The 144,179-nt window shown below is 38.8% G+C and overlaps 2 protein-coding genes and 2 long non-coding RNA genes across 6 annotated transcripts; 3 read left to right on the top strand and 1 right to left on the bottom strand.

The window, feature by feature from the left end:
* Nucleotides 1–28,593: 28,593 nt before the first annotated feature.
* On the top strand, nt 28,594–103,629 carry LOC124291740 (5-phosphohydroxy-L-lysine phospho-lyase-like). Of its 3 annotated transcripts, none has more exons than XM_046728815.1 (13): nt 28,594–28,807; nt 29,644–29,734; nt 48,432–48,550; nt 60,191–60,350; nt 61,414–61,488; nt 61,612–61,702; nt 81,238–81,354; nt 84,043–84,125; nt 90,023–90,117; nt 94,100–94,212; nt 95,645–95,799; nt 102,181–102,270; nt 102,511–103,629. In XM_046728815.1, the coding sequence occupies exons 2-13, from the start codon at nt 29,667–29,669 to the stop codon at nt 102,815–102,817; spliced, it is 1,473 nt and encodes a 490-aa protein (XP_046584771.1). In that variant the 5' UTR covers nt 28,594–28,807; nt 29,644–29,666; the 3' UTR covers nt 102,818–103,629. The 3 variants fall into 3 exon arrangements, with proteins under 3 accessions (XP_046584771.1, XP_046584770.1, XP_046584769.1); XM_046728814.1 differs by having other exon boundaries at nt 28,595–28,807; nt 29,654–29,734; XM_046728813.1 differs by lacking the exons at nt 28,594–28,807; nt 29,644–29,734 and adding an exon at nt 29,787–29,922.
* Nucleotides 51,850–70,177, bottom strand: LOC124291741. The gene is made up of 3 exons (XR_006902273.1): nt 70,166–70,177; nt 70,059–70,063; nt 51,850–52,131 (listed from the first exon to the last, which is right to left on the bottom strand). It is a non-coding gene; the product is annotated as an uncharacterized LOC124291741 (long non-coding RNA).
* Nucleotides 103,630–108,034: 4,405 nt separating the features above from the next.
* LOC124291786 lies at nt 108,035–121,368 on the top strand. The gene is made up of 3 exons (XR_006902277.1): nt 108,035–109,098; nt 109,820–109,824; nt 121,356–121,368. It is a non-coding gene; the product is annotated as an uncharacterized LOC124291786 (long non-coding RNA).
* Nucleotides 121,369–122,338: 970 nt separating this feature from the next.
* Nucleotides 122,339–138,563, top strand: LOC124291745. The gene is made up of 4 exons (XM_046728818.1): nt 122,339–123,000; nt 137,075–137,330; nt 137,858–138,016; nt 138,322–138,563. Exons 1-4 carry the CDS (start codon nt 122,553–122,555, stop codon nt 138,479–138,481), a joined length of 1,023 nt encoding a protein of 340 aa, XP_046584774.1. The 5' UTR covers nt 122,339–122,552; the 3' UTR covers nt 138,482–138,563.
* Nucleotides 138,564–144,179: the final 5,616 nt, after the last annotated feature.

Genomic DNA, 144,179 nt, shown 5'->3' with positions numbered 1-144,179 from the left:
AAAAGGAGCGAAGGTTGAACTGGTGCTTACAGCATAGAAATTTTAACTGGGACAATGTGAGTTTCTCAGATGAAAGTTCTGTGTAGCTGTTTCCTAATACACTGAAATCCTGGACCAAACAAACTGAAAAACCTTTGTATCAGCGCCCAAAGTACAGTCTGAAATTTAACGTGTGGGGTGGCATATCTGTGTTAGGGGCAACGCCCCTCTGTGTATTTGAAGGGAATATGAACAGTGAGCGGTACACAGATATTCTCGAGGGACATCTACTTCCATCTGCTCACGTGTGCTATGGACATTTTTGGATTTTCCAGCAGGACAACGACCCAAAACATCGTTCAAAGCATTCACAGGCCTGGTTTCGGACCCAAAATATGACATTATTAGATTGGCCAAGCTATATAGCCCTGACCTAAATCCAATAGAAAATGTTTGGCGACTTATGAAGGAAAGTGTCAATAAGAAAAATCTGACAAATATTGCTGAAATGAAAGAAGAGGTGGTCCGATATTGGGACAGCATGGACCACGACTTTCTAACTTCTTTGATCAGTAGTATGCCCCGCCGCATTGAAGCCTGCATGGCTGCCCATGGTGACTTGACAAAATACTAACTGTTCACCTGTCTTTGAATCTGGAGTTATATTCTGCTAATATCCACATTTAATACGTGAGTAATAAGTGAAAAAAATAAAAAAATTACAATCTTTAAATTCTCAATAATTTCTGGTTGTACTGTATAATCACTAGGGGAGGTGGGGTAGCCTAGTGGTTAAAGCGTTGGCTCGTCACGCTGAAGACCCGGGTTCGATTCCCCACATGGGCACAATGTGTTAAGCCCATTTCTGGTGTCCCCCGCCGTGATATTGCTGGAATATTGCTAAAAGCGGCGTAAAACTAAACTCAGTCAGTCAGTCAGTCAGTATAATCACTCGCCCTGTTTTCGGTTCATCTCCCTTAGTGTTGTTTCGAAGGCGGCAGAAGGGGTGCACTACCTTGAGTGGTCAATTAATATTATAATGGAACACATCTGTGACTAATATCATCTGACTCTCTCATCTCCTACTATCACCTGACTCTCTCATCTCCTACTATCACCTTACTCTCTCATCTCCTACTATCACCTGACTCTCTCATCTCCTACTATCACCTGACTCTCTCATCTCCTACTATCATCTGACTCTCTCATCTCCTACTATCATCTGACTCTCTCATCTCCTACTATCACCTGACTCTCTCATCTCCTACTATCATCTGACTCTCTCATCTCCTACTATCACCTGACTCTCTCATCTCCTACTATCACCTGACTCTCTCATCTCCTACTATCACCTGACTCTCTCATCTCCTACTATCATCTGACTCTCTCATCTCCTACTATCATCTGACTCTCTCATCTCCTACTATCATCTGACTCTCTACATCGCCTACTATCATCTGACTCTCTCATCTCCTACTATCACCTGACTCTCTCATCTCCTACTATCATCTGACTCTCTCATCTCCTACTATCATCTGACTCTCTCATCTCCTACTATCACCTTACTCTCTCATCTCCTACTATCATCTTCTCTCCTCTTATCACCTGACTCCACCTGACCTTCTCTCCTCCTACTATCATCTGACCTCTCATCTCCTACTATCACCTGATCCTCTCATCCTCTACTATCCATCTGACTCTCTCATCTCCTACTATCATCCTGACTCTCTCATCTCCTACTATCATCTGACTCTCTCATGTCCTACCATCACCTGACTCTCTCATCTCCTACTATCATCTGACTCTCTCATCTCCTACTATCACCTGACTCTCTCATCTCCTACTATCATCTGACTCTCTCATCTCCTACTATCACTGACTCTCTCATCTCCTACTATCACCTGACTCTCTCATCTCCTACTATCATCTGACTCTCTCATCTCCTACTATCACCTGACTCTCTCCTCCTCTCTCCCCTACTCATCATCTCGACTCCATCCATCACCTACTGTCTCACTCCTGATTCCTCTCTCTCTCTACTCTCATCCTCTACTTTCCTCTCATCCCTATCCATCCTCTGACTACTCTCATCTCCTACTCTCCTACTGACTCTCATCACTCCTCACTCTACTATCACCTGGCTCTCTCATCTATCCTACCTCTCTCCTCCTTCTCCTCATCTCCTACTATCATCCTGACCTATCATCTCCTACTATCATCTGGCTCTCTCATCAGATCCTACTCTCATCTGACCTCTCTCATCTCCTACTATCATCCAGACCCTCCTTCCTTCATCTCCTACTATCCTTCCATTTCCTACCTCCACTGTCTCTCTCTACTATCCATCCATGACCTCCTCCCTACTATCCACTTCTATCATCCCTCTCTCATCTCCTCCCATCCTACTATCATCCTTCATCCTTCTCCTACCATCCGTCCTACTCATCACCTTGACTCTCTCATCTCCTACTCATCATCCCTCCCTCATCACCTCTCCTCCCCTACTATCATCCGACTCTCTCTCCCTACCATCATCTGACTCTCTCATCTCCTACTATCATCTGACTCTCTCTCATCTCCTACCATCACCTGACATCTCTCATCTCCTACTATCATCTGACTCTCTCATCTCCTACTATCATCTGTCTCTCTCATCTCTTGTACTATCATCTACTATCTGTCCTCATCTCCCCTACTATCATCTGATTCTCTCATCTCCTACCATCATCTCGATTCCTCTCATGTCCTACTACCACCTGACTCTCTCATCTCCTACTATCACCTTCTCTCCTCATCTCCCCACTATCTGACCTGATCCTCTCATCTCCTACTATCATCTGACTCCTCTCTATCTCCTCTACTATCATCTGACCTCCTCTCTGATCTCCTTCCATCATCTGGCTCTCATCATCTCTAGTATCATCCTGACTCTCATCATACTACTATCATCAGACCCTCTCATCTCCACTGCTATCATGTGACTCTCTCTCAGCTCCTACTATCCTCTGACTCTCTCTGTCTCCTACTGTCATCCTGACTCTCTCATCGCCTACTATCAGATTGAATTGGTTTTATCGACGATTTGATCGACTTAACGGACGACGACGACGACGACTTAACCTGACGATTAATTTTGATTCTTTACGACGACTTTGATCTGATGATTACTTTGATTCTTTTATTTGATGACGAGTTTGATGATATCTGATCTTTTGACGACGATCTGGACATCGACTTTATCCTTTATCGACGACCGACGACATTTGACTTTGATTCGATGACGACTTTATCGTTTATCGACGACTTTGATGATTATCGACTTCGATTCGAATTTTGATCTTCTGATGACGACTTTATTCGGATGATCGACTTTGATTCGATGACGACGACTTTATTCGACGACGACTTTGACGCTGGAAGATTCGACACGATCGACGATTCGATCGACTTTGATTGTTTATGATTTGATCTTTGATTCTGATGACATTTGATTCTTTGATCTTTATCGATTTTATTGATGACGACGAAAGTTCTGGACGACGACTTTGAATATCGACGGATTCGATGACGACTTTGAAACCTGACGACGACTTTGCCTTTGAGACGACGACTTTCGAAACTGACATTTGATTTTGACGGAGACGACGACTTTATCTGGTTTAATTTGATTTGATTCGACGGATGACATTTGATTTATTCTTCGGATGACGATTTGTTGATCGATTTTATTCGAGACCACGGATGACGGACATTTGATGCGCCGACGATGATATCAGACTTTATGGTGCCGATGACGGATTTCTTGATGACGGAACCTGGATATTTGATTTCGATCTCGATGACGATTCTGGAGATTTGATTTTATTCTGATTTGACTTTTATTGTTTATGACGACTTTATTTCTGGACGATTTTCGATTTCGATGATCGATGACATTTGATTTTTGATCTTTGACGATTTTGATTTTCTGATGACATTTGATTCTTTGATTTCGATGATATCGATTCTTTATTCTGATGATCGACGATTTCTGGAAGATTAATGATTTTATCTTTTGTTGATATTTAATTTTGCCGAGATTATCGATTTCGATTTTCTGATGACGACGATCTTTGATGATCGACTTTATCTTCGATATCGATTCTTTGATCTTCTGATGACGACTTTGATTTTGATCGATTCTTTATTTTATTAATTTGATTTTATTTCCGGATGACGACTTTATTTCTGATGACGATTTTGATTTTTCGATGATGATTTATCTCGGATTTGATTTTGATTTATTGATTCTTGATTTCGGATGACGGATTTCGATCTCGATTTGATGATTGATGATGACGATTTTGATTTCTTGATGATTTTATCGACGCGATTGTTTCGATGACATTTATTTTGATTTCTGGATGACGATTTCGATTTGATTCTTTGATCTTCTGATGACGACGAAACTGATGATACGGATTCGACTTTATTTACGAAAGAATATTTGACGGATTTTCTGATGACGGATTTTGTTCGGGATGACATTTGATTTTATTTCTGATGACGGATTTTGTCTGGCTTTGATTATTTGACTTTGACGATTTTTACTTTTTGATGACGATTTTGACGCCGGAAGATGATTTTGATTTCGGATGACGATTGATTGTTTATCGATTTTTCGATGGAACGGATTATCTTGAAAGACATTTATTTTATTCTTTCGGGATGACGACTTTGATTTTCATTGATTTTTATTTATTAAAGATTTTATTTTCATGACGACGGACGGATGACGATTCTTTATTTCGGATGATTTGATTTTTGATTTTCTGATTACTTTGATTTTCGGATGATTGATTTTTGATTTCGATTTGATTGTACGATATCGGATGATTTCTGATGACATTTGATTTTTCGGATTTCGATGATTTGATTTTGATTTTATCGATTTTGATTTTCGGATATTTGATTTTTATTTTGATGACGTATTTTTATCTTTATTTGATTTTGATTTTCTGGATGACGATTTCGATTTCTTTATGATTTCGACGATTTGATTTTCTGAAGACGACTTTGATTTCTGATTGATCGACGACTTTATTAATTTTGATTTTTTATTCTGGATCGATTCTTTATTCTGATGACATTTGACTTTATTTTGGATGACATTTTATGATTTCTCGACATTTGATTTTCTGACATTGACTTTGATTTATCGGATTCTTTTATTTTCTGGATGATCTTTCGATTTCTTTGATCGACGCGATTTTGATGACGACTTTTATTCGATGATCTTTATTTTCTGGATGATTTCGATGGATGATCGACTTTATCTTCGATGATTTTGATTTTGCTGATTGATTTTATTTCTGATGACATTTGACTTTATTTATTTTTATTCGGGATGACATTTATTTGACATTGACTTTATTTCTGATGATATTTGATTTCTTTATCTTCTGATGACTTTTTTTTTGATTCTGGATGACGATTTTATTCTGATGATTTGATTTTTATCTTCTGGATGATTGACTTTCGATTTCGATGATTTATTTCGGATGACGGATTTTCGATCTTTCTGATGACAGATGAGCCGGATGACGGATTTCTTTCGGATGAGCGAGATTTCTGATTTTTCGATTTTCTGATGATGATTTTGATTTTCTGGCGGATACGGATGCTGGTTTTCTGGCGACGATTTTGACGGAGACGACGGATTTTGTCGGATGATTACTGACGATTTCTGGAGGATTATCGATTTTGATGGATTTGATGACATGATGACGATTTTGACGGAGACGATTTGAAGCGGATATTTGATTTTTATTTTATTTGATTTTGAAATTCGATGACATTTGATTTTATTTCTGGCGATATCGGATTTTTTTATTTTCTGATTTTGATTTGATGATGACGATTTTATTTTCGATGATGACGATTTTATTTTGATGACATTTTGATTTTTGATGGAGGATGGATGCGCGATTTCTCGGATGCCGGATACGGATTTTGATGGAGACATTTGATGATTTATTGATTTTTCGATGACGATTTTATTTCTGATGACACGACTTTATTCTTATTATCGATTTTATTGCTGATGACGGACTTTTATTCAGACTATCTGACGACTGGTTCACGACATTTGATTCTTTATCTCTTGATGACGACTTTCTGGTCCGGATGACATCTGATTCTTTATCTTTCTGAGACCGACGACTTTGTTCACCGTTCCGACTTCTTTGATCTCTTGCGACCACGACTTCTTCAGTTCGGTCGATATCGACTTTCGACTTCGACGATCGACTTTTCGATTTATTTAACGACTTTATTTCTGGCTTCCACTTTACGACGTTTTGACGACGACTTCGACCACCTTTTACTTCTTTGGTTCCAGTTTAATTAATTTTGACTTCTTTATCTTTTAATTTGACTTCATTCTTTATTGACGACTTTATTGCCGTTTATCTGACTTCTTCATCTTCTTTATGACCACGACTTCTTGAAACCGGACGACATTTGACGCCCTTTATCTGACTTTCATTTGACTTTGTTCTTTATTTATCTGACTTTTGTTCCTTTATTTATCTGACTTCTTTATCCTTTATCTAATCTTTATCCCCGGACGACGACTTTATCTTCCGGATCTGACTTTATCTCTATCTGACTTCATCTTCTGGCTTATTTGATTCGACTTTACGACAATTTGACTTTATCTTCGACATCTGATCTTCATCTGACTTTGATTCGACATTTGACTTTATCTTCCGACATCGACTTTGCGACTTCCGACGACTTTATTCTCCTGACATTTGACTTTGATCCTTTACGACACGACTTTCTTCGACGACATTGACTTTTATCTTCATTATCGACTTTATTCCTTTATTGATCGATTTCTATCGTTTATTTATTATCTGACTTCGATCTCCGACGACGACTTCTTTCGATTTTCCATTATTTATCTGACTTCGACCGGACGACATCTGACTTTCGATACGTTTATTGACGGACTTTATTCTATTTATTACCGAACTTCTTTCGATGATCGACTTCGACTTCTGATTATTCCGACTTCGACTTATTTTTCATTATCTGACTTTGATTTTACGATAATTTTACTTTATTTACGATACCGACTTTGATCTTCCACGACGGATCTTTATCTCTGATTTGACTATCTTCCTTTTACGACGACGACTTTTCTTCGACCGGACGCCATTATTTGACTTTATCTCCTGACATTTTATCATTTGTTTCTTTATCTTCCGGATGATTCTTCGATCTTCCGGACGACGGATCTTTGGTTAATTTTATCAATTTGACTTTCGATTTATCTGACTCTTCTTTGTTCCGGACGACACGACTTCATTCTCTGACGACATCTGATTTCGTTCACGACTGATTTATTCTGTTTTATCGACTTCTTTACCTCTTTATTTACTTCCATCTTCGGTCTCCGGATTAATTTGACTTTGTCTTCCGGTTGATTGATCGACTTTGATCGCATTATCTTGATTCTTTATTTTGACGATCTCCTTGATCTTTCGATCCTTTATCGACTGGCGATCCTTTATTTATCGACTTTATTGACGACTTTCTATCCTTCTATTTATCGACTTCTTCGACGATTATCGACTTCACTGGCTTTGACTTTGACCGACGACTTTATCTTCTGGCTTCCTGACTTCATCTCCTGATTTTACTTTATTCTATTTATCTGACTTTTCGACTCGACATTTCACTTTAATCTTCGACGGTTTATTTTCTTTATTCTACGACAATTTGACTTTCTGATTAATTTTGATTTTACGACGACTTTTCGACCGTAAAATATCATTTGACTTCGACTTTATTTATCGACTTTCGACAATTTATTTCTTTTATCTCTATTTATCAATTTTGATTCTTCTTTGATTGTTTACTTTGACTTTATCTTTATTTTATTTATTTTGACTTTTCTTTATCTCTGATTAATTTTGACTTTATTCTATTTATTTTATCGACTTCTGACTTTATTTTTATCTGACTTCGACATTAATGACTTCGATTCCGCTATTGATCTGACTTTGATCTCCTGACATTATCTGATTCTATCTTCCGACGACAATTTGATTCTTTATCCTCGGGATTTGACTTCTTTATCTTCGGTCGATTGATTCCCTTTATCTTCTTGTTCTGATTTTCTTATCGTTTATTTATCTTGATCTTCTTTATCTATTTTTATTTATCTGATTCTTTATTCCTCTTATCTGACTGGTCGACGATTATCTGACTTTATCGTTTATCCGGGACCTTTTATTCCCGACGATACCGATTCTCTTTATGATCGACTTTCGATTCCGGATATCTGACTTTATCTCCAGCATTAACGGATCTTCGATTTTTACACTTTATTTTATTTTGACGATAATTTGACTTTGATTATCTGATTCTTGATTGTCGATGACATCGACTTCTTTGATCTTCGAGACCGATTTGACTTTCAAAACCACGATTAATTTGATTCTGACGACTTTCGGTTCAATTAATTTGATTCTTTATCTCTTTATTCGACTTTCTTTGAAACCCGGTTTATCGACTTTATCTTCTCGGTTTGATCGACTCTTTGTTCCGGTTTGATTAATTTGATTCTTCGATTCGGTTTATCTGACTTTTCTGATCCTTTGCATTATCGACTTTATCAATTTGACTTTTCGACTTTATCGACTTTATGATTGTTTATCTGATTCTTCTTTATTTATCTTCCGACTTCATCTCTCGAGATACTTTGATTCTTTTATCCTTTATTTATCTGACTTTATTCCGGTTTATTTCACTTTATCTCGGTTTATTAATATTGACTTTATCTTCCATTATCTGACTTCGATCCCTTTATTCGACTTCTTTCGACTTCCTTTGGTTTGATTTGACTTTCTTTATTCTCTCGGTTTATCTTTGACTTCTTTATCTTCTTATGACTGACCTGACTTCACCGGTTCAATTTTATTTCTTTGATCTCCTTTGATGACATCGGATTTGATCGACTTTTCTTTATCCGGCGACGATCTGACTTTATCTCCGGACATTATCTGACTTTATCTTATCAATTTTATTTCTTCTTTATTCTGATTATCTGACTTTATCGCATTTTATTTAATTTGATCTTTCGCATCTTTATTTTTTATCAATTTTATTTCTTCTTTATCTCCATTTACCTGACTTCCTGACGACAATTTGATCTTTTCTTATTCTCTCGGTTTGACGGTCGACTTTTCTCATCTTCTTAATATTTACTGACCTTTGATCTTTTGACTTTCTTTATTCTCCATCTGACTTCTTTATTTCTGGCCATTATTGACCTTTATCTCTTCGAAGTTTTATTTATCGACTTTTGGGACGTGGTCACTGCCGTCTGGAACCTGTGTCTGAGATGAGTCACCCGAATCCATCTGTCCTGTCTTGGCGTCGTTACTCGGGGACGCCTAGAACGTGGGTGGTCGGCGACGTCATTACTGTTTCCCTAACGCCTGACCAATGCAGATATCGTGTTACGATGGCATTGGAAATGTGCTGCCACCTGTTGTTGGCTCATGCCTGCTCGAACCATTCCAATGGCTTCATGACGTTGAGCACATGTTAATCTTGGCATGATGTGCATGTGACTTTTCATGTGAATTTGTGAACGTTTGAATGACCAAAGATCAAGCTTTCGACAGTGACAGCAATTTCTCAGTTTCGCATGTTGTGTGCAGCTGCACAGGCTGCACGTGCAGTAACACATTGCAAGTCCATAGGCCACCATCAATGACGTCACGTCGCCTGGCACCTGCATGAGCATTTGATTCTCTCCAATACTTGCTATACATTCTACTATATCATACTATCAGTTTATCATTCTGCTATATCATACTATCAAGTCCTCTTGCTATTATATCATCTTACTATGACACTATACTATCAGTTTATCATTCTACTATATCATACTATCAGTTTATCATTCTGCTATATCATACTATCAACTCCTCTTGCTATTATATCATCTTACTATAACACTATACTATCAGTTTATCATTCTGCTATATCATACTATCAACTCCTCTTGCTATTATATCATCTTACTATAACACTATACTATCAGTTTATCATTCTGCTATATCATACTATCAACTCCTCTTGCTATTATATCATCTTACTATAACATATACTATCAGTTTATCATTCTGCTATATCATACTATCAACTCCTCTTGCTATTATATCATCTTACTATAACATCATACTATCAGTTTATCATTCTGCTATATCATACTATCAACTCCTCTTGCTATTATATCATCTTACTATAACATCATACTATCAGTTTATCATTCTGCTATATCATACCATCAACTCCTCTTGCTATTATATCATCTTACTATGACATGATACTATCAGTTTATCATTCTGCTATATCATACTATCAACTCCTCTTGCTATTATATCATCTTACTATGACATCATACTATCAGTTTATCATTCTGCTATATCATACTATCAACTCCTCTTGCTATTATATCATCTTACTATAACATCATGCTATCAGTTTATCATTCTTGTATATCATACTATCAACTCCTCTTGCTATTATATCATCTTACTATAACATCATACTATCAGTTTATCATTCTGCTATATCATACTATCAACTCCTCTTGCTATTATATCATCTTACTATAACATCATACTATCAGTTTATCATTCTGCTATATCATACTATCAACTCCTCTTGCTATTATATCATCTTACTATAACATCATACTATCATCAGTTTATCATTCTGCTATATCATACTATCAACTCCTCTTGCTATTATATCATCTTACTATAACATCATACTATCAGTTTATCATTCTGCTATATCATACTATCAACTCCTCTTGCTATTATATCATCTTACTATAACATCATACTATCAGTTTATCATTCTGCTATATCATACTATCAACTCCTCTTGCTATTATATCATCTTACTATAACATCATACTATCAGTTTATCATTCTGCTATATCATACTATCAACTCCTCTTGCTATTATATCATCTTACTATAACATCTATACTATCAGTTTATCATTCTGCTATATCATACTATCAACTCCTCTTGCTATTATATCATCTTACTATAACATCATACTATCAGTTTATCATTCTGCTATATCATACTATCAACTCCTCTTGCTATTATATCATCTTACTATAACATCATACTATCAGTTTATCATTCTGCTATATCATACTATCAACTCCTCTTGCTATTATATCATCTTACTATAACATCATACTATCAGTTTATCATTCTGCTATATCATACTATCAACTCCTCTTGCTATTATATCATCTTACTATAACATCATACTATCAGTTTATCATTCTGCTATATCATACTATCAACTCCTCTTGCTATTATATCATCTTACTATAACATCATACTATCAGTTTATCATTCTGCTATATCATACTATCAACTCCTCTTTCTATTATATCATCTTACTATAACATCATACTATCAGTTTATCATTCTATATATCATACTATCAACTCCTCTTGCTATTATATCATCTTACTATAACATCATACTATCAGTTTATCATTCTGCTATATAATACTATCAACTCCTCTTGCTATTATATCATCTTACTATAACATCATACTATCAGTTTATCATTCTGCTATATCATACCATCAACTCCTCTTGCTATTATATCATCTTACTATGACATCATACTATCAGTTTATCATTCTGCTATATCATACTATCAACTCCTCTTGCTATTATATCATCTTACTATAACATCATACTATCAGTTTATCATTCTGCTATATCATACTATCAACTCCTCTTTCTATTATATCATCTTACTATAACACGATACTATCAGTTTATCATTCTGCTATATCATACTATCAACTCCTCTTGCTATTATATCATCTTACTATAACATCATACTATCAGTTTATCATTCTGCTATATAATACTATCAACTCCTCTTGCTATTATATCATCTTACTATAGCACGATACTATCAGTTTATCATTCTGCTATATCATACTATCAACTCCTCTTGCTATTATATCATCTTACTATGACATCATACTATCATTGTATCATTCTGCTATACCATACTATCAACTCCTCTTCCTATTATATCATCTTACTATAACACTATACTATCAGTTTATCATTCTGCTATATCATACTATCAACTCCTCTTGCTATTATATCATCTTACTATAACACTGTACTATCAGTTTATCATTCTGCTATATCACAACTATCAACTCCTCTTGCTATTATATCATCTTACTATAACACTATACTATCAGTTTATCATTCTGCTATATCATACTATCAACTCCTCTTTCTATTATATCATCTTACTATAACACGATACTATCAGTTTATCATTCTGCTATATCATACTATCAACCCTCTTTGCTATTATATCATCTTACTATAACATCATACTATCAGTTTATCATTCTGCTATATAATACTATCATCTCCTCTTGCTAGCGTTATATCATCTTTACTATAGCACGATACTATCAGTTTATCATTCTGCTATATCATACCATCAACTCCTCTTGCTATTATATCATCTTACTATGATATCGTGTACTATCAGTTTATCATTCTGCTATATCATACTATCAACTCCTCTTGCTATTATATCATCTTACTATAACATCATACTATCAGTTTATCATTCTTGTATATCATACTATCAACTCCTCTTCCTATTTATATCATCTTACTATAACACATCATACTATCAGTTTATCATACTTTTAGGATATCATACTCTCAAATCCTTTTGCTATTATATCATCTTACTATAACATCATACTATCAGTTCATCATTCTGCTATATCATACTATCAACTCCTCTTTCTATTATATCATCTTACTATAACATCATACTATCAGTTTAATCATTCTTGTATATCATACTATCAACTCCTCTTGCTATTATATCATCTTACTATAACACTCTATACTATTCTGCTTATCATCATTCTCTTGCTATATCTTACTTCATAACACTATATATCATTGTATTATTCTGCTATATCATACCATCAATCCTCTTACTATAATATCATCTTACTATAACATCATTTATCGTTTTCATGCTATATCATACTCATCAACTCCTCTTGCTATTATATCATCTTACTATAACATCATACTATCAGTTTATCATTCTGCTATATCATACTATCAACTCCTCTTCCTATTATATCATCTTACTATAACATCATACTATCAGTTTATCATTCTGCTATATCATACTATCAACTCCTCTTGCTATTATATCATCTTACCATAACATCATACTACTATCAGTTTATCATTCTGCTATATCATACTATCAACTCCTCTTGCTATTATATCATCTTACTATGACATACTACTATATCATTCTATCCATACTATCAACTCCTCTTCATTCTGCTATAACATACTATCAGTTTATCATTCTGCTATCAACTCCTCTTGCTATTATATCATCTTACTATAACACTCATACTATCAGTTTATCATTTCTGCTATATCATACTATCAACTCCTCTTGCTATTATATCATCTTACTATAACATCATACTATCAGTTTATCATTCTGCTATATCATACTATCAACTCCTCTTGCTATTATATCATCTTACTATAACATCATACTATCAGTTTATCATTCTGCTATATCATACCATCAACTCCTCTTCCTATTATATCATCTTACTATAACATCATACTATCAGTTTATCATTCTGCTATATCATACTATCAACTCCTCTTTGCTATTATATCATCTTACTATAACATCATACTATCAGTTTATCATTCTGCTATATCATACTATCAACTCCTCTTGCTATTATATCATCTTACTATGACATCATACTATCAGTTTATCATTCTGCTATATCATACTATCAACTCCTCTTGCTATTATATCATCTTACTATAACATCATACTATCAGTTTATCATTCTGCTATATCATACTATCAACTCCTCTTCCTATTATATCATCTTACTATAACATCATACTATCAGTTTATCATTCTGCTATATCATACCATCAACTCCTCTTGCTATTATATCATCTTACTATAACATCATACTATCAGTTTATCATTCTGCTATATCATACTATCAACTCCTCTTGCTATTATATCATCTTACTATAGCACGATACTATCAGTTTATCATTCTGCTATATCATACTATCAACTCCTCTTGCTATTATATCATCTTACTATGACATCGTACTATCAGTTTATCATTCTGCTATATCATACTATCAACTCCTCTTGCTATTATATCATCTTACTATAACATCATGCTATCAGTTTATCATTCTTGTATATCATACTATCAACTCCTCTTCCTATTATATCATCTTGTGTATAACATCATACTATCAGTTTATCATACTCACGCGATATCATACTCTCAAATCCTCTTGCTATTATATCATCTTACTATAACATCAATACTATCAGTTCATCATTCTTGCTATATCATACTATCAACTCCTCTTTCTATTATATCATCTTACTATAACATCATGCTATCAGTTAATCATTCTTGTATATCATACTATCAACTCCTCTTGCTATTATATCATCTTACTATAACATCTTTACTATCAGTTTATCATTCTGCTATATCATACTATCAGTCAGTCCGTCTTGCTATTATATCATCTTACTATAACACTATACTATCATTGTATCATTCTGCTATATCATACTATCAACTCCTCTTGCTATTATATCATCTTACTATAACATCATACTATCAGTTTATCATTCTGCTATATCATACTATCAACTCCTCTTGCTATTATATCATCTTACTATAACATCATACTATCAGTTTATCATTCTGCTATATCATACTATCAACTCCTCTTCCTATTATATCATCTTACTATGACATCATACTATCAGTTTATCATTCTGCTATATCATACTATCAACTCCTCTTGCTATTATATCATCTTACCATAACATCATACTATCAGTTTATCATTCCGCTATATCATACCATCAACTCCTCTTGCTATTATATCATCTTACTATGACATCATACTACTATTGTATCATTCTGCTATACCATACTATCAACTCCTCTTGCTATTATATCATCTTACTATAACACTATACTATCAGTTTATCATTCTGCTATATCATACTATCAACTCCTCTTCCTATTATATCATGTTACTATAACATCATACTATCAGTTTATCATTCTGCTATATCATACCATCAACTCCTCTTGCTATTATATCATCTTACTATAACACGATACTATCAGTTTATCATTCTGCTATATCATACTATCAACTCCTCTTGCTATTATATCATCTTACTATAACATCATACTATCAGTTTATCATTCTGCTATATCATACTATCAATTCCTCTTGCTGTTATATCATCTTACTATAACATCATACTATCAGTTTATCATTCTGCTATATCATACTATCAACTCCTCTTGCTATTATATCATCTTACTATAACATCATACTATCAGTTTATCATTCTGCTATATCATACTATCAACTCCTCTTGCTATTATATCATCTTACTATAACATTATACTATCAGTTTATCATTCTGCTATATCATACTATCAACTCCTCTTGCTATTATATCATCTTACTATAACATCAAACTATCAGTTTATCATTCTGCTATATCATACTATCAACTCCTCTTTCTATTATATCATCTGACTATAACACGATACTATCAGTTTATCATTCTGCTATATCATACTATCAACTCCTCTTGCTATTATATCATCTTACTATAACATCATACTATCAGTTTATCATTCTGCAATATCATACTGCATCATACTCAACTCCTCTTGCTATTATATCATCCTACTATGACATCATACTATTATTGTATCATTCTGCTATATCATACTATCAACTCCTCTTGCTATTATATCATCTTACTATAACATCATACTATCAGTTTATCATTCTGCAATATCATACCATCAACTCCTCTTGCTATTATATCATCCTACTATGACATCATACTATTATTGTATCATTCTGCTATATCATACTATCAACTCCTCTTGCTATTATATCAAGCCATATTCGCCTTATACTACAGTAACCATATAATACTATCATGTCTGTTACTGTTAAGTCACGCTTCCATGTCGTCTCATTGCCGTTTCCTTTAGTATCAGCTCCTTTTACTGACACCTCTTACATTCATCTCATACTGCCATCTCTTGTTATCGTATTTTCATGCTAACATTGAATTATACTATCATCTCCTTTTGAAAACTGATACCATTATATCATGTTAAACTATCATCTCGTCTTTCTATCATCTCCTCATACTATACTCTCAAAGAAAAGAGAAACGCATAGGTGATATTGATATGTGAAATTTCAGGTATTTTTCTAAAGTAGTATTTGATTGTTATAATTTTGCCATTATAATATGCACGTGCAGTTTTGAGGGACATTGCCTGTATAAGGCCGTTTTGCTTTTAGACGGCCATTGGCATTTTCAGCTAAATGAATTTTGTTATTGGCTCGACTCACTGCTTTAAATCGAAACGCTGGCATTGGACGTCTGGAGGCTGAGTAGTTTCAATCTGCCGCTGCACGTCGTCTCAATGTTCACCAGAGTACCAGTGGTTTATTGGGCCGATATCAACAAACTGATTCTACGTAAGATCGGCCCCGGAGTGGTAGACATCGGACTACCGCTGCATCGCAGGATAGGTACATCCGGGTACTTTATTTGCGCAATCGAACTGTCACAGAAACTGCAGCGCCAGAGGGAGTTGTTCCAGCAAGATAATGCCAAGCCTTGCACAGAACGGGCTACTATTCAGTATCTTCAGAATGAGAACATTACAGTGCTTCCGTGGCCTTCCAAATCACCCGACGTTAACCCCATCGAGCGTTTGTGGGATGACCTTGGCAGACGTGTACGTGAACGTCATCGGACGTCAGATCAACTGTCGCAGACAGTGCAAGAGGAATGGGCCAGAATTCCACATGGTCGAATTCAAAGACTTAGTCAGTCCATGCCGAGACGGTGCAGAGCTGTTTTGGGGGAGCATGGTGGCCACAACAGATATTGAAGACAACGCCTTTACATAATGAATCTTTTATAACCAATACATGTTGATCTTTTATACTATGAAATTTGATTACAACTGATCGAGAATTTCATGTGCTATCTAACATGAAAGTTTGCTCATTTCTCGTCTCCCCTGATTTCATAATACTGGAATATTGCTTCATAAAACGATACTCACTATTCATATTGTCATAACATAACAACATTTCATCATATCATATGTCACCTCCTCTTTTTATTACCTCTTCATACTGACCGCCTCCGTGGTGTAGTGGTTAGAGCGTCCGCCCGGAGAGCGGAAGGTCGCGGGTTCGATCCCCGACCGCGTCATACCATAAGACGTTAAAATATGGTGCTTGTTGGTCCCTGCCTGGCGCTCGGCATTAATGGGTACAACAAGGACTGGTCAGCTCGGAGTCAGTATAATGTGTCTGAGTGGGGTATTCATGCTTCACTGCGGCATGGTATCTCAGTGGGCTAGCACTATAAAACCAGCTTCAGTCTGGGCTAGTACAAGCAGCCATACACACGCATGCACGTCGTCATATGAGCGAAATATTCTCAAGCACGACGTAAAACCCAATTTCACCTCACCTCACCTCTTCATACTACCAGTAGTATTTAATATCATCTCATTCTGTCGTATCGTACTGACTTCTTAAACTATCATTTTCTCTAGGCTGCGCTTTCTCTTTTTCATCTTCTCATACTATTTGCTCATCTCACTGATTCATCATAGTGACTTCTTGCTCAGAAGATGTTTGATCAAGGTTACAACGTTCAAGGCCTCAGTAAAGCTTTCAAGGAGTGTTATGGTAGGCATGTGGAGACAATTTCCAAACTGGATGCATCAGTGACAAAAATGATGTCCGATGCAATTCCATATTTTGACTTATACCATACGTTCCCGAATTATTTCAGGCGAACAATTGACTAAGCATATGTTTATGACGGGTGACACTGGTGGGGCAAGGTGCGCTCATCCTTTCGCAAACACCTGGTATAATCACTGTTTCATAGTGATTCATAAACATATACTCTGTTATCGTATCGCATGGTGATAACCACTGGATTGTCTGGTCCAGGCTCGATTAGTTTACAAATAACATCATGCAGCTGTAACACTACTGAAACAAACACATACTCGTGACATAGTCACAATTGTACAACTGACTCTGATTTTGGCAGAGATTTCTTATGGATGTGGGAAGGTTTTTGTCGCTTCTGATCTATTTTTTCAAGCACTTCCACCAACTGAAGTTGGTGCAGGCGTACTGGCGCTTATTTATACGACAGTATACAAAAACAGCTCGACATTGATGAATGGTACATGAATGTGACTGTCACACGGCTTGAAGTAGTAGATCTTTCGAAAGCTGGCGATGTTGCGTGACGACAACGTCAGACACTTGCATGTGAATAAAAGGTCAATGGTACAGCGCCACCTCATCAGAGATTAAACACTGACAGAAACGCAGGTCTCCCCCTGAGAAAGGTGTGTCAGTGAAGGTAGGTCAAATAATTCCATCAGTGGTACGTTCAACATCAGGGTCAACGGCTACTATGGTGTGTATATGTCAAAATATATGTCGGTATATGGTATATATACGTGTTATTTCTGGATATGGAAAGTGGTCACGTTGTTGGTATTTGTCCAGTTTCAAAGTTTTCCAAAGGTCAGTGACCCTGCTAATTATTGACTTGTTTCCATGCTCCATTGACTAACGCCCATGTTGATGTACCTGTACATCAGAAACGGTGTCAACGAAATACGTCACCATCTTATGTGTGAGGCTCAATCTTCATATTTGTGGCGTCTGTGTGTGTGTGTGTGTGCGTGCGTGTGCGTCCGTGCGTGTGCCTGGGAATGTGAGTGTGTAAGGCATGATTGAATGAATAAAGAACTGCAGAGATAATGTTAGCATTAGTACGGTGTCATGAATATTTACGTTTATACCACGACTCGATTGTTTGGACCCGTAGTATAGTATGACCACAAATTATTGAGAATTTTAGGAATATGTTTAATTGGATATCTAGTATAAACAAACTTGACCAGTTATCAAGTGCTTGGTTTCATTCAAGAGAGATAACTCCGTTAATCCTTTTTCATTAGTTTGTGAGGAGTTATCCCCCTTTGTTTATTTGCCAGCAGACGACATTTTCAGTGATCCTCAGTATGGATGATTTAGAGAAGAGGAAGTTGATTTTAGAGTATTATAACAAGGACATCCGATCAGCTCTAGTTATTTCAAGTAGAACAGGTATCCTTTGTCCACTGTTTATCGTGTTTTGAAAAATATTGCAAATGGATATGGCATTGAGCACCAGGGAGGCGCAGGTAGGCCCAGAAAATTGACTGTCGGTGACAGGAGGCGGCTTGGTATTCTTGGTTCTAAAAACAAACGAAGGAGTTTAGAAAACTTAAGGCTGGATATGATTGATAGAGTAACTGTGGCTGTCTGTAAAGAGACAATTAGAACTGAGCTGCATGCAATGGGTTGGCAGAAAAGTCGAGGAATTCCATCACCGATCATGAAACCTGAACAAAAGGAGCGAAGGTTGAACTGGTGCTTACAGCATAGAAATTTTAACTGGGACAATGTGATTTTCTCAGATGAAAGTTCTGTGTGGCTGTTTCCTAATACACTTAAATTGTTTGGATTTTCCAGCAGGACAACGACCCAAAACATCGTTCAAAGCATTCACAGGCCTGGTTTCGGACCCAAAATATGACATTAGATTGGCCAAGCTATAGCCCTGACCTAAATCCAATAGAAAATGTTTGGGGACTTCTGAAGGAAAGTGTCAATAAAAAACATCTGACAAATATTGCTGAAATGAAAGAAGAGGTGGTCCGATATTGGGACAGCATGGACCACGACTTTCTAACTTCTTTGATCAGTAGTATGCCCCGCCGCATTGAAGCCTGCATTGCTGCCCATGGTGACTTGACAAAATACTAACTGTTCACCTGTCTTTGAATCTGGAGTTATGTTCTGCTAATATTCACATTTAATACGCGAGTAATGAGTGAAAAAATTAAAAAATCTTTAAATTCTCAATAATTTCTGGTTGCACTGTATAACCAATCAAAATGATTAAACTACACCCCGGAATCAGCCGGGACTACTTTCCGTTAACCCTGTCATGACAAGAGATTAAGAACAGTGTAATAATCGTGCAAAAACCGGATCTGTTGGAAAACACTAAACATTGAAGAAACAACTTTTATTTCAGTTTTACGTTTTGGATACTTTAACGGTTACAGTAAATTCAACGGCATTATATGGAGCCTTTTCATCGTTTGATGCAGTCGTTGCAGCCTGAAGACGTCGCTTTGAACCGCCCTGAATGATATTATTGACCATTTCCTCCTGATCTTCACTGACACGTTTGTAGTCTCTGATAGCGTTGCTTCTGTGACCCGTTGTCCTTGCAATTAACTGCTCGTCGACGCCACTGTTGAAGAGACGAGTGGCACATGCAGCCCGCAGAGAGTGGTTGGTGTAGAAACCTGCAAGGAAAACAAATGATGTAATGAATTAAGTTTCATTTCCTGTAACATCGAATCCGAGCGATGGGAAATTACCCTGTGTATAAAGCTTAAATGTTTGGTGCCATATATTTTCGCATGAAGATGTAATGTCTCATGATCATATACTAGGCACATAAAGAAACTGTGCATACAAAAATTTAAAATCTAAATTTATCAAACCTGTGTAGACACATAAGGATTTAAACTCAGAGATAAGTGACATGTATCCAACATGCATGCACGTGCCATGTTCCGGGACGTTAGTGGGTTCGTCCTTGAGACGTGCAATACGTTGTTGCATGTGCATTCCGGGAAAGAGAAACAGAGCAAATGAATGCCACACAATACTGTCACATTGGAAAGCTCAACCCCTGCCCTTGCGATCGTTCAAAAAATTAAACGGCTATTGAAACGCATAGCATGCCAAGGCTCACGTCTGCACAACGTCATGAGGCCATTGGGATGGTCCGTGGGGGAATGCCTCAACGACAAGTGGCTGCATATTTCCACTGCCACCGGAACACCATTTCTGCACTGGTGAGACGCTACCAAAACACAAATGACGTCATCGATCGGCCACGTTATGGACGTCCACGTGTAACAACGCCAAGACAGGACAGATGGATAAGGGTGACCCATCTTCGCCACAGGTTTCAGACTGCAGTGATGACTGCCCGAACCATCCCAGGACTTCGCCGTATACACCCCAACACAGTTCGACAACGTTTACGTCATCACGGGATCAGACCACGACGTCCCGCCATACGGCCTATCCTAACACAACGTCATCGACAAGCTCGCCGAATGTGGTGCCGAAATCATGTCCGCAGACCCTTGTTTTAGTGGAGAAATGTTGTTTTTACAGATGAGTCCAGGTTTAACATTTCCCATAGTGATGGACGTCAACGTGCCCATAGACGCGTGGGAGAACGTTATGCACAGGCCTGTGTCTTGGAGAGGGCTCGCTTTGGTGGTGGTTCCGTGATGATTTGGGGTGGAATAACAGCACGCCAAAGAACTCCTTTGGTGATTGTTCAGGGCAACTTAACTGGTGTGGGCTACAGGGATCAGATTCTTCGACCTGTGGACAATGCCCGCCCTCATACGGCAAGGGTTGCTATGGATTTCTTGCAACACCACAACGTTGACTTACTGCCTTGGCCTGCAAATTCACCGGATCTCTCCCCGACAGAGCATGTTTGGGACGAGATGGATCGACGTCTACGCCGTCTTCCTCATCCGCCAGATAACGTCCTTGACCTTGCAACAGAACTTGAGAGAATCTGGCGTGACATCCCACAAGCCTTCCTTGCACGTTTGATAGACTCTATGCGTTGTCGATGCACTGCTGTTCTCAATGCCGATGGTGGACATACCCGTTATTGAGCTTGTGACATGGTCGTTTGACCCCTGTCCTGCTTGTGGACTCGTGACGTCATTGTGATTGACTTTTCAATTGAAATTCTCCCGACTTGTTATGGTGTCATGATCCCTCCATTAAAGTTTATATGTACCTTTGACATTGTCATCGTACTTATCAACTGGGATAATATTTTGACAATTCAGTTTCTTTATGTGGCTAGTATAGATTATTGGTCTGGTTTCGTTTTTAGGTCATAATTTAATGGCCGCTTCAGTTGCTTGAAAGCGACGCTTGAAGTTTGTCATACTTTACCTTTGTCTTGCAATGAAAATTTTACCAGATTTTGTAGTTTGAAGAATATATAGTTTCAACTTACCTTTAAATCCAGCCGCATCACAGTTTCTTGATAGTCCTCGAAAGTGTGTGCTGTCCAATCGGTGAAGAACTATACCAACACTCGTCTCTTGGTTTTACCAATGGCCGTAGGTAGAACGCTGCTGGGGCATTATGTGACTTTGTGACTTCGACGTGTGACCCCCGACTCAATTTTGAACTTCTGACGTCATCGTTACGGATATTGTTCATGTTCTTTTGACATGCTGTTGAGGCCCGATACTTCAGCTTATAAAGTGTCTACATCATGTCGTCTTTTCTGTGTTGTATTCCAAATCTGAAGGAATTTTCTGTGTGCACAGTTTCTTTATATGGCTAGTATCGGGCTCTTGTCCGAATATTCGTAATGGCTGATTTATGTTCCCCCAACCTCCACGTCAGAAATATACATCTGATGAGGATGTGTTAAGACAAGAATATAGAGTACAGCTTTAACACATACGTGTCACAAAGTTAAGAAACAACCGTGACCTTGGAACTGACACGGTTCTTGATAAATGTTACGTGTAAACCCTATTTCAATCATATTATGAATTCAAAGAATGTAGCCCAGAGGCTCCAGGTACAAAATGTTCGCGTAACAAATATATCTTTTCAAATTGTTTCTATATGTCATGCACAAACAGAAAAATGAAAGAGGATTAATAAAATATTAAATAAAAATGAATTTGTTTTCAAATTAAATAATGCATTTTTCAATACATATTCATGAAGACATCCCTTCGACTTAAAGGTCATGATACACAATTTACCAGTGCTTGCCAATGCACGGCCCACAATTCGAATGTTTGAGGTTTTGTTGGGAGTGTTTTAAGTCATGAATGGGGTTTCGTAATGTGAACAGCACAACAGCTCAAATATCAGGTACTCATGAAAATATTTTTTGTTTAACCGTAAATAGCACATACACAAAGCAACGGCTCGCTGAAAATCAACGTTTACGAGTCGTGGGAATATTGCAAACAGGAAAGACAAAATTGCCAGACATTTTTCTGTTCATCGAAACAATATGTTTCCTCTCGAGACATCATTTACTTAAGAAATACACCTCGCTCTACCCCCATGTATAGTGTAATAAAGTACACTTTTGCCCTGAACTATTATAGTTAAAGTACGAGGACGAGGACTTTTGCCCTGAACTATTACAGATGAAATACGAGGACGCTGGAAACAGGCTGCTACGGAGTAGTTTACTGTAGGAGGGTGTATGAGGCGATGACGTGAATCGTGACGTCGGTACTAAGAGTATGTTTAATTACGAGGGGGCAGACGAGAATGGCGTATTTCCGTTATGCATCTTAGAATGCACGACAACGTTAACAATTTTCCTAGGGTGGATCGTCCATGTGTGACGTCAGGTCAAGAAGACCTCCATATTCGGTTGATGCATGTCTACAAAATCGATGGTCGTGTTGTGTTCCATGTAGAAATGCTGGAACGTAAGGTCACGTTGACAATGCCCGCCCACGCGTTACACGCGTTGAAAGAGACTATTTGAGGCATCGTATCATGGCCGTACTATCATGACCGGCTGTTTCTCCAGATATCAGACAGGCAGACAGACAGACAGACAAACAGACAAATTTATTCTGTAAAGAGGCCATAGGCCCGTAATACATGATAAATTACGAACATATTACCCTGCATGTATTAAGTTTAAGCTTCCGAAGAAGGCTTATAGTGAATACTTTGAGAGATGGAGTCCACGTCTATATGGTACATCTGTTTCAGTAGATCAAGTGTATGAAGTTAGAAGTTGTTAGGTAGTCTGTAAAGCGAGCTGGTAAATATGTTCTTCTTAGATGAGATAATTTTTTACATGTCAAAAGTACATGGTATTCATTTTCCACAGTCTTTATATATTTCTTTAAACAGTAATCACAGTTTCTTTCTTCATGGGGTATATTGTTGTGTCTTCCAGTTCCAACTTTACGTCTAAAATGGTTACATCTGAATTTTGATATATAATATTTTAAATACTGTGGAATGCCATTTCTTATATATGATTAGACGTTAAGTAAAGACTTATATTAATGATAAAATTCACATTTAGAGGTAAATACCAGGGAGGAGTGCCAGTCTTGACAGAGATTATATGAGAGTCTCGAAGACTCTAAATTCTCGAAGAAATAATTCAACATCACCAAAATTTTGTTGGAACTATACTGTACCAAAACCTAAACGAAAGATGTTCTTAATTGAGGTAGCCCATGAATATCTTTCAACATTATCAAGTGTTTTGAGCATCTTATATGCCTGGTGAGGTAGTCTGTCGTGTCCAAGGTGAATTATTCATGTCCAGTATTTTATTTCTCTTGTCCTGTAGATATGTGGAAGGGGGAGTATGCCACTCTCCCTGAGTTCCATGTTACTTGGAGTATTTTTAGTAAGTCTGAGAAATCATTTACAGCATTATGCGTGGATACTTTCAATCAGCTTGTTATATGAAGTTCCCCAGATCTCGGCCCCATAACATAATATTGGAACAATCAAACTTTCAAACACTTTAAAATTATCTTCATAACCCGTTTTTTTAACTTCTTTTGGAAAGTAATGATATTGAACATGGCCTTGGCTTGTGCAGTAAGACAGCTGAATGTTTTACTCCATGAAAGTTTTTGAAGAACATCATAATTGGGGGAATCTGTTGTTATAAATATTTCTTCTCCATCTTTCTGTTCAACTTGATATATCAGTTCATTTACGTGTATTATGGTCAATATTAGACATCCCTGGCGGGTTCCTATGTTGCATTTAAAATACTCAGACAAGCCGGTTGACGATCTCACACATGCTGATAGATTAGAGTACATTGATGTGAGGAGTTTAATAAAATTCCCCTTGAGACCTACTTTCCTCAAAATGCTCAATAGAACTTCATGATCAGCCCTAGCAAACGCCTTGGTGAAGTCAATGAAGAGGCAGTAGAATCTACCTTTACATTTAGAGAGGAACTTCTGTGCTATTGCCCGTAAGCTGAAGATGTGGTCAGTGGCTGAATACCCAGACCTGAAGCAAGCTTGACATTCATGGATAATATCATTGTTGTCACACCAAGATTGTAGTCTTTTATCCAGTAGATTTGTACAGATATCTTCTGTATAGAACATGTTTGGGATTAGATGAAACTATGCCTACGATAGGGACAGAACTCGCCAGTTACGCTAGTGCAGGTGGACAAATCTTGGAGACGCATCCCATGGGTGGTTTTCAGTGGTGGTCACACCCGATATTGAGATATTGACATTGTAAATTGAGATGTTACACCACCCTTTTTAGGGCTTTCTGCTCTGTTTCTTGTTACTAGCTATGGTTTTGTACACACACTCTATAAATAGCCTTTTGATCGATACTGTATGTTTTTCCGTTTACTTGTATGTACATTTTGCTTTGCATGTTTTCTTGGTGACGTTTTGGCGAATATTTCTTCAAAGGCTTCTAAAACAAGGAGAGAGAGAGAGAGAGAGAGAGAGAGAGAGAGAGAGAGAGAGAGAGAGAGAGAGAGAGAGAGAGAGAGAGAGAGAGAGAGAGAGAGAGAGAGAGAGAGAGAGAGAGAGAGAGAGAGAGAGAGAGTACATATGTTTATTTTTTTCTGTTATAATATACATTTTCATGTTACAGTTATTGTGCCCTCCGGATATCCAAGGACTTGACAATAAGCATGGAACCCCGGCGGGTGTAAGTGTGAAAGCAGATAACTCAATTTGTCAGCTATAATTATAAGTGGCTTCCACGGAAACATCTCTCGGTTGCCATGACAAAATGTTTTGCAGACTATTGTGACGTCATCGGTTACCGTGATGTCACAATCAGCATAACTCTGCCACTGAATCTCGTTTACGTCCAAGACGCCGTATATTAAATCTACCCCTTGACGTGTCGACGTTCAACACCTTCAGTGTAGAGGGAAGGTGTAATTTCTACATGGTGACAACCGCCGAAGTTATGCTGGAAAATGCCAAACGCTGACTAAAACCTCTATACTCGTTCACTGACGTGTAATATTAAAACAATGTGAAGTATTAACTGGATGACATTATGGCATCACAGACAAGCTTTCAGGCAGATTTTTCCCTAGAACACTGACACAGTTGCATTTTCCATGCAATCTCACAGCTGACTTCAATATAATTTGCGTTTGTGGACATACAAAATAGAAAAACGTCTGTATAAGGTGTAAATCAGCATACTATATAAATATTTGAATAAGTGACAAGTGTTACCTTTGAATACATTTCTCAAAATATTAAATATCTTCCCACCAATAACACTATCATGCAAAACATAAAAGAACTTTTGCCTTTTTACCAATATCAAGTAATGACTCTTAAAAACTTTGTTCAGCTTCTCTTGAATATTTTTGACACAGTGACTGAATAGTAAATATGTTGCCCTCTCTCAAATAATTCCTGAGAGTGAGACACACACATTTTCGTAAAGCTACAAATGATAAACGTCAGCAGTATACACACCGTCTCATGAATGATATTAAATGCTAATGGTAAAAGGATTGTGAAGTATTTCGGAGAAATGTTGAATCTCTGTTACATGCAATGATATATCTCGTGTATAAACCTCCATGTTTGGTTTGAATATTTGGTAAAGGTGTAAAATCACTGAAGTGAAGATCTTCAATCTGTATTTTTCTGTTCCTTATTTCATTACGATCCTTTATATTGAAGAAATTGTAAAAAGTCGTGTGTGGTATCTCAAAGGAGATTGCCAAGACTGTTAATTCATTAAAGGATGGCAAATCCTCCGGTCACAGATGGTCTACCTCCTGAATGTACCGTATTTCCTGTGATAAGCGCCGGCCTGTGATAAGCGACGGGGGTATAGCAACTGTTCAAGAAATAAGCGCCGGATCACCAATTAGCGCCGGGTCTCCAATTAGCGCCGGATCACCAATTAGCGCCGGGTCTCCAATTAGCGCCGGGTCTCCAGTAAGCACCGGTTGTGCCACATGTTTACAATGGAGTTTTCAAATAAAATACCAATGGAGAATCTATGTTTATTTCCGTTGAAACTTTCAGCGCCGGGTCTCCAGTAAGCGTCGGTCCCTATTAAGCGCCGGGTCTGAGAGTTTGTTGAATTAATAAGCGCCATGGTACTTATTAGAAGAAATACGGTATTAAAAACTGGTACCATTTTAATACTGATACCATCTTTTAAGATTATATTCATTGTACTTCTTCATAGTTGTTTCAAACGCAGTTGGAATACTATATAGTTACTTTCTTGAGAAAAGGAGAATCATCTGATCCTAATAACTATCCATGCATATAAATACTTAATAATTTTGTATATAAATATTTAAACGTTTAAGAAAATTGTTATCGGTCAAATTAGCAATAGCCAATAAAGTCAGAATCAAGTTTCAGATTCAGGCTAGTTCAGTTTAAACATATTTATTAACACTTTAAACATATTTATTAACACATGTAAATTGTATGGCAACACGTATCACAACCTGTAAAGCTCTCTTCAGTTGACATGCTATTTCCATCCATAACCAGGGGTCGAATTTACACCTGGACATATAAAAGCCTCATAGTTCAGCACACCTTTGCTCCGTAAGCCATTTGGAAATTGGATTGCCCAACGTACGTATGTACTGTACGTGTCGTTGACGACAGTACATTGTCGTTATCGTATTTGGTAAGATAAGAAATTGATTTCTTTTGACATTTATCAATTATATATATATATAAGATTCCGGACTACTGTTTACTTGTCGTGTAGTATCGATGCTAGGTCATTACCTGTACTGCAGTATTGGTGTTTTGTGAGGTTAGGTATCGCTGTCAATATACATCGTCCACACAGTCGTGGCACAAGCAGGCTCAATCGTGTTGGAAGCGCACACCCATACATGGAGTAAATCCACGCTATGGTTTTATTACCATTCCAAGAGACAGGTTTTAGTTTTACATAAAACATGGACTAGTAGATACATATGTGAGAAAGCGACTGAACTTAAATATGCTGCAAAATCTCACGCTCCACCGAGATCGAGCGACATCTATTGATTATGCGTGGAGCTCGGAGCGGAAGCGAGACTTTATTGACTCCAACCGTGAGAGCTCCAACAGTACTGTACTGGGTGTATAGACATTATATTCGCCATTAGACAGGCGTTTACTCCCAGAAATAAAGTTATCGTATTTAGATAAATATGTGTATATACAAAACTATATAACTACGATCCAATGGAGTCCAGAACAATTATAAATGATGGGGCTGGAGCAAAGGCAATCTAGACTTGCCCAAGTATTCTAGACTTGAGGTGGACCCCTGAGTTCATTCTCTTGGGTGTGAGAGACACTCGCTCGCCTAATGTGTAAAGCGGACAATCTGGCACTGTCACCACTGACTCTAGTGACATGACTTGAAAGGTTGGTTATAATTACAGCATGGTTGCAATTTTGTATTTATTTATATTTCGTCAAATAAACTTCTTACGTGGTGATATCAACAAGCACAGTGCACACGTCAACCGACGAATGTGACCTAAATCTCTGATCAGTTGTATAAAACAGATCGATAAGCCTCCTTACTTCCCAAGTTAACATGCACTTTCACCCACGTTCACCTTTTCATATGTCTTTGTAAAATGTTATGCAACCTCAATGTCGAAAAATTATATGCTGTCACTGTACCCGTTTGTTGTGAATCAACTGTATGCATTCCTTGAGCTGTAGGGGCAAGGCTGTTGTGACATCTTCATTGATGCGTAACAACATGTATAGTAGAATCTCTCTGAGTTAGCTTATTGTTGATTCTAATGACATGGTAGAAAAGGATGGTTGTAATAACAGTTTAGATGCAAATTCAGCTTTTCTAAAATTTCATCAAGTTAACTTCTTACAATTGATTGTGTGAAACACACCCGTCAAAATTGCAACAGTGTGTGACATCAGCATGTGAACAGGTGTAATACTAATCTCTAAAGTCACTTTATTCAAGTCATTAGATAATGACAATGTTTGTCTGTGCACCAATCTGTTGTTAATCAAGTAAATGTATTTTTAGAACTGTAGGGTCAAGGACAGTGTAACACTCATTGATCTGCATGAACACATTATATAAAGTGGAAGAGCCATGAGACTTTTACAGTCGATGATGGTCTGAGTACAGAGCATGTAAACGCTCACATTGTATTTTAGAAAGTCTTGTCATATGTCTTGTCAAAACAACAACTTGAATTAATGTGAGTGTTGAGCAAGTGTAGTTTATTACAGGAGACTCCGCCATATGATGCATGTGTTTGACAAACCACTGTCGTACAAGCAGACCCTCCAAATGCGGAAGAGTTACATAGGGTAAGTAGTCCTGATGACAGCAGTTGCACCAGTAGGTTCAGATATACAGATTATCCGTATTGAAGCAGTGTTAACACACAGTCAAGTCGACAAGTTATCATGGCTGTATCCAGGCCAGATTTCCCTTCAGGTTGCTGCTCAACTCAAAACCGAGGGGGGCCAGTGAGAGACAGGTATCTCTCACATGTGTAAGTTGAATAAGTATTTTACTCTGTTGATAGTGCTTCTTATGTTGAAATATGTCATAATCATGTCATGCTGGTTTATGGTTGTTTTGTTTGTTGTATAATGCTCAGTAATATGTGACTATTAATCCCTGGAGGCTATAGAGACATGTTAGTCTCTCCTCATCAACTCTCAGTTTGAAGTTTTGTCAGGACCTCACCTGTACATGTACGTTTCACCGAAGTGGCAGTGTGTTAAGACCTGCATCCTCTCACATGAAGCTGATATGTTGTGATGAATTCATGGTGTTATTTCATGTATGTTTTGCAATCTAAATATTGGGTAGTTACACTTAGCAGTTAATTGCAAAATTACACACTAGTGATCTGGAGCAGCTGGGATCTATCAAATCAAAACTGAATGTTTTGTGATCATGTCAATAACAATAGAATCATTGAGCATATTTTAGAAAATTTGCAAGAAGACATTTTATGTTACAAAATTATTTTTTGCATTATGGCTGGTTGTGAGACAGTTTTGATATAGCATATACTTCGCACTCATCTGAGAAACAAACTTCTGAGAATTGCTCATTCTGGGAAGCATCAAATGGATACTTATATTTGTTTCTAATACACAAAGTCCAGATGAAATCAAGCAAATACAGATTAGGTGTGAAAAAAAATGTTGTGCTTGGAAAAGTTTACTTGTTTGAAATGTAAAAAAACTTCCCATTTCACAATGTGTCGCACTTTCTAGTATTGTGAGAAATCTATCAGTTTATGCAATATCCTCGCTTTTTCAGAATTTGCATGGGGAGATTATCAAAGCCAAACTTAAGGAATTGAAAATAGTTGAAATTTTAGTAAGTTAAAGGTACTGTTGTCTTGAAGTGAAAGCTTGGTCCATTTGTATTCCTTTTTTAGACATCGTTATGTAATCCCTGATGTTGTTATGTAACCCCTGATGTGTCAAATCTGATGAGTAGTTACTGTTATCTCAAATATATTTTCCAGTCCCAAACACATTTTTCCAGCACAAATTTTCTCTGATAAGACAATCCTGACACGTCTCATTGGCCTCACAGGCCAGTTAACAGGGAATAACAAACTGGAAATCTCTACTGCACTGAGTTCAGCATCTAAAGGCCTTTTGTCTTATTGGCTACACTCTGTCACATCCAGTTTTATAGAAACATTTATTTGATAAAATCTGTGAGTGGCATTAACATGTATAACATGTTATATTTGAGGCAAGTTTTGGAAAAGGCATTGTGTATTCCCTGCTTGATGAAGATACATAAAGGATGAAATTAAAGGATGCCAGCTTCTGTGTTATGAGGGACAAGGCATTTTGTAAGTCAGTGAGTGAGGTTTACTCTGCTTTAGCAATATTCCAGTAATATCACGTCAGGGGACACCAGAATGGGCTTCACGTCACGCTCAGCAATATTCCAGCAATATCACGTCAGGGGACACCAGAATGGGCTTCACGTCACGCTCAGCAATATTCCAGCAATATCACGTCAGGGGACACCAGAATGGGCTTCACACATTGTACCCATGTGGGGAATCAAACCTGGGTCTTTGGCGTGACTAGCAAACACTTTAACCACTAGGCTACCCCACCGCCCCATCAAGGCATTTTGAGTATATTCTAACCTTTATGAGGTGAATGACAGCTAGGGAGCAGAGAACTTATGTAAATATACAATGATGATGTTGATGATGATTATGATTTGGAGATTTAATGTGCACTTTCCGACATAATGCATATTTCGCACACGGGCATGTCACGTCATTTAGTTTTTGTAAATATATGAGAGTGACTGAGTGAGTTTAGTTTTACGCCACACTCAGCAGTATTCCACCTATATGGTGTCTGCCTGTAAATAATCGAGTCTGGACCAGACAATCCAGGGATCAACAGCATGAACATCGATCTACGCAATTGGGATACGATGACATGTTGTCAACCCAATCAGCGAGCCTGACCACCCGATCCCGTTAGTCGCCTATTACGACAAGTATGGGTTACTGAAGACCAATTCTAACCCATTCCTTCACGGGTTATATATGTGAGAACATCAAATATGATAATATAACACAGGAAGCCAGGAGTTAATTGGTAGTAATTTGGTAATACCAATGGACAAATGAAAACATGGACTCCAGGTGTAAATTAACACTGACAGGTATTAGGGCTGATACGATTTGACTGCAGGAGAGCAAGGGGGATAATAATAAGCGCTGATTAGTGATAATACTGATTTTCGAAGTGTTGATCGAGATTAACGTTCCGTTTAATCAACAACAGGTGCAGAATTGAATGGTGTCATGTGACTGTCATGTGACTGTCATGTGTTTGTTATATCAACTTGTGCAATAGTTATTGATGGGTATTAGTGCTGATGTTTCACTGGTGTAAAAGTGAAGGATGGCTACCAAAAGGAATCAATAGCAGCTGTTAGCAGCATGAGTGAGTGAGTGAATTAAGATTTTAAGTCACATCGGTGGTATTTCAACTATATCGTGACACAGTGTATGAAATAAGGCCTGTCCGACCGCCCGAGATGGTCTAAATTTCTGACAGACGGTCTAAATTTACAGCTTGCCAGCCCGATGGTCTGGTAAAAGTATTAGATGTTCCATAATCTGAGTAAATTCACCATATTTGGTCTGGTTAAATCCATTTTGGGCTGGTAACATTTTGAAGTTACCAGCCCTGATGTCTGGCTGGATTTTTGGCTTATTTCATATACTGCGTGACTAGTTACCAACACAATTCACCGACACAGGAAAAGGCCTGGTTTCAAGGGAGGATAGCTGGATCAGATGTTCCTGCAAAGAAGAGATGTACATTTATAGCAAAATCGATTGAAACTTAAGTATGAATGTTTGATATCTCAATATGTGTACATAGGTCCCTTCATCATTGACACCACAGTGTTTGAATGTACGATGCTATAATTTTGTAAATTCAACCAGTGTTGTCAAAGCTTTCATTCTGTTGGATGCCATGATGGGTAAAAGATCCAGCAAAACAATGTGCTGTTTATCTGCATTTCTGAATTAGACCATAAAATTTATGTACTTTTGATAAACTCCTGTATATGTGAACATTATTTACATAACAAAACTTATGTCCTATTGCTGTTTTTGTACATGTTTGAAACGGAAATGGAAACATAGCTACAAAATGAAGGCATTACCTAATGTAATACTTGAGTTTGTAATTCAAATAAACAGGTTATTGAATTGTCTATTATCTCGTTCACCCATGTGTGAAATATGTTATTGATCATAGCTTTTTAATGTACAAATATGCAAATTACTCGTCACATTTTGTATAATGTATTTCTCTTGTTTTATACCATATGATGAATTGTTTGAACTTTTTAAAAATACTTTTGTCGCTGGATTTAATTAATCTATAATGTCGGGATGTAGTCCATGCCTCTTCTGACCACCTGTCCATAGTCATTTTTTCTGGAGTAGAACTCAAAAACTGTTCCATATTTTCCATAAAAAATTGGCAGATCTATCATACAGGTCTTGAAGTAGTTTCTTTCGCTATTTACAGATCTTTGGCATTTAACCCTGTTTATGAAAACAATTTATACACAGTTATTCGTTTCCAAAGCGGGGCGGTGGGGTAGCCTAGTGGTTAAAGCGTTGGCTCGTCACGCCGAAGACCCGGGTTCGATTCCCCACATGGGCACAATGTGTTAAGCCCATTTCTGGTGTCCTCCGCCGTGATATTGCTGGAATATTGCTAAAAGCGGCGTAAAACTAAACTCAGTCAGTCAGTCAGTCGTTTCCAAAGCACAACTAAAAAACTGTCCAGTATCTTACAACTTGGTAGATATATCAAACAGATCCTGAAGTAGGACCTTGGCTTTTTGAGGATTTTTTGCATTTATGTTTTTGCCTGTTTCCATGGAAACAAATTAGACTTAGCTGAAACCTATTTAGGTGTTGTCCCAGATAAGAACAAAGAGGTTTTTAATATTTGCCATCCAAACTTGGCATATGTATTTACAAGGGGCTAAAGTGGTGCATTTTGCTATTTAGGATTAAAAATAATCTCTTTCCATTACAACAAGTTTGACTTTGACAGTTATTTCATTTGTACTCGACATAGAAATACCAAGTTGTGAATCCCATTTCTATGGTATTGTAGTAATAGCTCAATAGCTACTCTTGTAATCAGAGTGAGAGGGATTAGATAGAACTCCTCATCTTGTAGTGCTTAGATTAACTGTCATATTAGTTGTTCGATTGTAGGGGTGGGTGTGTGGGGTAGCCTAGTTGTTAAGTGTTTACTCGTCACAGAAGACCTGGGTTTGATTCCCCACATGGGTACAATGTGTTAAAGCCATTCATTTTGTTACATGTATATGCCCTAAAAGAGTGAAAAGAGTGTAAAGTAATTAAATATTGGCTTCGTCTTCTAAGACAAGACACACAGAGATATCCACACAATTTAATGTTGACACAATTGGACGAGGATGGAAGACACTTGGGCGTCTAATGTACGAAGTTTATTGTTTGTAACTGGATATTCCTATGTCTGGCTGGCTCAAGATGTTGGTGATCCGAAACAGTTTCTTTACACTTTCAAGCAGCACCTAATTGATATATACTTACAAGACTGGCATTATTCAATCAATAAGTCATCTTTTCTTGAGCACTATAAACAAGTGAAGTTATCCCTTCTACAACCAGAAATATATATAACATCGCTAAAGGATAGAGACCTGAGAAGAGCTTTCTGTAAATTATCACTCCACGATTTTGCTATAAACAGGAAAAGGTGTGAGAATGGTGTAAGTCACGTAGATACAATTTGTCCTCATTGTTATTGTAGTAGAGAAGATGAGCTTCATGTATTACTTGTTTGTAGTAAATATTCATCTCTAAGGACTAGATTTTTGCCAAACAATTCTGTCATTGCTACTTAAAGTATGATCAATTTGTTAAATAGTACAAATATGAATGTTATTAAATCTGTTGGAGGTCCCACATGTGACCCAATTGTATTCTGTCGTGTTGTACATTAGGCCATGTGGACAAAGTACTGAATAAACTACTTCAACTTGAAAGAGTGAAATTATGTTTACAAGTTGAGGTTTTCAAAATTTGTGCAACCTCTCTCTCCCTCTCCCTCCCTCCCCCCCCTCTCTCCCCTCTCTCTCTCTCCCTCTACACAGGTATGTTTTTAAAAATATCATACAGCTTTTCTTATGCATGTGTATACTTCTGTTTCATTCTTTATGTCTTATTTATTTATAGCAAGTTATTCTTTGTATTGAATGTATAATGTTATACAGTCACATACAAATCTGTTTGATATTGTTTTGTGTGTGATTATATATTAGTTCACCTAAAGTTTCTGTACAGCTTTTTCATTGCACAGCACTTTCATTGTTGTATAATAAAGAGTGAAAATATACTGTTTTATGCACAAAACAAAATGTCATAAACCCTGAACATCAAGATTGCATGGTATTACCGGTATACCGACAATGCTGTTTTCAAACGAGATGTATGGCAATGTTTTTCTGAGAACTGGTATATTGGGTAAAGAACATATGAATTTTTGTGATTATCTAAATTAAAATCTACACTGACTTTCATTCACAACATGTCTTGCTTCATTATTCAATGACAAAACGGCATACTGTAATGCTATAAATTGTATAAAAAAGAAATAGAATCCGTGACTATGCAACCTAATTTTGAGATTGCTGTTATCAGACCCATAACATACTACTCACAAAAAGTTAGGCAACACAAATTTGTAGTCTCATTACATTTTTATGCCCCCGCCATATATGGCAGGGGCATATAGGGTTACCCTCGGTGTCCGTCCATCCATCCGTCCGTCCGTAGGAAACAGGGAATGTATTCTATCCACTTCTCCACCATAACCGCTCTGTGGAATTCAGTGAACTTATACATGGGCTTTCTTGGGACTCTAATGGTGTGCATCTCATATTTTTTTTATTTATTTTATTGTTTTTTTTGGTAAGTTTAGAGACATTTGAACTTAGGTACATTTTGCTGAATTTCTCTATGATGATAGTGTAATAGGGGATGAAGTCTATCCACTTCTCCACAAAAACTGCTCAACAGAATTGAATGAACTTCTACATGTCTTTTGTAGGGACTCTAAAGGTGTGCATTTCAGAATTTTTTATGCAATTTCTTAATTTTGTTTGAACTTAGTTGAATTTTGTTCTATTCAGCCTGTTCGTTCCATCCAACAGGTGGGTGTACTGTTATCCACTTCTCCTCAAAAACTACTTTATGGAATTCATTTAGATTACACATGTGCTTTATAGGGACTCTAAAGGCGTGCATCTCATATTTTGATTTTGTATTTTATTTATTTTTCCAATTTTAATGCCGTTTGAACTAAGATAAATTTTGTTAAATTTCTCTCTGAATATAGTGTTGTAGGGGGTGAAGTCTATCCACTTCTCCACAAAAGCTGCTCAACAGAATTGATTGAGCTTCTACGTGTGTTTCATTGGAACTCTAAAGGTGTGCATCTCATACCTTGTTTATGCAATTTCTTAATTTTGTCACTTTTACAGATGTTTGAACTTAGTTGAATTTTGTTCTATTCAGCCTGTTCGTTCCATCCAACAGGTGGTGTACGTTATCCACTTCTCCTCAAAAACTACTATATGTTCACTTACACATGTGCTTTATAGGGACTCTGTAAACACCGGTACTGTACCTGTTTATGCTACATCGGCACAAAGTTTCAGTCCTGGCAGAAATGCACGTCCACTTCTCCTTAACCTAGCTAAATGGAATTCATCTGTCAAAACCGGCATTTTCACTTTTACAGATGTTTGAATTTTGTCCCTACTGATGCCGGTATTGACAGAGTACACTGTATATGGAATTCATTTAGATTACACATGTGCTTTATAGGGACTCTAAAGGTGTGCATCTCATATTTTGATTTTGTATTTTATATTTTTTTGTATGTTTAGAGACATTTGAACTTAGATAAATTTTGTTGAATTTCTCTCTGATGATAGTGAAATAGGGGATTAGGTCTATCCACTTCTCCACAAAAACTGCTCAACAGAACTGATTAAGCTTATATGTGTGTTTCATTGGGACTCGAAAGGTGTGCATCTCATAGTTGCATAGATGTTTATTGAACTTGTTCGTGAATTTTGTTCAATTATTGATCTTTATATTATAATAGGTTGTGTTATCTAACCCCTCATCACATTGTTTTTAGTGTTTTCAAGTACTTCAGTGGGACCATGAATGTGTGAACTCTTCCTACAGCAGCGGGGGCATCCGTGTCCCTGGACACAAGTTTTTCTTGTTATTTATTGAAATTGCAAATCATGGAATGATGCAATAGAAAGGTGAAACATATGTACACATGATTAACAAAATGAAATAAAATGGTATTGAACAATAATAGACTTACAAATCATCAAAAGCATGTACCCGCGAAACATTTGTGCCAAATGTGCTGCATTGATGTAAACAACATAGTCCAGTCAAAATGTGACAAAACCTCCAAATAATTGGTACAGAAATGATTTGAGTGTTTTCAACATGTTTAAGTGATAACTAATGAGTATTCAAAAGTCCTCCCTGGAAATATGATGCTAAGTCCTATTTTTTTGAGTAAAAAGTTAAAAAATTGAAATCTTTAGTAAATAAATTTTAAAATTTCATATTGAGACACAAATTTACCTTTTTATATATATTTTCACAAGGTACCCAAGGTACTAATAGATGAATTAGAAAAGTCAAATAATGTTATCCGAAGTCCTGTTTAGGGGTAAAATGTTAAAAAATTGAAATTTTCAGAGAATATTTTTATAAAAATTTGATATTGAGACACAAATGTACTTTTTATGGATATCTTACTAATACATGGGTTACAAAAGTCAAATAGATGTATGCTAAATCCTATTATGGGGTAAAAACTTGAAAAGTTAAAATTTTCAGAGAATAATTTTTAAAATCTCATACTGAGACCCAAATCTACTTTTATATGCATATTTTCAGAGAAGACACATGGAACTACTAATACATTGACTGGAAAAGTCATAATTTGAATATAACCATGGATAAAAGACTCTTCAGAACATATTTTCTATTTTCAAGGGTAAAATAAACACAACTCCAGGAACATGCAATTTAGTTCCTTTTTTTGTCTCATCAAAGTTATGATTAATCTGAACTATCCTCTATCAATATGGAGAAGCTGTTATATCTCTAAAACTAACACATATTCATTCATAAACTTTGAGAGATCAAGTTATGAACTTGAGCCCTGTGCTATTTTAAAGGTCACATAAACCCTAGGGGGTAAAAATACATAAATCACTAACTGGCATCGTTATAAATGAAACCCCGTCATTAAAACTACTCATTTCGACCTTTAATTGACTTAAATCGACCTTTTTGACAACAGTGCACAATTCTCACCCGCGAACGAAATTTCAACCAATCAGAGCGGCGCGACTCTGTGACGTCATATGAGGAATAGCTTTGAGGGCCGATGCAGAATTCATCTACATTTTAGGGGGTAAATTATCTTGTTTACAGGCTTGTATAAACCTGAAATCGTGACAATTGTTGTGGAAAATGAAAGCTATATGTTCTCACAATCTACTGGCATTTAATTTTGTCTCCTGCTTTGCCTAGTTTCCGAGTTACAACTTGTTTTCATAGACGCTTCTGTCACAATTGATTGGTGTCGTTAGGCCCTATTTGTATAATGACTGATCCAAATTGATCCCATTTCTGTGTTTTTTTACCTCGATATTTAATCATGTCATGTAAAAATCTGTTTGTATTCCCAAAACAGTGTCGGCCCATAAGTTTTCACATGCAATACAGCAATTAATACTCCCTTGTTGTAACCCGTGTTAGGTGGTATAAACCTACACATGTTATTTGTCATCATTCACTTGATGGTCAGTTAATGAATTTATAACAGGTATAATTAGTGGTAACACACTTAGATTACCCGACAAAGGTTCCCATTTGGCATTTCTTGTGTCTGGAGTAAATATTCAACATTATAAACATCGATCAAAGGATTAACCGATAACACGCTGATTGATTAATTACTTTTATCTTACACAGCGGAATTGTCAAAAGGTAGTGTTTATGTATGTAGATTTACTAATCTATACTGAATACACTCTGCCCTGTTGGTGTCTGCGTAAAAACAACGTCCTTCTTTCAAAGGATTAACCGGCAATACATTGATTGATTGCCCATTATTGGCTAACTAAATTACTGTTTTTAATGAAAGGCGGACATTATGCAATTAGTTGCCAGGTGTGCTATCTTGGGTGACCAATGAGACTATACACCAATACCTGAAAAGATTTATCCCTTTTTCGTATATTAAACTGTTAAAAGACACATCATTTGGAACAGTTTTGTGGATATTGATGGATACATTCCTCAAACAAGGTAATGGCCTGATATTGTTCCTATAACTTTAATCTGTTTTAATTTTAATATTTGCATTTTGTTTTTATTCATTTGTCGTAGCATTCAACAGAATCATTGTTTTCGCCCGTGAAGTGTAATGAGACAGACAACATACACTAGGGTGTGTGTGCGAATTATGATTCACATTGGCAAACTATAAAATGTCTAGATATTACAGTTCTGTTATAAATTCACTATAAGTATCAGCAGATCGTCAGCTTTTATTTAGTTTCAAAATGCATAAAAGTATGATAATAAACTAATTAGGATTATAAGACCAAATATAAAGACGCACATTGACTAGTATCTACATACTGGTGAGTGGACATTAACCATGTGAATGTAGCAAAGAAATTTATCGCGCAGTATTGTGACTTCGACCCCCACCTCGGCTTCCGTGGAAGAAATCGTTATGTTATAAGTTGTGTCATGCAAAATCCTTTTGGTTATGATTCCAATACATATTTAACTACTGAGTAGAAAGTAGTTTTGATTTTCTAACTTGATGAAAACAAACTATAATCTCATTAATTCTAACAGACTTTACGATTTTCAAAATGGCGGCCCTCTGTCGGAACATCCACCAGTCTGTGGATAAATGCTATTTAGGTTTGTTTTCAACGAGTTACAAAATCAAAACTACTTTCTACTGGTAGTAAAATATGTATTTTATTGATGGCCAATAGGATTTTGCATGACATAAGCGTATAACATAACAATTTCTCCCTGGCAGCGAGGTGGGTGTCAATATAATACTACTTACAATATTATTGTTACTTCGACCACAACCTCACTTCCGAGGAAGAAATCGTTATGTTACAAGTTGTGTTATGGAAAATCTTTATGGTCATGAATCATATACATATTTTACTATAACTAGTAAGAAGTTTTGATTCTTTAACTTCCGTGAAGCGATCTGAACACAAGTAAGATATCATTTCAGGCTTCCACAACGCTTTCACCGCACTCAGAAACATAACCCATTTAGCACGAACCGCGGGTCCTGTGGAAATCTGTGCATGGTGACACCATCACCCGACCCCTAGGAGCAATTGACGACAAAGCAACGATTCGGCATGTCGCCGTTCATGTCGAAAATCATCAAAATGATGAGCGTGCTACACACTTTCTATACAACTAACTGAAAATCCTTCCTCATATGACGTCACTGCAGTGCTCTGGCGACAGAGTTACGTAACCTGTCTGTGGTTTCGTTGGCGGGCGAGAGGGAAGCAGGCGACTTTTTGACCACTTTTAATCGCTCGGTATTAATTAACCACAAGTTTTTAAAGAATAAATTTGGTGTTCCGCATAAGACTAACCACACATCTTTCATATGTAATGGTTAAAAGAGTAACAAAAAACAAAGTTGAGTGGTTCTTTAAGATGTTGAAGTGTGTATTTATTGTTTCCTTGGCAATACAGTAGAACACGGATATAACGAACTCCAAGGGACCAAGAAATTTAGTTCGCTATATCCGTTGTTCGTTATTCACATTTGACCGCCATCTTGGATTGTAGAGATGTAGAGACATATATATGCTGAGGCTACAAATCTTTATTCTTGTACATGTACATTGACATAACACTTAGTGTTCGGTGGAAGGAAGACCAGTTTGACGTGTGTCCGGTGTTTCACAACAGGATGGGCAGGACAATTGTCTACAAACATCAGGATCTTACGTTTTTGTCTCGTCATACTCTTTTCCAGGTTGTTTATCCACTCTGTGAATAATTCACCTGTCATCCAGGCCTTGGCATTTGATCTGTACGTTACTGGCAAACTGCGTACATTTTTGAAGCATCTAAGCTTTGCTGACTCCCCTGTGACTAACAACTTAAGTGTTTCACTCCCGGACATGTTTGCCGCTTGATGTATACCGCTAAGTGGCTGAGCTGACACTGAGCTGACACTGAGTGAGTTCGCTAATCACGTCGTTAATTGGGTCTTGGGGGTAGTAAATCAGTTCGCTATAGCCGTTAATTCGCTACTCACGAGTTCGTTATTCACGTATAATTTTAATAATATTATAAACGACTATTGACGGGACTTTTAAATTTGTTCGCTCTATCCGTTTGTACGCTATATCCGTGTTCGCTATATCCATGTTTTACTGTACGTTTGACCTTGTCCATGGTAGTATACTTGCAACGGCTATAGCCAAAGCCAATAGGAGTTCAAGTAAGAAACTAAGTGGTGCCTATGCTCTCCAGGTATTTGTCAATGACACTAGGTTTAGGTTTACTAAAAGAAGAGTGTACTGACATTGTACGTCTTTGTCTTGACCGCTCACAAACACGTAAATTGGGAAAATACAGCTTTGAGTCTGGGATTCAGGTTTATCATAGGCACGAAGGTGACATAACTCAATACTGAGAATTATGCAATCTAGTGATTCATTTTATATTCTACATGAATTGTTCAATCAAGCAACTGATTCAGCATCTCCGTAACATATGAACTAGGGGTGGCACGATACACCAATCTCACGATACGATACGTATCACGATTTTAAGGTCACGATACGATACGTATCGCGATACATAATTATCGCGCCTTTTCATAGCATTACCTTACCAGCAACGTACGCGTTCGCTGACTGGTCCATCAAAATAGTCTAGCCAATCACAAAAGCTGTTAGTTTCCAACCTATTTTTTAAGTAAAGCTAGCTACATCTATTTATCGGAGCGGTCTGGTATAATTTTACTATCAAGACTTTGACGGAGATGGATATAGCATAAAAAATTGAATCGATAAAGGTTTAAAATAGGAATCGATACACGCAAGCATGTATCGCGTATCGTATCGTCAGTAAAAATGTATCGATGTATCCATACATTCGCGTATCGCGACACCCCTAATATGAACCCAGGACATATGAACCCAGGATATATGAACCCAGGACATATGAACCCATCCCTATTAGCGCATCATCACCTCAGCATTCTTGGCAAACAGTCACCTTATTGGCAAAATGTCATCGGTATGCGTTAATCCATGTTCTCAGATTGATCTACCGTATATTATCTGATGCAAATTGAATGAACTGACCCTGGGTACATCCATTTTCGGAAGCGTTGCACTTAGCTCCTTCTTCTGTAACTAGAGATTGTAATAATAAACAAGATATTAATTAACATATCGGTTGGCTTGAACTATAGTGATGGTGACCCTGAACCAAGGGCTTGACAGAGACACCTTGGTCTCATAGTCTGTATACTTGAATTCAATTTGCGTATCATGCTTGGTGATAATGTTATTCCAAGCAAAACTTAACAGTAATAGAGTTTCTGAGTAAAGGAAGTCCAATAATTTGAAGGGTTCTTTTCAGGCTAACTTGAATATTTGAGATGTGGTTGGGTGAGGTGATTTAAATCAACGGTGCTTGCAATAGTTTTTCACTTACCCGGTACATTGAATTTTACATGATTTCATGACAGTTACCCCCAATGGCATGTAATACATATAGGTTAGACCACGAGGGCCCCGTGTTTAACCATTGAAATGCTGAGTTAAACCCTGAGGTGCGTAAAAGGGTTAAACACGGGGGCCCGAGTGGTCTAACCTATTTAAACCATGGCCATCTTTAGATGGTATTAACTTGATTGATTATTCTGTAAATTTAAGTTAAAATAGCGATCTGCATTTTGTGTGTAGGTATGTTTTGCGTTCATGGTTGTAAACAGGCTTTCCCATCGGAGCCACTGATGTCAGACGCTGGCTAGCATGTGTTGCATGAGCTGCACGTGCATTTCGAACTACATGTACTTCAAATTCTTAACGATTAATTATTATTGTTTCGGGCTGCTATTGGTTTCGCTTTGGCCATTTGACATGAGTGATTATTTGTTTACTGAATACTTCAAGGCAGGCGCATGCATATCGCCACTTTGGTGAGAGCACATGTACGGTATGGATGCACACGTATTTGACAGTTACATCGCCTCCATCTTCACAAATAGGACTGGATATGTACGTTATAATTAATTCAAGCAGTGATGAAGATAAAGCCAGTACCTGTGAGTACCTTGAGAATACTTGTGCAGGGTGTCCCGGCAAAATGTCCGAAAACTGTTAAAATTGACATGTTAACTCCATTGTGCACAGTGACTGCTCCGTCTGACGGCAGTGTTCACCTCGTGTTAAAACCTCCCTCAATATCCACTTCAAGTGAAAAAAAACCCTTGCAAAATGTAAATTATCCCGAATAAAAATTTATCGCAAATTCCTTGTTTGTTGTATGGAAAGTAGTTCCGACCCGGGGTTTAACTGGTTTGGCAGTCAGTTAAACCCCGGTCTGAAACAAAGGTAACCATGGTTTAACATGGGATATATAGTCATCCCTGTGTCAGTCAGAAATCTTTTCGTTTCCTGATCAAAATTTAAAGATGGTTGATAAACAAGCATGCACCACATACTATTTAATTATTTCAAATGCTTAAAGTATTTGTCCATAAGTTATTTCAGTTTCAAAAATACCAATATTATTAATTTTTTTACTAGCAGTAAAAACGACAATACTGGTTGTGGTTTCAAAACCATTCTAGAGCTTTGATCAAGTAGCCCAGCACCCGTGAAGATCCAGTTTAGAACTGATCTTCAGTAACCCATGCTTGTTGTAAGAGGCGACTAATGGGATCGGGTGGCCAGGCTCGCTGACTTGGATGACAGGTGTCATCGTATCCCATTTGTGTAGATCGATGCTCATGCTGTTGATCATTTGGATTGTCTGGTCCAGACTCGATTATTTACAGACTGCCGCCATAGCTGGAATATTGCTGAGTGTGGCGTAAAACTAAACTCACTCACTACAAGGATCCTAAGTTAATGATTTTTCCAATTTTAAGAAAAAGATGTTTTTCAGTAAAAATATGTGTTATATATCTAATTTATGTGAATCAGTTTCAAGTTTTTCATGAAGATTTCAGTCCGTTTTTTAAATGTTGCCGAGGTTTCAAATCAGATAAAAAAAAGTATATACTACAAATATTTGCAAGGGTTCACTCAATTCTGCTCACATAAGAGGGGGTGGTGGGATAGCCTAGTGGTTGAAGCGTTTGGTCGTCATGCCTAAGACCTGGGTTCCATTCCCCACATGTGTACAATGTGTGAAGCCCATTTCTATTGTCCCCTGTCGTGATATTGCTGGAATATTGCTAAAAGAGGCTCAAAACCATACTCACTCACTCTGCTCACATAATAATATGTAGTTGCCAGTTAAAGTTAAAAGAGAACAAACTTATCTGCCACTGTTACTGGCCTAATTTCTGATTCTGAACATTATTATCGTCAAGGCATTGACAAAACCGTAATGACAGTTTTTTTTATCAAACCTTTATTCAAAGTGTGTTGACCTACAATTTTCTATGTTGGTATGGGGATCTGTCTCATCTCAACAAAAACAAACTTTTCAAAATTGTTAATACTGCTTGCAAAATTTCTGGAGTGTCTTTCGAGTATACTCCCTTTATCTATGAGCGCCAGATTGTCAAAAAGGGAGCTAAAATTAGATTTGATAGTTGATATATTTGATCTCACCATTTTGAACTACTTCCTTCTGGACGCGGCTGACGATTACCTTCCCTCAAAACAAACAGAGCTAGGCAGTCTTTCATACCATCAAGTATTCGTGAATGCAACAAATATTTTGAATCACCATCATGTGATTAGAACTAGAATTATTCAGCCTCTTTACCTATGTGGTTAATTGAATTATATCATGTCAGTTTTAGTTGTAAATAGCAAACTTATCCTTCCAATCACCTTGAATTAATAGCATAGAAAATATAAATAGTATCATATTTTCCTAATCTATCATTCTGGCATATGTTTCTTCAAGTTCTGTTAAATCTTGATACAGAATGTCCCATTTATCACCAAGACAGGTAAAACTGTAAGATGAGTTTCACTGTAAGATGGATATCACTGTAAGATGGGTATCACTGTAAGATGGATATCACTGTAAGATGGGTATCACTGTAAGATGGGTATCACTGTAAGATGGGTATCACTGTAAGATGGGTATCACTGTAAGACGGATATCACTGTTGCCTTTGCTCCCACATTAAGCTGACATGCCATGATGTATCTGGAATAATGTTTAAACTGGCATTAAAACACAACTCATTTGTTCTCCAGACTCCAGGCTTTGAAATTCAAGCCAAAAACTCCAACTATTGTCTTAATAAGTGTGAAATATTGCTTTTGTGACTGTAGCTTTTAGCTGCTATAAAACTATTTGGCTTGCCACTGAAACAATGGGTCGGTCTGTTTTCCTGAGATCTGTTCTTGACATTACCTTTCTGTTTCATACTTGACCTATATACAAGAATTAAAGTTCTTATGAAAGGCACTCTGAGAAATATTTCTGGCATATTTTTTGCAGTTAAAATCTTTTGATGATGTGTGTCAAAGGAAGACAAGATTGGAATCTTTTGGCAAGTGTAGACTGCCTTGGCGCTATGCTCCAAAGTTAAGCATTGTTCTGGGCTTCATACAGATTTTCTTCAATATGTTGTGGATAAATAATTATAGATATGATGACTCTATTTCTGGGACTAAATGTTAGGCTACAGTGTACCCAATGTTAACCTGAGTAATGTGATATTCATATTCTCCATTCTGTATTGATACTTAAACACGGGCTGTGAGCTTTTATATGTTATGACAGTAAATTAACTGTTTATATAATTTCATTAGTCTATTTCACCACACGTTCTTCTTACCCGAGACACTTTCTCAGTTCGATACTTAAAAGCAATGTCATTATTTAGCATTGACAGAATTTCTAACTGTGATATAGATATGTCGTTGTCACAGACAAAACTCAATATCTTGTTTTATTGACACCTGTGTGTCTGCCTGCCTGTCTGCTAATGACAATATTCAATACACAGCTGCTATCACTGATGCAATTTGAACTTAACACCAATCAGGATATACACCATAAACAAAATGCATCGATTTATGGCCCGAAGTTCGGTCTCTGTCACATTATGTAATTACACAGACAGGCAGGTGTGATACTTGAAAACATGACATGTTATGATATCTGTTGATTGCAAAATGTTATACACAAAAATGAGCATGTATTTACAAAACCCAACATCTCTCTATATATATACACACAATTAGCGTGAAAAATAATCTCAATCCTGTGTACACCCAGTGCTCAATTTATGTAAGACAAGTTAATCTGCACCAGATGTTGAAATGCAAATTTATGCACCAGATGCAGACTGCATCCGTCTCTTATTTAGGATTTAGATGACTAGCCTCAGGTCAACAGGTTAGTTTTAATTGTTGGAACTCGTAATGTTCAGTGGTTAAATGACTGTAGCGTGTGTATCATCAAGTCTGATGATACACATTATGCTGATTTAAGAAAAAAATATGTCCTAAATAATTACCTATTAAAATATCCTTCAACTGCCTTTGTTTCCATTCTATCCTCCCAAAATGAAAATATAATACGTAATCTAGCCCTTTTTATAAAATGTGCTGTTATCCTTGGAAGCAATATCGTATCTGAACTGTAATTTCTTTTGTGAAATGTCTGTAACATGTGCTGTATATATACTTGCATTACTTGTATATGGGCCGGAGGCCTTAAGTACAATAAATATCTTTGACTTTGACTTTGGCTAAGTGATCACCATTGATCCACACGATGGGGTTGGATGACTCGCAACATCTCAGTCAGTCAACCAGTTAATACTAGTGATGCCACAATACATCGATACATCAATACTTTTTCTAAGCCGATACTATTATCGATACATTCAAAACTGTATCAATATTTAGTTTTGAAAGTATCGGTTTAAATATGTTTATGTATCGTTTACATTTTGCAATTGTATCACATGTTTTTTGATGTTACGAGAGTTATAAATGATTATTTTTCATGCACAAAGATGGGAAATTAGATCTTTTAATCTCTTAGAATAAAAAATGTTGATCTTTTCATGGACAATTATAAAATATGAAATATTAATGTTCAAAATGTAAGTAAATTTATGCAATAATGCCGCAAAAATAGGTGTGGTACGTATTGAATCGTGACATGGGTATCGTGATATGTATAGATTCATGAAACTTATGTATCATGACATGCATAGTTGATACAGGCATATTTGTTATAGTTTGACTGCATAATGTCTACATTACTATGTGACTGAAATAGCAAGTCTCCAGAAGTCACAAACAGTGACATGTTAAATTATTCCACATGTGAAATCTATCAACTGCTGAGGTTTTTGGCTCAGGAATCCCTAGATAACACCTCAGTGCAGATTCCATGGTTGTATTTCTATACTTTAACCACATCATCTAGTTATCGACACCATTTGAACCACATCATCTAGTTATTGACACCATTTGAACCACATCATCTAGTTATTGACACCATTTGAACCACATCATCTAGTTATTGGCACTATTTGTTTTCTCTTAAATATTAAGGTTAATTAGAGTCTGGGGTTACAGATTACACATACAGAAAACGGGATGCCCATCTGCCAGGTTTCTTTAATGCTACTGATACAGAAGGACATGGCATGGCTATTTTAAGATGGGCAGGAAAGTTTAGAATAGTCAGAAAAAGCGATTCTGTTTGCATTTGTTTGGTTTTGTATAATCCAATCTCAAGTGTAAATATCAAAGCAGTTTTTAATCGTGGAAATTTATATATGTTAAATATAAGTTCCATAATGACTTGTCCATGACACCAAGGCCATGTTTCAACGAGCATATTTTTTTTTTAACTTTGGAAACTGAAAATGACATTTATTTAACATAGCATTTGGTTTAAATTTAGTATTTCCCAATTTTTTATTTTTTAATTTTTTTTGGAAAACTTTAGAAACTGCCATTACATAGGCATGGAGCTGGTGCATATTTCTCACCAATATGGTGGAAGCAGTTTTCTGTACCCAAGCCCAAAACAGTAGATCACTAAAAATATTTAAGCTTTTTACAATTTAAAGTAAAATCCTTTGCGTAGTAAGGAAATATAAAATGTGTTTATCTTTACAGACGGTCGTGTAAACTTCACTTTGAAGTATCGCCCCTGAAGATTGTTCGAGCATCCCGTCAGTATCTCTACGATGATGCCGGGAATGAGTTCCTCGACTGCATCAACAACGTCTCACACGGTAGGTGGTATACTATGCTAATAGCTTCTTTGTACCAGCATCTGCTAGTGTGTGTTTGAACCCCAAGTTTGCTCTTTGTTTTCTTTAGCATTTTGGGCGGTGGGGTGGCCTAGTGGTGAAAGCATTCGTCCGTCACACCGAAGACCTGGGTTCCCATTGGGTACAATGTCCGAAGCCCATTTCTTGTGTTCCCCGCCATGATATTGCTGTAATATTGCTTAAAGCAGCGTAAAACTAAACTATGTCTCTTTTAGCAATAATCCAGCAATATCTCAACGGGACACACCAGAATTGGGCTTCACATATTTTACTTATGTTGGGCATCGAACCCGAGTCTTCGGTAAGACAAGTGAACACTTTAACCACTAGGCTACCCCACTGTCCCCAGATTATCAGACGGACGACTACAATACATTACATATACAAGTAGATACTGGCATACTATTACTACAAGAATGTTTTAGTCTTTAGACAACTCTTCAGTGTTGAAGATTCTATGATGTGACAGTTCTATAATTGATCTGAAGGGAGAGAGTCTGACCCAAAGACTTGTAGAAGTGAGCCACATGGATGAATTTAAAATAGGAATGTACAGTTTGAGATGTGTGATCAATTTCACCATAGGCATTAGGGTTAGATGTTCCTTGTATATCAGCATGTGAAGTGCTAATTATGTGAAGAAAATTGTGGTGGTGCTGTGAAAAATTGAAGCTCCCAGTTCCTGAGTGGCACGATCAGGAATTCTGTTTTTAACAAACATACCTTGTGGCGTTGTTTATTATTTAATCCAAGTGATAACTATCCTTCTGGAAGTGTGATTATTATAATTTAGCTTAATGCACTGGATGATTCATAAAATAAGTTTTGTGATTCAGAACTTTTTATGAATTCATCGAAAATGAAATGGGTACAATTTAGGAATTACTCCTGATAACAGTGATTATTCACCAAGATCAAGGGTGGATCAACAGTAGTCTTCTTGTAGGCTTTCTTAAACTGAAATGGTTTGTCAAAACACCTTTAGAAGTATTCTGTGGCACACTCAAACAATCACTGAGCCTCAATTTTAACATCTGTTCTGTTTCGTCAAAGACATACTTTCATAGGCAGGTGCTTGTTCTACCTTTCAATGATGTTATCTTATCCTAGATAACCAGGAGTGTGTGTGTCGTTGTGTGTCTGAATTCTACATTCACAGAGATAGAGTTTGTAGCCTTCACAATTGTTGTTAAAATTCATTACATAACCAGAACTGTTTCATCCAACAAAACCATTAAAAATTTGGTATCTGTTTTTAGGTTGTTTCCATGGTTACAGCTTGATTGGATCTGATAAAATTTGTCCTAAGTTGTTGTGGATGTAAAGATGAAACACTACTGAGATGATATTTCTCTTTCATCTCACTAGGAAAAAATGTTCATTTGAGGGAACCTAAAAAACTAGTAGCAGTTACAGCGATCAGCATGTTTGTCAGTCAGTTTTCTCTTTCTGGATGAGAACCTTTGAATATTCCTTATCAGAACTTGTTCTACAGATCAGTCTAATGGTAAACTGGTGCCTTTTGATGATTTGAGGTTATTATTTCTAAATTTTGTTCATGATGACATGTTGGACTTATATTGAAAATGAGGATTGTTCTTGTTTTCAGATCAGAACTCCCAAACCATGGGATATTTCTGGATGAAACTTGCTCTTTGATGATTTGGTTTTTATATTTTTAAATATTTTTAAAAAATATTTTCATGATAACAAGTTGAACTTTATTTAAATTGTGAGTATTGCTCATTTGCAGAACAGAATGTCAGAATTGTTAAATATTTGAGGATGAAACTTTTTATGCAGATCAGTCTACTGATAAACTGGTGCCATTTGATGATTTGAGATATTTAAAAATACTGGTAAGGTTTATATTTTTTCGTCTCAAAACAGAAGGTACCCAATGTCAATGAAACAAAAGTGGGCAATAATAGTCCCGATTACTCCTGTTTGAATAGAGACGACTGCAGATGGGACTATATTAGAATGTCGGTAGTGGTAGCATGTTGAGTAGGCCATGCATATCCTCTTAGGTGGGTTAGTGCTGATAATTATTTTCCAAAATGTGGGCCCACCTTGTCTGTCATAGAAATAATGGGGACCCCAAATATTAAACTCAAAACTTTTTGTGGTCGGTTTGCTTGGCATTCCTTACATGTGGGCCATATTGTTACCGTCATGTCAAGGGATGGAAAAGGGTGTTTAAATAATATATGAATAGTAGAGGTGGTGACAGCTGAACACGAGGCAGCCAGACAGGTGAGACAAACTGTGACAGAAATACAGTGTTCTGGACGAATTGTTATGTTACTGTAACCATGGTTACAGATAATATGATTCACAAGTCACATGTTCAATATATTGTCACTGTAATTGTCACATGGCTTTTTCTTGCTCGCACCATGAATCCAACTTTTGTGGTTTCATGGGCCAAACTGGAAATATATAGCAAACATTTATATCATCTCTCTCATTGATGTTTGATTTGAAATTTTTACATGGTAACCAAGGTTACAGCTAGGGGTGAAACGGTATACCACGGTATTAGTAGAACTGCGGTATTTTGCCTTCGGTTCAGTATACCGTAATGCAGTAAAAAAAGCGGTATTTTTCGGTTTTCGTACCGTCATTTTATTAACATTTTTATACTTTTTTTATATTGTCTAGAAATCAAAATGCTTTGCTGGATGGCCACTATTTTCCCCAGAAGTTCTTATATACCGAACTGAAACGGACTGAACCGAAGACCTTGTACCGCAATACGTACCGTATCGTGGTAAGAGCGTACCGTGTCACCCCTAGTTACAGCAACCATTGTATTTCTGTTACATGACAGTCACAGGGTTAGAATAAAGCTGATTGTCATTGACTGTTGGAAATATTTTCCAAAGACGAGCTGACAGAAGAAAGCCAAGTAATTCATTGAGCTTCAGAGGAAAGCTATGATGTAACTTCTTCAGTGGTTAAAGTAGGATTAATGCCAGATTACAGTTTTTATGTATATTGATTCTTTGGTTTAGAATTGCTGAGTCAAAGAGGAATAGTACTCGGACCAGATGAATATAATTATAACGTAAACATTCCCTCTGGATTATGGTAGCCTTATTCCTGTGGATACACAGAATACATACAGAAAATCAAAAGAAATTTTAACACTAAGTCATAGCTATTCCTAGTGGTATACCTAACCTACCCCTGAGTTATCTCCCTTGATCCTGACGTCACTGTATTGTTCTCCTAGAACCCTTCATAATGTTTCTGTATGGTCCACACGCATGACGTGCAGAGAATCGAGTGAAATTTCATATCAAATCAAGACTTCAATTCTTCATATATAGGTCAGTTACAAATCGCATTCCATTTAATATTCAATCGCATTGCTGTTTTGCATTTATATTAGATATATTTCCAGCGTATTTAGGGTCTGAAGTTTTCCCGCCCTTTTTGATTGACAAGTATGGCGCAGAGCAAATGTCTGCAATGTCAGAAATTCATGGCGGATGTTGATCCCCACTCTCTGTGTGCTTCCTGTTATAAAGGCTTACCTTGCTCAATTGCGGATCGATGCTTATTGTGTCAGGAAATGTCTGAAGAAGATTGGTTGTTGATGGACAAATCTCGTTCCTTAGTTAGAAAGGGTAAACATTCATTGTCATCAGAATGTTCTAAGTCGAAGAAAGTTCAGGGATCTCCGCCTTTATCTATTAAATCTGAACCGAAGTCTTGTTCTAGATCTAAATCAAAATCCTCTCCCCAGTTGGATATATCTGTGTTCCCAGAACTTTTGGCGGGATTTAAGTCCGATATCCAGGCGGCCATGGATAAATCTATACGGGATATGGAGATGAGGAATGACGAAAAATTTAATCGCCTGTCAAAACATTTGGAGGAACTTGTTTTATCTGGCAAGACGGCAGATAGCCGCATTGGCTTGGTGGTCGATGGCAAGAGCCAGGGGCCAAAGTCACTTCCTACGGAAACCAGGGGTGCAATGACCGGGAAAGCCGGTTACCATGTCCTGGAGTACGTAGGAGGCCGGTCCCCTAAAGGGGAGAAGCCTAGGGTTTCAAGCGACGGGGATGGAGTCAGCCCAGCCGGCTCCGGATCCGGGGTGACCGTGGTTCAGGCTACACACTCCGCGTCCTTTGTCCCTGGGAGCCAGTCATCCGTGGCTGCTCCCTGTCGCATACAGCCTGCTACCTTCTCCCACGGGGAGACCAGGCTGAAAGCGTTTCACGGGTCTGACTCGGTCCAGATGGCACGTGATTCCTGCCCCGGCTTTAGCCAAGCCACTGGGTCGGCTGCTATGGATAACGGTGTATCAACCCAGCAGTCAGATTTGCACGGGCCTAGCGGTTCAGAAGACACGGCTATGAAAGAAGGGTTGTTGACGTACAACCTGTGGACATGTCAGCACAGGATTTTAAGTCGGGCTGGTCATTTAAGGAAAAGCTGGAACTTTTGCACGGACTTTATCCTAATACTCTACCTCCTAATACTCTACCTGAGCAGGAGATAGAGATTCCCGTGGAACTCGGATTATCAGGTTGCCTTCCCCCGGAACGGATGCCCAGGCTGTCATTACCACATTCATCATCACTTAAGAAAGTGTTGGAGAATTACAACTTAGGCCTCTCCAAGGCTACGAACTTGAGTTCTTTGCCTAGGGTTTCTCATAAACCCATATATTCCATTCATGATCGTGTTATCCCAGCTAATCAACCAAGTTTAGACAAGGACTTTAAACAGTTACAGGATGCTATAGGCTCTCGTGACTATGCTCCGTTCTGTACTTTCAAGGATTGTAGGGAATTGGATACGGCAGCCCGTTCGGCGATTGATACCCTATCTTATTCAAACTGGTTTTCTGCGGGAGTTCGTGCCTTGCTCCCACCGGTGTTTCAAGATTATACGGGAGTTAAGAAAGACACTTTGATTTCCATGACTGCTCAAGAGGTGGCGTTAGCGCATTTGTTTCTGGATGTAGTGTATCAGTCCTTAGCCGATGCGATGGCGACTCAAGTGAATATATTGGGCCCACTTACAGCTATTGAACGGATACAGCGGCTAGATTCAGTGAGGAATTTACCAGATGTTTCAAGGGATTTTCTGTTTCATCAGCCCTTCGAATCGGCTAACACCTTTAATGGACAATGTCAACTGGCTATTGAGGCTAGAGATGCTTTGACGTCGAGGAACTTGAATCAATGTTTGGCGTCGGCTCTTTTATTCCAAAATAGAGGAAGGGCTGACACTAGATCTAGAAGGGGTTCCAGTGTTACGTCTCGTTCTGCTCCATCTTCAACAAGTCGTAGTCAGAATTTTCAGAGGTCTGCATTTGAATGTGCCTTGGATTCAAGAGCTCGTTCAACAAATGTGGCTTTTACTAGAGGCTCATCCTCATCTAGGGGTAGAGGTAGGGGAGGTAGATCTTTTCGTGGATCAAGATGAACTTCCAAGAAATATTGACTCAAGTCTCACTGTTCAACGTTCTCTTCCTTACGAATCGGAAACTTTCCTCAACATGATATTGGAATTGGACTTTGTATGTCCGGTGACACAATCTCCAGTAGGGGGCAGGTTGGCCCAATACTTAGACAATTGGAAACTAATAACATCAGACGACTGGGTCCTGTCTGTCGTGAGCAGGGGGTTTATTCTTCCTTGTCACAAGCAGCCTCCAGTGACTTGCTTTCCAGAGGGTCGTCGGTTTGTTCTTCAAGGCCAACGTTTAGCGGGAGCAAACTTAGCAATAAATCAGTTACTGGAGAAACGGGCAATCATAGAACTTCCTCCAGGGGATCAGACATGCGGGTTTTAGTCACCGGTATTCCTAGTCCCCAAGAAAGATTCAGACGAAATGCTCATGATAATAGACTTGAATATCCAACGATATTTCCTAAGTGGGATTTAAGGTTATAGTACTGTCGGAAATAGAAAAAAACTGTTTTTAGGCTGTTACTCTGTATCCATAAAATTGTCACAATTGCAAATAGCATATGTCGAAATTACCCACTTCGGCCTAACTGGGCGTTCAGTGGGATGCGTAATACAATATCCAGAAAAGCATGTTTACTCGTAAAATCGGGCAAAACTTAGACAAAATACGAATAGCTGCTGAAAACAATAGATCAGACTATAGATGGCAATTAGGTGACTCAGCCAGGTATGACTACGGACCGTCGACTCACCTGGCATGAAATGCACGTGTTGCCTACAGGCACAAGGGGTCATCTCAAAGATATTTTGTGCTTTTTCATGTGTGTTGACTATGTCTCATCTACTGATGAACATCTTAAGTGTCTTTCTTTCATAAAGTTTATGTTGAGATATGTAAGAGAGTATGATACCCGAAAACCATAGAAATGCATAGTATATAGGTGGCATGACCACCCGAAGATCGACAGGACTGGATATTACATTGTATTTGTAAATTGTTATGACGTGCCGTGTACCTCCCCAGTATAATTGCCCTAGAGGATTATCTTATCTTAGCTGATATCTCTATCCCCAAGCCCGACCCCAGGTTTTGCTTTTGAGGCGACCCCTCCTATCTGTTTCTTTTTATAGTGACAGTAAGACTGCATGGTAGCTACATCCATATTAGTTTCGGCATAAAAGTTATTATTTTATACGTCAGCTATCGTTTATAATGAATTTACGTCAAATTTCAAATTTGGCATTTAAAAAGTGTTCTTTGTAATACAATATCGTCGCACACTAATTTGCATAAAGCCACGGTCTGTTCCAAATAAGTCTTTTTGGACTTAGAAAAAACCCGCATTGCTCATTTCTGCACTAATTTCCCTTCAGTAAAGTCCTTTTTCTCCGTTTCCTATCTCTCTACCACTGAGACTGTAGTTAGGCCGAACTTAGTTTAACAGATATTTCACACTTTCACATATCAACTACATAAATTGTAGAGATAACTGAGAAAATACAGTTTTTTTCTATTTCTGACAGTACTTTAGTACTTCAATCTCTTCAAAAATCTCCTTATGAGCCTATGCAGGATGCTTCTCTAAAGTATCTGGCATTTAAGACGGCATTTCTCTTGGCATTTGCAACGGCTTCCAGAGTTTCAGAATTACATGCTATAGACTATAAATCCATCACTTTTTCGGAAGGATATAAACAGATAACTTTTAGAACTGTGCCGGAATTCATTGCCAAGAATCAAACTTCCTCTTGTGGTCTGTTGGGACATAGAATATATCGTATACTTCAGCTTCCTACCTCTACCTCTAGATCGGATAGGACTAGACTTTAGTGTCCCATACGTGCCTTGCGCTGGTACATTTAGCCTGCTTTAACGTTTAGACGTTATTGTCGCAGACTGTTTATTTCATGTAAGACAAATGTAGACTCTGAGATATCCAAGAATACCATATCTTCATGGCTCAGAAAGACTATATCTTTTGCTTATAGGGATCAGAATCAAGACTTAATTGATCTTAAATTCTCCCCCCATGAAATTAGAGCCCTAGCTTCATCCTTAGCGTCTTGGTCGTTAGAACAATTTGTGTCTAGTTGTCAATGGAAATCTCCTAATACCTTTATCAATTTTTACCGCAGGGATGTTGCTCCCTCTATTGAAGGCTTACATTCATTAGGACCTTTAGTAGCGGCTCAGCACCTCGCCTCCGCCTGACTGCCCCTTTTTGGGTGGGGTGGTGTGTGTTGACCTGGCATCTACATCTTCAGGAAGGATGACGCAGTGAGAGATGGTGCCTGGGACTGTCTGAGGGACCACTCAGAAGGATGATGGATGGATACTGGTCAAGGGACAGCATGTAGCAAGACAAGTTGACATAGTAAGAGAATTTACATTTAGATGTATCACCTAACCGAGCACAATATGGACAGAGTTTCTATCTTCTGAGCTATGGTTGATGGCTTCAGGTTATAATATGATTTACAAGCTCAAGGTGGTTACCTTAAGGTTTGAGTTAGGCACATTTATAGTCTAATGACAGTTAACCGGAAGTGACGTCATAGAACCGGAAATGACATCATAGAACCTGAAGTGATGTCATAGGACCGGAAGTGACGTCATCTAGGTTAGTTAGTATTACATCATAGAGATTGTCTCTAGGGTCCGGAAGTGTGGTCATTAGACCGGAAGTGATGTCATTAAACAGGAAGTGATGTCATAGAACAGGAAATGACATCATAGGACCGGAAGTGATGTCATAGAACCGGAAATGACATCATAGAACCGGAAGTGATGTCATAGAGCTGGAAGTGATGTCATCTAGGTTAGTTAGTATTACATCATAGAGATTGTCTTTAGGGTCAGGAAGTGTGGTCATTAGACCGGAAGTGATGCGATTAAACAGGAAGTGACGTCATAATTACCGGAAGTGACGTCATAAGTTTAAGGAATATTAGATTTAATGACACAATTCGGGACTCGGATAGAATCATGATATATTCATAGGAATCTAGCGTAATCCGGATTTATGGCGTTAGGAATTATATAATTCCTACAATTACGGATTATGGTTGATATCTATCATATCAACCATAACTGTAGGAAGTTAGAAGACTCTCCATCTCTGGGAATGTATTCCCCCACTGCTACTGACCAATCTGGAGATAAATTATTTATCTTCTGACTAAGTCATAGTTATTCTTAGGAGGTTGAATAATCAACTCTCAGTTAGTGATATAGAGGGCAGTGTCTTCCAAGGGTAACCCCTCCTTCCTTACTTGGGATTCAGGCTACCATAATCCAGAGGGTATGTTTATGTTATAATTAGGAACAATTACGTGTATTGTTAGTTATTGTTAGTAAACTTACCTCTGGATTATGGGGAGTAGTTCCCATCCTGTGTCCTCCCCGCTAATTTATCCTTAGAAGATGTCACAGATGTGTTGTTTTTAGAAAAATTATGAAGGGTTCTAGGAGAACAATACAGTGACGTCAGGATCAAGGGAGATAACTCAGGGGTAGGTTAGGTATACCACTAGGAATAGCTATGACTTAGTGTTAAAATTTCTTTTGATTTTCTGTATGTATTCTGTGTATCCACAGGAATAAGGCTACCATAATCCAGAGGTAAATTTACTAACGATTACTAACAATACATGTAATTGTTCCTTTTTTTTTAGCTTTTCTGTATTTTTTCCCAGTCTTCTGCCCAGCTGTTCATTCATAGTTAACGTTCCAGTGACGCTACAAGGCCAGCGAAGCTAAACCTTTGTATTAATGATCCCAGCCATGGCGTCTGTGAAAATTGTTCACTGTCTTTGATGTTTATATTAGCTAATGTTTACTGGGAATATCTGGATAATCAAGGCGTCATTGTTTGTGTAGTGTTTACATGTTTATATTAGCTATGGTTACTGACCATTAGTTCTGCTGTTGTTTACGTCTTATTGGTCATTTTCTTGATAAACAAAGCTCTCTTGATAGTGTAGTGGCTTCTTTTGGTGATATCCAGATAATCAAGGTTCTTTTGATGGTGTAGAGTGTTTATAGTACCAATGTTTACTCTAGGTGTCCAGATAATCAAGGTTCTCCTGTTAAGTTCAGTGTGTTTATATTAGTTAATGTTTACTAAACATTTCCAGATAAACAAGGTTCTGCTGTTTTATAGACTTTATATAGTTAATGTTTGCTAAAGATGTCCAGATAAACAAGGTTCTGCTGTTGTATAGACTTTATATAGTTAATGTTTACTGAAGATGACCAGATAAACAAGGTTCTTCTTATTCTGAACATGTACAGAAGATTAATAGGGTGTGCTGTGCAAGTACACCTCAGTGAAAGGAGGTGCAGAGGTTATTGTCCTTGACCTCGGAGGAAGGACAGACAGGTCAGAAAGTGGTGAATGTTGGACTACTTTTGTCTACACAACCAACTTGCCAACGTAATTTACAGAAGAACATGATATGATGTCATCACCTCGAATATTCAGAATAACTCTTGACTGCAGAGGAGAAATAGAATAAAAAGATATTTTTGTTGAAAATTAAAATATGTAGATCTATGCATCTTTTTCAGAAATTGTTAACCATCATGTTTGCATAAATTAAGGGTGGAACAATATTTCACGATGTGCAGTGTATGGAAAATATTTGTTTGAAGATGTTATGGGAATGTTTTAACAGTAGTTGCTGTTTGGTATTCATGAAAACAAATTTAGTTCTCTGCGGGTGTCTTGGGGCACCTCGGCAGTTAGTGAATCCAGAAGTAAATCTCATGACCCGCTCATGAAGATCCGGGTTAGAATTGAACTTCCGTAACCCATGCTTGTCGTAAGAGGCGACTAACGGGATCAGGTGGTCAGGCTCGCTGAATTGGTTGACACATGTCATCGTATCCCAATTGCATAGATCGATGCTCATGCTGTTGATCACAGGATTGTCTGGTCCAGCTTCATGCTGTTGATCACAGACTGCTGCCATATAGCTGGAATATTGCTGAGTGTTGACGTTAAACAACAACCAACCAACTAAGAACTGAATCACTTTGAGCTTTCCTCTGATATCAAGTGACACACTATGATATTACTAATATTCCGGTGCCATTATATCCAACTCATTGCTGTGGAGCCTATGGTGATTCCATGTATACAGTATTGGTTCCCAGTAATCTATTATAAGGGTAATGCTATTTTTGAGGGCATTATCATTTGCAGAAGCCCGAGGTCTTCCATTAACTGCCCGACGAAGGAGGGCAGTTGATAAAGACTGAGGGCTTCTGCAAATGATAATGCCTTTTATATAGGGAATTTGTGTTGAAAAGACAAAAGGAAACAATGAAGGAATTTGACTGTAAGTTTAAAATCAAATTCTGTTGACTGCCCGAATGCAATTACGCCATCGATCAAGTGGCCACAACAGATATAACAAGACCATAGCCTGCAATGTCACTGACAGTGTTGTCCATCAACAGTCTTAATAGTGCAATCACCAGATATTACCGCTGAGTGTGGCATTTTGAAGAACATCTGCCAGTCGAAAAGCACTAATGTCGAACTATGCGCCACTTGACAACAGAACTGGTGGCCCGTCGTTCATATCATTTGCAGCGGACCGCAAATTTCTGATAACAGAGGGCCGCTTCATGATAATTCCATGGTTTTAGCTATAAACTTTATATAGGAGGTGATTCCAAATCAGTTTATCGCAATCAGATATAAATACCACACCAGATATTGCTAGCCAAAGCTGAATCATTGACATGGGTACTACTTTTCCGTGTACAGAAACCCCCCCTAGCCAAAATCAGAATACAGAAATGTATCCTACGACGAGTCCATTCCGCATTGTGTTGTTTTCTTGATCGGAATCGTCATACTGTTGTATTAGATGTATTTTATATAAGAAATGAGCATACACACTAACAAATATTTAGCGATGCCCAATACCACTCGCAATCAGATAAACTACATACGGTTTCGGTTTTGGGCTGTGGGATATGGGCTCGTGCCCCGTTTAGGGCACTGGCTACGTTTCTGTATTTTGACTTTGTTTAGGGTATGTTTCTGTATACAGAAATGTACTTGAGGTACATATCTGTTGTACCTGTGCTGACAACAACCCCTTCAGCGACATCGGTTATCGCCGATTTCATCGCTACTGTCGTTGTTCCAGTTGGTCACTGTCACCCCCATGTGGTCAGTGTGGGGCAGGAGCAGATGAGCAAGCTGACCACAAGCGCTGGATTCCTCAATGACCAAATGTCCGAGTATGCCAAACGGCTCATCTCAACATTTCCAGAAAAGCTCTGTGTCTGCTTCTTCTTGAATTCAGGGTAGGTAACTCTAATCAAGGGAAACATTATCACTCAGATATTTTGTTCTGGTTTTGCAGGTGCTCCTGCACCAAATTGTGCTGAGGTAAAACAATACTACTACAAAATTTCTATTAGTTTTTTCACAAAAGATAATTCTTTAACATGCTCATTTAGAGCTTTTGAAAATACTAACAAGATTTTTTAATTACCAAAGTTCTTATTCACTGTTTTTCCAAAATTGACATCCCTCAAAGATAAGTATATGTCATCACATAATTGCTTTACTTGAAACATTTAAAATATATTTACTGTAAAAAACACCAATACACTGCTGCTTATACCCTGATGACAGTGCCATGAGAGCTCTTGGTAAAAATACACAGGTTAAGCTACTGCATGCATGGATTATACCATACTGTGTATCTCACTTAGATAGCAACAAGGTAACAACAAGTGAAAACACTCTCTTAAAAGTATTTGTAAATATTTGACTCCAGTGACCACAAATAATTAATTGAATTCATGAAGGGATACAGTAGAATTAACCATGCGAGTGAATCGTAACGGGACAAGAACATGAAAGCCTAACTCTACCATAATGTATGTGAATAGTAATCCCATCAAAACTGCAACAGGATTTTCTTTTCCAAATGTTTGCTTTCAATTATGTGAGCTTACATTTCAATCATGCAGCTTTCTATGTAATGTTAGGTTTGAAAGTCACATATTTTTGCCTGCCATTGATCCACAGTGATAGATAAAAAGTCTTTACTGGTCTGGTTTCTGACTTGATAAGTAAATATGTTGTTGCAAGATTTAACACATGAGTACTTGTATTTGAAGGAAAGTGTCCCGGGAAGTGAATTAATTTGCATTTGTTGTTAGATGTCGTTGCTGAAGATGCTGCTGAGTGTGATGCAGATGTGCATTGGTGATCAGGAAAACATGATGATACAGTTTGTACCTCTCAGGTTCAGGAGCAGCACAGAGATGCTGTTGTTACAGCAAGTTTTATACTCCTTGACACAGAAATATTGTAAATTATCCACCGATGAGTGAATAGTGACATTGTATGTTTCAGGTCGGAGGCTAATGACTTAGCTCTTCGCCTCGCCAGGTGCTATACGAAAAACGAGGATGTATTGTGTTTAGATCGGTGAGTCATATTATCTTGGTTTCTGATGCTACATTTGCTCAAGTTTTCATGTCCTCGTCTCTACAGGCTACAACTGTCATTATCATTAAGCCGAATAATTGCAAAATTCTTTCTTATTTCAAGCGCCTATCATGGAAACCTTGCCAATCTGCTTGACATAAGTCCATCTCGGTTCAAGACGACTGGTCACAAGCAGAGAGATTATGTCCACATTGTAAGTATGCACGTCGTGTCATTTGTTTATATTCTATTATATTGTATGTATGATGTTATAAACATTTATATCACTGTTGTTTCCTTACTTGTATTATGACCCAGGGTGGTGGGGTAACCTAGCGGTTAAAGGGTTCACTCGTCACGCCGAAGCCCAGGTTTGGTTCCCCACATGGGTACAATGTGTGAAGCCCATTTCTGGTGTCCCCCGCTGTGATATTGCTGGAATATTGCTAAAAGTAAAAGCGGCATAAAACCCAACTCACTCACTCACTCTCTCTGTACCTTTACATGTCTGTGATGATGCGTAACATGTCTGTGATGTACCACAATCCCGGGCGATCCAGATCACTGTATTATGACCTATGAAGATCCAAGTTAGACCTGTTGTTCAGCAACCCATGCTTGTCATAAGATGTGAGTAACACTATCCAGTGGTCTGGCATGCTGACTTCTTTGACACACGTCATTCTATCCCATTTGCTTAGAGGAATGACCATGATGTCAATCACTGGTCTGTCTGGTCCAGACTTGATTATTTACAGACCAATGCTAACTGTTCTTTTTTGGGTTGAAATGGTAGTAAAACAGATCCAGGGTATGTTCATCATAATCATGATTATAAATGGGGGTATAATACCATGGACAAATGAGATTGGTAATACCGCTAACTGCATTCGCCACCTTTTGACTGTTGACGCCACATCAGCTGTTGTGAGAGCTCTCATATTTTCGAGATTGGACTACTGCAATAGTCTCCTCGTTGGATGTTCCAAAGAAACTATATACAAACTGCAAAAAATTCAAAACACTGCCACAAGAATCGTCACAAGAACCAGCTCGAAATCTCACATATCACCAGTATTGAGATCACTACACTGGCTTCAAATAACGAAAAGAGTTGATTTCAAACTGTTGACTCTCATTTGCAAAACCATCCATCATCAAGCTCCCGGCTATCTCAACGATCTCATTGCTGTGTATGAACCTGCAAGAGATCTCAGATCTGCTCATCAACTACAGCTTCAATTGCTGCCATACCGTATGAAAACTTTTGGATCACGATCTTTCCAAATTACTGCTGCACGCAAATGGAATTGTCTGCCATTAAACCCCAGGACCGTCCCAACACTTGATGCATTTAAAGCAAGCCTCATTTGTTCGAGAATTAGACTTTTCATCATGATGTATATATGTTTGTGTTAGCGCTTCGAGCATGCTTTGTTGCGTGGAGATTAGCGCTTTATAAGACTTCTCATTATTATTATTACCTACTGACCCTCGGTTCCAGATTAGTACGTTTTAGGGGGATGATGGGGTAGCCTAGTGGATAACACGTTCACTCGTCAGACCCCGGGGTTCGATTCCCCACAACAGTACAATGTGTGAAGCCCATTTCTGGTGTCCCATGCTGTGATATTGGTGGAATATTGCCAAAAGCGGCATCATTAAACAATGGCGCAAATCCCAGTTTATGTAGCGGAGAAAAACGCCTTATGCATCATTAAGCACTGATAGGTAATGGACTAAGTCAGGGCAAGGTGGACAACAGCACTGATTGATGAGACTACCTATCTTCTGACTAGTTTTACATCCACCTGATGAAGGAGTAAGGATACACTGAAACATTGTGTTCCTCATGTTACAGAAGTTGAGATCCATCAATGACATTCAAGGAGTGTTTGTGTTACATTACCCATAAATGTAGAAATCGGATCTCAAGTGTGGTCCCATCAGCTCAGTGGATCCAGTTTTGGTCTGATGTCAAATGACATTGTTGGAGACATCATGAACACTAGGTGACTTCAGTTTTCCATATTTGCTCATTGTTGATATGATGTAACTTTGCCATATATTGAAACAGACCAATGAACTTGAAGCAATACCGGTAATTATATTGTGGAGTGAGAATTATAGAAAATAAGTCACCTTTATCCTTTATGTCCATTCCCTGGTGTGTCCTATGGTCGCAGTCATCAGGCCTATGATTATCCATGTTTGGTGACCTTTGAATACAAAGACTATTCTATTTGTTTTGTATCTGACATTCTCTGCAGACAAAACTATTGTATCTGCCTTATAACCATCTGTGATGACCAGGAGTGTTGTATATGCCTTATAACCATCTGTGATGACCAGGAGTATTGTATAAGTCTTATAACCATCTGTGATGACCAGGAGTATTGTATCTGCCTTATAACCATCTGTGATGACCAGGAGTATTGTATAAGTCTTATAACCATCTGTGATGACCAGGAGTATTGTATCTGCCTTATAACCATCTGTGATGACCAGGAGTATTGTATATGCCTTATAACCATCTGTGATGACCAGGAGTATTGTATATGCCTTATAACCATCTGTGATGACCAGGAGTATTGTATATGCCTTATAACCATCTGTGATGACCAGGAGTATTGTATATGCCTTATAACCATCTGTGATGACCAGGAGTATTGTATCTGCCTTATAATCATCTGTGATGACCAGGAGTATTGTATCTGCCTTATAACCATCTGTGATGACCAGGAGTATTGTATAAGTCTTATAACCATCTGTGATGACCAGGAGTATTGTATCTGCCTTATAACCATCTGTGATGACCAGGAGTATTGTATCTGCCTTATAACCATCTGTGATGACCAGGAGTATTGTATATGCCTTATAACCATCTGTGATGACCAGGAGTATTGTATCTGCCTTAGTGACCATTTCTGAAGACACCGATTGTGTGCACTATGACTAGTATTCCACGATAAACATCTAATGTGTCTGTTAAAATATGGTTGGAAAATACTGGTATATTGCATTTTTCAAAATCATGCCTATTCTCATCTTGTTGGAATATCTTACATTTATGACAAACTAAAATATGCAACACGTTCCTGTGATCCAAAAAACCCGAACTATTTGTGACCAGTCTCCTGTATAGAATGTGTCCATTATGCAAGACTTGTGACCTTGGCAACATCCCCAAAAAATACTGGTACAAAGTTCCCCAAAACACAAAATTTCCCTAATGTGTGTGGGAAGTGTGTTATTCTGGTCTGTAACATCTAGTAGACGAGAGAATGCAAGCTGTATATTGCTGTACGTAACACAATGCAGGAATCATTATTGCAGAGAACGCATGCTGTATATTGCCGTACGTTACACAATACAGGAATCATTATTGCAGTAAATTACAATCTAACATTCAGGTCAAGATACATTTGTCGCTGCACTGTAACCATCCTTGAACCATGGCAACTGAATGGTGAGCACTTCCTTTAGGAGGTTTCCTGGATATTCCACACTAACACTGCCTTCCTTATGTATAGCTTCTGGTATAAATAAATGTCTCTGGCAGTGTCCCTTACTCATTATCGCATGCTTGCATAGAGGGGACAAGTATTGATCCATTTGAACAGGAATCAGTTCTAATATTACCAAATAATTCCTATATAAAAACATAAGACAAGAATAACTGAAAACAAATATGTTCTGCCTTTGTGTGTTTCAAGAAATTGCAGACATTTAGAATTAAAAGTTATTTGTGTTGTGATTGGTTGGACCAATTTGGTCACTTACATAAGAACTTTGTCTGACCTAGTTCTTTCTTTCTTGGTCAATGTCACCGTGCTTAATTACAGACAAATGAAGACATCTGTTCTGATCGAGAACAGGTTCTCGCTGCAATTAGTCGAAAATGGTGCATGGTTTCATTGAGAATAGTCAAGAACAAGCTAAACAAATGAAAACATAATCCCAAATCATCCCAACCTCATCCATATTTCTTTGAAGATCTCATTACTACTGAGTTCAACAGGGTTTGTCCTTACCTGTACAGCTGCTGACAAAGCCATTACTTCTTGCAGGAATCTTGTTAACTTGTAAATGAAGCAGTAGTCAAATGCTATGTATAATTTTAAAACACAACATTCTTTTGAAATCTGTGATTGTCACATTTTTCTGGGGCGGTTTGGTAGCCTAGTGGTTAAAGCATTCACTTGTCATGCCTTAGACCCAGGTTTGATTCCTCACGTGGGCACAATGTGTGAAGCCTAGTTCTGGTGGCCCCTGACATTGCTGGAATATTGCTAAAAGCGGCTAAAAAATTAACTCGCTCGCTCAGTAGGCAAAAGTGGCGCTGTCTAAGGCACATAGTACCATGTACTGAGCTGCATCCTGTAGTGGCAGAAAATTCATAAAATCTTTAAGTTATTCGCTCACTCACTGACATTTTTCTATTGGTTGACAACTTATTATTTGCGACAACATTTAGACTTCTTGCAGCTTCATGAAACGATAACTGAATTACATTGCCTGTTATGTGTAGAGAGATAGAATTAGTGTACACAGATAACTGGATAAGTGTGTCAAAGAGGTGGTGAAGCAAGTGTTGATAGATCATCTGCCCAGAGGACAGAAGGTTGGTGGTTCGAGGTGAAAAGATGGTACTTGTTCATTTCATAGCGCTTGACATGAAGGATAGGGCTGAAACAAGGCCAAAGTCTGTATACTGTCTGAGTGGGATATCAGTGTTAAGCTGCAGAATGGTATGCTTGTGGTCTAGCACTTGTACAAGCAGCCACACACACCCAACCACTAATGCATGTGAATGCATAAAGCTTTTTACGTGAACTAAATTGAATTTGATGCTGGCAGTTGAAATATGCTTTTGAGTCATAAATGGTCATTTCTGCTTGTATTGATCTGATGTGCAGTAAGAATGTGATGCATGTCTGATGTTTACATGTTATGCCATGCGTGTTTATTGGTAGTAAGTAAGTTTTATGTTAATATATGTACTGTTTGGATGTAATATCAATGATCCCAGCAACAATGTCATTAAACAATGGAGCCGTGAAGATCCTGGTTAGAATATTGATCTTCAGTAACCAATGCTTGATGTAAGAGGCGACTAACGGGATCGGGTGGTCAGGCTCGCTGACTTGATTGACACATGTCATCGGTTCCCAATTGCGCAGATTGATGCTCATGCTGTTGATCACTGGATTGTTTGGTCCAGACTCGATTATTACAGACTGCCGCCATATAGCTGGAAAATTGCAGAGTGTGGCATAAAACTAAACTCACTGACTCACTTATTAAACCATGAATTCAAGTCTGATTGTAACCATGGTTGTCTTGGAAGCCATGTAACCTTGACCTTCAAATTAAAGAAACCAGTACAGTTGTTTCAGTGATCATATGTTAGCCAAAAGATCATTTCTACTCGTGAGGCCTCAATTTCGTCCAAGGTGGAAGCTTGATGGTTGACCATATGAAAGCTAATCAAGTAATATATAACTTGAAAGGCTTCTGTTTAAATCACCATCATTTCAGCTATTGACAGCATTGCACAGTCAGCAACAGATTTCCCTTGTATAAGCGAACAGGTAAAGAGGTCAACAATTGTGCTGAAAATAGGAAAATCTTTCAAATCAGGTTTGGGGGCTTCTTTAGGCAGCTATGTTGACTATATTGATGTCACCATGAAGTAAGATGGGGAAGTTGGTAACAGAAATATCTGATTGAAAACATGTTTCCGTGTTTTGTAACTAATACACCTGGCGCTCGGCATTAATGGGTACAACAAGGACTGGTCGGCTCGGAGTCAGTATAATGTTGTCTGAGTGGGGTATTCATGCTTCACTGCGGCGTGGTATCTCAGTGGGCTAGCACTATAACACCAGCTTAGTCTGGGCTAGTACAAGCATCCGCACATACACACACATGGATGTTGTCATATGAGCGAAATATTCTCAAGCACGACGTTAAACCCAGTTTCACCTCACCTCACCCATGAGCCCCAGTCTGTGTTCTTGGTCACACCTGCCCTAGATATCCCATGAGCCCCAGTCTGGCTACTTGGTCATACCTGCCCTAGATATACCATGAGCCCCAGTCTGGCTACTTGGTCGTACCTGCCCTAGATATCCCATGAGCCCCAGTCTGGCTACTTGGTCGTACCTGCCCTAGATATCCCATGAGCCCCAGTTTGGCTACTTGGTCATACCTGCCCTAGATATCCCATGAGCCCCAGTCTGGCTACTTGGTCGTACCTGCCCTAGATATCCCATGAGCCCCAGTCTGGCTACTTGGTCGCACCTGCCCTAGATATCCCATGAGCCCCAGTCTGGCTACTTGGTCGCACCTGCCTTAGATATCCCATGAGCCCCAGTCTGGCTTCTTGGTCGCATCTGCCCTAGATATCCCATGAGCCCCAGTCTGGCTACTTGGTCGCATTCCTGCCCTAGATATCCCATGAGCCCCAGTCTGTTTTCTTTGGTCATACCTGCCTTAGATATCCCATGAGCCCCAGTCTGGCTACTTGGTCATACCTGCCCTAGATATCCCATGAGCCCCAGTCTGGCTACTTGGTCATACCTGCCCTAGATATCCCACGAGCCCCAGTCTGGCTACTTGGTCATACCTGCCCTAGATATCCCATGAGCCTCAGTCTGTTTTCTTGGTCATACCTGCCCTAGATATCCCATGAGCCCCAGTCTGTTGTCTTGGTCATACCTGCCCTAGATATCCCATGAGCCCCAGTCTGGCTACTTGGTCGTACCTGCCCTAGATATCCCATGAGCCCCAGTCTGGCTACTTGGTCGCACCTGCCCTAGATATCCCATGAGCCCCAGTCTGTTTTCTTGGTCGTACCTGCCCTAGATATCCCACGAGCCCCAGTCTGTTTCTCTTGGTCATACCTGCCCTAGATATCCCATGAGCCCCAGTCTGGCTACTTGGTCGTACCTGCCCTAGATATACCATGAGCCCCAGTCTGGCTACTTGGTCGTACCTGCCCTAGATATCCCATGAGCCCCAGTCTGGCTACTTGGTCGTACCTGCCCTAGATATCCCATGAGCCCCAGTCTGGCTACTTGGTCATACCTGCCCTAGATATACCATGAGCCCCAGTCTGGCTACTTGGTCGTACCTGCCCTAGATATCCCATGAGCCCCAGTCTGGCTACTTGGTAGTACCTGCCCTAGATATCCCATGAGCCCCAGTCTGGCTACTTGGTCGTACCTGCCCTAGATATCCCTTTACCTATATATAATTCCAGAGCATATTACAAATCTATAATGAAAAGCTTCTTAGAAACTTTGATATTGGGATAGTGAGACTTTTATATAGAGTATTTTAAATCCAAATTTAAAAACTCAAATATTTACCAATTATAATTTTATTGTAAATCTAACATGAGTGCTTCTATATACATAAACTTTACCTTTGAATATTTATATATTTCCAGAGCATATTTCAAATCTATAATGAAATGCTTCATAGAAACTTTGATATCAGTGAGACTTATATATAAAATACATTTTGTATTTTAAATGCATATTTAAAATCTCAAATATTGGGTCAAAGTGATCTGTTGAACCGTACAAGAGGGATTCTACAGAAAATTGTTTCTGTGAATACTTAGAAAGAAACTTTACATAATCATTAATCATTGAAGTAACATTTTTACAATTATAGAAATAATGGGATATGTCCTCCAAAGTTTTACAGTCGTCACATTCTGGTGATTCACTTAAGTTAAGTTTAAACAACCATTTCTTACATGGCACAATATTGTGTTTAATCTTGAATTGTAATTCTTTTAACTTGTTGAATAACGGAAGGGTTGTAAAAAGATTTTACATTTTGCTAGTATGTGATGAATCATTAAATGTATATGGTAAAGTGACTTTATTATCCATAATCATTGAATAAAAGTGCCTAGACTTAATCTTATCATTCATAATATTTCCCTGTAACTGAGGTGGTGTGTTTAACAAAAACTGAATTTTTGGACTATATTTATAAAACATATTGCTCCCTATTGCCCTTTGAACAGCTCTTTTGATGTTGTACAAATATCTACTGTTAATATTCAAAATATATATCTCTGGTAACTCTTAACTGTCCATTTTCATCAAGCAAATCTCTAACATATACAATGCCAGCTTTTACCCATTCATCATTATACACAGACTTCTTATATAAAATGACTAATTTATTATTCCAAATTATTTGATTAAATATATGTTCATCAACGTTAACAGTTTCTCTCCAATTCTTTAACATACATCTATAAAATGATGGTACAGCAATATGCAATTTTCTTAGGTCATAATTTCATTTTAGAATAAAAGATAACCCTCCTACATTTTTCAAACCTTTATCTAAAAACAATTTCCAGCTTCCATCAGAGGAATAATATCTTGGTATCCATGCCAAACAGAGTGCCTTACTCATACTGGTAAAATCCAAAGCTGAAGCTCCCTCTAGTTCTTTTACATTTAGCATTGTTGTTCTTTTCACTTTTTCATTCTTATAATTCCAAATAAATCTAAACAATTCCACATTGATTTCTTTACACAAACTTGCTGGAACCTGCATCATACTGCTTTGGTATATGAGCCTTGAACAACCTTCCCCTTCAGAAAGCAATATTCTTCCAAAAATTGATAAATTTCTTGATGACCAAATTTGGAATCGTTTTCTTATTTTCAAAATTTTGGGGTTTGAGATTTCTGTATTTATTATTTCTAAACAATTGGATACCTAAACATTTAATGCCACTGTAAACAATGTCTAAACCTTTTATACCACACGATATTGGACGGTTCTGTATAGGCATAACATTACTTTTCTTTACATTTATCTTAAGGCCTGTTATTTTTTTCAGATCTGTTGTAATATTCAACAGCTTTTGCTACTGATTGTATATTTTTTAATGTCAAGTTGGTATCATCTGCAAAATAAATGCCTTTCACTTCTTTCTCCCCAATTCTGACCCCCTGAATATCTAAATTTTTCCTAATTTTCATATTTATGATGTCGGAGCAAATAATAAAAATATAAGGGCTTAAGGGGCATCCCTGTCTAACACCTTTGAACAACTGAAACCAGTTGGTTGCCCTGCCTTTGTTAACAACACAACTTTGAGGCTTTTCATACAAAACTGAAATCCATTTACACATTGTCTCACCGAAATTGAATTTTTTAAAAACATTTTAACATATAATCCCACTCAATGAACCTGTATGTTATTTGTCACCATTCACTTGATGGTCAGTTAATGAATTTATAACAGGTATAATTAGTGGTAACACCACTTAGATTACCCGACAAAGGTTCCCATTTGGCATTTCTTGTGTCTGGAGTAAATACTCAACATTATAAACATCGATCAAAGGATTAACCGATAACATGCTGATTGATTAATTACTTTTATCTTACACAGCGGATTTATCAAAAGGTAGTGTTTATGACAACAATTAATTTAGAATTCCAGTGGTCTGACCTTTACATGAAGCCTTTACTTTGTCAGTCCTGTGGAGCACCTGTCATCTTTGATGGTTGTATTCATTGTGTGAATAAAGAAGTGATTTGAGTTTGATAGGATCAAATGCTGATTAAGTCAGTACAAACAATGAACTCCACAAACATGATCGGTGCAGAGAACTGAATTTAGAAGTCATTACTCTGGTATCCAGAAAGCTAAGGACGAAGATTCACATCGACCAAGGGGAACAAGTCCTTCAATTTTCATTATTATTTTATTATTATTGGATATTTATATAGCGCACATATCCACGCACTAGTGCATGCTCAAGGCGCTGGTATTTTTTCCCTTGATCATTGGATGTCAATCTCAGCGGTACATCTTATTATCAATCTCAGCTCCCTGGGGAGTATACAACTCTTGCTGCCACAAGGCGCACCGAGTTATTGTGACTTTCCCATCCTTACGAGGTACCCATTCACAGCTGGGTGGACTTGGACACGTAGTCACAGTACTTTGTCCAAGTTTGCTGCACGTTGCTGTACCCGCAACTAGGTGTTTGCACATATTCCTGTGGTCACCATCTGGTCACATACCAACGGATTCGTGGGTTCTTTTAAGTGCAGAGGGTTGTGTACTGTACACTAGGGATTGTGACAACACTGAAAGAGTCTGCACACAAAGTTGACTCCGAGGTTTTTACACCCGGTCACAGGTGGGCTCGATCCCGGCCCCTCAACCTCGCTGGATCACTAGCCTGGCGCCTTAGCCAGCTCGCCCACTACGCCCCCATCAACCTCAGGAAGAGTCAAGAAAACAATCCACAGACACAGGTACCAAAGTTTCTTATTTTCGCCACTGAAAGCCTGGTTTCAAATGACCGGAATATTCATAGATACCTAAGACCAATTCTGGATCATCAGGATCTCAAGATTCATCTTTTGTCGCATCTGAAAAAACACATTTGATGATGGACTGTAAAGTCAAATGTCTGCAGAGGAACTTATTTATGAAAACTACATCAATACATAGATGCTTCACTGCAACGTTTGGGAGCTCACTTTAACACGGAAGTGATAGCGGGACTGTGTTCTGAAGAGATTCTTGAGAGGCATTTAGAAGTTGGTGAATATATAAGACGAGTATATGGATGGCAACTTCTTCTTTATTGTATAACATGACGTTCTGGGCTACTTCTTGCCCCTTCCACATCACCTGAAGAAGGGGCCCAGCCATGTTGTGTTGTACAGTAAAGAAGAAGTTGCCATCCATATACTCGTCTTATATATAGTCTGAAGGAGAGAAGTCTCTTCACATCAACCAGCTAGAATTTGAAGCAGTCATCACAACCATATCTTACTGGGCTTCAGCAGCTCAATAACAAGTTCCTTATAATCTGCTCAAACCATTTATATAAAGCAACAAGGCACTGCAAGGTCGGAAAGTCTTTTATGGTTGGCGTTTCAACTTTATGAACTGACGGACAGTCTCAACCTCACGATAAGAGCAATACACATTCCAGGAGCTACAAAAGTGATAGCTAACATATGTTATATTTGGGATTACACTTTCTTTGTAAAGTACAGATTCTAGTACTTTTGTTGGGTTGAGTCCCATCCAGGATTCGAACCCACACCCTCAGAGTCAGGCACCTAATCGCCAGCACACAAAGTCAGACGCCTAGACCGCTCAGCCACCGCGGCTTCCAAAAGTACTGGAATCTGTACTTTACAAAGAAAGTGTAATCCCAAATATAACATATGTGACATTTGACCACTTTCTAAATGGCATTGTGTATTTCAAAAGTGATAGCTGTCAAGACCAAACAAGGACTTCAGTAGAACAAGATTTGATACTGTGAACATTATGAGCAAAGAATCAACTTCCCACACTATGGTATAGGAAGTTCCACATCCCAGCGCTGACTTCTATTTTGGTTTCAATAGAAAAGATCGATCCCTCTGCTCAGTCAGAGCTATTTACAATTTCTTGCATAGAATGGCTTTAAGAAGTAAATTCAAAAGGTGATTCATACCTTTATCACCCAGCACTTCTGGTGAGGGTTCTAGAACAATGAGATCATTTTGAATAAGAGCAGTAATTCTCAGGCCTACAAAGCTGTGCAGCTTCATTCACCGACAGCATCCAATCCACACGAAGTAAGAGCTGTAGTGCTTCATGGCAAGTGCTCCATCACATCCATTATGGAAGGATTTCTGTTTCTGAAAGTCTGATACTGTCTTTGCCAACTATTATCTGAAAGATTTTACTACAGAAGATGTTGCTGGTATTCAACCATTTAGAGTGAGTGAGTGAGTTTAGTTTTACGCCACACTCCGCAATATTCCAGCTATATGGCGGCGGTCTGTAAATAATCGAGTCTGGGTCAGACAATCCAGTGATCATCAGCATGAGCATAGATCTGCGCAATTGGGAACCGATGACATGTGTCAACAAAGTCAGCGAACCTGACCACCTGATCCCGTTAGTCGCCTCTTACTACAAGCATTGGTAACTGAAGATCAATATTCTAACCCGGACCTTCAACCATTTGGACCTTTGTTTGTAGTGCAACAATTGACAGTTTCTTTAAGAAGATAATTCTCCCCAAGAATCACATAGACTTGTGGAAGTCCGGTTATAATGAACCACTGTAACTCCATGCCTACCTGTTATACTATGTAATTCAGAACATGAGTGATATGATTCAGTTATAGTTTATGATCCACAAGATCTTTTGATTTAGTTCTTTTATCTCTAAAAGAAGGTGCTACCCCTGTTCATTAAGATTCAAGAAGGTTCTAAGTTCCCAAAGAGTTATATGAAACTGTTCATGACTTCAAAATTCCACCTTCTGACAGATTCAAGTAAATAAGTGTCAGTCAGGATAAGGTAAAATGTGTATCATTTAGAGAAAAAGTATTATTTTAGTTTTATCCTGACTCCAATGCTAAAATATTCACCCAACACTCTCCACTAATTATGTTTTTTCCACTATTTTAAATTTTAAACATGGAGATAAGGATGAGTTGTCGGCTGGTCACGTGGGAGATCGGTGCAGCCGGAGGGGTGCGGTCGGTGAGATGTTGTTACTGTTCATCTTCATCATGAAATCTGTTGGTTTATTCAAAATGTAAAGCCCTTACTAAATGCATAAAGGAAACAGCACTGTGATGAATTACTCTCCTTTAAGATGATGAATGGTGCTCCTTTAAGCTGCGGCTTCCTTGTGTGCACGACAACAAAGGTGTGGCGTGCAGGTGTGTACATGCTCAGTGGCGTGTTGACACGTTACCTGTAATTAGCAAACAGACATGGCCCTAATTATAATTTGACAGGTTTTGAAATTCTGCATGTTTGTTAAGAAATTTTACATTAAATGTAAATTGTCAAACTTTCCATGCACAAAATCGCCTGCTTATACCGTAATATGTGATTACATGAAATCAAACGTGAATACATCATGTTATGCCCTTTGGGGTGAATTCCTATATTGAGAGTTTTCTTTCAGAGGGAGATGTCAGCTATTCATGTGCCATTATATGATGGCGGAGTAAGTTGGCTTTTGTGGCTATATATCATACTGTGCCAGCTGGGTGTCGGAGGAAAGGGTGATGTGACAGGTTGTTTGATGATAAACTCCATCACTAATGGAGGAAAGGGTAATGTGACACAGGTTGTTTGATGTGATAAACAGTCTGTGGATCTTGAAGGGATGCAACTCTGTAGAAACAGATCATTGTTGAATTGAGTGAGTATGGTTTTACGCCGATTTTAGCAATATTCCAGCAATATCACAGCAGGGGACACCAGAAATGGGCTTCACACATAGTACCCATGTGGGGAATCAAACCGGATCTTTGGCGTGACAGGCCAACGCTTTCACCACTAGGCTACCCCACTACCCCTGGTTGAAACAGAGATCACAGTGATTTTCATGGCCTGTCATGAGTGAGCTGAAATACTATTAAGAGATAGGTTACGTCAAAGTAACTGAGACATGTTTAAAATGTAATTTGTAATTGTAATTTAATTAATTAAAATCTCAATGTAATTGAATTTTTCAATTACTTTTTCAATTACATCAAATTACATCTCACTTTTTTATTTTGGTGGTCATCAGGCAAAACTCATTAGATCAATGCATTAGATCAATCAACCTTTGTCCTCACTATGGATAGATACAGATAGTATCTAAAGCCATTACTGTTCATATAATATTTCAATGATTTAAGTATAAACGTACAGTTGTATATAGGGTGAATGAATACTACACAGGGAGGTGAGACTCACTGCCTCATTGACACACAATCACAGCCTTTTCACTTTCTCTGGCAAAAGTAGCTCGAGTGTCGGATCTCTGTGTCCTTCTCCTCACTCACTTAAACATTGGACTGGTGTAGGATCATCAGAAAATAGCAAGAGGTGTGTTTGGTAAATGTGGCGATACTCAATCCCTGCTCTCGTCGAAAGCGTGGACCCCTCAGACAGACTTTCATGTCCAGTGCAAACTCTGAAGTAATATCTCGCTGTGATGCAAGATCATTGTCGCCATACAAAACATCTTTATCTCCTGTAATCCCTTTGTGGATGATGATATCTCCAGGGCTGCCATTGTAAGTTGTTTGAAAACCGCTTTCTGTGAAAGCTTGTGACATGATGAGCTCTCTGCATATTAAATTAAATCTTATGAAATGAGTTTCAATGATGCTAGCTTCTTGGCGATGGAGAGCAAGTTTGTAACTGTCAGACGTGGACTGAAAGTCGATTACAAACTTCCATCTGTGTGACATATGCCCAAAATTTGGGGGACTATTTTCACTGGGACTTTTGGTGGCCACCCAGCTATACCGTCCAAGTAACAGCTCCCTTTTCTTCTAGGGGAAACATGTTGGGCGTGGCCGCGTGGGATGAAGAAATCAAGTATTGCATGCTGATAATGACCAATGACCTCTTGATCTTTTGTCGGCCTTTGGTGGAATAGTTCCAGGTTAACACTAGTTTTCATACTAGTGTCTGGATACGATCTAGGAAGTAACGACAGAATACAGTTTGTTGAAACGGTATATGTCGTGGAAGCGGGAACTGACGTCGCCAAGAAGTAATGTCAGGTTTCCAGAGATGATGTCAATGGAACCGGATTGAGATCATCCATAGAAACGGAAAAGAAGTCATCACAACCAGAGATGATTTCTCAAGAACTAGAATTGATGTCATAGACAGAAAGTCTCATTCACACACTCACTGATTGTTTGATGATCCTCAACAATTTGATGTAGCTGTTTAGAATATTTAACAATAATCTCAGAGTGGTGTATACAAATGTGGATGATAGTACCCTGACCATCTTGACTTACAACACCTCAAGGAAAGGCGTCAGTGCTGTCGGCACTTGTTGTTTGCTGAGAGGGAACATTCTGTACATACTTTACTCATGTTTGTGGAGCTCAGCATGTAATTTTTCTTTGTGTACCTGGTTGAATACACGCCAGTGCAACACAGCATAACATCATCCAAAGTGCAGCTGACCTCCTGGCGTTGTTGTCCTAAGTCTCTTCCCAGGATTTATGTTGTTTAATGTAGAATCTCTTTCTTCTAATAAGGCTATGCTTTATTCTCACCACTATTTGTATGTGAAACAAGCTATGTTAACATCTTAAATATTTGGGATTTATATAATCTTGTTTATTTTATGTAAGGTCCCAATTTTGAAAAATCATATTCTTTTATTATTTTTTTGCAGTATTTTATTGTTTAATTGCCAAGTTATATTCGGTCTTTATTGCTCAATTAAACCTTTTCATTCATGAGTTGTTCCATTTCATGTCAACCTCTATTTGTGTCTCTATTATGTATCTATGAGGCCTTATTAAATCTCAATAAAAATCAGGTTATAAAGTTTTATCTTTTCTTAACATATATAATTTTCATGATGTCTCCTTATAAGGCAAAATTTATACAACTTTATGATGACTGTAGTTGAATGGTAGTTTGGCCTCTAAAATCTTTATACTTGCCATGGTATAACTGGAATATACTGTGGTGTTATAACTGATCTCCGTCACTCACTTCTTTGGTAGATATTGCTTATAACCGTAAGAGGTTAGTCTAGACTTGCTTCATTTAGATAGGGCATTACAGGTAGGGCTGGGCTAAAGGGAAAATAATATGGTTGAGGGGCTTGCAGACTAACTAGGTATTATAATGTGTTTCTTGATTCCAGTCTTTCATGGACATAGAATTTCATGGGTATGACTCCTTCATTGTGAACAAATATTTCATATGCTTGACTGGCATTTTAGAAGATGCTATTTGATGAACATATAGATTTTTCTGGGTTACATCCTCTTTTTATTCTTGAGTACAACGTTTCAGGGCTTGTTCTGGCCCCATCATCAGGTAAAACTGAACAGTAACTGTTAACTCTGCCTGTGACGTCACAATGCTTATGACGTCACAATGCTATGACGCAATATTATGTCATCATAGCATTGTGTCGTATTTTTTCAAGATTAAGAAAAAAAATAAAAGTTAATTTTCCCTGCTCAAAAAATAAAATCCCAATGTTTTTATTGGCCAAAAATGTAAACTTACAAGAAAGTGTTTTTTAGATTTCATTTTGCCCCATATTCACTTCATAAATTGTCAAAAGTAAAATACTTTTAGTATTTAAAAGGAATATTACTTTGACTGGTGATTTTTTTTTTCCCTCCTGCCTTTAGGTTTTCTGAGGACAAAAATCCGTAAAACAAAAATAAAATTTGTCTGGCCTTACCTGTATTGTGGAGGTAATGGCAGGTAGCACAGATAATCAGTTTATTAAGATGCGGATATAAAGGTGATCTGTCCTTCCAACTTCTTGAGTGAGTGAGTGAATAAGTATGGTTTTATTCCGCTTTTAGCATTATTCTAGTAATATCATGGTAAACCAGAATGGACTTCACACATTGTATTCATGTGGGGAATTGAACCCAAGTCTTTAGTGTGACGAGCAGATGCTTTAACCATTAGGCTACCCCACAACATCCCATTCTTGAGGAAAGCCTCTTTGGTGATGGTTAGCTATAAAACCAGTATAAGTATGGACTAATACAAGCAGCCACACAAATGCATGCACAGTATTACAGAAGAATGTTTTAACATGATGTGGAACCCCCTTTTGTTTGTATACATTCCATTAATTGGTCAGTTTAAGTCATTTGCATATCTTAAATTTTACCTCAAGCCCAAATCCTTGTGAACTAGCCCAAACTCTGCTCCAATCATCATTTTCTGTACATTCTAGATTGAGTATTAGAAGTAGTATTAGTTCCACACGTACACAAATAACAGTTATGCTACACACAAGGAAAATACATTTTTACTTTATTCTGTGTTACGTGTAATGCGGGGGGATCATCCATGGGCCCTAAGACCCACATTATGGCGAGGGATGACTGTATTTACTAGACTGAACAGATTGAATCTAGACTCTGGATTATGTGTCTCTACTCATTATCAAGTTTTCTTAAACTGAGAGGTCAAAGCACTACTCAGTGGATTCGCATGCACTCAGATTTCATTCTCAACTCCCTGGGGTACTTTCTTCAGTTGTCTCCTGGGCTGTGATGCTGAAATTATAATGCTGAACAGGATGAATGTAGGAAAGAAAGTCACAATGCAATAATATATATACTAGTAACATAATATATACTAGTGGGTTGTAAAATATCTCAATTGTTATAACAGCTTCTGTTTCTGACATAATTAATGATGTAATTGGGACGTGAAACCAAGAGTGGGCGAGGCCACTGATCAGTGAATGGGGGTCACTCTGTTAATTAAGTAATCAGAGTTGTCTACTGTACGGTACTGTACTGTATGCTGGCGATTAGGTGCCTGACTCTGGGGGTGTGGGTTCGAATCTTGGATGGGATTCAACCCAACAAAAGTGCTAGAATTTGTACTTTACTAAGAAAGTGTAATCACAAAATATAACCTATGTTACAAGTGTATATAATTCTGTTTCCTTCTCCAACTAACATGAGAAGGAAGAAACTTGGTATATCATTGTTTGGCCGTGCCCTTTCCCATTTGCATCATGGATTTTTTATTAAGAGCAACAGTATTTGAAAATAGTATTTGAAGGACACATGTACAGTAAGCACGTAAGTCTGTGATTTATGGTCATAATTAAACTTATCACACTGATAATAAACAGTTATTGTGACAGCATATGTCCCGACATAAGAGTGACAGGATTAATCTGGATTATGTGGGAAGGGTATCCAAGTTCAGATTTTGCAATTTTGAAAGAAACAACCAATTCCTTTTAGATTGAAAAGGAGTCTCAGTGAGAAGGGAGAATCAGAGCCGGAGGACATCTAGCCTTACTTCATTTAGACTTTAGCATTGCAGAAAGGGTGAGGCAGATGGGATTATCATGCAGTTAAGGGAGTGTGAGACTAACTAGCCCTTCCATAGAAGTGGAAAGAAATAGAGTCAAAATGAAAAAACACAGGGTTTTTATTAAGTGATTTCTTTGTCTTCTTTTCTTGGAACACAGGACTTAAGTGCTTGGGTCATTAATTGTGAAACAGCATAATTTATAGTGGACAAGTTGTCCTTTTATTGAAAGATTTAATTAGGAGGATGACAGCAAAATTTCAGTGAAAAATGACAAATTGGCAACAAGATTAATGAGAATGTGTAGGAATAAAACATGATATTCAGTGTATTCACCCACTTTAGTGTCTTATTGTGGAGTGGGATATGTGTTCAAATATAGTTTAACACAGTTTTAACCAATATTTTAGCAATATCATAGCAGAGGAGACAAGATATAAACCTAACACTGTGTAAATGTGTTTGGAATCGAAACCTGGGTCTTGATTAACTGTAGCATGATAATGGACCATTGTACTGTTCAGCAGCAGTCGTGAGCAGAAAGTAGATGAGAATTCTGTTAAACCTGTATCTGTAAATTGAGATGAGCACCACATGCATTGAAACCGTTACACATGCTCGCAACCAGCAACCAAGGAAGCTAATCATGGATGTTGCACGCTGCCTGATACAGATTGATTGTTGTATGACATGCGATGCATATAAAGTTAATGAAATGGCTGTTTTTACAGTGTTCACAGATTAAGTCAAAGGACTTCTCTCGTATGCCCATGGTTAATGTGGGAATTTCTTTGAAAAGTAATCTTGAATAACATGGTTAGAGTAAATTGAATGATGACTGTGCGGTGTGCTATCTGCAGAGTTTCTAATCTGTTTCATCTTCTAGGCCATTAGTGTTATTCAAAATGTCATAAAGATTCTTTAACAATTTGTTGATGAAAATGGAAAATGTTCATTCAAAGTGTCTTGATGACATATGCCTCCAGGACAGGGCTGCAAATAAAATATCAGCACAAGAGATTACCATGTCAAAATATAAACAACAGAGGAACAAATCAAAGTATAAACAACAGAGGAACATATCAAAGTATAAACAACAGAGGGACATATCACAGTATAAACAACAGAGGAACATATCAAAGTATAAACAACAGAGGAACATATCAAAGTATAAACAACAGAGGAACAAATCAAAGTATAAACAACAGAGGAACATATCAAAGTATAAACAACAGAGGGACATATCAAAGTATAAACAACAGAGGAACATATCAAAGTATAAACAACAGAGGGAACATATCAAAGTATAAACAACAGAGGAACATATCAAAGTATAAACAACAGAGGGACATATCAAAGTATAAACAACAGAGGAACATATCAAAGTATAAACAACAGAGGGACATATCAAAGTACATATCAAAGTATAAACAACAGAGGAACATATCAAAGTATAAACAACAGAGGAACATATCAAAGTATAAACAACAGAGGGACATATCAAAATATAAACAACAGAGGAATATATCAAAGTATAAACAACAGAGGAACATATCAAAGTATAAACAACAGAGGAACATATATCAGTATAAACAACAAAGGGACATATCAAAGTATAAACAACAGAGGGACATATCAAAATATAAACAACAGAGGGACATATAAAAGTATAAATAACAGAGGGACATATCAAAATATAAACAACAGAGGAACAAATCAAAGTATAAACAACAGAGGAACATATCAAAGTATAAACAACAGAGGAACATATATGTCCCAATGAAGCTAAGATAGATCATACGTTGCTGTAATATATACATGGACTATTGTTAACGGCAGTGTAAACCCACAAACAGAACACTGAATTTGTTGACTGTTTCCAGGCCCCGTGCCCTGACATGTACAGAGGGAAGTACCGAGACAACACCCCCAACCCAGAGGTGGCCTACGCTGATGAGATTCTCAAACTGCTGCAGAAGGCCAAGGCCAAGGGCAGGAAGGTAAGCTCAACCTGGACACAGACTGACTCAGTAATACACATCTAGACACATCCCAGAGTTCAATATTTATGCTGTAATAAGCACATTTATTGATTATGAAATTGACAGTGGGTGACGCTTATTAACACCATATTTTCCTTGAAAATGACCTAACAAAACACACAACATGACCTGAAAAGGCCTTGAATTACACCTCAACCATGCTTGTGATTATCAGCAGCCATATGCAGTAATACAGCAGTGTATGAAATAAGCCAAAAACCCAGCCAGACGTCTGGATTTAACCAGACCAGACACCAAGATATGGTGAATTTACTCAGACATATGGAATGTCTAAAAAAAATTACCAGACCATCGGACTGGCTAGCTGTAAATTTAGACCGTCCATCAGAAATCTAGCCCGTCTTGGGCAGGCCTTATTTCATACACTGAATACAGCATGATGTAAAGTATTTTCATTTCTAGAAATTATGGGTACTTTTGGGAATGAATGTGGTTGCCATTCAGGAAGAGTTACTTCCCTCTATATTACATCATGGTGCTGTTGTTATTCATTTCATTTAAATGTGTCTAAAAGTGTCTTGAAATATCCGTGAAAAGGCATTGAATTGGTTGAGAACAAACTTGCATCAAACAGTGTGTTCTCTTGAAAGCATAGTAAAATTCATTATTTTTAAATTCATACAAAATTCATGTTTACAAATATAAGTTTGTGTGTTGGGGGGTGAACATTGTGAAAACAGTTTGCAAACTAGTTTGTGAAGTTTGACAAATTGTTGGTGAGAAACAGAATCAAACCTTTCTCTTGCCAAACCGGGGCAGTGGGGTAGCCTGGTAGTTAAGCGTTCGCTCGTCATGCCAAAGACCTGGGTCCGATTCCCCACTTGGTTACAATGTGTGAAGCCCATTTGTAGTGTCCCCCGTGGTGATATTGCTGGAATAATGCTAAAAGCGGTGTATAAATAAACTCACTCACTCTTGCCAAACTGTTTGCCTACATGCTGGTGTGTACAAACATCAGTTATGACGTGTGACTGGTTGTCAAACATATGTTGGTTGTGTACACACAATCACAATCTCTAAATACAGGAATGGAATTGGGCTGCTTACATTTTAAAGCATGACCCTTTTTATGGTCATAAAATTTTCAAACAAAATTTCATGGATTAATGATGAACGGAAGTGTTATGTTGTTTTCTTTTGTGCGATTTACACATGATACATTTCAATTCACACTATGAAATATTAAAGTCCATGGTTTCAGGTTATCTTTCTTCTTAGTGGTCATTGTAGTGGGGTAGCCTAATGGTTAAAGCATCTGCTCGTCACGCTGAAGACCCAGGTTCGATTCCTCACCTGTGTCCTATATGCGTTAATATTGCTGGAATATTGCCAAAGGCGGTGTAAAACAAGCATTGATTACATGAGTTATATCCTATAATATCAACCTGTTGCTATGCTCCTTTCAAATTAGCTATGACCCGTGAAGGTCCCGGTTAGAATGAACCTTCAGTAACCCATGCTTGTCGTAAGAGGCAACTAACGGGATCGGGTGGTCAGACTCGCTGGCTTGGTTGACACATGTCATCGGTTCCCAATTCCGCAGGTCGATGCTCATGCTGTTGATCACTGGATTGTCTGGTCCAGTCTCGATTATTTACAGACTGCTGCCACATAGCTGGAATATTGCTGATTGTGGCGTAAAACTAAACTCACTCACTCATTCCAATTAGCTTCAGTAAGTTGAATCATGGGAGCAGTAAGATAACTGGCATGCTATGTTACATGAGGAAAGGTCAATCTGAGATCAGGAGCCAGTAGAAAGTAGAAAGAAGCAGGCATTTCATTCACTGATTTGTGTATTAAATTGGCCAGTGTAACCATGGGATTTAACATAACTAAAACTAAAGTGCACCTGAAGAGCTCCAGGTGTTTTATGACATGTGGGTTTCCTGGATATTGTGCAGGAGTGTAACATGGATGCAACATATCTTGAGTCACATACTATCTTCACACAGTAAATATCTATCACGTGAGTAAGAGGCGACTAACGGGATCTCGTGATCAGGCTCACTGACTTGGTTGACACATGTCATCGGTTCCCAATTCTGCAGATCGTTTCTCATGCTATCGTACTATTGATCACTGGATTGTCTAGTCCAGACTCGATTATTTACAGACCGCCGCAATATAGTGCGGCGTAAAACGCAACTCACTCACTCACTATCACATGATTTTTACTTACATCTTCAACAAATATTTGAGACCTGCACCACTTTGGAATTTGCTCTCCCACATTAAGCTGACGGTGATGTAATTTTTGTACAGTTCAAAGTGATATTAAATGTAACTCACCCACTGATCAAGTACTCACTTATCTAGGCCATATTTGATACATGCCCATTTCAGTCCTGGAAGTATAATGCGAGAGCCAAAACATTTACGCCTTGTTCTGTATTTCAAGCATTTCAGTGTCCCCTTGTTTTCTTCTAGGATTTTATTCCTTTTCCGTGTTAATTTTTGTCCATTTTCTTTGGGTTATTGTTTGTGTCCAGCTGAGTGATTGTATAATTGTTGTTTGTAGTAAGAACAACAGGTATACTTTGTTTGCATATTTACAAACAACAACATAAAGCAACATTCACATACTCACTCACTCTGTGACTGATGTATAAACTTGTGTTTCAGATTGGGGCGTTCATCTGTGAACCATTAATGGGAGCTGCTGGAGTCATTGTTTTCCCTAAGAACTACCTCAAACTTGCCTACAGGTAACTCACAATGAAAATAATGAGTGAGTGAGTGAGTGAATTGGGTTTAATGCCACTTTGAATAGAATTCCAGTAATCACTGTGCGAGGAAAACAATTAGTGGTGAATAGTGTTGGAAATGGGTTAAAATATCACAATTGATGATTGGTTCATTACCAACAAGCAATCATCGAAAAACAAATAGGTTAGTATCATTTTTAGCGATTTCCTTATTCAGGTTGTTATTGCAGATAAGTATAACGTGGTTCTCTATTGTTGTTTTTTTGTTTTATTTAGAAACTGTGCAAATTGTATTTGCAAACTTCACATCCAATGTAAAATGATGCAACTTACTACTTTAAAGTGATGACTAATATATCATGAACATAAACTTCCTGGAGACTTCACAAGAAATTTTCATCCATGACTTTTCAGTAAGTGAAGAGAGTTTTCTAAGAATTAAACATGTTTTCAGGCGCTGACAACTTCAAAGATATGTTCCTTCGCCAAGTATTCCAAACACTAAAACAGTAGTTCCAAAATCTTTTGTGTTGATTATGAGAAAATGTGATCGATTTCTTGGTCATTTGATCACTTCCACCAATCTTCGATTATTTCAAGTAATCTGAACACCACTAGTGGTAAAAGCCCATGTTGAACCAAGTTTACATTCCAGTATCATTTTTAGTAAGACCCTGGATTTGTCAGCACCTGTCTTCATTGATTTCTCATTAGATATTTATAAAGAAGTCACTTTGTGATTTTCTCCAATACTAAGCTGACATGGTGTGCTATACTAGTGTTCAGAGAGGCATTGAACCCACATCGCTCTCACTCACTCACTCACTCACTCACTCATGACGTTGATCAGGAATGTATACTTCTCTAAAGAAGAGTGAGTGAGTGGTTTTATGCCTCATTTAGCAATAATCCAGCAATATCATTGTACCCATGTGGGGAATAGAACCTGGGTATTCGGTGTGACGAGTGAACGCTTTAACCACTAGGCTACCCCACTGCCCCTCTTTTCTTTCATATAGTCATTCGCTCATAGCATGACAGATTAACTACAGTTAGTAACTGCATATACAAGACTGATTAAATACAGTAATGGGAAAGAACTGCATGTTCTTAACTTCTTTGAGTAGTCGTGAAAGATTATATGACATGGGGTGCGGTGGGGTAGCCCAGCAGTTAAAGTGTTCGCCTGTGATGCCAAAGACCCGGGTTTGATTCCCCACTTGGGCACAATGTGTGAAGCCCATTTCTGGCGTCCCCCACTGTAATATTGCTGGAATATTGCTAAAAGCGGTGTTAAACCAAACCCACTCACTCACTCACCCAGGAGGGAGTATCTCAATGAACTGTACTGTCATCATGCTACCATTTAGAAATTCCTACCACACAAAGGTTAAAACTGTATCAGGCTATTCCTGTCTGGAGTTATGAAACTCCAAAACTCCAAATCAATATAACTATTTATGATTCATTATTCTGACTTCATGTATAAATCCAACATTATACACACTAAATGTATTATGGACTGGAGGCCTGTACCTGATTAATTCTGTCAGTCTGTTTCCCAGTCACTGGCATGACAAAATCACATGGATATTTTGCTCTGTTTCCTGGAGCCTGAGCTGATATAATCTCTAATACTGGATATGTCGGCGGGGTTTCCTCATCCGGATCAGCTGAGATGAGCATCACAGTGCACAGAGGCAAATATTAACATTAACTTATTATATGTTAGGCCAAGGCAGTTTTTTTTATTGTTTGGTGGGTTATCAGCTGTGATGATGAAAAGGGGCTGGAGGCAGTACAAAATATTAATGAAATTATTTTTTAGAATAGGTTTGAGTTTCATTTCCTCAAAATACTATTTTGACAAATTATTAAACAAAATTAAGAGAATACTGTATACAATGGTTATAATGAATTCAAAAAGACAACAAATTGTAGTTTGTAATAATCTTAGTTTGTTAATATGTAGTTATATAAAGTAGTAGTTATCTGCGACCCAAAAAAGCAGTTCATTATATCCATTAATCTGTTATAAGTCCGGAGAGCGGAAGTTCGCGGGTTCGATCCCCGACCGCGTCATACCAAAAGACGTTAAAATATGGTACTTGTTGGACCCTGCCTGGCCCTCGGCATTAATGGGTACAACAGTGACTGGTCGGCTCGGAGTCAGTATAATGTGTCTGAGTGGGGTATTCATGCTTCACTGTGGCATGGTATCTCAGTGGGCTAGCACTATAAAACCAGCTTAAGTCTGGGCTAGTACAAGCAGCCGCACATACACATACACACGCATGCACGTCGTCATATGAGCGAAATATTCTCAAGCACGACGTTAAACCCAATTTCACCTCACCTGTTATAAGTGTGTGCATTATAAATATAGTTTAATGTATCTGAAAATTGTAAATTCGATATAACATATTGTTACAAGTGAAGGTGTAGTGAAGGGGTATACCACAAATCCACTTGCACAATTATATGGATTACACAACAATTAGACAACAGTTAATTTAATTAATACTATCCTAAATAACATATCAATTTCTTTCCATATATCTTCTTTTACTGTTGAAAATGTATAGTGGAGTGTTTTTCTGCACATAAAAAAATATTTTGGCCTCTTGAAATACATTAATGTAAAACATTGATATTAACTTTTGTGCACTGTGATGCTAATCTCTGCTGAAGCCGGAATCAGGATACCCTGCAGGCAGCAGCAGGATGCTGTGGCTGTAGCAGCTGATGCTGCCGTAAACGCTGCAAGACACCTGTACCAGGTGTAAAAGTGACCTCAGTCTATGGAACATACAAGGTATCCCATTCCCAACTTCTATTAGCCACTCACAAAATTATTTACCTGGTTAAAAAACTCACACTTAAGTACTTTAGAGCATTTTAGTGCCATGATCAAATGAAACTTATTGTATCAGAAATCATATGTTCCAATATTGAGTTATTTAGTTGCAGCCTTTACTATGTATCTTAAAAATATAAGCACTTTGGAATACTTTTTACATAAGGAACTATGGTCAGAAAGCATTGAGGCATCACTATTCCTGCTATACAAATTAAAACAAAATGCAAATATCATAACCAAAACAAGTCATATGTATGAGTTAGGCACTTAAATTTGTCTCTCAGCTGATCGGGGCAGTGAGGTAGCCTTGTGGTTAAAGCGTTCGCTCGTCATGCTGAAGGCCCGGGTTTAATTCCCCACATGGGTACAATGTGTGAAGCCCATTTCTGGTGTCCCCTGCCGTGATGTTGCTGGAAAATTGATAAAAGCGGTGTAAAACTACTCACTCACTCTCAGGTGATCACGTAAGTTTGTTTCAGCTGTTACACATAGCTGTCATGTCTCATTGGTCAGGTGAGATGGCACACATGGCATCTGTTTCTATGATATCCACTGTTCTTTAAGGAAGTAAATTTCATTAGACAACAGTGAACGATCAATTAATGTATTACCAGCTAATCCTTTGAGTAGAGTATGTTGTTTTAACATGAAGAAACATGTAATCCTTCTACAATAGTAAACCTATATGCAGAAACAGTTTTCACAAATCCACTGTGCAAGATGACAGTGATAAATAAATCCTTTGAAGTTTTGTAGAACCCACACCTCCATTCCTCTCATTGTGCTGTCACATGCATATACTAGTGTTACTTAACTTCTTTGAGTGGCATTTTAGAAGTTGGGAAGTACAATATAGAACAAACTTTATGGATAACAACTTCTTTTTATTCGTGAGTGTGACGTTTCGATACAGATTCTTGTACCGTTGTTAAGCATAATCATTATGCTTGACAACGGTACAAGAATCTGTATCGAAACGTCGCACTCACGAATAAAAAGAAGTTGTTATCCATAAAGTTTGTTCTATATAGTATTACTTAACATGCAAGACATTCCAACATCAAACCTGTTTATAACCCAGTCTTAGATTCAATAATTACACCAGACATGAGAATTTCTCAGTATGACCCACTGATTGCTAAATATCTTTAACACCCTCGGATGCAGGGTTCATAGCCCATGGTCGAGGTAATCTGAGTGCTGCCACAACTTTATAATACTTGTGGTAAAGTATTATACATTACTTGTGGTAAAGTCATTATGTGAATGACGACTAATACACAAGTGTAGGGCTTTAACAATGAAACATGGACGACAAGAAGGGAGTGGTAATTGTTTTATTACATGACATTTGTCTGAAACAGTAATGATTGTTACTGTTTTGAGTATATTAATTGAACTTCATTGTTGCAAAAGTAATATGTACATGTAATTGTTTTAGACTGAAGTACACAACTGTACATACACATTGACACATATACCTGGTTCCAAGGTGAAAGGTTTTGGTAAGCATAATCCCATCAGATATGATAATTCACGGGGACTCCCCTGGTTGTCAACAAGGTTCTCCCAAACTGGTTCAAAACCCAGTCGCTGATAGTAATTGGTAGGCAGTGATTATGCGGGCTAATTATGGCATCAACTGGGTGTTTTTTTCCCTATAAAAATGTATGTATTCTCATCTAAATCCATCATCTGGAGATTTAGCCTGCAGACGTAAGGGTCAATATTTTGATGTCCACAAAGACGTTTTTTCACTGTTTTGCTTAAAAATTGTCATTTATTTAATTATGTAGTATAATAATCCTCCCAGTTATTGTTCAGCCGAGAGTCAGGTTAAATACACTTTTTGATTAATTCAATTCCTTGTGATGAATGTGCTGTAGGAACTGAATTCCTTCCTATTTACTGTCACCATTAAGTATGTTGGGATGTCTGAGCCCAAGGCGTGGCACTGATGCTGTCAGATGAAAGGACCGCTAACTAATCAGCAACAACACAACCAGGGGAGCGAGTTGTTGAGGAAGTCCATCCATGTGCCAGGGTGTGTGATGCGATGATTGTATGAGTGCTTCGTACAGATTCCCCCTTGGTAACCACAAAGTACCATTGTGAACATATGGGTCAAGCTTGTGTTATTTTCATGCACTAACTTATGCATGTACTTTTTCATTCAACCATTAATTTCCATGCAAGTACTATTTATGATGTTTTGGGAATATAAGTGATTACTCTTATATTCCCGGGGTGGTGTGGTTGCCCAGTTGTTAAAGCATTTTCTTGTCATGCCGAAGACCAGGGTTTGATTCCCCACATTGGTACAATGCATGAAGGCCATTTCTGGTTTCCCCACATTGCTAAAATATTGCTAAAAGCAGCGTAACACTCAACTCACTCGCACTTATATTTCTTCTAATTTTGTAACAGCCTCATCCAAGTGCACCCAGATTTTCAATTCTGTTAAGAAAAATTAAGATGTTCCCCAGGAAGCTTAAGCTATTTTAAATATTTTATTTCCCAAAAATATTTTCATTTTTTTTTTATATCATTAAGATACATTTTGATCCCATTTTCTATCTGCTTTGACTTGATTTCTTATGTTTTTTAATATTGACTTTTTTTTGTGGTTGATTTGGTAGCTCTTCACTGTTGTATTTTTCTTCTTATTTATGAGTTTAATACCTCGATGGTATGTACTGAATTCATACAATATATAAAGGCTTGACATCTGTGGCACTTGATGGCTATATCCAGTGTGTACAGAATATTTAGTCCATGCTCTATGAACATGTTGGGCTTTGGTTCGTGACCTGTATATTAACGGTATATTCAGGGTACATACAGACCTAGTATATGGACCTGTTTCCCCTTGTTCGAGGTCAAGGTCATGCAATCTTTGGACTGGTTTAAACTGGAAGATATTCAAGGACACAAGTGTTTATCATTAATCCATTGAATGTATCTTGGAATTACAGGATGACGTGTGAATCCAGAGGAATTGATATTTCTAAATGTTTGTTTCTCTTGTTTGCAACAGTTACGTTCGAGAGGCAGGTGGCGTGTGCATCGCAGATGAAGTCCAGTGTGGCCTGGGGCGAAATGGAGAACACTTGTGGGCGTTTCAGTCACAGGGTTGGTTTTGTTATCCCCTGTCATGATCTGTTGACATCTCTGGTCAGAGACATAACTCAAGCCACTCACAGGCTCATAGCCAGCCTGAAGGGTAACCTCCCATTACCCCTACATGCCACTACCCTACAGCTTATAACAACATAGTTTATGGTCTGTTGCATAACTAATCTCCTGCCTGTTACCTATTCCATACAGTGGACTGGTCCACTTAAGATGCACAACATGACACAAGACAGATTTTAAAAGTGACTTTAATACATGTGTTATCACAAAGTACCACATCATTGAGATCAATTGTCAAGTTTTTCAGTCTATTTACATTCAGTGTTTTAATCATCTCATCTCATATCACATCAGGATAAGAGAAAAACCAAATTATTACATTATCAAAAGTGTGACCTTAATACATCACACATTGAGATCAATAATTGTCAAGTTTTTCAGTCTATTTACATTCAGTGTTTTCATATCATCATATAAGGATGAACAAAAGATCACATTATCACAAGTGTTTCATATCAACATATCAGGATGAGAGAAAGACCACATTATTACATTATCACAAGTGTTCAAGTGTCAGTGTTACAGTCTATCCAAGCTTGAGCAGGTAGCCGACGTCAAGAAACTGAAGAGGGATTTCTGTCCACGCTGAAGCTGTTCCTTGAGTCTGCACAGACGGTTGTCGATCTCTCTGTACACTCGTTTTTTCTGTTTGTTGGCGCAGCACCAAAGTCAATCTGAGCAATCCTCACTCTCGGCGTGTTCGACTCTCCTGATGACTTCTACAAATCTGTAGATGTTCGGGTGCCTGTGTGGAATTTCTCGATTCAGACGGTTGTGGAATCCTTCCAGGTTGTTGTTTGTCCTCGCCCAGCTGTCAAGTTGTGGTTCCACAGGTGAAGAAAAATCTGGCAGTGTCGCCGAGGCCCATGTTGTCACGATGTGTAGTCGCTGAAGTCGCCAGCTCTTGGGATCGCCAGGTGTGTCATCCATGGCTTCAATCCAAGTGTCTTGGACCGCGCTTGAGGAAGTAGAGGTAGTCCAGCTGCTCTCCTGATCCACTTGGTGACTTCTGGGTTTTCCTTGTAGGCAACAGCTAGTCCAAGATCCTGAACCTTCCTCCAGATGGCTTGACAGAAATGGAAGAAACAGCCCTTCACGTCAGCAGTGGGAAATTCTGTTTCTATGGCGTGGATTGCTGCTAGCTCAAAATCGGTCTGGATGCAGGCAGGATCAAGCGGTCTGTTGAGTCTCTGCTGAACTTCATCCTTGAGCAATCGGAAGAGTCTGGAGTAGGTTGTTGTCTGGCGGTCCGGAAGAAGGGCGAAGATTAGGGGATATGTTGAGCTGCCACGTCTTGCATGGATGATGTATACTTGATTCCACAGTGCAGGACAGGCTGTGAAAGTTCCAACAGTTGTGACTCTTCCTTTGCATGTTGACTGCACACACTTCCAGTGTACACAGGTCTGTCGCTCAACATTCTTAGTGTGAAGATATCCATCCAACAGAACTTGACGGCTACCTCTCCGTGACATAACAAACTCAACATTGCGAAGACCAGCCATGTTGATGCCATGTTTGTTTCATGTCAACACTTATATACTGTATGGAACAATCTCAATTTCCTGTATCATCTCCACGTTTTATTTCTCTCAACTTCTCAACATTGTAATATATGTAACATTAAAGTGCACTATAACAACTTTTCTTAACAACATTTAGCAATCACAACACTTTTCCAATTGTATGTTTCTTCTACTCAGGGTTGAGGTTTGTTTTCATCATGAGACCACTAATTTCCTTGCCACAAAAGACTAATCACATTTATGCATCCCTTGATCTCATCTATGCTCCATGCACTAATCCCTCTTTAGGATTAGTCTATTATATCAGACAGGTAAATGCTAGGTGTTGTTTTAACTAGCTGTAGGGGTACTGGAGTGTAGGGGTAGTGGCATGTAGGGGTTATGGGTGTGAACCGCCTGAAGTCTGTAACAAATGTCACTAAAAGAGACTCGCAACCCCTCACGATTCAACTGTTGTCTGTAATACAGACACTGAAACAATGTATCCAAGAAAGTTCATGCCAGCCTAGAATATGTGTCAAGTCCAGATGCCACAGTTTCTGAAAATGAATGAAAATGAAGAAAGTTTCCAGACACCTTTTCATTATGTTTGATGATTCTAATTTAGGCCAGACCAATTTTATTTCTTGTTTTACGAATCTGCTGGTCATATTTTTTCAAGAATAAGAAAAATAATAAAAATTAATTTTCCCCGCTCAAAAAATAATATCCTCATATTTTTATTGGCTAAAAATGTAAACTTACAACAAAAAATGTTTTGATTGTTTTTGGCCCCATATACACTTCATAAATTGCCAAAAATACTTTTAGTATTTAAAAGGAATATTACTTTGACTGGTGATTTTTATTTTTTATTTTTTCCCTCCTGCCTTAAGGTTTGTTTTCTGAGCACAAAAATCCGTAAAACAAGAAATAAAATTGGTCTGGCCTTTGGAACCTTTTTTTTGCTAAAATATGTTCATTGATGTGAGCCTAGATATTAGAGGTCACTTGTATTTCACTGCCATCAGCACCAGTAATGGTATTTGTTTTATAGCCTATTTCTGTGTCGTAACATTGAATGAAGTGTGTCAGCAAAGAAGCAAGATAATGATTTTTTAGGATAAGATGTAACTTATCTTTGATTAGAACCCCAACTTCAAAGTGCCTCTCAAAGAAATGATATTTTTCAAACATTTTCAAGGTTGCTTTGAAATCCTAGATAAATCCCTGTTGCTAAGCAGTATATGTGCGAGGAGTACGAGAGTGAATATTTTGGTAATCTGCTGAGTCAGCTGTATTCCTGCTGTCTCACAGCAGACTGTCAAGTGCTATGTGTAAGTTGCTGGTTTCATGTCTAGCAGTTCATACAGTCGAGATCCTTTCATGATATTGCTTCTTGCATGGTGAACTCTAATATAATCTATCTCACCTGGTCTACAACTCAGTTTCAAGAGTGCAAGGCCGAAACACCATTGCAAAAAGGATGTGAACCTCTGCCACATTGTGAAATTGAAATCTTAAGCATGGTAATAGTAACATTATGTTGATTTTGATTAAGATTTGACAACTTTGGTTAGTTTTCCTGAGCATTCTTCTGGCAAGATAGTTTGTTGGTGTGTCAGTGGCTGCCTGACAGTGATGCGATATAAGTTCCCTTCTTTTCTCTCTGATTAGGCTGGTGGCTCAGTCGTCTAAGGCACTACAATTTGTTGTGCAGAGTTCTGTCCCTTGGACTTACCAGAAACCTATGATTAGGGGTTAAAAAATGTGTTCGCCCTGATATTGTTTAGATTTGTCAGTAGCATATTCATGCTTATTGCATTTAGCTAAGAGGTATCTGTCATAGATCTGTATCACTTCAGGCTGTCCTCTTGCATTATGCTTACACCCTTGGATATAACAGGATTATGTTCATAGGGGTGTTAAACCCAGCTCCCTCACTCACCCGCAAGTGGGAGTAGTTTGTTTGGGTTTTCATTAACGCCACACAAAGCAATATTCTGGCTCTATGAGTGAGTGAGTATGGTTTTACACCTCGTTTAGCAATATTCCAGCAATATCACGGCGGGGGACACCAGAAATGGGCTTCACACATTGTACCCATGTGGGGCATCGAACCCTGGCCTCTGCTCTGATGAGCGAACGCTTTAACCACTAGGCTGCCCTACTGCCCCTCTGACTGTTTGAGGTTTGGTCTGTTGGTGACTATCTCCTGACCACCCAATGATTGATATCATGAACAACAATCCAAGGTATGATCACACTGTATGATCAGTTAAATAACCAAGCTGGAACATCCAGTTTATTAAGTCACATCTTATGGCGAGGATAGGCCTAACCCAATTCTAATGCAGAGTACTGCTGAAAATTTCACTGGCAACTATTACATTTTGTTTTCTTCTCATCCTCAGATGTAGTTCCAGACATTGTAACAATTGGCAAGCCTGTTGGCAACGGCCACCCCATGTCAGTCGTCGTCACGTCTAAAGAAATAGCTGACAGTCTGGGAGAGTTCAGTTCCACCGTAAGTGTTGCCGGGATGGGATGGTGTACACCGGTCTTGTGACTGCTTCTCTAATGATGGGTGTATTTTGAGCTGCCGATAGACGGCTGGGGGAGGGGCTTGGGGGCTGGATGGGAGGTCCTGGGGGGATGTGCAGGAGAGGCTGGGGTAATGACATAGACATAGACACAGACAATACTTTATTACCTTAAAAGGAATTCGTTTGGATCACAGAGCTTGACAAAAATACAAATGAATAACAACATAAAGTATGAAATTACTAAAAACATAAAAAGAGATAAATATGTGCTTAACAATAATTAAATGAATAATGATAACTGGACATTCAACTTTTGTTTAAAATCGCAATACTTTGAGGTACAAAAGATGTTTGAGTTCATTAAGTCTTGGTGATTGAAGGACGGACGGGGCTGGCGGGAGGGGCGGTGCTGGCGGGAGGGGCTGAGGGTAGCATGTACCTGTGTATTTCAGTATTACCTTGATTCTGTTTAATCTGAAGTGTGATATTGAGAACAGGACCTTCACGCCCATGCATAGTTTGTCCCTGTGTGTCAATGTTGACAGTTCAGGGGTAACCCTGTGTGTTTATGTTGACTGTTTGGGGGTAACCCTGTGTGTTTATGTTGACAGTTTGGGGGTAACCCTGTGTGTTTATGTTGACAGTTCAGGGGTAACCCTGTGTGTTTATGTTGATAGTTCGGGGGTAACCCTGTGTGTTGACAGTTCAGGGGTAACCCTGTGTGTTTATGTTGACAGTTCGGGGGTAACCCTGTGTGTTTATGTTGACAGTTCAGGGGTAGCCCTGTGTGTTTATGTTGACTGTTTGGGGGTAACCCTGTGTGTTTATGTTGATAGTTGGGGGGTAACCCTGTGTGTTGACAGTTCAGGGGTAGCCCTGTGTGTTGACAGTTCAGGGGTAGCCCTGTGTGTTTATGTTGACTGTTTGGGGGTAACCCTGTGTGTTTATGTTGACAGTTCGGGGGTAACCCTGTGTGTTTATGTTGACAGTTCAGGGGTAACCCTGTGTGTTTATGTTGATAGTTCGGGGGTAACCCTGTGTGTTGACAGTTCAGGCGTAACCCTGTGTGTTTATGTTGACAGTTCGGGGGTAACCCTGTGTGTTTATGTTGACAGTTCAGGGGTAGCCCTGTGTGTTTATGTTGACTGTTTTGGGGGTAACCCTGTATGTTTATGTTGACTGTTCAGGGGTAACCCTGTGTGTTTATGTTGACTGTTCGGGGGTAACCCTGTGTGTTTATATTGACAGTTTGGGGGTAACCCTGTGTGTTTATGTTGACTGTTCAGGGGTAACCCTGTGTGTTTATGTTGACAGTTCCGGGGTAACCCTGTGTGTTTATGTTGACAGTTCAGGGGTAACCCTGTGTGTTTATGTTGACAGTTCGGGGGTAACCCTGTGTGTTTATGTTGGCAGTTTGGGGGTAACCCTGTGGCCTGTGCCACAGGAATGGCTGTCCTTGATGTCATACAGAATGAGAAACTCATCTCCAGTGCACAGTCAGTGGGGAAGTGCCTGTTGGAGGGGTTCTCTGCCATCTTGCCGAATCATCCCATGATGGGTTGTGTACGGTAAGTCTTCCTTTCACTTGCCTTTACACGTCATGTTAAATTCTAACTCAAGGTCTCAGGCTGTAAGTTATTACCACTTTATTCATGAAATATAAACATAACATGAATATGGATAGGCACACCAAGCCAACAGCTTATGTAAGTGCCGCTCCATCAAATATAACACAATGCAATCAATAATTAATTTCAAACAAAGTACAGAAGCAATTATTTCCACAAAAGCATGAAATGCGTTTTTGATAGGTAAATGTCTACAAAATTACATTAAATAGTTTATAGTAATTGCATACATAAGAGTTTAGAATAATTTGAGTCTATTTGAAAGTAGTATCCTCGAGTCATCTGTTTTCGTTCATCATCTGTTTTCGGTCGGCCGTTTGCGTGTTCATTTCTCGCGGTTATTAGCGAGATTTTACGTCACCAGACAGGTTATTTTTAGCAGGATGTCGACTGCTTCAGCTCTGACTAACAAAATGCTTCGTGTGAAATTTAGTAAGGTACATGATTGCAAACACATGTAAATGTTACGTTTTAGAACCGAGTTTACTAATGCATAAATTTTCATGTAATCAAAATGCTATATCTAAAATATCGTCAGATCCACCTTTTCAGTATAGGCGTCGTCTGCTTGTTTATAGTATGACATATTATTATCCCATGACATATTACGTATGCGTTGCCGTCGTAAAAAATATATGGAAACTGGATAGGATCATCTCTTATTACGATTTTCCAAAATATTCATTTAATTTTCGAAACTGCAATTAATATATTTCTGTGTCATGGGCCCAGTGTACTCATCCTGCATGCTGTCATTGGGTCCACCTCAAGCTGTGCACCTCCGTAGATATGTAGTGAGATCTTCTGATGAGTTTTGGTGCCCTTGTCAGCGAACCGAGGAGAGTGAAACATGCCTGGACATGTGATGTAACTAGCTAAGTCTTATCATGATTAACTTTGACATGAAATTATTACGACCATAGTTTCTAATAATTATTATTGGAACTATTACAAATATTCTTTTTGGACTGGATGTTTATTAACTTTATATTATAAAAATATCAGCATAGCACGAATACTGCTATTTGATTCGTGTTTTACGGAGAACCAATGAAGTGAACGAAAACAGATGACGTCACTTCCGCATTCAGGATCTTTGCGTAGCGAACTACGAGGCCTGCTATGCGGGTGAAACACGAGGTTAATCCGTCAGATATTTGAATATCATAAATAAATAACAAACAAACGAGGCAGGATTGTTTATTATCGATTTATTTATGCACTTAATGTTACGTTGGTCGACAATCCTTACATGACCGAAAACCGAATACACAAGGATATGTATTTATGAACAGAGTCAAGAATAAGCTGATTAATTCTGTTGCTGGAAGTTTGATGACCTTGAAGAATTGAATTTAAGTAAAACCATTTGTATGGAAATATTCATCTGATCTTATGGAGTCATAACAAGGGCAAGAAAAGAAGTAATGGAGAGAATCTTCCCACGGATACCCACATGCACATATCGGATTATTTGAAATATGTCTATCAAAATAATGAGCGTTCAAGTCACTACAACCCAACCTGAGGCGAGCATGGATTATTTGACAAAATCAAGATCCAAAGTTTAGTACAAAGAGAATATTTCCTTGTTTGGTCTGTAATCATGTTTTGAACAAATTTACTGATTGTGAGTTAATTATTTCGGTTGGCAAATTGTTCCATAAATGCATGGTGTCTGGTGAAAAGGAACGTGCATACGACTGTATTGCAACGAATTGTGCGACTTCCATCAGCATTTCTCAGATTGTAATCAGATACTAGTAAGTAGTTTGGAGTAATGTTATTATTCAATTTGTAGAATAAATTAAGTTTCTTCATTTCTCTACGCCTAACTAATGGTATGAAATTGGTCTCCTTGTAGATTTTTTCATGACTAGTTCCTCTCACGGCTCCACAAATCGTTCTTAGGGTGGCTAATTGTAAGTTTTCTAGAATCATAGACTGTTCTTTCGTACAGTTGTCCCATATGTCGCAACAATAATCAAATTGTGGAAGTAGATAGGTCTACATACATTCAGATGTATTTCTAGTTAGTTTATATTTAAAGCTTCTTAAACAGTTTACCATTGTACTTACTACCTTTACTATTTCTTCAATTTATTTTTTCCAATAACAATCTCTTTGAAGATAAATACCTAAATGTTTAAACACCTAAATGATTACCAAAAATTGGCTTCATTTACTTGAGTTTCTTTCATTTCTATCACCTCTTATGACAAACATAGGTTGTAGAATCGGTCTTGACGCAATGCTTGTTGTAAGAGGTGACTAATGGGATTCAGTGATCAGGCTCATTAAATTGGGTGATGCGTGTTGATGAATTTGTGAAGAATTTCATTTCTTTGCCTCTCAATGAGTGTTTGAATAATGCAAGTGATAAACTGTGTTTGTGATTACTGTACAGGGTGTCAGTGATTACTGTACAGGGTGTTAGTGATTACTGTACAGGGTGTTTGTGATTACTGTACATGATTACTGTACAGGGTGTTGATGATTACTGTACAGGGTGTCAGTGATTACTGTACAGGGTGTTGATGATTACTGTACAGGGTGTCAGTGATTACTGTACAGGGTGTTGATGATTACTGTACAGGGTGTCAGTGATTACTGTACAGGGTGTCAGTGATTACTGTACAGGGTGTTTGTGATTACTGTACAGGGTGTCAGTGATTACTGTACAGGGTGTTAGTGATGACTGTACAGGGTGTTAGTGATTACTGTACAGGGTGTTAGTGATTACTGTACAGGGTGTTAGTGATTACTGTACAGGGTGTTTGTGATTACTGTACAGGGTGTTAGTGATTACTGTACAGGGTGTTAGTGATGACTGTACAGGGTGTTAGTGATGACTGTACAGGGTGTTAGTGATTACTGTACAGGGTGTTTGTGATAACTGTACAGGGTGTTAGTGATGACTGTACAGGGTGTTTGTGATAACTGTACAGGGTGTTAGTGATGACTGTACAGGGTGTCAGTGATTACTGTACAGGGTGTTTGTGATAACTGTACAGGGTGTTTGTGATAACTGTACAGGGTGTTTGTGATTACTGTACAGGGTGTTAGTGATTACTGTACAGGGTGTTTGTGATAACTGTACAGGGTGTTAGTGATTACTGTACAGGGTGTTAGTGATTACTGTACAGGGTGTTAGTGATTACTGTACAGGGTGTTAGTGATGACTGTACAGGGTGTTAGTGATTACTGTACAGGGTGTTAGTGATTACTGTACAGGGTGTTTGTGATTACTGTACAGGGTGTTTGTGATTACTGTACAGGGTGTTTGTGATAACTGTACAGGGTGTTTGTGATTACTGTACATGATTACTGTACAGGGTGTTTGTGATTACTGTTATGTGTGTCAGTGATTACTGTGCAGGGTGTTAGTGATTACTGTACAGGGTGTTTGTGATTACTGTACAGGGTGTTTGTGATAACTGTACAGGGTGTTTGTGATTACTGTACATGATTACTGTACAGGGTGTTTGTGATTACTGTACATGATTACTGTACAGGGTGTTTGTGGTTACTGTACATGATTACTGTACAGGGTGTTTGTGATTACTGTAATGTGTGTCAGTGATTACTGTACAGGGTGTTTGTGATTACTGTACAGGGTGTTTGTGATTACTGTACAGGGTGTTTGTGATTACTGTACAGGGTGTTTGTGATTACTGTACAGGGTGTTTGTGATTACTGTACAGGGTGTTTGTGATTACTGTAATGTGTGTCAGTGATTACTGTACAGGGTGTTTGTGATTACTGTACAGGGTGTTTGTGATTACTGTAATGTGTGTCAGTGATTACTGTACAGGGTGTTTGTGATTACTGTACAGGGTGTTGATGATTACTGTAATGTGTGTCAGTGATTACTGTACAGGGTGTTTGTGATTACTGTACAGGGTGTTTGTGATTACTGTACATGATTACTGTACAGGGTGTTTGTGGTTACTGTACATGATTACTGTACAGGGTGTTTGTGATTACTGTAATGTGTGTCAGTGATTACTGTACAGGGTGTTTGTGATTACTGTACAGGGTGTTTGTGATTACTGTACAGGGTGTTTGTGATTACTGTACAGGGTGTTTGTGATTACTGTAATGTGTGTCAGTGATTACTGTACAGGGTGTTTGTGATTACTGTACAGGTGTTTGTGATTACTGTACAGGGTGTTGATGATTACTGTACAGGGTGTTTGTGATTACTGTACAGGGTGTTGATGATTACTGTACAGGTGTTTGTGATTACTGTACAGGGTGTTGATGATTACTGTACAGGGTGTTTGTGATTACTGTACAGGGTGTTTGTGATTACTGTACAGGGTGTTTGTGATTACTGTACAGGGTGTTGATGATTACTGTACAGGGTGTTGATGATTACTGTACAGGTGTTTGTGATTACTGTACAGGGTGTTTGTGATTACTGTACAGGGTGTTGATGATTACTGTACAGAGTGTTAGTGATTACTGTACAGGGTGTTGATGATTACTGTACAGGGTGTTTGTGATTACTGTACAGGGTGTTTGTGATTACTGTACAGGGTGTTGATGATTACTGTACAGGTGTTTGTGATTACTGTACAGGGTGTTGATGATTACTGTACAGGGTGTTTGTGATTACTGTACAGGGTGTTGATGATTACTGTACAGGGTGTTGATGATTACTGTACAGGTGTTTGTGATTACTGTACAGGGTGTTGATGATTACTGTACAGGGTGTTTGTGATTACTGTACAGGGTGTTTGTGATTACTGTACATGATTACTGTACAGGGTGTTTGTGGTTACTGTACATGATTACTGTACAGGGTGTTTGTGATTACTGTAATGTGTGTCAGTGATTACTGTACAGGGTGTTTGTGATTACTGTACAGGGTGTTTGTGATTACTGTACAGGGTGTTTGTGATTACTGTACAGGGTGTTTGTGATTACTGTAATGTGTGTCAGTGATTACTGTACAGGGTGTTTGTGATTACTGTACAGGGTGTTTGTGATTACTGTACAGGGTGTTGATGATTACTGTACAGGGTGTTTGTGATTACTGTACAGGTGTTTGTGATTACTGTACAGGGTGATTACTGTACAGGGTGTTTGTGGTTACTGTACATGATTACTGTACAGGGTGTTTGTGATTACTGTAATGTGTGTCAGTGATTACTGTACAGGTGTTTGTGATTACTGTACAGGGTGTTTGTGATTACTGTACAGGGTGTTAGTGATTACTGTACAGGTGTTTGTGATTACTGTACAGGGTGTTTGTGATTACTGTAATGTGTGTCAGTGATTACTGTACAGGTGTTTGTGATTACTGTACAGGTGTTTGTGATTACTGTACAGGGTGTTAGTGATTACTGTACAGGGTGTTTGTGATTACTGTACAGGGTGTTTGTGATTACTGTACAGGGTGTTTGTGATTACTGTACAGGTGTTTGTGATTACTGTACAGGGTGTTTGTGATTACTGTACAGGGTGTTTGTGATTACTGTACATGATTACTGTACAGGGTGTTTGTGGTTACTGTACATGATTACTGTACAGGGTGTTTGTGATTACTGTAATGTGTGTCAGTGATTACTGTACAGGGTGTTTGTGATTACTGTACAGGGTGTTTGTGATTACTGTACAGGGTGTTTGTGATTACTGTACAGGGTGATTACTTGCGTTGTTGTTTGTGATTACTGTAATGTGTGTCAGTGATTACTGTACAGGGTGTTTGTGATTACTGTACAGGGTGTTTGTGATTACTGTAATGTGTGTCAGTGATTACTGTACAGGGTGTTTGTGATTACTGTACAGGGTGTTTGTGATTACTGTACAGGGTGTTGATGATTACTGTACAGGGTGTTGATGATTACTGTACAGGGTGTTTGTGATTACTGTACAGGGTGTTTGTGATTACTGTACAGGGTGTTTGTGATTACTGTACAGGTGTTTGTGATTACTGTACATGATTACTGTACAGGGTGTTGATGATTACTGTACAGGGTGTCAGTGATTACTGTAATGTGTGTCAGTGATTACTGTAATGTGTGTCAGTGATTACTGTACAGGGTGTTAGTGATTACTGTAAATGATTACTGTACAGGGTGTTGATGATTACTGTACAGGGTGTTTGTGATTACTGTACAGGGTGTTTGTGATTACTGTACAGGGTGTTTGTGATTACTGTACAGGGTGTTGATGATTACTGTAATGTGTGTCAGTGATTACTGTACAGGGTGTTTGTGATTACTGTACAGGGTGTTTGTGATTACTGTACAGGGTGTTGATTATTACTGTACAGGGTGTCAGTGATTACTGTATACTGTGATTGCTGTTCAGGGGGATGGGAATGCTGGTCGGTGTGGAGATTGTCATGGACAAGGAGAGCAGGAAGCCGGCCAAGGAGGCAGCAGAGATTCTTGCATACCAGTAAGTGGTGCCAGTAATTGAGATTTTCATATTCATGTACGTGTAAGTTGGGTTTGGTTTTGAGAATTTCACGTACCAGTTATCAAGATTCTTAAATATCTGTAGGCGGGTCCGGTTGTAAAGAATGTTGTATACCAACGTGTTTGGTTAGTTGTCATGATTCTCATAAACCTGAAAGTTGAGCTTCCCCATAGAGGTACAGTTTCAGATTAACCAAATATGGATGCTTCTGTTACCCAGGATGAAAGAACAGAGGATTCTGATTGCGAATGATGGTGAGGACCAAAATGTGATTGTGTTGACGCCGCCAATGTGTTTCACATGTGACAATGCCAGACAGGTGATACAGGTCTTTGACAAGGCGTTACGAGACATAGAGACTGGAGCTGTCAGTGTGGGACTCACTCAAGGGGGAGACAACTTCACAATCGCCCCACCATTGGATGTGCCTTTACAAGTGTTATCAGAAACCCATGGACTGTCTGACGAAGATGATGATAGTGATGATCCTGCCTTGAAGAGGCCTCGGTATGAAGAGATGGACTGAAGCTGGAGTCTGTGAAAATATGAAAGAGTATTTTCATGATTATTTTTTATAATATTATGGAGAAAGTTTTACCCAAAATTGCCTCAAAATGGTGTGTCAGTTCTCCAACATCAGTGGATGAAAACTTCATTGATTTCACTCTCTAGGAGTCTTGGGGATGAATAGTGTTTGGCACAGCTGTCCATCCATCCATCCATCAATCCGTGTGAATGGTTGTTTGGGATGTGTTCTCTTTGTGTCACAAACAGAATACAATACTGTACAGTTTTGACACAAAATCGTGTGCTCGTTTGAGTTCATGATTAGATGGGCAGTTTGCTCTTCATTGACATAAGATCAAAAGTTAACATTTCCATGGAAACGAGTAGAACCTAAGCTCATCTGTTAATTATGAGGGTTGTTGAAGTTCAGGAGTGTTGGATCTCTCTAGGGAGATGATGACGTCTGCTCACCAGCTGGGATGCTTATCAATGAAGCTGATTATGGAAACATCCAGAATGCCTGTGTAAAACAGGGACCCAGCTGGCCCAGACATCTATGGTGCTCCATAGTGGTGTCAGTTGGTCACACCAGAAAACTGTGATTGTGGGTTCGAGTCCTTGATTGCCCCGATAATGTTGCTATGTTCATCAGCACCATACCGGGGCTTTTGGGGTTTCACCAAAGTGATCAACATCTAAAGCCATGCTTCAATTCAGGCTTTCCTGCCACATTAAACTGACATGCTATGATATTGCTGAAATACTGTCTAAAGTCAGTGTTTAAAACTCCCAAAATTCTAAGCCAGGCAGCCGGACTGGTAACTTAAAAGAATTACCAGTCCGGATACAAACTTGCCTGTCCGGTTTTCAACAATACAAGACAGTGACTGCCATTTCCAACTCACGCAAGCTCCATTCACTGTTTGTAGGCATCGCAATGAACTACATAGCACTAACAGGCAATGCACTGAGTTTTGCAACAACATGGTGCCTCTATTTATCATTTTTTGAAGATTCTGCCAACCCAGAAAATACTTGACACATTGCCTGTCATATATGTTGTGTTGAATTGTTCATGGCTTAAATGAAGGACTGCTCAATCGATAGAAATTGTGGTTATGATCAAAAATAGATATTCATATTCAACCATTGCTCAGTAATCAAGGCTGACAATTGAAATTTCTTAAATGAATATATTTGTATAACTGTGACAGATAGGCCAGTGAGTTATGTACCTGTGAAACTGCAATACATCGATGTTGATTAGATATCATGTCTCCATCATTGTAGCCTTATGTTGAACTTATTATTCTGATCTTGTTTCATGTAATTTGCTGGTGTTTTGCTGTATACATGGAGCACTGATCTGCTTACCTTAAACCACAGGTTGTCAATAACAATCAACATTGTGCACTGTACAGACTTCGTATCTCACTGTTTTATACTGCACACTCTGGTATTGTATTCAAGTATTTCTGTTAAATGTCAAGATTGTTCACCTTTCATAGGTCATTAATACTGATAATATTAAACTGTGTGTTACTGAGTACACTTCCAGGGGAATGGAAGAAGGTGAAGGTCATGGGTTCACTTCTAGAGGAATGCAAGTAGGTGAAGGTCATCTGGTTCACTTCTCGAGGAATGGAAGAAGGTGAAGGTCATTGAATACATCTCTAGAGGAATGGAAGAAGGTGAACGTGGGCTCACTTCTAGAGGAATGCAAGATGGTGAAGGTCATGGGGTTCACTTCTCGAGGAATGGAAGAAGGTGAAGGTCATTGAATACACCTCTAGCCTGGTGGTTAAAGCGTTCCCTCATCACACCGAAGACCCGGGTTCGATTCCCAACATGGGTACAATGTGTGAAGCCCATTCCTGGTGTCCCCCCCCACCATTATTTTGCTGGAATATTGCTAACAGTGGCGTAAAATTATACTCAATCAATCATGCAGTTATTGTGTTGACTTGTTTAGTAATCAACATGCAGATACTAAAATGTGTATCAATCTACAGATTGTAATTTGTGGTCCAAGGCCATATCTCTCTTTTGTAAGAATTGCAGATACAGTACAAACAGAAATTATTGAGAATTTAAAGATTGTAATTTTTTATATTGTCTTCACTCATTACTCACGTATTAATGTGAATATTAGCAGAACATAACTCCAGATTCAAAAGACAGGTGAACAGTTAGTATTTTGTCAGGTCACCATGGGCAGTAATGCAGGCTTCAATTCGACGGGGCATACTACTGATCAAAGAAGTTAGAAAGTCATGGCCAATGCTGTCCCAATATTGGCCCACCTCTTCTTTCATTTCAGCAATATTTGTCAGATTTTTCTTATTGACACTTTCCTTCATAAGTCCCCAAACATTTTCTATTGGATTTAGGTCAGGGCTATAGCTTGGCCAATCTAATAATGTCATATTTTGGGTCCGAAACCAGGCCTGTTAATGCTTTGAACGATGTTTTGGGTCGTTGTCCTGCTGGAAAATCCAAACTTTCCATAGCCATGTGAGCAGATGGAAGTAAATGTCCCTCGAGAATATCTGTGTACCGCTCACTGTTCATATTCCCTTCAAATACACAGAGGGGCTGTACTTTGGGCGCTGATACAAAGGTTTTTCAGTTTGTTTGGTCCAGAATTTCAGTGTATTAGGAAACAGCCACACAGAACTTTCATCTGAGAAACTCACATTGTCCCAGTTAAAATTTCTATGCTGTAAGCACCAGTTCAACCTTCGCTCCTTTTGTTCAGGTTTCATGATCGGTGATGGAATTCCTCGACTTTTCTGCCAACCCATTGCATGCAGCTCAGTTCTAATTGTCTCCTTACAGACAGCCACAGTTACTCTATCAATCATATCCAGCCTTAAGTTTTATAAACTCCTTCGTTTTAGAAACAAGAATACCAAGCCGCCTCCTGTCACCGACAGTCAATTTTCTGGGCCTACCTGCGCCTCCCTGGTGCTCAATGCCATATCCATTTGCAATATTTTTCAAAACACGATAAACAGTGGACAAAGGGAGTCTATTCTACTTTAAATCACTTAAGCTGATCTGATCATCCATACTGAGGATCACTGAAAATGTCTGCTAGCAAGTAAACAAAGGGGGATAACTCTTCACAAACTAATGAAAAAGGATTAACGGAGTTGTCTTTCTTGAATGAAACCAAGCACTTGATAGCTGGTTAAGGGTGTTTATACTAGAAATCCAATTAAACATATTCCTAAAATTCTCAATAATTTCTGGTCATACTATAGATGACGTGTATTCTCTCTCGATGATTTATGACCTATTCTTATGCATCTGTGAAATACCATATTGTAAGAATATTCATTGATTCTGTTCATATAGACATTAGTTGTTCACTGATCTCGAGGGGGATAGGGTTGATGTAGCCTCGATGTTCGTTTATGTTCCCTGAGCCTGAAAACATCGAGGGTACATCAACCCTTGGGCCCTGAGGGACCAGTGAACAATGTATTTATGTTACCGAACACCTTAATGTTAATTTTGAATTGTTTGAAGCACGGGTATAAATCTTTTTGTAGCCATCGCTAGATTTTGCTGACAAGAAAAACAGATTTAGAGTTATCTCCCTTCCATCAATTGCATTCGCAAAACATAGGTAATTTCTGTACATCATACATGATTCAATGTTATTCGAGATAAAGAAATACTACCACGAAGTACCAAATGAGTTGCCATTGACAGCGGGGGTACATTGAAATGTTACTCGCTTGTAAGCGGGGTACATTGAAAATAATAGAAGAGCGCTCAGCCAATCAGAAAGTGACATTTATGTGTGAGGTAAGATAAGATCACTTGTTAGCAATTCTTTTCTTTCCAATGAAACCTTTCCCTGGCTGGTCTCTAAAACTTGACTCTGCCGCCAACTGTGTCGATTTGTCTTTTTCACAGTAGTTGTTTCCTTAGGACATTTTGGTCTCTGCCTTTTACTCACAGGACAGCTTTAATTTCTTGTTGAAATGTGTATACATGTACACCATGTATATTTCAGTAGCAAACTGTGAAAACTGATGTCATGCCACAAAAGGTTTGGCAAGGTTAGAAACTTGAACATATGAACTATAAATTAAGTGTTGTCTGAGTCTACTTCAGTGTCTTCTGAGGGTTTTTGTTTTGTAGGCTTATTTTTTCCTTCTCAAGAGACAGGAACATTTTGTACAATTTTGCCACTTGTATAGTGTCTTCCCTTCCATGTTTATTTGCTTGTATTTGCCACTTGTATGGATTCTTGGCTTATATTCGAGGAGATAATCAGGGATAATATTTGTGACATATCTTAAGGATTCAGAAGATCGGGATGTGGGTTTCGTTTGTGCTTTGGTAGGCTTAAAACATAGTGTTTTTAGGTGATTTCAAAACTGTTCCTAAATATCTCTGTCATCCTTGTTGAAGAGTTATCAGAAAACTCTGGCAGTGTTTTCTGGGGCTGGTTTTGTTTGACATATGTAAAGGAACTATGCTTAAAAGAAACACAAACGGATTCAGACATACATAGACGGACGGACAGACAGACGGGCACGCACGCACAACTGAATGTATTAAATATGATGTTTACAATCTGCACATACATCCAACCATAGCTAGAGGGAGGTAACTCTTCACAGACTGCTTATCTCCAACTGCTTTTGTGCTGCACCTTGAGTTCTAATTAGAGAATAGCATGGCTACTGACTGCCATACATTAGTAGCTCACTCAGTACCTCCTGATAATCTGTTACCATGGCAAGACTTCATTATTCCTGGATTTTATGTTTTGTTAAAGATATCCAAATCAGAAATCAAGTCTGATTCAACATATGATTTAGACTTATTCTTGTTTTATTTTAGACGTTTGTTATTTCAGATTCCCAGTTTATGAAGTCAATATTGCGACATCTTGTAATTATCATTATTATTTTAATTTTTATATACTTCCTTTCAAATGTTTAGACACACTTAAAACACTCACTATATGTTATGGATATATATCTATATATATATGTTTCTTTGAAGATTGATTTCTCCATTAACTTGGGGGAACCAACTGCAAACCTTATGCAGATGAATTGCATGAGGATCATGCATCAATTTGCTGAAAAGCATGTGCAATTATCTTGCATGTGAACAGTTACGTTTTGGTGTAAAGTTTGGTTAAGAATGCACCAATTTTCACTGATTTTTATCATTTACTGAACTCATGACCATATTCTTTTCAGTGTTACGAATTTGTTTTACAACACACCAGTTCATGTGTAAACAGTACCTTTAAACAGTATGGACTATTTTGCAAAATCAAGTTTAGAACAGTTGCCTGAAGTGAGTGGCTATATTTACACTAGTCAAAAAGTTGAAAGCAAGTATAGATCATTACAGTTTCATTAAATAAAGTCTTTTACTCTGATGCGATATCTGTATGTTGAAATAAGTAAGTAATGGAGCACAGATGCTGGTCTAGACAGTGTCCGCTGTATTCGAATGTCACTCATATTAGAGTTGTTCTTCCAAATGTCCTTTAATCCAGAAGAAGAAATGTTCGTCTTAGAAACTCTAGATTCAAGCTACATTGAAACGTTATATTTGGTGACCAAGCCCAGATTTCTCGAACCAAACTTAAGTCTGAGATTTGACTTAAGTACGAGTTTTTACTCAAATGGGAGAAAATGCATTTCCCAAAATGAGTGAGTTATATAATCCACTGCCACATTGTACCAACATTCACCTGTTAAACTCTATGTGTTTAGTGTAGACTAAACAGGGAGTGTATGTTTCTTCAGGTGGTTAATGTGTTTCTGTTACAAACTTTGAAGCCAACCAGTGGACACAGTGAATTTAGTAAACCATTATGACATTACTAGAAAGTGGCCAGCAGTTTCTTTTGGATTTTACAGCAACTGGCCAGTCAGAAAGCTCACTTCGGTAACAAATAATGATAAAGATACAAGGACTATTCCACAAAGTAACTTATCACTAAGGTGATCGTAACTCGCATACTTTAACATTGGCCTTCAATGGTTGCATCACTAGGACTGAATTGTGGGCTGGACCCAATGTTACAGTGTACAAGGTCTTCGCCTTGGGTCTGTTCCCCAATATGTAGCCCCTGTGAAGATCCAGGTTAGAATTGGTCTTCAGTAACCCATGCTTGTTGTAAGAAGCGACTAATGGGATCGGGTCATCAGGCTTGCTGACTTGGTTATCCCAGTATGACCCTGCTCTAGGAAACTATATTAAGACATCTGTGACTGCCATACTGTAACACCACATGGAATAGGAGCCAAATCTCCTGTTTTGCAGTTATTAATAAGACCTGGTCCACATTGCACAGCCAATAATTATGATCAATAACTAGACAGGTATGGTTTGGAAATTGTTTTGTTTGTATGTAAAAGTCCAGTTTTAATGTTGGTAGAAATCATCTCATTATTATCTGATATTATCCTCCAATACGACACCTAGATGTTATATGGTGACACCTCCATTCATGGTATGGTAATGGGTATTTCCAATGGCCAATCAGTGTCAAGGCTTCCTAATTCCCATAACAGATAAGTGAGGTATTTAAACCAACAGTCCTGATTTCTGTAACTTGAAAACTCAAGAAAACAAGTTCCCAAAGTATTTTGTATATATTACCATTATTATGTACATTATTTCATACATACTGTCTGAGCAACCTTATCATCTACACTTAACACAGAATACCATCAAATGAGTTTCTGATCATTATTGCAAATCTATATTTCAAAATCTAGGTGGTTAGAAAATAATGCCTGATGATTTTGGGAAGCAGTCAGCTGATAGATTCACCAACCCAAACAGCTTTCTTTCAGGTTCAGTAGTGGAAATTAATCATAGTTTGCCAGATACGACCTACCCTAGAGATGTCATCAGATCTTTGCACTGAGGGATATTGTATCACAGGTAAAGATGTCATTGGGATCAGCTAGGGTAGAAACAGGATTCTTATTAATAGGTTTGGTGGACTTAGATTCAGAGCTTGCTTTAGGAATTGTCAAAGAGAAAAAGTTATAATTAAAGAGTGATGATAAGTATGTTTTCACATCTGTTAAACAATTATTATTGAATAATATGGAGCTTGATTTGTGCAATATGGTTAATCATTGATGTTCTTTTATGTGTCCAGACATTGGAAACAAACCATTAAACTGCTGTTAGAAGTGATCACATATTTCATTGTGATTCTGATGTTTGTTAGGACTTCATCATGATGTAATCCAATGTAGTACTTATTCATCAGAGTATCATGCCGTTTTCTGTGTACATGGATAGCAACTGTCAAATAAAATACATCATGTTATGAATTTGTGTTGTTGAAGTTGCACTATTCAAAGTAACTCTGGTCTTGATGTTTTTTAATTGGTTACATTTATTTTTAATATTATAAAAATTTCAATATGATGAAAGCTGACCTCAGTTTTAATTGTTAATTTATTTTTGACTCAGCTTCATGGCATATTGAGTAAACAAAATTTGTAAAAATTAAAAAGTATGTAGTCTGGAGTACGTACAGGTATGATGAGTGCTGTTGACATCAGGAGATAATACTAGTAACTCAACAGCAGGAGATAATACTAGTAACTCAACAGCAGGAGATAATACTAGTAACTCAACAGCAGGAGATAATACTAGTAACTCAACAGCAGGAGATAATACTAGTAACTCAACAGCAGGAACTGGAGCACAGCTTGCATGGAGTCCAGAGGAGAAAAGGACAGGTGTTGACATCAGGAGATAATACTAGTAACTCAACAGCAGGAAATAATACTAGTAACTCAACAGCAGGAGATAATACTAGTAACTCAACAGCAGGAGATAATACTAGTAACTCAACAGCAGGAACTGGAGCACAGCTGGCATGGAGTCCATAGGACAAAAGGACAGGATAGTTGGCAGGAAAAACAGTGCATTTTTCTTTGTTTTTGTTTAAACCTATAAAATGTTTAAGGAAGACAATAATTATTGTTTTTTGAAAGAAATTAAACCCAGTTGCTTAATTTTTTTATTATTTTTTAAAATAAAATTGAGTCACAAATGTACAGAAATTGAATTCATTTTGAATGAAAGATGGCAGCTTAATGTTAGGGATGATGTTGAACCAATGAAAAACTTTGAATGCAACGCTGTACGAGGCTAATAATTCTTGTAGTTAAATAGTTTGGTCACTTCAAAAATGCTAAAAATTAGGGATGTCGCGATACATAAGTTTCGTGAATCGATACATATCACGATACCCATGTCATGATTCGATACGTATCATGATACCTATTTTCGCAGCATTATTGTGTAAATTAAGTTACATTTTGAACATTAATATTTCATATTTTATAATTGTCCGTGAAAAGATCCAACATTTTTTATTCTCAGACATTAAAAAGTTTTAATTTCCCATCTCTGCATGAAAAATAATCATTAATAGCTCTCATAGCATAACAAAACATGATACAATTGCAAAATGTAAACAATACATAAACATATTTAAACCGATACTTTCAAAACTAGATATCGATAGAGTTTTGAATGTATCGATAATTGTACTGTCTTAGAAAAAGTATTGATGCATGCATCCGTGGCATCCCCACTAAAAGTCCTCAGCCTAGTTTCTTGCAGAGGTAAATTATTAAGTTAAAAAGAGCTTGGAACTATTCCTGTGTTCTTCTTGCCAAGGTTGATGACTTGTGAACCAGAAACACCAGCTGAAAGATAATATTCTGCAGCCTCAGCAGATCAACAAAGCCCCATCGCCCTGACACCGAGATGAGGGGTGTCATCGTGTGATACTGCTAAGCACCCTAGCTGATGCCTGTTTAGACAGGGTGTTGTCATCAGCAGGGTTAAGCAGATGGGGAATTACAGGATGAGTCTGCTGATGCTTTACACACACACTTCTACACATGATCAAATAACAGACTGTCAGAATAAACTGGAACCGGATTCCACTTACCATTATCACCTGTAACTGTTTGGAACCAGAAATAGTATTTGGTTCTTTGAAAACAATTGTCCTGAAGTTTAGAACCACGTGTGTGTAAGGCTTTGGATGTATAGTGTTCCTTGGAATGTACCAGTAATTCATTGTTTCCATTCTTTTTCAAATTGCTCAAACTGTTAAAAAAATCAATATTCCCGTGGGAAAAAAATCACAATTTTATCATCAACTTGTAAGAATCGAACTATATATAGATTACTTATGTTTCTGAACACTGTGGAAACTACATAGTGTTTTTTAAGTGTAATGAATGTGTCATCGATGTTCTTAGGGTAAAAGAAAATTTTGGCTATCTGGCCATATTTCTGTTTCAAAAGGTATTACTTGACAAAAATATTTCATGATCTTAAGAAATCTCAACTAAAAGCCGACATTATATTAAGAGCATGTTCATTAGTCCCTATCAAATACTGCAGGTGTTCGCAGAAAGGTCAGGTGAGTAACGGCCGACTTGACTGCAGAAACACCATTACTGATGACATTGGAAGTGGAGTGAAAGTTATGGGAAATCTACCTAATACCTTTGTCCACTTGGATGGGCTATCGCTGGATACAACGAGGTGTAGCTGACTTGACTTACTCCTCAACTACAGACACTTTCTGCAGAGTTAGAGAATTGTTGGAGAGACTGTCGGTGAAGATTTTCGGAGTATCTACAGAGCGTATTCATCTGGACAGGCTATCGCAGTTGCACATAATTTTGTGACGCACGTCGACCTGGCCGGTGTCCACTTGGGTGTAGGTCTGTGGGTCAGATCTACATGAGCAAAGGATATTAGCCCCTAACCTTGGTATGACAACAAATCATCATTAGTAAATAGTAGATATCTACTGGCATATTTCTTTCATTAATCCATACCAACAATAAGCTGATAAACTATGATATAAACTACATGGCATTAAAACAGGCATTAAACACAACTCCCAGACATTCCAGTCTCAGATTTAGGGTAAATTATTACCCACAGGATTAGAACTAACCAGGGCCTAGATTTTCGAAGCTCTCTTAGCGCTAAGATAGTCGTAAGTTAATGTTAATATATGGCACTTACGACTATCTTAGCGCTAAGAGAGCTTTGAAAATCTAGGCCCAGGTTCGTAAAGATCGTATGTGCATTAATGCACTAGTACGTCATTGCGTCATCCGGGCGGCATTGTTGACGTTCCGATTCCTATTAGTGCTACGTAAGGACGAAACAATATTTGATAATTGTTGACAATATTTGATAATTGTGTTTTTCCAAGACATCAGTCGTGACCAGTGCACATTTCTAAATGCGAGCTCAAAGAGGATTTAGAAATGTTATAACTATAATACTTGCTCGGGAAATACAAGAATCCTTACACTCATTTCGCAATATTTGTATTACACATATGCTCCTACAATAATCTGTTTGGACATGTGGGCACAATACCCGTGCTTGTGGGTTTCACCAAAGTTGTGAGATCTAAGCATTGTTTATGGTGCCACCTGGTGGTATACACAGCAAACAGATCAAAGAACAGGTGAGTAGATTAAATAGGTGATTGCCATCTGCAACTTGTCCCTTAGCCGAGAGTCTAGGACTTCAATCTTACAGCACACTGAAGTACATGTAAACCGTGGTGTCTCGTCAGGCAAAACACTTCGCGCCTCTGTTCACCGAGCAGTGAATGGGTACCCGATAGGATGAGATGGTCATGTGGCTCTTAACCTTCTAGCTTTTTTGGCAGTTTGGTTTGTATATTCCCGTGGGAGCTGTAAAGGAACATCAAGGGTACACTGTTCCACTGATCGAGTTAATAACATAGCGCTTTATCACACTTCACACTTTGTTAATTTTGGCGCTATATCAATATGCATATCATCATCATCATCATCATCATCATCATCATCATCGCGACTGGCTTTGCTCCAACACCAACCTGAAACGATCAATATGACTGATATAAGATAATTACTGTTCAAAGCGGCGGTAAACCACACTCACGAACAAACACACAAGTACACAATCAGTGCTGGCGGAAAATTGACTTTAACACCCAGTGAACTGCATTCATTTCCTGCTCGCGATTACTGGCCTTCTTGGAGCAAAGTGTCAAATTTTTCAAATACCACTCGTTGTCCAATGATGTTTACAAAAACCTGGTCCATTTGTCCCTATCTCTATATTACACGTCCCTACCCCGAGAACCGTCTAGCCAGAAACCCGAGGTGTGAATTCCTGATCGCCACACAGGTAGCGATGGTATTTCCACGTCGTGTTCTAATTACCCGGAAATGTGGAATGCGCATGTCCAACATTTATGGAACCTTTGGCGGAACATGATCACAAAAACGACTGAATGTCTGGCCTGCCTGGAATATTTACGGAAGTAAGACTATTTGATGGAAACCTTGTCGTCTTTATATGTTTCGGGAGGGATTTTCTTTGATATGTACGATTTTCTTCTGCGCAAACGTTTCGAAGCAACATTGATGCGTAGTATTTTGCTAAGATTGGGGCCAAATTTTCAGCATTTGCAGGGTATATGTTTGCGTTTTGATAGCATTTATTATTGCTTTTGTATAGATGGTAACCTTCTGTGTTGAACAGCGCACCTGTGATAGTTGAATGGTGCATCTACATTTGAAGTTGCAGCTTTCATTACCACACATGGCGGGTCAGACACAGGCGCCGGTGTGATGTGATTTGATACCGAGGAACTTGTAGACGGTAACACAGCTTTAGATGAGGAAATGGGGTTTAACTCCGCGTTCATGATGATAAGTTAGTAATAATAATTCATTCATATAGTACCTAGCATCCATCTGACTAGTTGGGGGCGGTGGGGTAGTCTAGTGGTTAATGCGTTGGCTCGTCACGCCGAAGACCCGGGTTCGAATCCCCACATGGGTACAGTGAGTGAAGCCCATTTCTGTTGTCCCCCGCCATGATATTGCTGGAATATTGCTAAAAGCGGCGTAAAAGCAAACTCAGTCAGTCAGTCAGTCTGACTAGTTGCTCACTGGACGCTGTAACCAGAATCTGATTATTATTACCCCGGATAACCCAAGCTGCCTGTGATCGAGGCGCTAGACGGTTAGTTGGGCTTTACCTCCGCGTTCATGATTATTGCACTTGTAGGGGCGACTCATAAAGTCGGATTTTAGTGCTAGGCCGCTGAGATACGATACCATGTATGTCGAGACAAATGCCACATCGTCCATGCTGCTGCAGGTTGACATAGACACCACACTCGGACACATTTACCAACTGGCCAGTCCTTGTCCTGCCCCATAATGCCTAGCGCCAGACCCAACGAGTACGTCATCTTTTATATCAGCTGGGACTTTCCTTGACAGACACTGCATGTATAAGACTACGGAGACGGCCTCTGACTCCAGTCAATGTTAGGCGAAATGTTAAGTAACGCTTATTCTCTGAATATGTATATTTTTATAGAAACAAATAATTGCATTTAAATTGAAAAGGATTCCTAGAGACTTGCTTCATTGAGAGCTTTTGATAGGGCTTGGTGGAAGGCAAAATGACGTGGTGCAAGGACTGAGAGACAGTCAAGACGAAATGTTGCCTCCCTCGGCATTTACAGTTTTTCGTGAGATTCTTGGGTATCACAGACCCCTAATTCCCACAATATGACATGCTGTAGGAATATTAAGTTTTGTCACACTAGTACACATTGTAGTACACGAGTCCTATAGCCTTGATATAGTCTATATAGAGCTAGAGCTAACACTGTGGGCGTCATATTGAAATAACTGAACTCTTTTGTGCATAGTCTCTGTCTCTCTATCTGTCTGTCTGTCTCTCCCCCCTCCCCCCCCCTCTCTCTCTACCTATCAAACTTTCTGTATTTGTACTCCGTAATTTGATCGAGTACAGTATGTCGTAATCTGGCATTAATTACAGACAGGGTCTGTATGAACTATACTTGCTCTTTGTTTGGGTACAGCACATGGCTGGAGGCATGTGGACTTACACACTAATTAAGGTTTGCAAACACCAATATAACACGGAAAAACATCAATAAACACCATGAACCCTTGAAGACGACAACCAGAGGGAAATCACAAATATTTTGACAGCTTGAAGAGGATAATAAGGATAATTAATGGCGTGGTTATATTTACACCTCAATATCAGTCCCACAAGCACTATATTTCAACGAAATGTTTCATGGATTCAGATAATGGTTGCTCACAGACAGTTATGACTTCCAGTGTATATTCCCGGCATTCATCACGGTAGTTTGTATTGCTCATCGCCACGTGAAATATTATCTTGACATCCACAGGTGAAGTTTGTTCAAATCCACTCTTACAATGATTAACTACTGGCAAACGAAGGTATGAATATATACATGTATGATATAGCATTCGTGTATGACAGAAATATGAACATAGAGATTATTTTTATTTTTATTTTTTCGGAGGTTTACATCTTTTTATTCTTGAGTACAACATTTCAGGGATCGTTCTGGCCCCATCATCAGGTAAAACTTAACAGTAACTCAGTTACTCAGTTACGGTAACTCAAACAGTACCTCAGTTACTCAGTTACGGTAACTCAAACAGTTACTCAGTGACAGTAACTCAAACAGTTACTCAGTTACAGTAACTCAAACAGTACCTCAGTTACTCAGTGACAGTAACTCAAACAGTTACTCAGTGACAGTAACTCAAACAGTACCTCAGTTACTCAGTGACAGTAACTCAAACAGTTACTCAGTTACAGTAACTCAAACAGTACCTCAGTTACAGTAACTCAAACAGTTACTCAGTTACAGTAACTCAAACAGTTACTCAGTGACAGTAACTCAAACAGTTACTCAGTTACAGTAACTCAAACAGTACCTCAGTTACTCAGTTACGGTAACTCAAACAGTTACTCAGTGACAGTAACTCAAACATTACCTCAGTTACTCAGTTACGGTAACTCAAACAGTTACTCAGTGACAGTAACTCAAACATTACCTCAGTTACTCAGTTACGGTAACTTAAACAGTAACTCAAACAGTTACCTCAGTTACTTAGTTACGGTAACTCAAACAGTTACTCAGTGACAGTAACTCAAACATTACCTCAGTTACTCAGTTACGGTAACTCAAACAGTTACTCAGTTACTCAGTGACAGTAACTCAAACAGTTACTCAGTTACAGTAACTCAGACATTACCTCAGTTACTCAATTACGGTAACTCAAACAGTTACTCAGTGACAGTAACTCAAACATTACCTCAGTTACTCAGTTACGGTAACTCAAACAGTTACTCAGTTACTCAGTGACAGTAACTCAAACAGTACCTCAGTTACTCAGTTACGGTAACTCAAACAGTTACTCAGTTACTCAGTGACAGTAACTCAAACAGTTACTCAGTTACAGTAACTCAAACAGTTACTCAGTTACAGGAACTCAGTTACAGGAAGTCAAACAGTAACTCAGTTACTGTTATGTTTTACCGTTGGTGGGGCCAGAACAAGCCCTGAAACGTTGTACTCAAGAATAAAGAAGAAGTAACTCTCCAAAAATCTCTATGTTCATCAAATATATAGCATCTTCTCAAGCTTCAAATGCCAATCAAGCGACAGAAATATGTTTATATTCCCATCATTAGCTTTGCTTCAGGGCAAACAAATTGAGGCCATGGATGTTGAGTAATTCTATCCTTGTAGGCATGTCCAGATTACTGGACAACACGAAGACGTTAAACTTTTTAAGGGGAACCCAACACCATTGGCCCCTTCTCTTTTACGCGACTTATCTATTGGCTGAAAGCGATCACAAACAATATTGATGGAAATGCCTGGTTGTCGTGATGAATCCACGACACGCAAGGATTCGAACCCATGTGTTTGGACAGACGAACGACACTTGAACAACTTCACTACTTTTAACACTCTTTAAGGACCTGAAATAGAGCTTCGTGTTTCTTGTCTCCATCGAAAAGTGTTTAACACATTGTCACTGCATGGGTAACTGTAACGCCGTCAGATAGCTCCCTGGAAACATTATCACTGCATGGGTAACTGTAACGCCGTCAGATAGCTCCCTGGAAACATTATCACTGCATGGGTAACTGTAACGCCGTCAGATAGCTCCCTGGAAACATTATCACTGCATGGGTAACTGAAACGCCGTCAGATAGCTCCCTTGAAACTAAGCTGCAATATTATCTTAAGCAAAAGAGAGGAGTCAAAACGAACGAACGAGCCCTTCGAAAACAAGCAAACTAAGTGATAAACATTTCCGAGAGTGTCGACGAATATCTTATAGTCTTAAAACGTTCCCTTTCTGGATTTTATCATATTTGTTTCCTTTTTTCTTTTGCTTACAGCACATTTAATGAAATATGTTTAATGTGTCCCGATTTAATTAATTTCTGTAACGTCAAAAAATAACGTCATCCACAAGTCTGCAGTTAGTGAAATCTTACACCTTTGAGTGAGCGAGTGAATGTGAGTGAGCTTATTTATATGCCGCTTTTAGCAATATTCCAGCAATATCACGACGGGGACACTAGATATCTAGACCGCTCAGAATAACAGATATACCAATAGTTAAAAAAAAGTATTTTCAGGAAGGTGGACCAACAAGATGAATTTATGCGAGCACGATTTATAAAAGCATCCAGCCAACAGCAGGCCAACATATGATGGACATGGACTTATCGTGGATAAATTTCAAACGCTTGATTTCTTGTATTGTATCTCAGACATCTGTGGATTCGAACCCAAGTGTTTGGACAGACGAAAGACACTTGAAAAACTACACCAACACCCTTTAAGGACCGCCTCCGTGGTGTAGTGGTTAGAGCGTCCGCCCGGAGAGCGGAAGGTCGCGGGTTCGATCCCCGACCGCGTCAAACCAAAAGACGTTAAAATTTGGTACTTGTTGGTCACTGCCTGGCGCTCGGCATTAATGGGTACAACAAGGACTGGTCGGCTCGGAGTCAGTATAATGTCTCTGAGTGGGGTATTCATGCTTCACTGCGGCATGGTATCTCAGTGGGCTAGCACTATAAAACCAGCTTAAGTCTGGGCTAGTACAAGCAACCGCACATACACATACACACGCATGCACGTCGTCATATGAGCGAAATATTCTCAAGCACGACGTAAAACCCAATTTCACCTCACCTCACCTCACCCTTTAAGGGTCTGATATGAAGCTTCGTGTTGCTTGCCTCCATGCAACCATTTTAACACGCTATCATTGCATGGTTAACTGTAAAACTGTCATATTCTTCCCAAAAACAAGACTTCGTTATTTTGTTAAGGATAAGAGGAAAGTTGAAACGCGCACGTGAAAGCTTCAATGTAAACAAACTGATAAACTTTTCTGAAAAGTCACATGTCGACAAATATCTTATAATGTGGTTTCACTTTCTGGATTTAATCATATCGGGTTTTTGCTGCTTAGAGAACTTTTCACGGTAACACTGTAATGTGTTCCACTTTATTTAATTTGTTTAACATGAAAAACTAACACCATCCACAAATCCAAAAATAAGGAAACGTTAGATGGTTGGGAAATAACAGAGACAGTAACGTTTACAAACCTTTGTCAGGAAAGTGTTTCGACTAACACAAGATGGGGTTTTATGGGAACATGATTTATGAAAACATCCTTTGTCAAACATTTCGTATTTTATGTTTAAGCCCTTCAATCACACGGGTTATAAGGCTGCACGATTACCATGGTTTTAGGATATGTTTTGTTAGGCTGGGCGCGGCGATGACGTCGACAGATAACGCTGTAGTTGTGGCGGTGGAGTTGCTGCTCCTGTGCTGTAACGCACGCCGCGGTAGCGAACCATCTCGTTATACAAACAAGGTAGCCTATGAATTGGTAAAAACTCCTCTTCGTGGGTGCATCTGTGTTATGTTCGTTGTTTTCTTACACATCTGTGGTTCTTTTTTATAGGTGTCAGCCTCCATATACCTGCCGTGGTATAATTATGGGTCTTTTATGTTGCTGATTTATGACGTAGGTATGTTGTGTATTTGAGCTTTTTGTACACTATGTGTATTGAGATACTAAGCGACAAAAGAAACAATACCTCGGACATGATTTCTTGATATGTTGCATTTCCAGTGTTTAGACATCTTATGTATGAAAATCAATAAATTTGCATTTTTGGCACTAATTTAGAGGTCATGTGGTGACAAAATCATTTTTTGACCCAAATACAAACCGCCACCATATAGCTGGAATATTGCAGAGCGCGGCGTTAAACAACAAACAAACAAACAAACGTTATGTTAACCCATTTATTTTCAGTTGCCCCGTCACAGGTCACTTTTTACAAACTGTATCGGAAGGAGTGATGTTTAAATCCATATCAAATTTAACAACAGATCTTTCAATTTTCAAACTTTACTTCATCACTTCGGGCTTCCTCTCACACCCAGTGAGCTCGTCACGCCGAAGACCCGGGTTCGAATCCCCACATGGTTACAATGTGTGAAGCCCATTTCTGGTGTCCCGCGCCGTGATGTTGCTGGAATATTGCTAAAAGCGGCGTAAAACCAAACTCAGTCAATCAGTCACACCCAGTGAGAACAACATGCCATATCGACGCGCGCCATAGCTTCAAAAACCCGGTTTTCACTAAGGCATTGTACGACGCTTAAAAGATAATCTAAACATGATTTACTTTAAAGTACACCAGCCTTTCTTTCAAGGATCATTATATTACTATTTTATGACTTAGGCAACATTGTGATAAAGTGCACATGTTAGATGTCTATACTATGTAATGATTCAGTGTTGGTCTGCGTTTGGCTGTGTGTTCTTTATCTCCCTTAAAAGAAAAGACGCTTGGTATTATTTGACAAATACAGCCATCACTGGTGATTTCATAGAAACCTATACTGACGTACAAAAGAAAGTATACACCTGGTGCTTTGGTAAAATGTGTTCCTGAAAACAGCGTAATAGTTAGAAAAGTGTTTTGATTGCGACTCACAAGTCACAAACATTGTGTACGTGTTGCAATAACACCATAGATATCGTACCCCATTGGAACATTGCTAGCACACTATTTACGTTGTTTTAATAGTCTCAAAACACCAGGTGTGTACTTTCTTTTGCACATTGATATATATACTCATGCCAATAATGGTTGTCACCCCCTTCAATTTTTTTAATTGAAGAAGGGGTGTGAGGTGTGTGTGGGGTTGGGGTGGGGAGTGGGTGATAACCATTATTGGCATGAGTATGCATGTATAAGGGAGATGAGTTTGGGGGACACACTTATAGGTCACTATAGAACAGACTGCACGACTCACATAGTGCAAGAGATATATTGCTCAAAAGAGGTTAAGCACCACGGGATTCTTTCATCTTTCTGTAATTAACCTCAGAGTAGTTTATGTACAGGGTTTACGGCTGTCTAATTTATTATCCCAGGGATTCTTATCATACGTTATTTGTGGTGCGTAGTGGTACAAGTGGAGAGTTTCACTTGATTCCAAAATATTTTCTGGAGCTCATGCCGTTACAGATGTTCAGAAGCCTTAACCCCATTACAGATGCGGAGTTTAATATAAGACTGGAGAAAGTTAACAATTAACATTCTGAACATTGAGCGTGTTTCTTACCACGATGGAAATGTCAGTTAAATGTGACTTGCAATCTACAAGTTTGAAAGAGTCTGATTGTTCAATTGGACGTGTATATTTAGCGATCCACGGAGATTCCAGCGCATTCTTTTTGTGTCCATTCTCCGAGTCTGTGCGTTGCGCATAAGTCGCATTAAATTGTGCGCGTAACACCCTAGGTGAGGGAGACCTCAGTCCCATGCCATATAGTTTTTAAAAAAACATCGATTTAAAGTATTTGATGAAACTAAAACTAATGTAGAATGATTATTTTATAAATGTATGTCTAGACACCTCTGTGGAATCAGCATCGTGAGAACACATTAGAGGAGAGATAAATATTGTGTGATAAAATATTTCATAGACAAAATGTTAGTCAACGGAAATATATATGTGTGGATACATTACTTTATGAACGGGCGATACAGCCTCCCGCTGTATTGATACAGGGACCGTTACAATAGTGACCTGCGCACTTCCTGCCTGGGTTGGACGGAAGTTGTAATATTACAATGAGGAAGATACGTTCAGTGGACGGGCACCTGACAAAATATAACGTTAAATTATGTAGGGAATATTTAATAAAACGTCCTTTGGTTCAGAACTTTCGGACATATAAAGGAAAGATTAAAACAGCTAGATTTAATATATTTCCGACATGAGGTAGTTGAGTGTATACAAATATCCTTAAGAAGAGTGTGAAAATGGTTTGCAAGCTATACACAGATGTACTGTATAATGTCGGGGAAATCTAAACACAAGTCCGACAAATGTATTAGGGGAATGAAATAAGAGTAGATATCAGTTCTGAGGAGGGTAAGCCGTTATCTAGACAGTCCCCCCGTTGCCCTCCTGGGGGATATGGCTGTGTACAGATGTCCGAAGGGGAGGGGGTAGAGAGAGGTATAGCGTTAGACAGGCAGTCGAGACCGCATGGCTTGTGTGAGAGGGAGCGGGGGAAGCGCTTGGTAGTAACGTCTAACGGTTGAGTCGGATCAACCCTGCGGCCAGCGGGCAGAAGTGTTTGTACAGTGATGGACTAGGATGGACGGGAGTCATTCACACTGACCAGGGGATGTCTGGCGTCTCAACGCGAATCACGTGGTTTTGGATGAGAAAACATTGAATATTTGAAAAAAGTGTAACAATGGGAGTTGGAGACCGGTTTGGATATTTGAAAAGATGGACAGGGTTTTTATCAATTTTTGTGTTGTGCTTGTGGGTTTGTCGGACTACGTCGTCGCCTGCCTGCGAGCCCGTGACGCTGTCCCACTGCGTCAACATCGTCAACACGACGCAGCTTCCCAACCTCTACGGTGACTACACTCAAGATGACGTTGACGTAAAGACGTCACGACTATTCCGGGTTCTAGGATCTCAGTGTCAAACGTTTAACCGTTTTCTCTGTGTGTTGTACCTGCCCCCGTGTCCCGACCCCCACCGACGCACCCCGGGGGTTCTACCCCTCCCCTGCAGACAGGTGTGTGAGGGGGCAAGGAAAGAGTGTAACGGTGTCATGGCTGACAACGGCATGAGGTGGCCCTATGAACTTCAGTGCCATAACTTCCCCACTGAGAACTGTGTTATTGTTCAGGGTAAGTGGTCTTCCGTACCAAACGTATGGTTCTCTTTCATGTCGTCTTTATTTCAGTATTATACAGCTACATGGCTAGGAATATATAACAACGATTTACGCCGTTGGGAGATCAAGAACACAGAGCCAAACACAGATCAACAATAAACCATTACACTGTACACACATCTAACATGTGCACTTTATCGTACTGTTGCCTTAGTCATAAAATGGTATAATGACCTTAGATAGAAGTTGCACTTGTACTATGAAGTAAATCATGATTCGATTATCGTAGTTTTATCCTGGGGCGAGGGGGTTCAGCATGATGGTTATAGTTGGTCGACATAAAGCAACTGACAGGAGTGATGATTTCCTGATTCTCTTTGTGTGAAAGTATCAGCTGTTATTATTTACGACTGGTGCCAGTCCGCTGTACATCAGCAGCATGAACGGTCCCAACGGCATTGTCGTATCTGATGCGCAGGCAATATTCCCTTAGGTTTCACAAAGGAGGGAAACGCACCAAGAACTGGCGCACATTAAGTTTGTATCCAATGAGTTTCAAGGCATTGTTTCCAGAATCAAACTGAGCTATACATACTTATTGTACTTGTATGTTCTATTGCGTGAACAATCCAAAAACATTATTTATTTCAAATTTATTAAATATTGTATTTGAATTTCGATTCTGTACCTAATGTCCCCACCTTTAGGGGTGTTAATGAGGGTTGAGTTGTATTCAGTCGAGCTGGTGGTGGTCTAAACTAAGGTAGACAAGTAGATGGTATGTTTTGGTTTTTCTTATATTTTTCGAAATACATCTGCAAACGAAATAGCCATACAGTAGTCTAGAGCAGTAGGCTGGGAGGGGGAAATACACGTGTTGGCACTGGTAGTTCTGACTACTCGCCAGTGCACGTGAGGGTGTTCTGGGCGGAGAGGACCCCCATCTGTTTATTTGCCTGCGGAAGTCTACTAAACGCCGCGGCAATCAGAACCCTTCCTATTTACTGGGGTGAACTCTTACAGACAAGGCCGTCATTACTTTGTCGTCATATATCAAATCCATCAGAAACTCTACTGATTTCAGCAACTTCCTCTCCATATGATGCATCAGTGTTTAAACAAAGGTCATATATTGCACGAACACGGCGTGTCTGGTATGGTTGCATTTCAAGAAAATGATGGACATTTTTTCTGCGTTAATAATGTTCAGTTTGGAAGTTCTGCCATGGAAGTATTTAGCTTTGTTGAAAGCACATAAATAACGAGCGCGGGAAAGCTTTTAAATATTATTAACTCGATTGGAATTTGCACATAAAACATTTCGTTATAATTGAAAACTGAACCCCGCTAGTTCATCCCTACCGCCTGTTTCAATAAAATGTATTATAGCATTTGTGGCATTTTTTAATGTGTTAAATATTATCCCGGTGTGTAACCGGGCACCTCCCCAAAATACCCCCACCCCACACAAACACACCTGACCCCCCAGTCAATAACATGTTCTTCATCCTTAACGCTTTATTCCTCCCACGGCACTTCACACTATCCCTACGAAACCAAGCACCACTGTCTTTTGAAAGTAACTTATCATTAACACTGTGGCATTTGGAGCAGGAAAGGCTAGAGGGTAATGGTTATTTTATATGATAAATATCTCGGACGTTTACTCCGCCCGTGCACAAATATTTATCTTGTGTTGTGCGTCATACAGCTGGAATCTCGCCACATATACATAAAATACTTTCACGGAATCAAATATATACACACACGGCTGGCGCGAGTAGATATCGACGATGCTGAGAGAAGCAGTTGCAAAGATGAATCATGTCTTCAAACCCAGACACATCGCTCATCTGAAAACGACATTTATCACTCTCACTCACTCACTCACTCTACAGCGTACTACCCCCAACTGACATCATACTTCCAAAATTGTGTTTTTTTGCTCAGCGCCGCAATACTCCAGTTATATGATGGACTTGACAATCCAGTGACTCAATATGAACATCAACATACGTAATTGTGGCAACTGCATCAACCAAGTCAGCGAGCCAGACTGCCCGACCTCGTTAGTCGCTGTTTACGAGAATCAGGAGTTGCTTAAGACCACTTTCAACTCGGATCTTATCAAATGTGTTCTATAAATCAGTTATAGAACAATATATGTGTTTCATATTACTATAGTTTGGCTGTCATGCAAGATAAACTATAGCACTTTGAAAATATCGGTTATTTTATTTTACATTTTTACATAGCATATATCACTAGTTCCTCTTCAATTTTCTCTTAAGTTACATAAAAATCATATATTTCAACACAGAGAGATGGATACTGAAATGGTTCGTCTGATCCAAACTCGACCCAGTCCCCACGATATAAATGGAGTTTGACAACTCAGCCTCAGATATAACCGTGTTTTCTGTGACTGTTCTGGTACAAGCCCCGTTAAGAAGGGGGGAATTCCGCGATCTGACAGCTGCACCCAGCGTATCCCCCTCGAGTTATGACTGCACTGCCTGGGTGCCAGTGTGTATTGCTACTGACAGGTCGGGGATTAAACATGTTGGGTATTGGGAGGGGAAGGAGGTATACACTGGCTGAACCATATATAACACGTCAGTACAACGGCCAAACTCCAGAATAAACTGTAGCAGATGAATGTACAATAAAGGGCTAGTCTGTCTCACAGTCTCTGAACTACATTATTTTCCCTATTGCTTAGCCGTCCCCACAATGCTAAAGTCCTAAATGAAGCAAGTCTAGATTTCCCCAGGTTCCAACTCACTGAAGCTCATTTTCAATTTTGAACGGGTTTATTTGTTACTATCAAAACTATATATATTCAGAGACTTAGTCTATAAGGATCAGTTTTTGTCCTCTTACAAAGAGCAAGAGCTCTTATCGTTAAAAATAACTTCTTTTCCCTTTTAAATTCAGCTACCTATGTACACTACACTACGGTTATAAGGAGCTCATAGGTACCGGCAAGTTTAGTTCGTTATAATAGAATTATGCGCATTGCGAGCAAAATAGAAAATACGGTGACGGAACCAAAATGCAGTCCGTCCTATCCACCACTTCGTCATATGCATAGCTCGATGTACTTCTATTCTGCAACGCCATAGGAATTCCAGGGCAAAATGGTCCCCGTCGGATCAGGGCCCACAGAACGATATCAGCGCTAAGACCGTCTGAAGTCTATGTTACGATGATCTTTGCGTATGAAGGCTCTGTGCATGTGTCCCAGATTGTCACAGTCTGGCTCTATATTTTATGCTGTACCCCGACTGCGGACATTGTCGTTCATGCTGTCAACCACTTCTCCCGAGTCGGCTAGGTACCTACCACCCTGACATAGCCGTGATGTTGGTGACTGCGGCATAAAACAACATTCCTCGCCTTAAGCCGCTATAAGACGCAGCCTAGCCCAATAGTTTCACAAAACGACATAGGGTCAAGATGATGGTATCATCCGTGCTTGGTCTCACACAGACCTACAGCAGCTGTAATGCGCTGAGATATTTCCATGTAACAGGGCCCATGTTATCACCCATGGTAGATAATAGCTGGCCTGGTGGTGATTATATTAACTGAACTGAAAGTAATTACACGAGTATCCATGGAAAAGTCAGTGAGTGGTGATTTACGCTACAGTAATTCACACAGATGTAATTAGAGATAGGAAAAGGGCAGCTTATTTCCAGGGCATAGATTTACAAATAAATGTCCGTGATAATCTTCTTATCTCCCTTTACTGTGATATGGAACTATCTGATATTACCTCCACTACTGGTTTCATTATGGAGTCATACCTCCGCCCTAGTCTGTCACACAGTCCCTGGACCATATTATTTTCGCTTTATCCCGTCCTTTATTGCAATATATACTATCTTCAAAAAAGAAACGCATAGGCCAGAAATCTGTTGCCAAAATGTTGTATTTTCAAACATGTATAACTCGTCCACAAATAGGCTTTAGTGCATGAATTTTTACACCAGTTTAGAAGAAGGTAATGTCTATACAACCAAGTGGATACTTTTAGATAATGGAGACGTTGAGCGCGATGGTGACGACGTAGCACGGTCCCGACGTCGGGTCTCCTGGCTCTCAGACTAATCTCTTTCAACCTGTCCCGAAGTCCAGGCACTCTGGCTGCTGTGCTCTAACCCGTGGCAGTACGATCACGCAAATGTAGTACCCGGATGTACTGACCATGGGCTACAGTGCTGACTCGAGGTCTGCCTGTATGGGGACGGTCATTTGTTATACCTGTTTGGTTGTAACGAGCTGCAAGTCGTGATATCGTGCTCAGACTAACATTCAGACGCCTGGCAACAGAAGATTGGTAATCTCCAGCGTGTATTCTTTCAATGGCAATGGTCCGTGTCGCAGAGTCAAGACGTGGCGCAGTGATTTGACCTTGAAACTTCAAAACGAATGCCAATTTCCGAAAGTAATCTGCAATTTTATTGCCAGACAGTGCATGCTCTTTGCTGCACAATTTCAAATGGGTGATTTCTGTTGCGTTGTGGCGATGCCTTTTTAATCCTTGTAAGAAATCTCATCGAAATCAACATTTTCAGGTAAAATCGATTTTTTACTTGTGCAATTGTGTAAAATCTTGTTATCAACATTATCGTTACGTATTTTGACGATTGTTTGAATACAATAGGTAATTAATAGATTTTTAAAAATACAGATCGCCTATGCGTTTCTTTTTTGGGATAGTATAGTTCTAAATGCAGCAAGTTCGAATCACACAGCCCACTGGTCCCTGATCCACATTATTTTCCCTACAGCCCTACCCGCGATGCCAGAAACCATATCTCGGTATTTGGTCCCTGGCAATGCTAAAGCCCTAACTGAAGCAAGTCTAGATTTCCCCAGGTTCTGAGAATGTCCTTGTCTGTCATACATACCCTGAAGCAAATACAATGTCATGTATATCCAAGAAAGCCCACGCAAGTCTAGAAAATGTGGCAAGTCTAGATTTCCACAGCTTCAGGAAGAAAGTCTCAGGGCTCCTTTTCATTATATTATTTTTTTTTAATATGAACTTTTTTCTGTAAAATATGTTCATTTCAAAGACTTGTTGTTAGTGTAAGAATGTCCCATCTGATGGGGCTCCTTTTCAATTTAAATGGGGTTATTTGTTACTATCACAATTTTATACATTCAGAGACTAAGCGTTAGTCTATGTAGGATACGTACAGGGATGTGATGAACTCAATAATGATGTCAATTAAATCTCTCTCTATATTTTTAAGTGTTCTGCATTCAGAAATATATTATGTTTTATCTCATTGCAACCACCTTGAAGGACATTTTGTTGACAAACTACATCTGGTTAAAGGAAATCGTATGCGGCGATGCGGTAGGTAGCTATTAAAAGTGCTGCACGGCGGGCTAGTTGGCTCTTCTTTCCTCCTCCCTACAAGAATAGGCGGCTATGTCGCGCCTGAATGAGACTTAATATGCCTGACGAAATTTGCCCTGCGGAAAACGGCGCCAATCCTGCTTGGCGTAAAATGGCACCGTATTCGACCGACGGAAAATGGCATCAGATTTTCCGCGCGACATCAGCTTCATCTGGCGTCAAATGGCACCAAATCTATTTGACTAAACATTTTGACTACTGAAATATTAATATTTGCAGAGACCATATATCGGTATATGGTCACTGATATTTGTTCCAGGGGCTGTATTTGCTGTCTGTTCGTTCTAAGCGTGTCCGAATATCTTAGAAACCGGACACCCTAGCTGTGTGACCGCCGAACGCTCCTGGTGTCATTAGCGCATGCGCACAATCGCTCACATGAACATCTTTTTGCAGCCAGAGAGTCCCCCGAGTGTGATCTATAAATCAAGTCTTTTCCCCCGAGTTCTCGTCCTGGTGATGAGCAGATCCGACTGAGAGCAGACCCAGCTCTTCAAACCCTGGTCGCACCCCGCCCTAATTCCGTCCCCCACGTCGTTCCCGAAGTTGATGTGATGGCGGTGATAACGCCTTGTCGTCTTCCAGCAGGATCACGAGGAATTAGAGGTGTAGACAACTCGAGACAAATATTTCTCTGTAATAGCTGTCTGGGTAGGGTAATTATAAAGGCATGTGGTAAGGAGACTCAGAGCCTGAAGCACTTAGGCAGTAATTACATGTAGCTTACATCACCCACGGGAGATCGCCATGATGAGATTTGTCCTCGGCTTGTGAGAGTTTGTGGATGGCGGTAATTACAAAAAAACGGTTGCAAATGTATATATTTTGACTTCAAAAGGTAGTTGTTGATTACATCGCTGATTAATAATTTAGAATACGGAACGCCAACGGCGACGATGTTCTATATACATGTGTATGCACATCCAGGCAGCTGTCGCTACTTATGCTCCGGCTCGGGCGAAAATAGTCGCTGTCATGTGCAGGAACATCTGATTAATGATGCTAAAAAGAAACTGATTTACACCCTTGACATCAACCCAGTTGACCTCATCGATGGTAATAGCACATAAGGTTCCTCGTTCGTAAAACCACATCCGTAGTTTGTGGGTTAGACTAACGCTTAGTCCCTGAAATTTAATTTTGATAGTAAGAAATAAACCCATTTATATTGGAAACGAGCCCCCGTGTGTATAGGAGATTCGGGGACCTGGGGAAGGCTTTAACATTGCAGAGAGGGCTTTGCATCAGGGGAAATAATGTGGTTCAGGGACTGTGAGACTGTGGGTATGTGCTGCCATTCAGTATTATCAGGAATTCCTGAGTGTTGATTTCACACGTTGGATATGTAGGATTATATCACAGCGAAAGGATATATCAATGTTAATACCGTGTTGAAGGATTATGTCAATGAAACTAACAATTGGGTAGGAGAATAATTCATTCAATGACATTATAACAGAAGAGGTTGGGATGGAGGGTGGGGTGGGGGTGGAAAAGCACTTTTAAGGGGGACGTGGGGATAAATGCAGATAGACACGCAAGTGTACTGGAAAAAGGCGGATTTACTCAATTAATGTAAGCGGTGCGTCTATCAAATGCGACACTCGACAGTAGTTGCCTAACCCGTGTGCTGGCGTCATGTCTGTTCAGATAACGCACGTTGTTTGGCTTAATTGCTGCCATTTTTGTGAGGCGGACAGACGTATTTCCAGTAAGATATATACAATTAAAGATAAAGAAGACGAAACGGATGGAATAGTTTCTGTAAAATAACGGAAGAGCAAGCTCGGTCGATATTGTTTTACTCAGGTCAATAAAAACCGATATCGACCTCTACAAGAGTCTATAATTGTTTTATGATATAATGAAAGAGAAACGGGTATTAACATAAACTTTTAATGCACACACTGTGCCATCTATCCGAGTGATCTGATTGGCTGAAAAGCGGGGGAAGCCCCTTCGTACGGGATTCCTTGTCTATTTTTAGTAACCCAAGTCAATATCGTAATTTATCAGAAAACTCAAGTCAATATCGTGTTTTGTAGTCAATCATGTGACGGTATTTTGACCAATCGTGGTACAGGAAAAATACTACCTATATAATAATGTGTGTTGTGTTTGAGGTGATATTGTGTGTTATGTTCGAGGTGATATTGTGTGTTGTGTTTGAGGTGATATTGTGCGTTGTGTTCGAGGTGATATTGTGTGTTGTGTTTGAGGTGATATTGTGTGTTGTGTTCGAGATGATATTGTGCGTTGTGTTCGAGGTGATATTGTGTGTTGTGTTTGAGGTGATATTGTGTGTTATGTTCGAGGTGATATTGTGCGTTGTGATATTCTGTGTTGTGTTCGAGGTGATATTGTGTGTTGTGTTTGAGGTGATATTGTGTGTTATATTCGAGATGATATTGTGCGTTGTTCGAGGTGATATTGTGCGTTGTGATATTGTACGTTGTGTTCGAGGTGATATTGAGTGTTATGTTCGAGGTGATATTGTGTGTTGTGTTTGAGGTGATATTGTGTGTTATGTTCGAGGTGATATTGTGCTTTGTTTTCGAGGTGATATTGTGTGTTATGTTTGAGGTGATATTGTGTGTTATGTTCGAGGTAATATTGTGCGTTGTGATATTGTGCGTTGTGTTCGAGGTGATATTGTGTGTTATGTTCGAGGTAATATTGTGCGTTGTGATATTGTGCGTTGTGATCGAGGTGATATTGTGTGTTGTGTTTGAGGTGATATTGTGTGTTATGTTTGAGGTGGTATTGTGTGTCGTGTTCGAGGTGATATTGTGTGTTATGTTCGAGGTGATATTGTGCGTTGTGTTCGAGGTGATATTGTGCGTTGTGTTCGAGGTGATATTATGTGTTATGTTCGAGGTGATATTGTGCGTTGTGATATTGTGCGTTGTGTTCGAGGTGATATTGTGTGTTATGTTCGAGGTGATATTGTGCGTTGTGTTCTAGGTGATATTGTGTGTTATGTTCGAGGTGGTATTGTGTGTTGTGTTTGAGTTGATATTGTGTGTTATGTTCGAGGTGATTTTGTGCGTTGTGATATTGTGCGTTGTGTTCGAGGTGATATTGTGTGTTATGTTCGAGGTGATATTGTGCGTTGTCATATCGTGCGTTGTGTTCGAGGTGATATTGTGTGTTGTGTTTGAGGTGATATTGTGTGTTATGTTTGAGGTGATATTGTGTGTTGTGTTCGAGGTGATATTGTGTGTTATGTTCGAGGTGACATTGTGCGTTGTCATATCGTGCGTTGTGTTCGAGGTGATATTGTGCGTTGTGTTCGAGGTGATATTGTGTGTTATGTTTGAGGTGATATTGTGTGTTATGTTCGAGGTAATATTGTGCGTTGTGATATTGTGCGTTGTGTTCGAGGTGATATTGTGTGTTATGTTCGAGGTGATATTGTGCGTTGTGTTCGAGGTGATATTGTGTGTTGTGTTTGAGGTGATATTGTGTGTTATGTTTGAGGTGGTATTGTGTGTCGTGTTCGAGGTGATATTGTGTGTTATGTTCGAGGTGATATTGTGCGTTGTGTTCGAGGTGATATTGTGCGTTGTGTTCGAGGTGATATTATGTGTTATGTTCGAGGTGATATTGTGCGTTGTGATATTGTGTGTTGTGATATTGTGCGTTGTGTTCGAGGTGATATTGTGTGTTATGTTCGAGGTGATATTGTGCGTTGTGTTCGAGGTGATATTGTGTGTTATGTTCGAGGTGATATTGTGTGTTGTGTTCGAGGTGATATTGTGTGTTATGTTCGAGGTGATTTTGTGCGTTGTGTTCGAGGTGATATTGTGTGTTATGTTCGAGGTGATATTGTGCGTTGTCATATTGTGCGTTGTGTTCGAGGTGATAATTTGCGTTATGGGATGGGTGGGTGGGGTGGGGGTGGGCGGTGTATGTGTTACTGAGCGCGTTCCACCACCAACAATCAAACAATCCAAAGGAATTTCCAGTAATTCAGACTATTTGGCTCTGAATTTTAGTCACTGATCACACGGTCGGGCTTGTGAACCGAAACGACGACGAGTAATAGCTTTGCATGACATATGGTAAAATGTCACCCCCACCATGACGCCGTGTGACTGACCTGGTGTCTCCGTGTGTAGTTGTGTGTACACACTAGACGTCATGTTGCACCTAACGCCACGAGGGACACACACACAAAGGTCACGTGTTTCTCAAACTCTTGGACACACGCAGGAAACGGTTCATTACCTCAGTGCCTTAATTGCCGTGGGTAAATAGTTTAATAACCTGTACATGATAAAGTTTGCATGGTATTTCGCCTCATGACGCCCTTTAATGCCCCGCCCTAAAACCTCGTATTTTAGGTTTCGTTATGGGGATACAAACGTATTCATGTTCACATTTATGTTTTTAATGTTTTCTATTGATCATAAGGTCTATTAAGACCACATCCGGAGCGTTATGATGCTGGTATCTGATGTGAATGCCTGTATTGGGCCCGGGCGGTAGAGGTTCTGGTATAATTACACCGTGCACGCATATGGAAAACAAACACAGGGGGTATTAACACGGTACAAGATAATGAGACAAGCATGCGCGGTTTGAAACATGTAGCGAGGAGTAACCGTGTGAATATGAAACATGTTGTCAAATGATGTTTCGTTTACTGTTCATGGTTTTGTTTGTTTTCTGTTGTTTAACGCCCCACTCAGCAATATTCCAGCCATATGGCGGCGGTCTCTAAATAATCGATCTGGTCCAGGCAATCCAGTGATCAACATTATGAGCATCAATCTACGCAGTTGGGATACGGTGACATGTGTCAAAAAACAAGTCACCGAGCCTGACCACCTGATTATGGTTATTATCTGTAGACAGAAAGAAGTCCGTCATACAGACCCTGAAGCAAATATATCAAAGAAAGCCCACGCAAGTCTAGAAAACGTGGCAAGTCTGAAAATGAAGAGTATCAGGGCTCCATTTCATTATATATTTTTTTTTTTACTATGAATTTTTTTCTGTAATATATGTTCATTTCAGAGACTAGTTGTTATCTAGACTGAAAGGTACTTTAGCCAAAATCAGAATACAGCCATAGTTTTTAAGCCGCTTTTTTGCATGATCCCAGAAATGGAGGACAAAGGAATGAGTTTACCAGATTGTAAATATACGGGACTCGAACCAAAGTTTAGGGGGTTACGGATGGCAAACATTCATGATGCTGACAAATCCAGAACCATAATTATGAACATCTGAATCTGGGGTGACAGATTTAACATAGGCGTACGGTCATCGTAGCACTAAGATCGCTTTGGAGGAAGGGGTACCAGGCAGTGATGAGAAGTAGATGGTGTGTAACGTTGCGTGTGTTTGCGTGCGCATACTTGCATGCGTGCGTGCGTGTAATTGTACGGACATATGTCGGTTTTATCGTCAAAGCCCGCTGTGACATGCCCCAGTTTAAATTAAACGGATACTCCACCCAGACATTTACTGAGCCAACAAACCTTGTCACTTTCGGCCAGGGTAACATCAAGTACCGTCTTTTGGTATGGTGTGGCTGTAGATCGAACACTTGACCTTCCGCTTCCCGGTCATATACGCTGGATCCAGTTCCTGGTACTATTGTCTTCTTTGCATATAGTGCTCCAGTAAACGGTATTCGAAAGTATCATCAACAATTTTGTTTCCATATTTGCATCAGTATATATCGAATTTGTAATTTAGAAATACACCATTTTGAAAATCATATTAGGGATATGTAGGCAGTCCTTTAACTGTTATTTTCATATTATATTTAAAATGATGATTTCACAAAAAGATCAAAATGAAACAGGACAATCAGCTTGTGTTAACCAAAACTGGTAAAAGTGTAAATCTTCCCATCACACGATAGACTGCACTTCTGTGTTGTCTCTATATCGAAGTAACCCGGAAGCCGGAACATTTGGTTTAGTGCTTAGGTTAATTATGTCTCTGAATATATATAATTTTGATAAAAATAAATAATTCCATCTAAATTGAAAAGGAGCCCAAGAGAGATGGGAGGTTCTGAACCGAAGGTAAGTCCAGACTTGCTTCATGTAGGGCTTTAGCATTGCAGGGAGGGATCTAAAGAAAGGAAAGTAATGTGCTTCAGGGACTGTGAGACAAACTACTTCAGTGTATAAAGAAATGAATTAAAAGAATCCCGTTTTCTTTCCTTCAAACATATGTGTCCTCAATCAGTCAACCCCTATCCTTTGCACCTTGACCTCGGTCACACATACGGGTTCTATTCTGATCTGTACTAATGAGATCACTGTAAATATGAAACACACTTCATAGATGTTGTTCCAATTTAGGCATATTGGCATTGATTTGGCCAAATGTCTGCGTTTCTTAATATGGCGTCTGAGAGGTAAAGTACCTGTTGGTATGTTACGAGTTTGAACAATTTACCCTGATCGGATCACTGGCAGCTGGTTTCTGTTTACCGCACGGGGAAATAAAATTCATTAAAACAAAACAGTTTTTCAAAGACTGGTGAAACCTCAGACTAGTCACGCGCATTAATGTGCAAATGTATCAAATCCACGTCTGTCGGAAAGAACGCCTGTCGCCCTGCTTCGGGGGAGAGGAAGCAATTAGCAGCCAATTTGTATTTAACATAACATCCGTTCAATGATAAATATACGAGTTACTGCTTATAAACGAATGTCAGGTGTTTTTCCCTAGGCTGAAGGATGTCAAAGATAAGGCGGGGTTTGTTTCAGTAAGAAATTTAACTCATTTAGTATCGACCATTGATGTAATGATCAACGGTGTTAAGAAATGTTCCAGCTTTATGGCGGTGATGTGTATGTATCCGAAGCTGGTCCAGATAATTCCGTGACTGACATTATGCCCGTTGATCTAGGCAATGGACATGCATCAACTAGGTCAGAGAGCCTGATCGGTCTATCCCCTATGTCGTCTCAGATCACAAGCATGGGATTCTGAAGAACCAATTGTAACCCGGAATCTTTGTGTAGTGGCATGGGGTTAGTCCCACACACACACACACACACACAAAACCCCACATGTCAAAGCCGCACGCTCGTCTGGCCTTCACGTTGCTGAACAACCCAACTCCCAACAAACAACTGATGCACGTGCCTATGTATGAAGGTCCATGCGTGGAATGTTTGGACAGTGTCCACTTGCAACTATCTGACCGATCCGGTAGTTGTAACACAGGTGTTCACGTGCGTGCTGCGGTACATACTCATATCACTCCAGCCCCCCTTTATGCTCTAGCAGTCCTCTTGTGCACAAAAAACCTTCATGACTAAATCATGGCGTCTTCTGTGTGTAGGTGTAGGGCGCCCCGGTCTCTCGTGGGTACATCAGTACTTAATATATGAAAGTGAAGAAGGCCATGAAAATAACCTACGGTAATTCTTTTTTAAGTGGAAATGCGAAGCAATATCTGATAAAGGTAAATAATATTTGTGTGATGAAAATTGACAGAGCTGTACCAAAACCAAATTTATTATCATAGCTTGTCTCATTGTAATCGAAGAATATTGATCATTTTCTGTCTCCCTGCTACTGATATGGGGTAATCGAGTGACTCTTGCTAACGCCCTTATCTCAGAACCACGAGTCCGGTAAACCAGTGGTTAATAGTATGGACAACGGTCAATTCCGCCCGGTTACAATTACACAGTGTACAACCAAACACTAGACCAGGGTTTTACACAGACTTGGAAAAACTGAATCATGGTGACTAACAGTAAATGTTTTTGGTAGTCAGTTTCTAAATTTGTCATTAAAAAGAATAGTCAATAACATAATTCCATTATTAATTCTAAATGTAGCAAATGTTGTGACAGCATATTTTGTCCTCTGTTGTAAGTAATCTGATGCAGTTCATGTTTATTATTTGTCATAACATTCATTCATAACAAGCGTAAATATAATGCAATGGTGAAATGGACCAGTGATTGTATTTACTATAATTTAACTTGTTAAAACAACTTCAAGCAAGTCTGGTACAAGACCTGTGAACTGTAACAGACTCAACTTCCGTTTCGCCGATTGCAGTGTCCAGTCAGAAAACTGTAGTTGCTTGTGGTATTTAGCGGAGTTATTTGGATTCAAGGTACACCTATTTAAAATAAATATAGCGTCAGCTATGACTCGTATGTAAATATGTTTGGAGTATTGTGCAATATTGCTGAGTCAAATACGCAGGTAATACGCGTCATGTAAAAAACCCTGGGCGAGTAACACGATTAGTCTGTCTCACAGTCCCTGAACCATACTATTTTCCCGACAGCCTAGCCCTCCCTGCAATGTAAAGCACTACATGAAGCAAGTCTAGATATCCTCAGGTTCTCCCTGGGGCTCCTCTTCAATTGGGTGAATTTGTTACAATCGAAATTCTATATATTCAGAGACTAAGCGCTAGTTAGTCTAGTAACACAATGTAAGTAGCTGATCCTTATGCAAGTCGACAAGTAAGAACTTTGAGGTCCATTTACCCCGAAAGTCCAAAGGTCATTGACATTGAATTGAGATATGTACTTTAAAGCTCATAGTCAGCCCGATGAGCCGGGTATAGGGAAGGGGTGTTAATCCGACAAACCCAATAAAGATTGAGTAAGAGACAGTATCTCAGTTTGTATGATAATTCCTCCCACAGATTCTGGTGAACTGGAGCTGGTGGATGTGTCTCTGCGCGTGACCGGAAGTATACGGCGGCCGAACACACAGCCGGTCAGTGTTGCACCCCTGGAGGCGGAAATCGGCGACAACGATGAATACTCAGTGGAAGTTGTATCAATGACAACCAGTCAGATACCTCAGAGACGATATGACGTCATAGAGCTCGGTGATGAGGACTTATACCACGGCTGGGCGGATGTGCAGGGCACCGGCGCAGCAAACGACTACTGCAGGTGACTAACGATACCATGTCCTGGTTGCGCAGAGTGTGTGTAAGTTACGCGACTAAGATATGAAACCAGTCAAAGGATTTCTTTGGTTAAACCCATTTCAGTGAGATAATCCTGAAAGTGCGGACCTCGCGTATAGGCAGCTTTGTATCAGCTATACAGACATGCTTATATTTGCAAACTTGCTGTAATCTTTGGTAAAGCATTGTCAAGGCTGAAACACTTTTTGCTCCCGGTTGCTCCCCGTATTGACTCAATCCATCCAATATGAGTTAAAGGGAGTTACAAAGAATATTCTCTTTTTCCTATAATCATAGTTAATATGTTATGTTATATCCAGACGGATTAATTACTATCATGTGAAAAATACCTGCGTTCTTAAGCTTCTTTTGCTAGTTCATATGGGGCATTTACAGTTTGAATCTATGCGATATTTTCATCAAATCAGTTACTAAATCCTCACTGATGTATTACCGATACGAAGTTATGCTTGAACTCAATCAGTCAATATATGCACTTTTCTTCACCAGAATTTTGGGACGTGGAAAGAGAAGGTTCTTGTCATGCGCACTGGCAGGAAGCTCAGGTCAAGGTCACCATTACGTTTCTAAGCTAGGTTTTGACAGCGGTCACAGAGACACGTGGTTCATGCGCGACGTCGACAACGACGGCCGTGACGACTATTGTAGGTAAGTGACAGTTTTTACAAGCATATACCGGGATACATATTCATCTTCTCATGATTGTTTTACATGAAGTTTGAGTAATATGCCCATGAATAGATTAATAACTCTCCAATACCGACTGTCTATTATAGATTTCTTTGAGGTGTTCCGATAACATGAAAACGCCATTAGCAAATCCATAATAAAATGCCAAAACATCTTTAAATCATTTTCACGACATTGGGTTTAATTGAGCACACGATTCTGTACTCTAGGGACATCGACACGTGCTATTGATTGTCTGACATATGTATTGGGTTATTCTTCAGATGTGTGGGCAAGCCGGAGGGCTCTAAGATCTGGTGCATGAAGGCTGGAGATAAAGGCTTCTATGGCAGCACTGTGCAAGGCGGAAGTCAGTACACGTTCGAGCTTCCGGGATCCACCGGATGTCATGATAAAAAACTTAATCCTCAGTTTGGAGCTTGATATCACTGTTATTCCATATGTGTAAATAGGGCTGAAAGTATTCAACAAAGAAGAAAAATAAACATTTCTCATTTTCTTAGTATATCTGTGTTTGCTTTGTCTTTTAATACTGGACAAGGAGTGAGTGAATTTAGTTTCATGCCGTTTTTAGCAATATTCCAGCAATATCACGGCGGGGGGCTGCACACATTGTAACACATTGCTTTAACCACTAGACTACCCTACCGCCCCGTGGACAAGGAAATAGGATGTGTGGTATTATCTTGGCATCAATGGAGTGAGTGTAGCTTTACGTCGCCTTTAGCAATATTCAATCAAGTTCACAACGGGGTAAGCAGATATGGATTTTACACGTTTCACCAATGTGAGGAATCGAACCTGGACCTTTCGGTTGACGAGTAAACGCTACAACCACTAGACAGCGCGCCTGGTAACACCATAACACTCACGGGGTAAAAGGGTGAATGTAGGACTGGTAGATACCATGGCAATGTGACTGTTTCTTAATGACCCAAAGTAGTAACACATTCAGTCTAAGGGAACGCAAAACAAGCAGTATATATTTGGTTTAATGTTACAAGGGGCACTAACAATGTGGTGGTTGTGAGGATAGTATTTGAAGGAAGGCAGGAAGCCTGTGAGTACGAGTATTAACAGCTAGCGAAAGTAGCAGTCCTGTGTTCGCGAGTATATTTGTACCATACGTATCTAAGCAGTGTGTCTAGTGATGTGTGTTTGACTGTATAAGCCGTCATTAGGCCTGGCAAATGTTTGGCATCGCCATCTGGTGTTCGTGAGGCAATATTGTCCTCGATGGTAATGGAGTCCGTGAGAATGAATCTTGAAGGTACTGAAAGTTGTAAGATAGTGTATATGGCTGTAAAACCTCCCTTTAATATCCAATTATAGGGGATCCCAAGAAGATGGTTGATCGAAGGTAACACACTTTCTGATCGCTGTTCGTGAAGATAAGATTGTTCAATATCTTGTGTTGCTATTAAGTGTTCGTGAAGATAAGATTGTTCAATATTACGTGTGTTGCTATTACGTGTTCGTGAAGATAAGATTGTTAACGGTATCGTGTGTTGCTATTAAGTGTTCGTGAAGATAAGATTGGTCAATATCGTGTGTTGCTATTAAGTGTTCGTGAAGATAAGATTGTTCAATATCGTGTGTTGCTATTAAGTGTTCGTGAAGATAAGATTGTTCAATGGTATCGTGTGTTGCTAGTCAATGTATGTGAAGATAAGATTGTTCAATGGTATCGTGTGTTGCTAGTCAATGTATGTGAAGATAAGATTGTTCAATGGTACCGTATGTTGCTATTCAATGTATGTGAAGATAAGATTGTTCAATGGGACCATATGTTGCTATTCAATGTTCTTGATGATAAGACTGTTAGATGGTACCGTATGTTGCTATTCAATGTTCGCGATGATAAGACTGTTCAATGGGACCATATGTTGCTATTCAATGTTCTTGATGATAAGACTGTTCAATGGTACCATATGTTGCTAATCAATGTTCTTGATGATAAGACTGTTAGATGGTACCATATGTTGCTATTCAATGTTGTTGATGATAAGACTGTTAGATGGTACCATATGTTGCTATTCAATGTTCGCGATGATAAGACTGTTAGATGGTACCATATGTTTCTATTCAATGTTGGCGATGATAAGACTGTTAGATGGTACCATATGTAGCTATTCAATGTTCTTGATGATAAGACTGTTAGATGGTACCATATGTTGCTATTCAATGTTCTTGATGATAAGACTGTTAGATGGTACCATATGTTGCTATTCAATGTTCTTGATGATAAGACTGTTAGATGGTACCATATGTTGCTATTCAATGTTCTTGATGATAAGACTGTTAGATGGGTACCATATGTTGCTATTCAATGTTCTTGATGATAAGACTGTTAGATGGTACCATATGTTGCTATTCAATGTTCCTGATGATAAGACTGTTAGATGGTACCATATGTTGCTATTCAATGTTCCTGATGATAAGACTGTTAGATGGTACCATATGTTGTAGCTATTCAATGTTCCTGATGATAAGACTGTTAGATGGGACCATATGTTGCTATTCAATGTTCTTGATGATAAGACTGTTAGATGGTACCATATGTTGCTATTCAATGTTCGTGATGATAAGACTGTTAGATGGTACCATATGTTGCTATTCAATGTTCTTGATGATAAGACTGTTAGATGGTACCATATGTTGCTATTCAATGTTCGCGATGATAAGACTGTTAGATGGTACCATATGTTACTATTCAATGTTCGCGATGATAAGACTGTTAGATGGTACCATATGTTGCTATTCAATGTTCTTGATGATAAGACTGTTAGATGGTACCGTATGTTGCTATTCAATGTTCTTGATGATAAGACTGTTAAATGGTACCGTATGTTGCTATTCAATGTTCTTGATGATAAGACTGTTAGATGGTACCATATGTTGCTATTCAATGTTCTTGATGATAAGACTGTTAGATGGTACCATATGTTGCTATTCAATGTTCTTGATGATAAGACTGTTAGATGGTACCATATGTTGCTATTCAATGTTCGCGATGATAAGACTGTTCAATGGTACCATATGTTGCTATTCAATGTTCGCGATGATAAGACTGTTAGATGGTACCATATGTTGCTATTCAATGTTCTTGATGATAAGACTGTTAGATGGTACCATATGTTGCTATTCAATGTTCGCGATGATAAGACTGTTCAATGGGACCATATGTTACTATTCAATGTTGTTGATGATAAGACTGTTAGATGGTACCGTATGTTGCTATTCAATGTTCTTGATGATAAGATTGTTAGATGGTACCATATGTTGCTATTCAATGTTCGCGATGATAAGACTGTTAGATGGTACCGTATGTTGCTATTCAATGTTCTTGATGATAAGGTTGATCAATGGTATCGTGTGTTGCTATTCAATGTTCTTGATGATAAGACTGTTAGATGGTACCGTAAGAAGAAATACCTTGTTCATAGGGACACTAGTTTTCGAAGGATCATATGTTCGAGAGGACAAGACTGCATCGTAAATGGCAGACAAGTGTTCGTGAAAACGTTCTGGTTCTCTCATTGATATACATCTGCTGATTCAGCTTCTTCCCCCTGACCTGTTTTATTGACACGTACAGAATGCTGAAGATGGTATTATTATATTACTGGCACTGAACCGTATGTTATGGAACAGGTGACTACCGCTGCGCTATGTTAGAACATCCCCTAAATACCGCGAGGTCGGTGACCTAGTGGCGGGAATGTCGAGTGTTTCAAGTTGTCTGAGTGTGCGGCATATCTCACCCGACGCCCCCCACAGACAAACACTGGAAGACCCCTAGATCTGCATCTCACACAACTGTACATATATATAATGCATCGTCTCTATCTGCTCACTAAATGTCAGCCATGACACGACGTAAGTTCGAGTCACAACGATTTGTTGTGTTGAGACCAATGGCGTGACTGCCTCCACATTAGCGACGGCGCCATGGACGGCTGGTATGTCGAACCCGACGTCGGTCTGAAGGAGTCGCGGAGGGAGATGTTTTATGATATCAGAATCCTTACTCCGGTATCTTCAAGAATCCCGGCCATGTTGAGCCGTCTGCGCATGCGCGTAGCACCTGACTGCCACCTGTGAAATAGGAAGTGGCATGATTTGATGACCGCGATCTCGACAAGGTAAAAAGACATACAGAGAACACAAATGTTACGGTACGTTCCCGAACATTCACCCTCAAGCATGGTCCACTTGACCCTGTTTTTGACTGCCCCGTGCAATGTGGGCCAGAGTGTGTTGAGTTTAAACACTAACACTTGAGAGAACCAGCAAGCGCAAGATTCTTACAGGACATATTTGTCAGCGTTCTCCGAACTTCACATTCAAAATGCGAACAAATGAACATTTCCTGACACCTATGTAGTGAGTGAACTGTGTTTTTTACGCCGCTATGAACAGTATTCCCGTCACGGCATGGCAGTGGGAGTAGAAGCCGGAGGTGATGCAGAGCTCCGGTGTTTATCGCTTTGGTTAAAATACGAGCACTGGCAAGGTGGTGACACGCCCTGAAACACAATCGTGGTCAACAGGGATTCGAAACCACAACCCAAGGAAGACAACTCTGCATTGCTAATTGCGACGCCTTTACAGACCTGAATGGATCAGGTAAACTGTTGAACTGTTTCACAAAGCACAACGCCTAAACATTTAACATAGACATCTTCAGTGGCCCATTCGATATACCTTTTTCACAGCTATTTTAACCTTTACACCAAAATGGAATCTGTTTCTGAGGATAATCAAACCTGGGTATTCCTTTACACCGATACAATATATTTCCGACAGTCGTAGCACTACCATTGAGTGAGTGAGTTTAGTTTTACCAGGGAGACTATAGGACTATAAAACTGAAGATTATCCCTGGTTTTACGCCGCACTCAGCAATATTCGCAGCGGTCTGTAAATGATCGAGTCTAGATCAGACAATCCAGTGATTAACATCATGAGTATCGATCTACTCATCTGGGAATCGATGACATGTGTCAACCAAGACAGCGAGCCTGACCACCCGATCCCGAGAAGCACTATGATCGCTTCATGAAGCGTGGTCCAGCTGGACCTGTTCCCGACCCCACTGATTGTTTTCAGTCTATATAATATATTCAGTAAGTCTAAACTAAATGTTAATCCTTTATCGCAGCCTATATTGCGACTCAAGAAATATATAACGCTCAACACGCAATAATTCGACCCAGTTTTTGATTGTGACCATCTGGTACACCAAGTCGACTCCAACGACAGGTATTGGTTGCGTGGACATATTCCATCCCAAAATTCAAAGTGCGTCACCTGTACAAAAGTAGACTTCAACACTGCAACGCTGCTGTCTAGACGCTCGTTGATTCTACGTGCCAGCAACCGTTACAATACTGAAACACTGATATTCTGTTTGGCTGTAATTCACACAGAACAGGTGTGTATGTGAGGGATTGAGGGGGGGTTGAGTGTATGTGGTGTGGGTAAGTGTATAAGTGTATGAACCAGTGTATGGCAGAGAGTGATAGTGTGTGTGTGTGTGTGTGTGTGTGTGTGTGTGTGTGTGTTTGAGTGTGGAGTCTGAACCATGTTTCTGTGAAAGCGTTTCAAGAAAAATAACCTATTCTACATTTTCTGTACACGAAGCAATTGTTTTCAGAACATCCAACATGTCCCGTGTGTATTTTTTACCCGTAAAACCTGAAGACATATCCTCCAAGTATTTTCGGGTACAGCTCACCCCCTTCAAAGAATATTAAATGTGGGGAACAAACTACCTCCTTTAAATCTGCTTGATATCCTAAACTGTTAATAGTAACAGGTAAAGATACTCAGGTGGAGGTTTACCTGTAGATCAACACCATCCTCTCGTACAGACGTAAATACAACCGTATTCATCATACAACAACAAATTCAGGGTATCTTAATAAATTATTATTTAGATAGATAGATCACAAGTTTTTAAACTTACCGATAATAGTTAAAGTAGAACGGAAATGTTTAAAGAAATAAGTTTTCTTTTCAAGTGAGTGAGTGTGAGTGAGTTTGATTTTACGCCGCTTTTACCAATATTCCAGCAATATCACGGCGGGGGACACCGGAAATGGGCTTCACACATTGT

Source organism: Haliotis rubra, unplaced genomic scaffold (genome assembly GCF_003918875.1).
Source record: "Haliotis rubra isolate DU_JTF1 unplaced genomic scaffold, ASM391887v1 Scf5, whole genome shotgun sequence".
Classification (NCBI taxonomy): Eukaryota; Metazoa; Mollusca; class Gastropoda; order Lepetellida; family Haliotidae; genus Haliotis; species Haliotis rubra.
This window is presented reverse-complemented; position numbering and strand designations above follow the sequence as displayed.

What these genes read in the sequence shown, in the direction of transcription:
- LOC124291745 (XM_046728818.1), top strand. Translation starts at nt 122,553, where the DNA reads ATGGGAGTTGGAGACCGGTTTGGATATTTGAAAAGATGGACAGGGTTT. An exon ending in GAACTGTGTTATTGTTCAGG is followed by an intron (nt 123,001 to 137,074) that starts GTAAGTGGTCTT and finishes TTCCTCCCACAG; the next exon opens with ATTCTGGTGAACTGGAGCTG. An exon ending in GGCCGTGACGACTATTGTAG is followed by an intron (nt 138,017 to 138,321) that starts GTAAGTGACAGT and finishes GTTATTCTTCAG; the next exon opens with ATGTGTGGGCAAGCCGGAGG.
- LOC124291740 (XM_046728813.1), top strand. Translation starts at nt 29,834, where the DNA reads ATGGCTGTATCCAGGCCAGATTTCCCTTCAGGTTGCTGCTCAACTCAA. An exon ending in TACCTCAAACTTGCCTACAG is followed by an intron (nt 84,126 to 90,022) that starts GTAACTCACAAT and finishes TGTTTGCAACAG; the next exon opens with TTACGTTCGAGAGGCAGGTG. An exon ending in CCCATGATGGGTTGTGTACG is followed by an intron (nt 95,800 to 102,180) that starts GTAAGTCTTCCT and finishes ATTGCTGTTCAG; the next exon opens with GGGGATGGGAATGCTGGTCG.